At 41.6% G+C, this 141,848-nt stretch overlaps 7 protein-coding genes and 2 long non-coding RNA genes across 19 annotated transcripts; 5 read left to right on the top strand and 4 right to left on the bottom strand.

Annotated features, from left to right (window-relative positions):
* Positions 1-25,855: 25,855 nt before the first annotated feature.
* On the bottom strand, positions 25,856-34,851 carry LOC126997097 (ciliogenesis and planar polarity effector 2-like). Of its 7 annotated transcripts, none has more exons than XM_050858159.1 (6): positions 34,707-34,851; positions 31,572-31,727; positions 31,145-31,263; positions 30,436-30,582; positions 30,105-30,241; positions 25,856-26,431 (listed from the first exon to the last, which is right to left on the bottom strand). In XM_050858159.1, the coding sequence occupies exons 2-6, from the start codon at positions 31,654-31,656 to the stop codon at positions 26,236-26,238; spliced, it is 684 nt and encodes a 227-aa protein (XP_050714116.1). In that variant the 5' UTR covers positions 31,657-31,727; positions 34,707-34,851; the 3' UTR covers positions 25,856-26,235. The 7 variants fall into 7 exon arrangements, with proteins under 7 accessions (XP_050714116.1, XP_050714118.1, XP_050714114.1 ...); XM_050858161.1 differs by lacking the exon at positions 34,707-34,851 and adding an exon at positions 34,589-34,669; XM_050858157.1 differs by lacking the exon at positions 34,707-34,851 and adding an exon at positions 34,548-34,650.
* Positions 34,852-35,410: 559 nt separating this feature from the next.
* LOC126997099 (uncharacterized) lies at positions 35,411-48,246 on the top strand. 2 transcript variants are annotated; one of them, XR_007751899.1, is made up of 5 exons: positions 35,411-35,559; positions 36,746-36,975; positions 38,522-38,602; positions 41,802-42,002; positions 44,602-48,246. It is a non-coding gene; the product is annotated as an uncharacterized LOC126997099 (long non-coding RNA). The 2 variants fall into 2 exon arrangements; XR_007751898.1 differs by having other exon boundaries at positions 35,482-35,630.
* Positions 48,247-49,619: 1,373 nt separating this feature from the next.
* On the top strand, positions 49,620-60,161 carry LOC126997096 (ras-related protein Rab-32B-like). Of its 2 annotated transcripts, none has more exons than XM_050858153.1 (7): positions 49,620-49,940; positions 52,749-52,878; positions 53,159-53,215; positions 53,486-53,546; positions 55,871-56,054; positions 56,150-56,276; positions 59,621-60,161. In XM_050858153.1, exons 1-7 carry the CDS (start codon positions 49,856-49,858, stop codon positions 59,622-59,624), a joined length of 648 nt encoding a protein of 215 aa, XP_050714110.1. In that variant the 5' UTR covers positions 49,620-49,855; the 3' UTR covers positions 59,625-60,161. The 2 variants fall into 2 exon arrangements, with proteins under 2 accessions (XP_050714110.1, XP_050714111.1); XM_050858154.1 differs by lacking the exon at positions 49,620-49,940 and adding an exon at positions 50,076-50,234.
* A 10,756-nt stretch (positions 60,162-70,917) lies between these two features.
* On the top strand, positions 70,918-75,742 carry LOC126997094 (mitochondrial import inner membrane translocase subunit Tim10 B-like). The gene is made up of 3 exons (XM_050858152.1): positions 70,918-71,177; positions 74,476-74,571; positions 75,401-75,742. Exons 1-3 carry the CDS (start codon positions 71,151-71,153, stop codon positions 75,599-75,601), a joined length of 324 nt encoding a protein of 107 aa, XP_050714109.1. The 5' UTR covers positions 70,918-71,150; the 3' UTR covers positions 75,602-75,742.
* A 580-nt stretch (positions 75,743-76,322) lies between these two features.
* LOC126997093 (L-seryl-tRNA(Sec) kinase-like) lies at positions 76,323-78,291 on the top strand. The gene has a single exon (XM_050858151.1). The coding sequence runs from the start codon at positions 76,653-76,655 to the stop codon at positions 77,754-77,756; it is 1,104 nt and encodes a 367-aa protein (XP_050714108.1). The 5' UTR covers positions 76,323-76,652; the 3' UTR covers positions 77,757-78,291.
* A 1,125-nt stretch (positions 78,292-79,416) lies between these two features.
* On the top strand, positions 79,417-100,276 carry LOC126997092 (uncharacterized). 2 transcript variants are annotated; one of them, XM_050858149.1, is made up of 11 exons: positions 79,417-79,602; positions 80,672-80,734; positions 81,169-81,297; positions 81,751-81,912; positions 83,063-83,193; positions 91,232-91,297; positions 92,765-92,915; positions 93,219-93,431; positions 94,553-94,786; positions 95,271-95,368; positions 95,882-100,276. In XM_050858149.1, exons 1-11 carry the CDS (start codon positions 79,534-79,536, stop codon positions 96,441-96,443), a joined length of 1,878 nt encoding a protein of 625 aa, XP_050714106.1. In that variant the 5' UTR covers positions 79,417-79,533; the 3' UTR covers positions 96,444-100,276. The 2 variants fall into 2 exon arrangements, with proteins under 2 accessions (XP_050714106.1, XP_050714107.1); XM_050858150.1 differs by lacking the exon at positions 91,232-91,297.
* Positions 100,277-100,449: 173 nt separating this feature from the next.
* LOC126997095 (uncharacterized) lies at positions 100,450-104,338 on the bottom strand. Its single transcript, XR_007751896.1, has 3 exons — positions 104,206-104,338; positions 101,016-101,119; positions 100,450-100,576 (listed from the first exon to the last, which is right to left on the bottom strand). It is a non-coding gene; the product is annotated as an uncharacterized LOC126997095 (long non-coding RNA).
* Positions 104,339-105,347: 1,009 nt separating this feature from the next.
* Positions 105,348-112,382, bottom strand: LOC126997090 (mucin-17-like). The gene is made up of 3 exons (XM_050858148.1): positions 111,240-112,382; positions 109,353-109,418; positions 105,348-108,117 (listed from the first exon to the last, which is right to left on the bottom strand). Exons 2-3 carry the CDS (start codon positions 109,408-109,410, stop codon positions 105,902-105,904), a joined length of 2,274 nt encoding a protein of 757 aa, XP_050714105.1. The 5' UTR covers positions 109,411-109,418; positions 111,240-112,382; the 3' UTR covers positions 105,348-105,901.
* A 2,953-nt stretch (positions 112,383-115,335) lies between these two features.
* Positions 115,336-136,615, bottom strand: LOC126997089 (core histone macro-H2A.1-like). 2 transcript variants are annotated; one of them, XM_050858147.1, is made up of 9 exons: positions 136,460-136,615; positions 135,068-135,174; positions 134,528-134,689; positions 133,976-134,108; positions 127,626-127,729; positions 126,498-126,678; positions 125,949-126,123; positions 125,580-125,744; positions 115,336-122,663 (listed from the first exon to the last, which is right to left on the bottom strand). In XM_050858147.1, exons 1-8 carry the CDS (start codon positions 136,509-136,511, stop codon positions 125,582-125,584), a joined length of 1,077 nt encoding a protein of 358 aa, XP_050714104.1. In that variant the 5' UTR covers positions 136,512-136,615; the 3' UTR covers positions 115,336-122,663; positions 125,580-125,581. The 2 variants fall into 2 exon arrangements, with proteins under 2 accessions (XP_050714104.1, XP_050714103.1); XM_050858146.1 differs by lacking the exon at positions 136,460-136,615 and adding an exon at positions 135,930-136,379.
* Positions 136,616-141,848: the final 5,233 nt, after the last annotated feature.

Here is a 141,848-nt window from a genome sequence, read left to right as displayed (position 1 = left end):
CATTGTCCTTCAACTATTTTTGGGTCAAGTGATCTATTAGTTAATCAACAGGGGCATGCGACGTGTGTGTGTGTGTGTGTGTGTGTGTGTGTGTGTGTGTGTTGGGGGGGGAGAGGGGGTTGACGTCGCCTGGCTACCCTACAACGCCAACCCCAGTGGTCCCTCCGGTCATGATACCAAGCAGGCCTCTTTTCCATCCTAAAAATGTTTCATGGCAGGTTCCATCAACTTGCTCAACCCACGATCTTTGTGGGCATCCCCTTGTCCTCCACTTGGGATCGCCTCTTACAGAAACAACCTGGTGAGCAGGTTCGAATCCTGAGTAACGCGCCACATGCCGTCAGGACATCAAGGGCTATACAGGTAAGAGGCCTCGAATCGGTCTCACAGAGTAATCGCCGACACGGTGTCATTCCAGCTATATCCCATGACTGAGTAGGCACTTATTACCAAGGGAATCAATTCGCCTCTTCGTCACTAAGCAACTTAGCAGTGAAGTTTTGACAACTTAAGGTGGAAAGTCATTTCTGAAAGTCATTGAAAATTTCCATATGAACTTGCGCGGCTCGTGCGGAGGTACTGCGCCGCACTGCCAAGCGTTAGAGCGTCATGGAGGCCTTTAATTAAACACCTACTACCCTACGCACGGGGGATTTAAACTTATATACTGTCACTTCTCTTTGTGTATCTTCTATTTGCATCCTCTTTTTCCGATTTTTTTCGTGATTATATGTAATTATGGTACTGTATGATAGTCTCTTCACATCTCCACGCGAGAAGAGTGAGTGAGTAGCGGGGAGGCAAAGTATTGATTTTGTGGCGTGGGAGGGTACATATGCTCCGCCCTCACACGTGCGTTTCTCCATGGCCTGCTTATACCGTCTTCCAATGGATTTTCAGACACTATGGGGAAGCGGAAAGCTGTGGCTACATCAAAATAAAGCAAAGTTTGCTGGCCATAATACTTGAGCACAACTTGGGATATGAGGCAAATAGATACATTGCCTATATAGGCTTCCCTTCAACTCCTGAGGCAACAATAACAAGAAAAGAAATGTATAAAGCCAGGATTTCTCCGCACCAACCAAAAAAGAAGAAAAATGAAAGAAAAAGCCGCGAGTCTGCAGATTATCAGCCAGGTGGCTTTGATGCATAAACCTGGCGATAGTGAATGAGTTGGGTGGCGCCCAATGATACCCTCCCCTCTGAGGGAGTAATATTTTGTCTTTTAGAATACATTGTGCATTCCTACATGTATTATAAGAGACACAAGGGGACCAGGTGCCTAAATCTACTTCGAGGAAAATCAATTGTGAGCACACCCTCCCCAAAGAAGTGACCTGAGATGACCTGAAAGAGCTTCCTTGGAAATCTGACCTCTTGAACGTTATCAGAAAAGTAAGATAAGGAACGAGACATAGTTGTGCTGTGCTTGAAAACATCTCTGTACCGTACATTGTCACCTAAATATAAAAGTGCGTTTTTCTCAAAATGAAAATTTTAATGTAAAGAATTATATATCTCGACTTGTATTTGGACGATTTTTAATTATTTTGAAGCATAATACTCAGAAAAGAATTATCTACAAAACTGCATATTGAGATTCGTAATGCCGAAGTTTGTAGGATCTGTTATTTTTTTTTCGTTAGTTTTTACAGAAAAAAATTACCGCTTGAATTGATTTTGTTTTGTACACTTATTATTTGCGATATACAAATGATAATATGTAGTATTGTTCCTTTGGGTGTCATTTAAATCTCATATAAAGGATATTCCTTTACTTTGAATAGTTTTCCGTGAATAAGAATTTTTTGAGCATGTGTAAATATTTTCAAACAAAAAAAATAATCCTTCAGTTTTTATGAAAATTATATCAGGGGTACCTCACAGTCTAGTGTTTAAACTGTAAAAAAGTCATTAGTCAAGACGAAAAATTACGCCCACAGGAGATCAAAATGTCCGAACACGACCGTAAAAATGACTTTCATCCTTAAACAAGCACCACGGCGGGAATGGCAGCACACATTGAGGAATTTTCGTACTGAACGTGATGTGATGAACGAATACTATGGCTTACAACTGCGTAGTGAAAAGGTACTGGGTAGACAGAGTGTCAAGGTTCCTGTGTTGGGTGCTGTAATCGGAAGGGATAACAAACAATAAGATAAATGGTTAGACACCAGTTTACTTTAAATAAAGTAGAAAACCCCAAAACCAGCCTCACAATCTGAAGTCTCCAACACGAAGGCTTCAGCACGCCGGACTCAGCAATGACCCGTTGCACGGGTCATTGCTGGAAGTCACACTGGCTTCTTTCGCAGTGCCTCGAGAGCCATCACCAGAACCTCCAGCAGAGTGGTGAGGGTTACTTCGTTATCAGCAACAAGCCGATGACTCGCATTGCCAATAAATGTTCTATAATGACTTTGATCTAGAACTTTACCTTTTACCCAGTTCATACAAGTGATGAAAAGTAATGGGGCAAGGACATAGCTCTGACTCACTCCTGTGTTCACTGGAAAGAAGTTGACCATCGGAAGTTTTATAACTGTTTAAGAGTGACCGAATGGATAGCGTACAGACTATTGGTCTTTTCACACCTTCACACCCTTGCCTCTGTTCCCTAAGAATCCTTAATCGGGTGTTATGCCCGACTCCTGCCGTGAGATGCAAGTCGGAGAACTGTGGTGGACGGGCGGGTGCCTTTGTATGTCGGGTTTGTGGCTCTCGGCGGTGGGCCGGCGTTAAATAAGCGTATTTCCTTCAGCTGTCACCACACTCAAACAACCTGACCTCACCTAAACACTGGGACACGAAATTGACCATAAATTGCACCATACATTCCACACATCTCTGCATACATATTACCTATATACCAGTTCCTTACAACCGGGACAGGCGGATTGATGCCTTTGGTAATAAGTGCTTGCACAGAATCATGGAATATCGCTAGAATGACTTTGAGTCAAACCAGTGACTACACTGTGAGACTGATTCGACATTATTCTGTTACCTGCGTAGTTCGTCGACGCCATCTCTGGCTATACGGGCATGTTGCACGCTACCCATAAGCCCCCTCACTACTAGGTTTCCGTAAGAGACAACCCCGAGTGGAAGAGGCCAATGGGACGCCCACAGAGTTCGTGACTTCAACAAGTCGATGGATCCTGCCGTGAGGTACATGGGTTGGGAAGGGGGCCGACATGGAGACTCGGCCCCTGGTGTATACCCGGCTTGATTTATATCGTTATCCCAAACCTTTAAGGCCTTAACATGAAAACGGTGGAAAGGAAAAGCATAAAAAATGCCGGAAGGTTTTGCTTCAGTTAACCATAGATCTGGAGTGGAATGCTACACGAGAGATGTAATCTCTCTCTCTCTCTCTCTCTCTCTCTCTCTCTCTCTCTCTCTCTCTCTCTCTCTCTCTCTCTCTCTCTCTCTCTCTCTCTCTCTCTCTCTCTCTCTCTCTTTTTCAAAAAAAGGCAAGAGTTGATGACGATCTTGCACTCTTTCATATCTCCGCTTCCATATATTTTTTCTTTATTTTCCGCTTGGGAAAATTGCGGAGCGTTCAGGCTAGCACGATTTTTCTTTTTTCCCCTTTTTTATTGCTCACTTTCTCTTTTCTATTTATATATAAAATGAATTCGACGGCCAGGCTCTCATGATGCTGTTTTATTTACTACTGTTAACATGATTTAGTAGCACCGTAATAACAACGATACGTGTAACAACTGCGCACTATTTTCAAAGATAACCACACCAACTTGATATGGAGGGAAAGACCGGAAGGAAGAAAGGAAGGAAGATCAAAGTAGGATGGAGGGAAGAAAATGAGTAAGAAAGGAAGGAAGAGAAGAGTCAAAGAAGGAAGAAAGGAAAGGAAAGGAAAAAGGAAAAGAAGGAGAGAGAGGGAAGGGAGAAAGGTAAGAAAGAAGGAAGGAAGAAGAAAGAAGGGGGAGAAAAAAGAAAGGAAAAGAACGAACGAAAGGCAAATAGCAAGGAAAAACGAATGGTATGAAAAAATAGCTGAGAAAAGATAAGAGAGGAATTGTGGAAGGAAATCATTTTAAAAGTTGTTTAAAAAAATATTAAACATGTGTTATTTCCATCGGCAATGAACTCTAATTTTTTTTTTTACGTTTTTGCCTATTGCGCCGGTAGGCATCTTCCCGGTAGGGCCTGATGGTCGGCCCAAGGCTTCTTCCAGGTGGGGCCTGATGGTCGGCCCAGCCCGTTCTGGCGCAGGCGAGTGTTTATAGTGGCGCCATCTTGCATTGGCTCATGCTGCCCCCCGGAACTCGTTCTTGATTCGCTTGGACGGCTTCCTCTAGAGTCCTACACGTAAAGCAAACCGTAGGAACACAACATAATAAGACTAATGGAAGAGACTGGCGGCCGGTTGCAAGCCACTCCTGTATACCTGGTACACAACCCCCACACGACTCGCTCACGTATGGTATAAAGAGTTCACCATGGTCTGATCACGTGCTGGACTTGCGATTATTTGGAACTTGGAGCAACATCTTGACGAAACTGTGTGTGTGTGTGTGTGTGTGTGTGTGTGTGAGAGAGAGAGTGTGTGTGTGTGTCTGTGAAAACTCTAAAAGATAGTTTCTCTCTCTCTCTCTCTCTCTCTCTCTCTCTCTCTCTCTCTCTCTCTCTCTCTCTCTCTCTCTCTCTCTCTCTCTCTCTCTCTCTCTCATTAACAAGCTTAATTTCTCATCCATCACGACATATTCTCTCTCTTGGAACCTCTTTCACCTCCACCATTTCATTATTTTCCACAGAATTTTAGATAAATTCACTTCATTTTCTATTCGATGTCCTATTTTTTTCCATTTTTATATTTATTCCTCTGTATCCCAAATTTCTAAGCCTAGTTTTAAGTGTTATATCTTTCTGGACACGCGTTGTTCTTCCGTTCTTTGTTGTCTCTCTCCCGTTTCCTCCATTTCAAGTCCTTCCATTCTTTAGGTCAAACATTTTCCATTTGTTTTAACTATCTCGTGTTTCTCTCTCCCTATCGCGCCTTCACTCCCTCTTCCGTTCACTGCTGAGTCAATAGCCAGCTCGTTTTGCCCCTTCTCTCTCTCTCTCTCTCTCTCTCTCTCTCTCTCTCTCTCTCTCTCTCTCTCTCTCTCTCTCTCTCTCTCTCTCTCTCTCTCTCTCTCTCTCTCTCTCTCTCTCTCTCTCTCTCTCTCTCTCTCTCTCTCTCTCTCTCTCTCTCTCTCTCTCTCTCTCTCTCTCTCTCTCTCTCTCTCTCTCTCTCTCTCTCTCTCTCTCTCTCTCTCTCTCTCTCTCTCTCTCTCTCTCTCTCTCTCTCTCTCTCTCTCTCTCTCTCTCACACACACACACACACACACACACACACACACACACACGTAGAAAAATAGCCTTCCAGCATTCTTAGCGTAATTATAAACAACACAACATCCGAGTTCTCCTCTTCCTCATCTTTCTGCTCCTCTTCCACCCTTCCTCTTCTCCTTCTCCAGCGAAAGGCACCCCCGACCTTGGCCCTTTCGAGAGACACAAGGTTCAGCATCTCAAATTGGATCTCCGGCTATCTGTGGGTTTTGACACTGGCTTGAAAGTGGGTAATGATAGCCGGGAGAGGAAGGGGGCAGAGGGAGAGGAGCAGAGGGAGAGGGGGTATGACTGATGAAAGGAAGGAAAGGGAGAGAGAGAAATGGAGGGAAAAAAGGAAGCAGGAAAGGATGTATGAGCATGACTGATGAATGGAAAGAATTAAGGATGAGGGGTGGAAGGAAGAATAGGAAAATAATGGAAAGCTGCACTTGAGGTATTTATATATATTCTCTCTCTCTCTCTCTCTCTCTCTCTCTCTCTCTCTCTCTCTCTCTCTCTCTCTCTCTCTCTCTCTCTCTCTCTCTCTCTCTCTCTCTCTCTCTCTCTCTCTCTCTCTCTCTCTCTCTCTCTCTCTCTCTCTCTCTCTCTGGGGCCATCGCCATTGTTGTCAACAGGCATCTGAATCGCTTGGCCAGAATTCCAAATGCATTATCTACAATCCTGCGGGCTCTGCTCAGTCTGTAGTTGAATATTCTCTGTCCTTTGGTCATGTTTCTCTGGGGGTACGGCTTCATCAGGTAGTTTCTCATGGCAAAGGCATCATCAGCTACTATGTGGTATGCAACTGGTTATGTGTCATCTGGAAGTGGTTCTGGTTCAGGCACGACCATGGTTCCATTTTCCAACTTCTTGAAGAGCTGTGTATCTCTGAAGACACCACTGTCACTAGCACTGCCAATGGACCCACAGTCAATGAAGATGAATTTGTGACCAGTATCCACCAGACCCAGCAGGATTATGGAGTGAAAGCCTTTGTAGTTGTCCAGTAGTAGACAGAACCTTGGTTACGTGGAACCTTGATGGCAATGTGCTTTCCATCTAAAGCATCTATACAGTTGCAGAACTGCCATCTGCTGCCGAATCCTTCTGCTATCTTCTTCTAGTCTTCAGGGGTTTTGGGACATGGCATGACCTCCTCCATGTGCTCTGCAGTAATGGCCTCACATGTTTCTGGTACAATCTTTCCAATAGTGTTGTCTCCCCACCTCCAGTCATAAGGAAGGGATTGATAGGACTCTCCAGTGGCTATGAACCTCAGAGTGATGCTTAGTCTCTCTGCAGCACTGATGGAAGCTTTCATGTTGGTGGTCTGTTTTTCAATTCTAGCTCACATTCTGCCTTCAATTTCAGTGAACAGCTCTTCATCTACCCTCAAAAAGGTTTTGTAGCCAGGTGGGTCTGTTTCCAGCAAATCTGGCAGAAGATCCTGGTAGTGGCCCTTTTCTTTCTTCTTTAATCATCCCTTGACCCACTTTCTCTTCTTTTTCTCTGGGCCTGGAGAGGGGAGAGGTGATGTATCTTCTTCTGTGTCTGAGGAGGAGTCATCTAGCAGGGCCGCTGCTGCTTTCAGATAGGTCTCTTCTGCAGCAAACCAAGAACTTGCTTCTGTTTCCTTGTGCGCCATACTGGATACTGATCTCTGTCTTCTGTCTTCTTTCTTCCGGATTTTTGGAGCAACTGAATGCTGGCCTGGACTGGGCTTGCTTGTATACGGTGCAGACAGACAGTTGCGACCTCCGGAATTCTGGAAAACTCGGGAAATTGATCGAAAACTGGTCCAAAACGGGTCTTTTGTTGTCGCAAGAGGTCGTGACAGGTCGGAAGATGTCGGTGACGGTCGGGAGTAGGTCGGACATAGGTCGGGAAGGGTCGGAAATAGATCGGGAACAGGTCGTAACAAGTCGGAAAAGGGTCTCGGATATTCGTGTGTACCTCGTAAGTAGGTCACATATAACTCGTATATTGGTCTTGCCTGGTCGCATGTGGGTCGCTCAAGTAGAACCGATTTTCTTACGTCTTGAACAGCTCGCAAACGGGTCTGTGCTGGTCTTTTGAGATCTTTTAAGGTCTGCAAAGGTCGCTGGGGTTTGGAACATTTTTTCGTAGCTCATCTTGAGGAGATCCGAAACACGTCGTACACTCGTGTGAGAGCCCGTACGATCAGAGGCCACGATTCACAGGTCGGGCTAGGTCGGCGACCCCCGAGGTCGCGGCAGGTCTTTGGTCTAGGTCGTGCCGTGTGAGGCTTGCTATTCAGAAAACTGTTTCTGAAAACTCCTACAACAACAAGCTAAGTGACCCAGTGGTTATCCTATCATCTCGGGGCCCTAGGGTAGGGGGTAAATTGGTGGGCACTTGGCAGGGTGAAAAGCCAGCACAATAAGGTGAGTCGGTGAGTGTGATTTTGGCCTAAGTGTATTGCGTAGAATTAGCAATATTCTCTCTCTCTCTCTCTCTCTCTCTCTCTCTCTCTCTCTCTCTCTCTCTCTCTCTCTCTCTCTCTCTCTCTCTCTCTCTCTCTCTCTCTCTCTCTCTCTCTCTCTCTCTCTCTCTCTCTCACACACACACACACACACACACACACACACACACACACACACACACACACACACACACACACACACCCACCCACCCACATACACACTCACACACACACACACACACACACACACACCGTCTCGCACAACATTCATTACTCCGCTGATGCTCGTCAGTAATCGTTTCTTAATGTTCAAATATAGAATCAACATCGCAATAGGATGGAGAAGAAAGTGTTGTCGCAATGAGCCTCAGCGGTGTCCAATAACACAGGTGGAGGTATTTAGCGTAGATTAGGGAGCGGGGTAAAGCGACTCGCTAATTGGCGCTCTAATGAATTGGAAATGGCAAATTCGTAATACAGGAAATTGGTGCTCAACGGATAAATGAAGGACAAGTGGATAATTAGTTGCTGTTTTGCTGCACATCTGTCCTCCTCCTTCTCCCCTTCCTCCTCCTCCTCTCTCCTCCTCCCTCTCCCCCTCCTAATATTTGCCATCCGTCTCCTCCTCCTACTGCCACCTTTCCTCCTCCTCCTCCTCCTCCTCCTCCTCCCCTTCCTCCTCCTCCCTCTTCTCCTCATATTTGCCATCCGTCTCCTCCTCCTACTGTCCTCCTCCTCCTCCTCCTCCTCCTCCTCTTTCTCCTCCTCCTACTCCTCTCATTTCCGTGATATCGTGTTTGTCGTCTTGTTTGTGTGTATCTCTGTATCAGTGTTTGTATTTGTGTGTGTGTGTGTGTGTGTGTGTGTGTGTGTGTGTGTGTGTGTTACTATGCGTTTAATATTCTAACGATCATCAATGCCTGTCCCTTCTCTCTCTCTCTCTCTCTCTCTCTCTCTCTCTCTCTCTCTCTCTCTCTCTCTCTCTCTCTCTCTCTCTCTCTCTCTCTCTCTCTCTCTCTCTCTCTCTCTCTCTCTCTCTCTCTCTCTCTCTGTTAGATTTCATCCTTTCGGTGTTTCGCTTAATAACAGAATACCTTAATTACAACGTTGAGGAGCAGGTGAATAGAAAGAAAAGTAGATTGATACACCTGTACTAGGTAGATAGATTGATGGATAGATACTTACAAAGACAGACATATAGATAGATAGATAGATAGGTCAGCGGACACATGGATAGATAGACAGATAAATAAATTGATAGATATAGATAAGCAGGTAGAGAGATAGATAGTTAGATAGATAGGTAGATAAATGGATAGATAAATAGATGGACAGTTGCATAGATAAACAAACAACCAAAAATTAGTTAATGGGTAAACTGAAAATAAATAATTAAAAAATAAATGACCCGATCTTTTGAATTCTCTCTTGCTCGCTTTTAATTAGTGTAAACCTGAAACGTGATCACTGAGTTTTATGTTTAGTGAGGCGTGGAGAGAGAGAGAGAGAGAGAGAGAGAGAGAGAGAGAGAGAGAGAGAGAGAGAGAGAGAGAGGAGGAGGAAAGAACAAGAAGAACAAGATTATAGTGATGATGATGATGAGGATGAGGAGGAGGAGGGTAATGATGATGATGACCATCAGTAACAAAACCAGTAACAACAGAAAGAAAAAAAAAGAAGGAGGAGGAGGAAGAGGAGGAGGAAGGAAAAAAGGATCAGTAGGAGATGGAGAATGAGAAGGAAGAAGTCACAATGGAACATAAGCAAGTGTAAGCAGGAGGCACATAATGCAGTGAAGCGTATCGTTAATCACTTCAATTATTGCTCTTCAGTGATTCACGGAGAAGGAACGGCTTGATAATGAGGAGCTATACAGTTAATCGTGTGTCAGGGGGAGGGGGCGCGACGCTTTGCTGAACCTAAGCCACACGGACCAAGGCAAAGCGAACTCGCATGCAAAACAACATAAAGCCAAGCACAGTATACATAGATACCAGCGTCACTCTAAAAATATCTTACCGCGTCATCAACAGGAAGACACAGACTATTAATTCCAAGCCCTCGAGGTAGCCTTTTGGAGCGAGTGTTAACTTGTGCACTTTTTCATCCCTTGCGCTGGTAAACTCTGGCAAATCATTTTTCTTTTACTGTATTTCCTCTATCATATGCCTCAAAACTTTCTTTATCTCCAAACGGGTACAAGACACCTCTAGCCTTAATTTTTCTCTTTTCTTTTAAGCATTTTCCATTTTCTTGTTGGGAGCAGAATGTTGTAAGCTATTTTTTTAAACCTTAGTATACCTCGTCTCACCGTAATTAAAGGGCCTACACATAAAAAAATAATAGTGATAAAACTGGTACATTTTGGTGATAAAATGAGTGGGTGTTGAGGGGCGGGAGAGTGTAGGTAGGTGGCAGGAGCAGGAAGGGACAGGACGGGGGCAGAAGGCGGAAGGGGCTGGGGGAGGGAATGGTGGGGTCGGCAGGGAGAGCGTCATCGACACCATTCCATCTCCGCTCCTCTAAAACGCAGGCCGCTAATGATGCAATATTTCGCCCCTTCAGATTACCCCGAGGCACAGCTCCCCTGAGAGGCATCGCCGCTAACCTCGCCTCTATTTCATCTCTAATGGCTTGAACACACACACAGGCTCGGCTCTTCATCTCGTCTAGGTACATCTGGTCTAGGTATTGCATCGGCAACGTAAAGGGAGCTGGAATCTATCTAACGTTCGCTCTAAAAGATAGAGTACTCTTATTGTATGCTTGATAGCTTCTTTTACTTATGAACTGTAATATATATTTCCTTATTATTTTTTTTTCACTTACACATCTGTCTATTTTCTCACTTTTTGTTTGATTATAGGGATACACTGAAAACTAATACTTAGATGGAGATTGCAGACATGATTCTCTCTCTCTCTCTCTCTCTCTCTCTCTCTCTCTCTCTCTCTCTCTCTCTCTCTCTCTCTCTCTCTCTCTCTCTCTCTCTATCTCTCTCTCTCTCTCTCTCTCTCTCTCTCTCTCTCTCTCTCTCTCTCTCTCTCTCTCTCTCTCTCTCTCTCTCTACATCGGGTTGGAACCAAAAAATTAGAGGTTTGATTACGAAATGTGTGACGTCAAACTCTACAGCTTCTGGGTGATAAAATCGCGTCAAACCTCAAATCCCATAGCAATGCATTGACGTAACAAATAAAGCGAGCAGAATGCAGGGCTTAAATTAAGAGACACCTCTGATTCAAGAATAAATGTGTAATACTTTCACTGTTCAATAGTTTAGTCCTATCCCACTTGGAATATGCGGTACAGTTTTGTCTCCGCATCATTCGAATGATATTGTTAAATTAGATGGTCAGCGTAGGGCAACAAAGATGATATCTTTGGAGTTGGCGCCACTATAAAACACTTACCTGCGCCACTCAAACAGTTAAACTTGCATTCTCTAGAAAGGCGAAGGGTGCGTGGAGACATGATAGAGGTTTACAAATGGATGAAGGGCTTTAATAAGGGGGATATTCATAAGGTTTTGTTGGTAAGAGAACCGGGTAGGACATGAAGTAATGGGTTTAAACTGGATAAATTCAGATTCAACAGGGACACAGGCAAAAATTGGTTTACTAACAGGGTTGTGGATAAGTGGAATAGGCTTAGCAGTCATGTGGTGAGTGCCAATACAATTGTCACATTAAAAAATAGATTAGATAAATTCATGCACAGCGATATTAGGTGGGGTTACATACACGGGAGCTTAGGTTCAAAGGAGCTGCCTTGTACAGGCCTACCGGCCTCTTGCAGACTCCTACGTTCTGATGTTCTTATGTTCTTATGACGGGCTGGGGCCGACTACCATTCAGGCCACTCAAGAAAGCCTACCGGTGCTATAGGCTGGCACGTAAAAAAAAAAAAATATATATATATATATATATATATATATATATATATATATATATATATATATATATATATATATATATATATATATATATATATATATATATATATATATATATACACACACACACACACACACACACACACACACACACACACACACTCGGCTGGCGTTGCTAAGATAGTCATTTCTCATTCCTCAGATTCTCGGTTTCTCACCAGGTGTTGGTTGCACTTTCATTGCTCCAGTCGTAATAAGGAAAACGAGTTCTTTTAGTTATTTTCTCCTCCCGCCTCTTCCTCTTCTCGTAAATAAAGGTGATTCTTGTATCGAGACAGACTTCTCGCCTTCCTCTGTCCCTCCCAGCCTCAACACCGCCCCAGAATCGGCCGTGGTTGTAATATAATGTTATCGTAAATTCTCAATTACAGTTTCCCTGTGAAAAATGCCCGCACTCATAACTCATCTGCAAGTTATCTTTAATATCCCCCTTCTCTTTCTCCTCCTTTTCCTCCTCCTTCCCCTCGCCTGTTTTCCTCTCCTCATTCTTCTTCCTGCTCCTACTTCTTCTTCCTTCATTTCCCCTTTCCCCTCGTCCTTTTAAACTCCTTTCATCCCGTATCGATATTTTGCCTCTTGAGAGTTTAATTTATTCCGGCGGTGCGTCTTGGTAGAGCCAGGACGTGCCTGCCGGTGTGAGAGACAAATGTTACGCGCATAGAGTCTTGCAAAGCGCCACTGGGACCGTCCTTGCCAAAGCTTTAAAATCGAAGTCAAAACGAAGCACCCATTACACTGGGCCGAAAGAAACACGAGGCGATTGTTTGAACGCCACTCCCACGACCATTGTTACATGCGAACAATTAGTCCAGAGTAATTGGCCTTTGTCTGAAGGGCGACCAGAGTGAGGGTCAGGCACTTGGTTCACACCTGCGACACCCTCCCTCCCTCCCTCCGTCCCTGGCTTCCTCGCTTCCCTTCATCCCTTCAGCCCTCACTCACTTCACTTACTCACTCATCGGCTTACCTCCCTCCTCGTGTCCCTTCCCTTCCCTCCATCCTTTCCCTCCCTCCTCCCTCCTCCTCTATCGTGCCCTCTCCTGTCCTGCCCTGTCTCTTTCCTCACTCCTCCATCCTGTCCAGTTCCTTCCCATATCTCCTCCCTGTCTTACCTCCTCCCTACTCTCTCTTACTCCTTCCCTTCCTTCATTTAGTTCCCTCACGGCCATATCTCTCTCCTCCTCCATCTTCCTTTTCCCTATCCTTCCGTGTCTCTTCTCTAGCTCCCCCATCCTGTCGAGTTCCTTACCATATCTCCCCTCTGTCTTACCTCCTCTCTACTCACTCTTGCTCCTTCCCTTCCTTCCTTCATTTAGCTCCCTCACGGCCATATCTCCCCGCTCCACCATCTTCCCTTCCCTTATCCTGCTCTGTCTCTTCCATTCTGTCCCGTTTCTTCCCTTTCCTATCCTCTGTCTTACCTTCTTACTCCATAGTTTCTCACTCCTTCCCTCCTTCCTGTCGCTCACTCTCGACCCTACCTCCCTCCTTTTCCATCCTGTCTCCTCCTATCCTTCCCTTTCTCTTTCTTTCTTTCAACACCTTGCCCTATGCCTATTCTTCCCTCTCCTGTGTCTTATCCTCTCCTCCATCGGCTACTCTCTCTACCCTCCTTTTTTCCTCCATTCTGTCCTGCCCCTTCCCTCCCCCTTCCCTCATCCTTTGAAGCTCCTTCCCTCCCTCTTCGACCCTACTTCGCTTCCTCCTCTCCCGTTCTGCATCCCTCAGCTTATTCCTTCTTAGCTCGACCTGGGTCCGTCATAATGTTCTCTCCTGCTCATTCCTTCCCTCCTTCCTCGGCCTTACTTCCCTCTTCCCCCATCCTCTCCATTCTCATCCCATTCTAGTTTTCTTTCCTTCCCTTCACTCATTGGCTTGAATCTCTTCTCTTTCACTCTCTCATGTCTTTTATTTCACTTCTCATCCCTTCCTCACATTTCTATCCTGTCTTTTCCTTCCTTCCTGGACTCGATCTCCCTCCTCTGTCCTCGCTCCTTTTCCTCCTTTCCTTTCATTTCTAAGCCACTAGGTCGCGCCCTTTTCTTCCCCTCCATCCTCTCTATTCTTGTTTACTCCATTCTCTAGCTCTTTCATCCTCTTTTTGCTCTCAATCCCTTCGTCTCTTCGTTTTCTCCTCTGTCTTTTTTATCTTTTTATTCCTTACGTTCCTCTTTACTTTTCCTTCCTTCCCATCACTATTTTCCTATTTCTCTCCCCTCTTTCCATCCTCTATTCTGTCTTTCCTCATTCGATCCCTTCTTTTATCTATATACTTTCCCTTTTTTATCCTTACTCTATTTTCTCTCTTCCTTTCTTTCTCAATTTCATATTTTCTCCAGCTTTTCCTTTATCGATCCTACGTGTTATCTCCATTTCTCATTCACAGGCTTTATTATTGCTGATTAATTTTTCCCTCACTCCCTTCCTCCCTCCTTCTCTAGAGCATAATATCTTACTTCTCTGTAATCCCCATTCATCAACATAAGCTAAGTCGCCCCAGCTTCGTTCCTTCAGACACTGGTCTTCATCTTTCTGTGATCCTCTTCCTTTACTCCCTCGTGCTTTTCTCTATTAAATAAAATTCCCTTAATTTGTTTTGCTTCACCAGGTATGTGATGACTTCCATTATGTTTTCGCAACTCTTAGCAGACAATGATTATTAATTAACCCTTACACTGACAAGCTGCCGTTCATGCGCGCATCTCGACATGACCGTCATCACCGCATTCTCTTCTCATCTACATATTTATATTCAGTGAAATTTCTGTACATTAAACGGTATTTTATTTTCTAGTACAGTACCTATAGTTAGGCATATGAATACATTTTACTTTATACCTTATGATGAACATGTTTTCTGAAGAAAAAAATAATAGACAGTGATGTTGTAGCCTAATTTATGTAATGTATGTTTCATCTATATTCTATTCTTATACTCCCTCCCCCCAAAAGGTGTGCATATGTCATCATCAATACAGTACTTCATTGTTATGTTACAAAGTCATACGTAATAATGGAGCACTGTACTTTTGAGGAGAAACAATGTCGAATTTATTTCCTGTCAAAATTTCGTCTTCGGAGGCAGCAGTTCCTTACCAGGCGTGCGTTCGAATTTTTGGCAGAAGCCTATAAAATAGTATGTACACGTAAAATAAAATAAGTGTTCATGAGGCAACAAATGCTTATCAGAGCGTGTAAAACTAACGTGTACCTTATAATCGATTCAGCTGCTGAAAGGAATGGAAAATAACGAAATGAATTTATTGTTTCCCAGGCTAAAACGCACACACGCCTCAAAACGACGGTTACCAAGAATAACATGTGTTTGCTAATGAAATATATATATATATATATATATATATATATATATATATATATATATATATATATATATATATATATATATACACACACATGGATACACACACATACACACACACACGTACCGCACCATGAGCTCGGCACGGCTCACACCTCTCTCATGGTCCTGTATAATAACAGCCATTATGTCTGCCACCGACAGCATCTTCAGCTTCCTTACTGACGTGGAAGACACAGCCTTGCCCTTAGAAGCCATAGTAGAATAACTAAGGCAACAATAAGGGCTACAGAGCGAGCAAAAGCTGAGGGAGACGCTCAGAGGCATTCCTAGAGTATTTGATACCTTGGGCGGAGCATAATTTTGCACACCCCTTCCCAGGTATATATATATATATATATATATATATATATATATATATATATATATATATATATATATATATATATATATATATATATATATGTGTGTGTGTGTGTGTGTGTGTGTGTGTGTGTGTGTTTACCTAGTTGTATTTACCTAGTTGTGACATACGGGAAAAGAGCTATGCTCGCGCTGTCCCGTCTCCATATCCGCTCTTGTCCAACTTTTCCTTCAAATCATGAATGTCTCTTGCACAAACCACCTCCTCCTCCAGCCTATTCCATAGCTCAATGCTTCTGTTTGGGAAGCTAAACTTTTTCACATCACGCCTACACGTGGTCCCCCTCAACGTCTTTCCATGTCCTCTCGTTTCTCTCTCGTTCCACACACACAGCTCCTCTCTGTCCAAATGCTCCACTCCGCTCGCCACCCTGTACACCGCTATCAGTTCTCCTCTTTTTCTTCTTCTCTCCAGGGTTGTGAGCCCCATGCTATTGAATATCTCCTCATAAGTCCGATCTATAAGTTCCTGTACCATTTTAGATGCCACTCTCTGCACTTTTTCCAGCTTTCTTATGTTCTTTTCGTGAGGAGACCAGACCACTGCTGCATACTCCAACCTTGGCCTTATCATTGTAACTATTATTTTCTTCATCATTTCCTCGTCCAAATACACAAATGCCGTCCTTATGTTCCTCAGCAAATTCATAGTTTGTCCCGTTATCCTGTTGATGGGTTTGTCCGGTGACATGTTCTCTGAGACAGTCACTCCCAAATCTTTTTCTTCTACTCCTCTGCATATTATCTCACTTCCCATCTTATTCTTCCACTCCTACCAAACTCTATTTTTTTACATTTCCCAAGGTTGAACTCCATCTGCCATGTACCAATCCACTCCCATATTTTATCCAGGTCCCTCTGCAATGCCTCACAGTCCTTCACATCATTCACTCGTCTCAATAGCTTTGCATCATCTGCAAACAAACTCACATAGCTGGTCACTCCGTCCACCATATCATTTATATAAACAGCAATCATTATTGGCGCCAACACCGAACCTTGTGGGACCCCACTCATCATAGGGCACCAGTTGGAAACCTTGTCCCTGATTATCGTCCTCATTTCCCTGTTAGTTAGGAAGTCCCCCAGTCATTTAATCAGTCCATCACCCACTCGACCCCTATTTTTAATTTTCCAAATTAGTCTTCTGTGCGGTACTTGTTGAATGCCTTTTTTTTTCAAATCCAGGTACACTCCATCTCCCCAGCCTTCCCTCTCTTGTATTAAATCTCTCAACCTTGAGTAATAACACAACAAGTTGGTGACACAAGGTCTCCCTCTCCTGAATCCAAGCTGACAATCCGAGATAGTTTTCTCACTTTCTAAGAAATCCGACCTGTTTTTAACCAGCCTCTCGCATATCTTCGCAACCACACTAGTGAGTGATACCGGTCAGTAATTTAATGGCTCCTCTGTCTTTCCTCCCTTAAAAATTGGTACTATGTTCGCTCTCTTCCAATCTTGTGGTACCTTTCCTTCACTCAGGGAGGCGCTCATTATGGACTGCAGTGTCTCTGCAAGTTGCTCACTACATTCTTTCAAAATCCATCCTGATACTTCATCCGGCCCTGTCGCCTTTCTTACATCCAGCTTGTTCAAGCTTTCCTTGACCTCCTGCACCGTTAACTGTATCTCCTGCATAACCCTTCCTCTTTCCTGGCCCGGTGGTTGTACAAATTATTCTTATTTTTTGAAAACTCTATTGAAACTGTTGTTCATCACTTCTGTCATCTCTGCTGGTTCCTCATATGTAGTTTCATCCATTTTCAGTTTATCGATTGTTGCTCTATTCCATAATTTGCCGTTCACATGTCTACAGAATAGTTTGGGTTGGTCTTTGCACTTGTCTATTATATCTTTTCATATTTCCGTTTTTCTTCTATTTTAATCTTTGTATATTCGTTCCTTGCTTGTTTGAAATCGTTCCACGAGTTGATTCTTCTTCGTCTCCTCCATCCCTTCCAAGCTTCCTCCTTTCTCTTTCTAGCTGCCTCGCATCTTTTGTTAAATCACTCCTTTTTACCAACATCCTTTTTGGTTACCTTAGGGACATATCTATTTTCGGCTTCCTTGTATAGTTTTAAAACTCAGTAGTTACTTCTCCCAATTTTGTGATCCTCTTTTCTGTCAATCGTTCTCTTTTCTTTTACTTCAAGTGCACAACCGCATGGTCGCTCTTTGCTGTTGGACAATCTACTTTAAGATTTTCTATTACTTCTAGCTCCTTTGTAAATACCAGGTCTACTTGATGCCTCGCCTTCTTTCCCGAATCTAGTATGTTCCTTAATCCACTGAGTCAGTATATGTTCCATTGCCAGTTGCAGGAGTCTTCCTCCCCACGACTCTTCTGTTATCTGCGTCTGCCAATCATCCCATTCTACCTCCTTGCAATTAAAATCACCCATCATAATTATTTTCTTACACTCTCTCAACATTCCATCCAGGCAACTCACTGTGTCTTGTATCATTTCTTCATATTCTCGGACCTTCCATGCATTGCTTCTTGGGGGCACATACCCTACAACATACTGCCTCCTTCTTCCTTCAGCACCCACAATTTTCACTTTCAGTACCTCTGCCAAGCCTTCACCCTCAATCACCTCCTCCATCCTAATGCCTTTCCTTACCATCAACATCACACCTCCTCCCTGTTTTCTCTTTCTGTCTCTCCTCCATATATTATATGCACATTCTCTAATCCCCACCACCTCAATTGGGTCACACAAGTTAGTTTCCGTCAGCCCCACAATATCACGTTCTTTGTCTCTCAAATAGTCGTTAAACTCTATCCACGATGACATTATTCCATTGATATTCGTATATGACACTTACCATCCTTCCTCCTTTTCTGTTAGACTTTTTCACTTTTTCCTCTCGTCACCATGAACCACTTCCTCACTTTCATATCCATTACTCTCCAAAAAGCTTCTTCTTTTCTTCTTCCGATCTCTTCTCACTTAAATCACGAACCTTACCTCTAAGTTCATTCAACTTTCTCTCTTGTTCATTCAGATCTTCTCTCAGCCATATCATTTTGGTGTCTTCTTCTCCCGGTAGCTTCCAAGCTCCTGCCAGGGCCTCTTCTGCTTCGCTCTGTGCCTTAAATCGTATCCTAATTGGTCTATCTCTTTCTCCATTGTATTTTCCAATCCTATGACAGTCATCTATTTCTTTCACGAAGTCTCTTCCCTCTTCTCGTACCCTTTGCACTATCTTCTTCACTACAGCTTTCAAGTTGTTTTCCCTCGCAGGTTTGCTTGGGGTCTTCTCCTCCTTGGCACCGAACACAATGACGCTCTTCTTTTTCTCAACCGTGCCTCTTACAAGTACCTCATTTTCTTTGATTACCTTCACCACCTTCTCAGCCATCCTCTCCTCCAACTGCTCCTCCACAATTTTGCACCATCTCTCCACCATTGTCAACTTTCTGTTCCAAATGTTTAACTCTTTGCTCCACTTCCACTTTTTCATCCTTTCGCTTCTCCTCCCACTTATTCCACTCCTTATTCAACTTTTCCACCGAATCCACGCTTTCCCCTTAACCTTAACCCCTCCGAGCATTTCACCAGCTGATTCTCAAGCTCCCCCACTTTATTTTCTAAATCAGTTATCTTTCTCTTGTCCTCCTCTCTCTCCCTTCTCAACTCACCATCTTCATCACCACTTCAAAATCACTCTCTAACCCTTTCACGCTTCTCTGCAATAATCTATTTTGTAACTCACTGTTCTTTTCTTCGAATCCCGAGAAATCGGCCACCAGATCTTGTTTACGTGATGGCGGCGTAAACAGCCCAATCTCGTTATCGGCACGGTTTTCCATTTTTTTTTTCCACAATCCACCAATACAACACTTTCTCCTCCTCCCCTCCTCCCAACCTTTTTCCGGGAACAGCGCCAGTAATACCCTCCCCCGTATGTCACAGATTATAGGTAAAATAGGCAAAACATTAAAAAGCTAACACGTTGTCACAAAGTCAAAAAGTTAAAAACAGTTAAAATCACTCGGGGCTCCGTCCTCCCGCGTCCTCCCAGCGCCAGCAGGGTAAAATAGGTAAAAGATTTAAAGTAAAAAAGTCAAAAAGCTAAAAAGCTAAAAGCTAAAAAAACTAAAATCTGGAACCTTTCGTGAGGTGCCTCTCTATCTTTGATAGCACGAGAACAAGCGTGATTAAACCACGGCCTTTTTAGCATGAGGAGTAGAGAAAGTTCGTGGAATGTGTGCCTCCATTCCAGAAACAATCACTTCTGTGATGCGCTGGGCACACACAGAGGGGTCTCTCTCCTGGAAGCAGTAATCATTCCACAGTAAATCGGAAAAGCACATCCCCAGGTCGTCCCACCGAGCTGAAGCAAAATGCCAAAAGCATCGCCTCTTCGGTGGGTCCAGAGGGTGTACAGGAGCGATAGGACAGGATACAGAAATAAGGTTGTGATCGGAGGAGCCCAACGGAGAGAACAGTTTGACAGAGTAAGCAGAAGGGTTAGAGGTAAGGAAGAGATCTAGTATGTTGGGCCTGTCTCCAAGACGGTCGGGAATACGTGTAGGATGCTGAACCAACTGCTCTAGATCGTGAAGGAGAGCAAAGTTGTAGGCTTGTTCACCAGGCTGGTCAGTGAAAGAGGATGAAAGCCAAAGCTGGTGGTGAACATTGAAATCTCCTAAGATGGAGATTTCAGCGAAGGGAGAGTGAGTCAAGATGTGCTCCACTTTAGAGTTCAAGTAGTCAAAGAATTTTACATAGTTAGTAGAGTTAGGTGAGAGATACACAGCACAGATGTATTTAGTAATAGAATGACAATGAAGTCTTAGCCAGATGGTGGAAAACTCTGAAGAGTCAAGGTCGTGGGCACGAGAGCAAGTGATGTCGTTGCGCATGTAGGCGCAACATCCAGCTTTGGAGTGAAATTTAGGATAGAGATAGTAGGAGGGAACAGAGTAGAGATTACTGTCAGTAGCCTCAGAAACCTGTGTTTCGGCGAGGAAGAGAAGATGAGGTTTAGAGGAGGAGAGATGGTGTTCCACTGAATGAAAATTAAAGTGAAGACCGCGAATGTTGCAGAAGTTAATAAAAAAGAAAGTTGGAAGAGGTATCAAGACACCTCTTGGTTCGGAGGCCGAAAGTGGAGTCTGCTCTGGAGTCCCCAGACGGGGACTTCGAGGCTGCATTATTAAAAGCCATTTTGAATTTTGAAAAATTTCGGGAAAGTGGTGTGTGTGTTGCGTGTATGTAGTGTGGTGTGAAAAATAAGAGGATTTGTCTTTAGAGAGCATGCTGAACTATTCTCTGGTGTAGATGAGACAATAGGGAAACGGAAAGCGGTGGCTGAGTGGTAGCGTGCGGGCTCCACATTCACCGCGTGATGGACGACGCGGGTTGGAATCCCCACGCTACCACTTGGGATTTTTCAGTCACCGCCGAGTGGCCTAAGACTACCCACATGCTGTCCTGTAAAGCACCCATCAACCCGGACTCTAGAGGAAACCGTCCAAGTGAATCAAGGAGGAGTTCCGGGGGTCAGCATGAGCCCAAAAAAGATGGCGCCACTATAAAACACTTGCCTGCACCATGACGAGCTGGGGACGACCACCATCCAGGCCCCTCAAGAAAGCCTACTGGTGCTAAAGGCCGACACGTAGAAAAAAAAAAAAAAGGTCTTTGGAGAGCTTGCAGCACCCTCCTCACTTCCCGTATATACCTCACCGGGAGTGGCTTGCGCCCGTTTCGGTAGGTGTCTCCCAATCTACTCCACACAAATATGAAAGTTGGAAAGTTTCGTTTAGTCGGCGCAACATCTGTGGTCACATGATGGAGAGAGACAGACGGGGAAGGAATTATAGGAGAAAGGAACAGATCCCAGGAGACGGGACACAACCCCCGGAATACCTGGTACCCATTCACTGCTGGGTGAACAGGGGCGTAGGGTATCGGAGAAGCCGCCCAATTTTTTCCACTCCGCCCGGGAATCGAACCCGGGCTCTTTCGATTGTGAGCCGAGTGTGCTAACCACTGCACCACGAAGCCCCCTAACCACACAAATATGAAGCTAAGTGCGTAAGTAAGAGGAAATAAGATTAATTAATGTTTCACTTCTCGTCAGCACCACCACCACCACCAAAGGATCATCACCACAACACCAGCATCACCACCACCAACAGACGTAACATCCCAGCACACTTTTCACGGAGGCCCGGAAATTAATTAAGGGAAAATACCACCGCCAATAATAATAATCCCGCGTTTAATCACATCACGGCGCGGGTTACTCATTGCCGCCGCTGGACGCGAGTAAAACAGCTTCGCGCGCCCGCCGAGACACTAATAGCAGCATAAAAGTCTTCTGCAAATGGAATGAAAGAAAAACGGGAGGGGAAGCTGTTTGTTAACGTCACCCATTTATATTTTTTTTGTCGCATGAGAGAGAGAGAGAGAGAGAGAGAGAGAGAGAGAGAGAGAGAGAGAGAGAGAGTGCAGCCAGGGATTGCTCGTTCGTGTGACGTGAGCTGGGTCACAGAGAGAGAGAGAGAGAGAGAGAGATTTACATAGATTTACATAGAAAATCAGACCACACAGACCCCATGGTCCAGACTTGGTGGTCTGTCCTTAAACCTAAAAGTTTTGTTAATCAGAAGACTCCAAAACGTTGCATTTCTACTCTAGTTGATATTAAGTTGAAGGAAGTGACGGTTTGAAGGAGTCAATCGTGTTACACTGGACCACTGATGATGGGAGCTTATTCCATTCTCGCACTACAACGTTGGTGAAGAAAATTTGGGGTGCAGTGAATTTTTACTTGTCTACATCTTTTTACGCCATTGTTCCTCGTGCGCAAAGTGTCATCGATCATAAACAATGTTGATCTGTCTACATTCGTGAAACCATTAAGTATTTTAAAACATTCGATCAGTTTTCCTCGGAGGCGACGTTTCTCAAGAGAGAACATGTTAAGGGTAGAAAGCCTTTCTTCGTAGGATTTGTTGCGCAAGGAAGGATAATTTTCGTTGCCCGACGCTGAACACCTTCTAATTTAGCAATATCCTTTGCATGGTGAGGAGACAAAACTGTACCGCATATTCCAAGTGGGGTCTGACTAAACTGTTGTAGAATTTGAGGTTTGACGCGACGATTTTGACCCCAAGTCCTTGACGCATTGAACGCTTTTGAGTTTAACGCCGCGCATTTCGTAATCAAACTTTTTATTCCTCGTTTCAACTTGAAGGACCTGGCACTTCTACGTGTTAAGCATCATCTCCATCTATCTCCGACCGCTGAATTTTTTTGCAATCCTCTTGGAGGCTTGCCTGTCTTCGTCAAGTGAGAACGAGTTACCAATCTTTGTGTCGTCTGCAAATTTACTAATGCGTTTATTGAGTCCAACATCCACGTCGTTGATGTAAATAATGAAGAGCACTGGGCCAGAACCGAGCCCCTGAGGACGCCCACTAGTGACGCCTCCCACTCTGAGTTAAAATCGTCAATCCTACCTTTGTTGTCTGTTGCTCAATTCAATCGATCATCATAACCTGACCGTCAATACCTATTTGTTTTAATTTGTAAAGTAATTTATGATGCGGGACTTTATCAAACGCTCTGAAATCAAGATAGACTACGTCCAGTGATTTGGTTACGTCATAAACAGTGAAGAGGTCGTTATAAAAGGTTAATAGGTTTGATAGGCAGGATCTTTTGTTTCGGAAGCCATGTTGTGAGTCCCCAGAGAGAGAGAGAGAGAGAGAGAGAGAGAGAGAGAGAGAGAGAGAGAGGGAAGGGGAGGGGGAGGTTGCAAGTATGGTGTGAGGGAGAGATGAGAAGTGCACAACTGTAGTACCAACCACAGAGCAATATACATGTATGGGTATATAACTCTGACAGCCACCTATAATGCTCAAAAGTCTAGACCAGTGATTCTTAACCTTTTCGGAGGCGCCGAACCCTAACGAAAACCTCTGCACAGTAGCCGAACCTTTCAAGTATGAAGAAAAAAAACATATAAGTGGAATAAAAAATGCTTCAAAGTTCAAAAGTATATTAATTTTGGATGATACAAAGAATGGATTCCATTTCAATTCATAAAAATCTGAAAGAAAATTTGCTTAGAATTCAATTGCAAAAGTGCATTGTTTTTCGAGAGGGTCTTCGCCGAACCCCTGAGACTGGCTCGCCGAACTCCTAGGGTTCGGTCGAACCCAGGTTAAGAATCATTGGTCTAGACACACCGTTCCGTCATATTAGGGGAGAAAAAAGTTGATATATAAACCACTGCGAGAAACTGAGCTAAGGTTTAAAAATAAACTACCGTCATAACATAGACTGAACTCCAAGCTTTACATTAACAATATCATATTTTATTCTTATACCTATTTTATTCTTATACATATAAACCGCAAAATCCTGTGATATAGCGAAAAATCCGCGATACGATACAATTTAAAAATCCGCGAAATACCGAGACCGCGATAAGTGAACCGCGATATGGCGAAGTATTAAAGATGTGTGTGTGTGTGTGTGTGTGTCATGCATGGCCATGGTCATATGATGGACTCATATCTAAGGAGGTTTAATTAAATAAACTTTCTCTGACATATCCAAGTGGGCAAGACGTCTTATAAGTGCTTTTCCTTCAAGGTCATAGCCTCGGAAATGAAATTTCTCCACTTGTCAACTCGACACAATCTTCCAAACAACCATCCCCTCTTCTTCAATAACACTCAGCTGTCCCCTTCTTTTACAATAAACATTTTTGGTCTATCCTTAACTCAAAATCTCAACTGGAAACTTCTTATCTTCTTTTGTTAAATCAGCTTCCTCAAGGTTGGGCGTTCTGTATCGTCTCTACCAGTTCTTTTTCCCCTCAGATGTTGTCCATATACAACAGTCTTGTCTGCCCTTTTATGGAGTACGCATCTCATGTGTGGAGAGACTCCACACGCAAAGCCCTTTTGAAAAGAGTGGAGTCAATGGATCTTCATCTCATCAACCCCTTCCTCTTACTGACAGTCTTCTACTTTTTAAATTTCACTGCAACATTGAATCTTTTTTTATCTTCTATCAAAATTTTCATACTAACTGCTCTTCTGAACTTGCTAACTGCATGCCTGCCCCACTCCTGTGGCCCCACTCTACACGACTTTCTTCTCTTGCTCATCCCAATTCTATCCAAATCCCTTATACAAGAATAAACCAGCACCTTCATTCTTTCACCCCTTCTGCTGGAATACTCTGAAACAGCCTTCCTCTGTCTGTAATACCTCCTGCCTATGACAAACTCTTTCAAGAGCATATCAAGACACCTCTCCTGAAATTGTCTTCTTGCCTCTCATTCCTTTTCTTTTGCTGGAGTAGCACCCAGTGGGCTTTTTTGTTGTTTTGATATTTGTTCTTGAGTTGCCTCCCTTACTGTAAGAAGAAAAATAGCCCTCCACTGTATTTACAATGTTTGATGTGCCCAGAACCTACAAAAGGATGGGCATCACTGATCTGATGACTGGATTGTTCTGGGTGTCTGTAATTCCACTTTCTTGCATTGTGATAATAGAAACCCAATAGGAAGGAGCAATCATCTTTTTTCTCGTATTCCAAACAAGCCATAATAAATACATAGGTATGTAGGAAGCAAAACCAAAATTTATGAATTCTATTTATATAAAATCTCATACAAACTTATTTATAATCTTATATAAAAATATTGCTAATACTCCATATATGTACTTCAAAATGAAATCATTCTATCACCACTGGTACCAAGAAATCTAAAGACACCTTCTCTAACTTCCTTGAATGGCAGTGTTGGAACATACCTATGCATACAAATACCTCATTGCTAGCCCTGAGTTCCTTCGTTGGAGAGAATAACACTGTAACTTGTTGATTTTTTCTATCATTAGAGGTTGTGCACTTTCCAACCCTACTCATCAGATGCACCATGAAAGGGTTAGCCCCTCAGCTATCTCTCGACGGATGAGGCGCTCAAAAAAGAAAAGGTGAACTCACCACCATAATAAAACGGGATTTTTGGTACCACCAGAAGCGCTTTAATTTTTTTCCATAGCTGATGGTGAGTTCACCTCTTTGACTGGCTATGAGTCATGCATTTTTCTCAAAATATAACTTTGGCTAGTTTGCCTTTTCTCTTTTAGATGCCTTATTCCCTCCTCTCCTTCATTCCACTCCTACCTTCCTGACCCATGAGCAATACATTATATACCAGTATATATATATATATATATATATATATATATATATATATATATATATATATATATATATATATATATATATATATATATATATATATATATATATATATATATATATATATATATATATATATATATATATATATATATATATATATATATATATATATATATATATACATACAGTAAACACTCGATATAATGGACTAATTGGGGGGAACTTAGTCTGTTAATGCCGAAAGTCCATTATAAGCGGCGAAAATTAAAAAAAATGTAAAATAATTCAGCAGGTGTTTTGATAGAACAGTGTTGCCACTCATGCCATGGCTACTTGGTGCGACGAGCAGGAAATTTAAAAATCCTAAAAAAATTCTTACATGCCAATCCGCATAAAACTGAAACCGTACTATTGGAAACCGTACTATTTGAAGGACGACTGTGTATATATATATATATATATATATATATATATATATATATATATATATATATATATATATATATATATATATATATATATATATATATATTCTCTCTCTCTCTCTGCCTCATTACTTGATGGAAAGGAGTTCCTGGTCTCGCTGCCACAGCCGACGACACAAAAAGTTGAGCGTTGGGGCAATGTGTGTCATCTCCTGGGCTGGATCAGTAGGAGTGCCGCCGAGTCTCAGGACTGGCACTCCTCTGGACGACTCAAATGCCTCCACCTCTGCCTCTGTCATCTCACGCTTTGAAAACTGGTCCCACCTGCAGAGAAATCAAAGCCAAAAAAATGTAACAAAATTAAAGAAATATTACAATAATTTCATGGCACACCATAAGATTCAATAAGTTTTATCTTCCATGGTTATTTTCATCCCCCCTTTTGGTCACCTGCAGGCATTTTTTACATGTGCTGAAATATTTTATTTCCCAGTCAAATTTTCACCCACATAAACTACTTCTATCCTAATAAATATTATATCATGGTTGTAGTTTGACGACATAATAAAAAATACAAAACAACTCCTTATAGATTCATTCATATACAGTACCCTCTCGAGTTTCGCGCTCGCTTTGTTCCAAAGGTATAGCACTAAACTCGAGGATCGCGAAACTCGAGGTATTGAAAACACTGAAAAAGCGCTTATCTGTTCCGACCTGTGGAGTTTATTTATTTTTATTTTTTTTCATGTGGGCTATGGCGCCAGTAGACTATCCATCTGGAACTGATGGTCGGCCCCGTCTCATGCTGCCCGCCCTGGAGCTCAATTTTTTCCCTCCTTTACTCCCTTGTTATCTCAAAAACGTACCTTGGAAAAAGGAAGAAAACAGGAAGAGAGAACAGGTCGTTTTAAAGCCACAGATGAAGCCTTACGATTGGCCAACGGTTGGACGAAATCGGCCACTGTGACACCGCCTCAAGGCAGTGAAGCCGCTGATAGGGTGAGCGTCGGTGATGACGTCATCGGACTCCTAGCGAATCATAAGCGCGTTTTCAGAACTGTCAGCCAATCGTAAGGCAGCCGCCTTCAACTGCGGCTTCAAAACGACCCGTTCTCTCTCTCTCTCTCTCTCTTGCCATAGCCACAATATTTGGAGTAAAATGCCCAGTGTGATACTACCTTTAAAGGGAGTGTGCGTGACGCCGATGGTAAGTAGATGTGACCCGTACGTGTCAAAGCAGCGCGAAACTCAGGGTGATAATGCGCAAAATTCAGGATGGTAAATGTCTTGCCACATTATAGATGCATCTTATACTCCAGTGCGTCTTATATGGCGGGAAATATGGTGTGTGTGTGTATATATATGTATGTATATATATATATATATATATATATATATATATATATATATATATATATATATATATATATATATATATATATATATATATAGATATATATATATATATATATATATATATATATATATATATATATATATATATATATATATATATCTTTCATTTTGCAGCAGAGTCTATATATAATCAGTCTGGAATGCATCAGGTGTGGGAAAACTATATATAGACATGGACTATTTGCAGCAGTTTATATATATGCAATTATTTCATTTGGTGGTACACCCTTCCTCCCTGCCACTGGAAACATTGAATGGCAAAAGTAACTTCCATTCTAACACATATTAAAGACAGCAAAAGAAGGAACAGACGCATGAACATATAATTGTTATATCTCAACATTTTCTTCTGGTGGAAATTAGAATTTGATGGATGGATTTACAGTAAACTGGTGAGCTACACCTAAGAACCTTTCGTTTCCACATTCTCTTAGCTGCACTCTTGGATGCCTCTCATCACGAACAAATCAGTTCACGAACAAATTTTCCGAACAAAAAATGTCTCAGGTGACAAATGGTGTCTCGAGCTACGAACACGAAGCCGGCAACATCATGTGGCGACAAGCCAGAAGTATTGGTGCGATGCGGGAGGAGTGTTGCCAGATTAGCTATTTTTCGGATAGATTTTTGACGAATTTAGCTGAATCTAGCAAGAAAATATTGCTTTTTAGCCGACAGCCAGAAAAGGCAGCCGGAAACCCACAATATTTAGCCCTTTTTTAGCCAATGTTTGGCAATAAAGAAAGAATGGGAAGGCGGTGGCTGAGTGGTTAGCATATCGGAGTGGTGTCCGTCAGCTTTGTTTACATACACACAGGGGTGGATGAATTTCGGCATGGTACCGTGTCTATTTTCGACTGTTTGTCATAGAATGTTTGCAGGTTGTCTCATTTATCACATTTACTGACATACAAAGGGTGTAGGTTATCTCATCACATTTACCTGCATATAAGGCGTGCAGGAACAAACTCATATTTCAAGCATTTTTCAAATTCAAAACATATGTCATTTACTTTTATATAAAATAAAACTTGGGTGAGACAATGTCGGTAAATGTGATAAATAAAACCTGCACCCCTTGTATGTCAGTAAAAGAGATAACCTGCATCCCTTGGATGTCGATAAATGTGATAAATGAGACAACCTGCACCCTTTGTATGTCGGTAAATGAGATAACCTGCACCCCTTGGATGTCGATAAATGTGATAAATGAGACAACCTGCACCCCTTGGATGTCGATAAATGTGATAAATGAGACAACCTGCACCCCTTGGATGTCGATAAATGTGATAAATGAGACAACCTGCACCCCTTGGATGTCGATAAATGTGATAAATGAGACAACCTGCACCCTTTGTATGTCGGTAAATGAGATAACCTGCACCCCTTGGATGTCGATAAATGTGATAAATGAGACAACCTGCACCTTTGTATGTCGGTAAATGAGACAACCTGCACCCCTTGGATGTCGATAAATGTGATAAATGAGACAACCTGCACCCTTTGTATGTCGGTAAATGAGATAACCTGCACCCCTTGGATGTCGATAAATGTGATAAATGAGACAACCTGCACCCTTTGTATGTCGGTAAATGAGACAACCTGCACCCCTTGGATGTCGATAAATGTGATAAATGAGACAACCTGCACCCCTTGTATGACAAGCAGTCGACAATAGACACAGTGCTGTGCCAAAATTCATCCACCCCTGTTTGTATGTAAACAAAGCTGACAGACTAAATCAAGGGGACAAGACTCGAAGCCACACCAGTCCAACGTTACGCCGCGTTCTCTGGATAATCTGGATTCGGATCTGCTACTACCACCTGGGATTTTTCAGTCATCACAGAGTGGCCTAAAAGTCTAAGACTACACACATGCTGTCCTGAAGACCACCTAACAACCCAGATTCTAGATGAACTGTTCAAGGGAAATCAAGAATGAGCTCCATCAGGCCCTATCAAGAAAGCCTACCAGCGGCATAAGTGAAAACGTTAAAAAAAAAAAAATCATCCGAAATCCAGTAACGGATTAATTAATTTTACATCGATTCCTATGGGGAAAATAGCTTCAGTTTACAAACATTTCAGGTGACGAACGGCCTTCAGGAATGAATTAAGTTTGTGAACCGAGGTTCCACTGTACACTATGCTGTGTACCTATTACCCATGGAGCATGCAGGTTTAAATCCCCCAGCAGCCTGAGCAGGAGCTGTTATTGACAGGAAACACAGCTTTTATTTATGGCTCGCAGTCTGAGACATGCCATTGGATGAGGGTGAGAAAACTTATGCTTACACAAAGACTGATGCCATTGGAGTAACTCTTTCTATTTTAAAATATTATTTTTGTTGAATATAACACAAACAGCATCATGGGTTAATTTTCACGGTACATTAGTTTCACATCATAGTGCGCCATTCATATCTTCAGACTTAAAGAGCAGACTAAGTAAGTTGAATAGAAATGAGAAACACCTACTCCTTAAAGCTTGTGTTACATATAGGTCCATCCATCACAACATTTAAATGACATTCTTATCAAGTAGTGTGAAAGAAACAAGTGAAAATCTTCAGTACCTTGTGAGAACCACTGCCACTGCTGCCCTGTCTGCTGGCTGTGTGGCCTCTGCTACAGCCCTCGGCAAGTCTATCCACCCTTCGCGATCACTGGCAGAACAACACACCAGCATAGCATCCACAGCTTCACGACACGCCTGCACCATATCAATGCATTATTTTTACACCACAGCCTCAGTCACACACTATCACAAGATTACCCAAATCCCTAAACACTCAAATCAAAAGTTTATAAAAAGGACATGGGTAGCAACAAAAACAGGTGACATTGAGAGAAACTGAACTCCTTTATGGTACAACTCTTTGAAAAGACATACAAATACAAACATACAGGTAGCACATGGCTGTACTGGCGGGTGCTGGCTTCTCCTGCATCCCAAAGCTCCAGGCGAAAGAGAATGAGTCTGCTGCCAATTTTCATTGGCCAAAAGACACTACTGCACTGCACACCAACTGTCTCCACATGCTGACTTGGTACCTATATGCAGATGTGATGTTAATTTTGCAAATCCTTCTACCAAATAAGTGAAAACATTATAGTTTCTATTGCAGTTCTACTATCAAGTGGCCATTTTTTCACATGGCAAAAGAGGATGAGTTGTGATAAATGAAAAAAAGACACAATAAGACATCTCTAAATATGTATCTCAGCAAATTGAAAGACATTGGGCTTTTGTTAGCTATATGAATGTTTTACTGGCAGCCCTTGGGAAATGGACAATTCCACTCTCTTGCTGTGGGGGCAAATTTCTGTTTTTCAAACATCCACAAGTTCAAGAATCAATGAAGCGGAGATGAGCACCATTGCCACCCCCGGCTTATCGCATCCCCCCAACTTTACCTCTTCCTACTTGGATTCAGAAATTCAATACTTCTAAAATAAAAGATTAGCAGCATTTTTGGATGTAAATATAACTAGAGGTAACTTTAAATTAGTGGGGTGGACATTCTAACTCAGAAGACATAACTTGTACAAACACCATATTGACATGTTGACATCACTCAGTTACATACTAGTTTACTAATGATAGTTAACTAACCTCTTGTCCTGTCAGGCGGTTCATAGTCCAAGTCTTGCCTGAAGCCGTCTTCCCACAAAGGAATATCTTGTAAGTGACATTTGGCACAGAAGGTGGGACGTTAGGTTTCTCTAGGATTCCTGGAAAACACTTTAATGTTGTACTGAAAGCAAGTACTTTGAGGCCATAAGCTTGGCAATGAATTGTAGTAATAATTCCCTATCAAAGAAATTATTTTATTTTTTGTATTTAAAGCTATGAAAAGAGGCAAGCATAATTCATAGCATCTTATAAGGCAGCACTAAGACAAAGGTAAAAGGCTGGGTAAGTGAATGGTTGAGCTGTATGTTTTCAATAAAAAAGGCAATGGATCTGAAAACGAGAACTGTCAAATATATTTTTTTATTATATGAAAAACAATTTGCAGACTTTTAAATTTGCAACTCACCAAAAAATTTTCTTTTGTTAGTGCCTGGAATCAGCAGCTTTTTCTGGTAGGCCTTACTCTCCCAAACGGGCCCATCTGATGCCATCCTGCCTTGATCTCCCAGCCTGCCTCAGAACGCTACTGGAATGCTACTTCTCTTGAGAATATGATCAACACCTGAGGATATTACAAAAGCTGAAGCTACAAAAACTAATACCCCCAATATATATTAATGCAGTACCCCAATATTGCTCTCTCTCTCTCTCTCTCCTACTGTTGCATCTCTGAAATGAACAGTTCAACATGTAGCGCAATCTTGCAAATTACTCCACCTCATCTTACTGTTGTTATTTTAGGACAATTTTATTTTTCTTTGTTTTTTATCTCTTTTAGCACTTGACCTCTTCTTAGGAAGCTTAATTTTTTATATCATAGTTTTATTCTCTTTTATCTCTCAAGCTCAACCTGTACAGATTTTAGCAATTATCTCATTATGAAGCTTGATTTTATTGCATTTTATTTTGTTTTATAACTCAGGCTTTGCATGAAATGATTTTGTTATTGTTTATCTGATGACTCTAAGGCTTCTGTCTTCAATTTAAATCATCTTTCAACTACATTTACGTATGTACTTTTTGATGACCATTGTAAGATGGAAAATAAACGTTTGACTTTGACTCTCTCTCTCTCTCTCTCTTAGAGTACATGGTTATTCTTGGAAGGTAGATGCCAGAAAATGCCAAAAAAGAGTTCCTTTACTATGATATGGATATGATTCAATTCTGATGGGCAAAGTTACTTGGTGAGATGTCTGGTGCACCATAGCTCTTTAAGTTGCCCCACTGTATTGATAAAAAAATTAAAAAATCCTTAATAATGACACCTTTCAAAACTGACCTTACAACCTTGAGAGATGCACAGAAATGAGACACCCTTGTTACTACAAAATAGCTCCCTTCTCACAGTAACTCACAGTAGTCTTCTGGAAGAGGCCCAGCTCAGGCCAGTGTATCCAGCTCTGGACTTTGAACTGAATAAGTGGTGGTGGTGGTGGTGGTGTCAATTTGAATAATATTATTATACTGAATTTTGGCTCTAAAGTTATATAATAACTCTTGGCTACTCCATGCTTTATCTAAATTACTCTCAAATTTAATAACTGGTTTAGAGTCTATCACATACAGGGGTAGTGTATTCCAGTTATTTACTATTCTGTTACAAAAAGAGTTCTTCCTTTTATCCATCTTTGAGCTTTTCTTCACTATTTTCATAGGATGTCCTCTGGTTCTACCATTCTCCCATAGCACAAGAATATCTTGGCATACTTCCGGATCGTACACTCCCGTCAGGATCTTGAATGTTTCTATCATGTCACCTCGTGCCCTTCTATACAATAGTGTGGGTAGTTTCAGTTTCCTCAACCTCTCTTCATAGCTCAATTCCTTCAGTGTTGGTACCAGCTTGGTCGCTCTTCTCTGCACTCCTACAGCTTCTATGTCCTTCAGCAAATACGGTGCCCATACTTGGTTCGCATACTCCAGGTGTGGTCTGACTAGCACCACATAGAGCGACTTAAAAATGTCTTCATCCAGGGATACAAAGGTTCTTCTGATTAGACCCACAATCCTATTTGCTTTATTTACCTTTTCTATGAGATGGTTTGAGAACTGTAACTTGCTGTCGATTATTACCCCTATATCCTTTTCAGAGCTTGTTTCTGTTATCTTTTCATTCATGCTATATCCATTATTTCTTACATTACAATTTCCAATACGCATGGATTTACACTTTTTTGGATGAAATACTAATAGCCATTTTTCCGACCATTCCCTCATACAGTCTATGTCCTCTTGAAGAAGCTTCATGTCATCCTGGGTTTTAATTTGTCTGTAGATTTTGGTGTCATCTGCATACAGGTATATTTCACTTCCATTCTTTAATATTTCGGGGAGATCATTGATGTAAAGGATGAACAATAAGGTCCCACCACAGACCCCTGAAGGACACCACTTTTCGCATCATGCCATTCTGATTTTTGGCCATTCACTACTACACGTTGTTTTCTGAACTCCACAAAAGCACCAATCCACTGCAAACACTTTTCTCTGATGTTGTAGCTTCTTATTTTTTCTAGAAGTCTCCTGTGTGGCACTTTATCAAAGGCCTTCATCAAGTCACAGTAAATTACGTCCACTGCCACTTTCTCGTCTAATATCTGAAGCACCAATCCACTGCAAACACTTTTCTCCGATGTTGTAGCTTCTTATTTTTTCTAGAAGTCTCCTGTGTGGCACTTTATCGAAGGCCTTCATAAAGTCACAGTAAATTACGTCCACTGCCACTTTCTCTAGCTACCCACAGAAAGGAGGTGCTATGCCATCATTACCACCACAGCAGGAGCCTGCCACCCACCCACCCTCTCTCCAAGCAGCACAGCACCTCAGGGGTGGACCAGGATGCTCCAGTCTGGCTCCCTGGAGCCCGCCAACCCCTTCTAGTAAGGGCACTATTGATGCACCTCACCCTCCACCTCACTCCACCACCACCACAACCTATCAGGCCACACTCCCCCATCCCACCCTGGCTGGACATATCCCACATGGTGTCCCTGCATATCCCTGGCCTCCCTCCTAAACCATCCTCCAGCATTGTGGCGGCCACACACTTCCTCCAACTCGACAGGACACTCTACCACCACCACCTGAAGATCTACACGGATGGGTCACACTCCCCATCGCCACCCTCCACGGCATCAGCCATTTATGACCCCAGAACCAGCACCTGCAGGACGTGGAGACTCCCCCCTGAGACAGACGTCCTGACGGCCGAGCTGTACGCCCTGCACTAGGCCCTCGCACACCTCCACACCACCCATGCCAGGGGCAAGGCAGTCATCTATACAGACTCCCTCTCGTCACTTCACCTCCTCCTCTCCCGCCACCCAACATCCTCGACGGCCCTGGCCCACACCACCCAGCGAGCCCTTCTCCTCCTAACATCTGAGGGGTGGGAGGTCACCCTGCAGTGGGTGCCCTCACACTCAGGCATAAAGGGCAACAACATAGCAGACGCCGCCGCCAAGATGGCCCTGGCGGACGTAAACATCACGCCGCTCCCCCTGCCACTCTCCACGGCCAAACGCCTAATTTCCCGCACCTGCCGCGCCTCCTGGGACGACACGCTCGCCAACACCCTCCGCATCACCTCCATGGGTCAATACCGCACCAACTCCTCCCCACAGCCGTGGGTACAGAAAACGTCCCGCGTCCTAGACGTGGCCTTGACGCGCCTTCGCCTGGACCACACACGTCTCGGCGCTCACCTCCACCGCCTGCGCCTCGTCCCCGACCCTCACTGCCCCTGGTGCAGGACCGCTGAGGACACCATTGAGCACCTGCTGCTGCACTGCCCCCGCCACCACTCCCAGCGAGTGCTGCTCCGACACCAACTCCGCGCCCTGGACGTGCCCACCTTTGACCTCCCTACGTTGCTGGCGGCGGCAGGCGTCCACCCATCACGACAAGAAGCTGTCCTCCGCCTCACCTGCGCCTTCCTTAGGAAGACGAGGCAGCTGACGCGCCTGTGAAGCCCTCACAGGACGACACCAGGGCTCATCTGAGCGACTAGATCGCCGCGGCCCTAAACAACAACTACAACAACAACCTCCACCGTCTGCGCCTGGGTCCCCAACCCTCACTGCCCCTGGTGCAGGACCGTCGAGGAGACCATTGAGCACCTCCTGCTGCACTGCCCACGCCTCCACTCACAGCTAATACTGCTCCGACACCATCTCCGCGCCCTGGACATGCCCACCTTTGACCTGCCCAATCTGCTGGCGGCGGCAGTCCACCCACCACGGCAGGAATCTGTCACACGCCTCACCTGCCCCTTCCTCAGGAAGACGGGGCAGCTGACGCGCCTGTGAAGCCCTCACAGGACGACACCATGTGAGCGACTAGATCACAACAACAACAACTTTGTTCTCACCGCAGCGTGCTCAGTGAAAATGGTGATTTGTGCTGTGTATGGGTGTTACAGTGGCTCAACTCCAAAAAGTCGTCATGGTGTTAAGTTCTTTAGGTAATTATTGAGAATCACTACGCGCCTCCAAAATACGATATTACGCCTCCATATTATACTTAAGGGACGAAATACATGTCCCTTAACCATAATATGAAGGCGGAAAAAAATTAAAAGTAAAGAAAAAGTGGTAAAGGTAGTGAAAAGTCATATTATACTTACACGCGCTGTTTTGGTGACAGCGGCGGTGGCAGTGTTGCCAACAATCTGGTTAGCGATGGTACATTTAGTTTGCGATTAGCCCACGCATGTGAGACCAGGTCCACCACGCGTGGTTATTTTATTTATTTATTTTAGAACACGCACCTTTACCCAAAGGGCTTTGAGAAGGTTTGGGCCGGGTATAGTATTAGGTAAAGGTGCGTGTTATAAAAAAAAGAAATAACCACGCGTGGTGGACCTGGTCTCACATGCGTGGGCTAATCACAAACTAAATGTACCATCACTCACCAGATTGTTGGCAACACTGACACCGCCGCTGTCACCAAAACAGCGCGTGTAAGTATAATATGCCTTTTCACTACCTTTACCACTTTTTCTTTACTTTTAATTTTTTTCCGCCTTCATATTATGGTTAAGGGACATGTATTTCGTCCCTTAAGTATAATATGGAGGCCTAATATCATACTTTGGAGGCGCATAGTGAATCTCCACAATTACCGTGAAAAGGCATACACATACATTTGTGTTGGTGGTGGCGGCGGCACTATTGGGAGGTGAACAATGTTGCCAATGATCCAGTTAGAACACGCACCTTTACCTAATATTATACCCGGCCCAAACCTTCACAAAACCCTTTGGGTAAAGGTGCGTGTTCTAAAAAAAAAATAATGATAACCACGTGTAGTGGACCTGGTCTCACATGCGTGGGCTAATCACTAACCAAGTGTTGGATCGTTGGCAACACTGCTCAACTCCCAATGGCCGCCTCCGTCACCAAAACAAATGTATGCATATGCCTTTTCACTACCTTTACCACTTTTTCTTTACTTTTAAGTTTTTCCGCCTTCATATTATGGTTAAGGGACATGTATTCCGTCCCTTAAGTATAATATGGAAGCGTAATATCGTATTTTGGAGGCGCGTAGTGATTCTCAATAATTACCGTTCTTTAGGTTTCCTAGAGACGAACACACCTTGAAAAAGTGGATTTTGGCCTGCAAACGAAAAGATGAAGTGAAGGTGAAGTCTGCGCGCATGTGCTCCAAACATTTCCAAGAAAGTGATTACAATCAGGCGTATCGTTTCAAAAAAGAGAAATTGAGATCATCACCAATAAAATGCAGGCTCCTTCACCCTCAGGCAGTACCATCTCTACAACTTCCCAACTCAAAACTTAAAGCAGGTACTATGTAGTATGAGCCCGTGTGTGTGATGTTGATATCCTGTTTGTCAGTTTCAGCCTGTAGATAATGATCAAAGTACAAGTTTTCCACCTTTATTAGGAATTCTGATGCTCTCAGAATTATCAAATATCATTGGGGTTTTATTCTAGTGTTTGCCCATACTCACCCCTCGCAACCAAAATTGGCTAGGGGGCCATTGACACTGTGGGGAATGCAGTGGTAAACATGAAATGCGTCGCAAATGTATAGTTTTGAGTTATGTGGGGTTGAAATAGGGTTGCAGAGGTTTTGTCACTTTCCGGTTCGTCACCTGTGGGTGTTTGCACCTCCGTGATTTCACGTGCTAGTTGCTTCTTCATTTGAAAGGAGAGGTTTTGCTACTCACCAAGAAGACCTATTAAAATTCTAAAAATATTAACAAAAAACATGCAGATTTCCTGCATTCTTTAACCCGTATACAGTGATGTCCTTTGTCAGAGAAAGGGGTCATGGTAGATTGAATTTTTTTCGTATATCTTTTATTTGCCCCATAAAATGAGAAAAAAATTCATTTCATTTTATTGCTTTGATATTATACGTAGTATGTTGAGTGACAAATATTATCAATACGAACAAAATTAAAGGCCATAAAATGGCTCAAAAAGGAAATTGAATGTATACGTACTAAAAATTCCATAAGAGGTACGTGTATATGTATGTATGTATGTATGTACAGTCACCCCCCGCCGTTCGCGGTCTCACCCATCGCGGTTTCGCGTATTCGCGGTCAACTAATTCAGACCCCCGCTTATACGCTGCCCCAGTTTCGTGATACGCGGATGCATTGACGCTAAATAGGAAGGCAGAGAGGAGGAGGAGGCAGAGAGGAGGGGAAGGGAGAGAGGAGGAAGGCAGAGAGGAGGGAGGAGGGAGGCAGAGAGGAGGGGGAAGGGAGAGAGGAGGAGGCGGGCAATGGACGTTAGGTTGCTCCTGAGTGACGCCACGGTTAGACTGTGACAAGCTTTCCTATTGGCCAGCAGCTCACTCAGGGACGACTGCTATTGGTCGAGATTTTCTCATAGCAACATTATCCTAAAAAAAAAATTCACGCCGCCACACTGCAGTGTTGCCAGATTGGGCTACTTATCGCAAATTGGGCTACTTTTGGGTCTTCTGTGTTGTTGTCTAACAAGGTCTTGTCTCATTTCAGTCATTAAAAGAACGAAAAACATGTTTTATATGACGTGTCAGAGGTGACTTCCCAAATGCATATTTTCCCATAGGGTTATAGTCCCGCTGTCATGGGTTTCAAGATCGCGCAAAGTCCGAAGCAAATACTTAAATACCGGATGACATATATATATATATATATATATATATATATATATATATATATATATATATATATATATATATATATATATATATATATATATATATATATATGTAATAAACAGTGCACAGGTTAAAAATCTGAGTGTTAAAAACATGCCAAATTAAATTGAAGTGTAACTATTACTGTTAGGTGTGGTAGCACATCACTACATCAGTCTTTCTCATTTTCAGATGGCAGCAAAGCTCGAACCAGAAGATTAGCTGCTAGGCACCGACATTGGATTATGAAGAGTCCTGTGCTTGATGGCACTGGTAAGGAATATTATTAAGCCTTCTTGAATGAGTATGCTGTGTAAAGTATAGTGTTGCATACACACACACACATTTATATAAATAAGTTGTTTGGAGAAACCTACAGGATGATGCAAAATATAAGGGTATCACTCCATTATATAGACAAAGAAATTATGAAGAAAATAATAACAACACTGATAAGACCAAAACTTGAATATGCTGCAGTTGTATGGTCGCCTCAGAAAAAGAAGGATATCAAAGTCGGAAAGAATACAGAGAATTGCAACTAAAATGGTCCCAGAACTCTCGCATGTGACGTATGAAGACAGATTGAAGGAGATGGACTTGATGACACTGGAACAAAGAAGGGAGAGAGGCGATCTGATCACAGTGTATAAGTTGGTAAATAAGTTTGATGAGGTGGATAGAGATGATCTTTTCTCTACTGTGAGAATGCCAGGGCTGAGAGGACATGGAAAGAAACTTAATAAAGGAACCTGTTTGAGTGACTTGAAGAAGTAAAGTTTTCCACATAGAAGTATTAACACATGGAACAGCTTGCGGGAAGAAGTGGTGGAGGCGAGCAGTGTTCATCAAATGAAGGAAAGACTGGATGAAAGTAGATTTGGAGATGGGACTATTAGAGCTTAACTCAGGCCCTGTAGACTACAAATAGGTAAATACATACACACACACACACATGATATGGTGGACGGATTTTTTTTTTTTTTTTGTTTTTTTTTTTTTACATTGCGGCCTATTGCGCCGGTAGGCTTCTTCCCGGTGGATCCTGATGATCGGTCCAAGGCTTCTTTCCGGTGGGTCCTGATGGTCGCCCCAGCCCGTTCTGGCGCAGGCGAGTGCTTTATAGTGGCGCCATCTTGCATTGGCTCATGCTGCCCTCCCAGAGCTCATCTTTGATCCTAGAATCTAGAGTCCGAGTTGATAGGTGGTCTTCTGGGCAGCATGTGGGTAGTTTTAAGCCACTCAGCGGCGGCTGAAAAATCCCAGCTTGGTGACACCGGGCGGGGATTGAACTCACGTCCTCCTGAACACGGGCCGTTACTCTGACGACTCAGCCACCACCTCCCCAGCTATGTGAGTTTTTTTGCAGATGATGCAAAGCTATTGAGACAAGTGAATGATGTGAAGGACTGTGAGGCATTGCAGAGGGACCTGGATAAAATTTGGAAGTGGAGTGGTACATGGCAGATGGAGTTCAACCTTGGGAAATGTAAAATAATAGTTTGGTAGGAGTGGAAGAAAATGTGAATATGATTATAAGATGGGAAGTGAGATAATATGCAGAGGAATGGAAGAAAAAGATTTAGTAGTGACTATCTCAGAGAACATGTCACTGGACAAACACATCAACGGGATAACGGGACAAACTATGAATTTGTTGAGGAACATAAGGACGGCATTTTCGTATTTGGATGAGATGACGAAGAAAATAATAGTTACAATGATGGGGCCAAGGTTGGAGTATGCAGCTGTGGTCTGGTCTCCTCACAAAAAGAAGAACATAAGAAAGCTGGAAAGAGTGCAGAGAGTGGCAACTAAGATGGTACCAGAACTTAGAGATTGGACTTGTGAGGAGAGACTCAATAGTATGGGGCTCACAACCCTGGAGAGAAGAGAAAGAAGAGACCTGATAGCGGTGTACAGGGTGGCGAGCGGAGTGGAGCATTTGGACAGAGAGGACCTGTGTGTGTGGAACGAGAGAGAAACAAGAGGACATGGAAAGAAGTTGAGGATGATCACGTGTAGGCGAGATGTGAAAAAGTTTAGCTTCCCAAACAGAAGCATTGAGCTATGAAATAGGCTGGAGGAGGAGGTGGTTTGTGCAAGAGACATTCATGATTTGAAGGAAAAGTTGGACAAGATCGGATATGGAGACGGGACTGCGCGAGCGTAGCTCTTTTCCCGTATGTCACAACTAGATAAATACAACTAGGTAAATACACACACACACACGCACAAACCTGACTCCTCATGAACCATGGCAGATGTTTCTCACAAACAAAAATGGCTTCACCATATCCTACAGTGGGTTAGAACTTATTTGGTGAGTGGTTCATACAAACCAAACATACCCAATGGCAAGAAGAGAGCAGTGTTAAAGACGACTGCTCTCTTCTTGCCAAGAGCTAAGTTTGGTTCATGTGAGCCACTCACCAAATACGTTCTTACACAATCAAGAAATGGTGAAGTCGTTTCTGCTTGTCAAAAACATCTGCAATGGTTCCTAATGAGTCTGGTGTGTGTGTGTGTGTGTGTGTGTGTTGTTATTCAATCCATGCGTTTATGTGGTTGAGTCAAGATGGGTGGGTTGGCCACGCATGCGCAGTGGTGATAATGAGAACTGGCATGGAGGAACCACAGGCATGCCACACCCACAACAGCTTCTTCCTTCCATTTAACTGCAGCAACAAGTCCATAACTTGGGTAAGGGCAGCACAAGCCACGACAGCCCTTACTTTAGCAGACGACGCCATGTTGATACAGGCCAAGTGCTTTGTTTATGTTGTGGATGTGTGTGGGGTTCTTGAAAGGTCTGGACTTCCAAAAAGTCCCGTAAATTCTTGGCAATAAAAAAAATATAAAATAAATAACTGAAAATTGAGTTATCAGACTCACAGCCCCTCTAGTCCTTATTATTTATTTAAATATCTGACCAATCACATCTCTCATAGGGTATAAAATATATATATATATATATATATATATATATATATATATATATATATATATATATATATATATATATATATATATATATATATATATATATATATATATATATATATATATATATATATATATATATATATATATATATATATATATATATATATATATATATATATATATATATATATATATATATATATATATATATATATATATATATATATATATATATATATATATATATCTATATATACAGAGAGAGAGAGATTGGCCCTCCCCCCCTTTTCATTTTCTGGGTATGCCACTGAGTGTGAGTGAAGACAGTTCAGTAGTAAGTTGAGCAGCATGTAGATAGCCATGAGTAGAAGTCTTATGCTGTGAGGCCATGGGAGAAGGAGGAGGAGCTATGCAGTAAGCAGTCAGAATAGCAAGTAGCATGATGGAAACAACAAGTATTGCTTTTCATTCATAATGTCACCTTAAAAATTTCTCACCCATTATGAAAAAAATTTTACTTTCACAGACCATCCACGGAAAGTCGTGAAGATTCCCCTTGCTGACTCGCCCATCAAGGACATAGAAGTTGTGGAGGTGAAGGAGGAGCAGACATACACAGAGGAGGCAGAGAAAATACATCCCTTTCAGGAGCACGACCCCCTCTCCATAAAACTTGAGCCTGTCTCATGGCAGTCCTCTTCCTTGCAGGAGGAGCTTCAACTCAAAGGTACCTTAATAAGGGCTTTCATTGTTTTCCCAATTGTCCAGCACCATACTTTAGGATACATATGGTTATAAGGCCAGTTGGCTTACACATTTTAGCTCCTGATAACTTGTTATTAATTATATGCAGATGCATCCTCATAGAAAGACTTAATTGCACTAAGCAGTTTTCCTCCCACACCATAAATCTTTAAAACATCCCACAATGCAATCCAATCGACTCTGTCATAAGCTTTTTCCAAATCCATGAAGGCAGCGTATAATTTTTTTCCTTTTGCTATTATTTTTTCTACTACCATCCTGAAGGCAAATATCTGATCCACACATCCCCTTCCCTTCCTGAAGCCTCCTTGTTCTTCACTGATTTTCACTTCTGTAAGTCTTTGCAGCCTCTCTGTTATGACTTTTCCATATACCTTTCCAGGTATACTCAGGAGACTTATGCCTCTATAGCTCCCACATTCCCCTCCTGCCCTTCCCCTTGTAAACTGGGACAATGATGGCTTTCGTCCAGTCTGCTGGCACCCCCCCCCCTTCCATGCTACTTCACATATCTTGACCATCCATTTAACGACTACATCTCCTCCAAACTTCAACATTTCTAACCTATTGAGGTAAGCCAAACCTACACTAACCTAACCAAACCTACACTAACCTAACCAAACCCACACTGACCTAACCAAACCTGACCTACTGACTATGGGAAAAATTAACCTCAACTTTTTGGGAGTTAGATAAATACCCATGTTCAAGAGAAGCAAATACTCTATAATAATAGTAATAATAACTGCACCTGTCATAAATCAAACTATTACCTATATTTATGAAGCCACTCCTTTATCATCATCATCTCATTGATGCCTGCTCCTAGGATCTCCCACCAGGGGATGGCCACGGCAGAAGGAAATTTTTTTTCAATATTGTACTATTTTTTACACTCCCATTTTTCACTTAAGGCCTCTGTTATTTCACATTTATATTCATCTTTTATTTCCTTTTCCTGTAACTTCTCTATCTTCAATATTTCCTTTTTTACTTGACCTTTCTTTTCAAATACCCACTTTTCCTTCAGCCTCAATTTTGCCAGCACTGCAAGATGGTCAGAGCCATTGAACATTCCTCTTACTTCCTTCGCATCACAAATATCCTTTCTAAGTCTTCCATCTACTGCCACATAATCAATCAATCCTTTCTGCTCATAATCTTCCTCCCTCCTCCATGTGTATCGGTGGATATTCTTGTGCTGAAAGAACGTGTTCGCTAGGAACAGCCCCCTTTCAGCATAGACATCCACCAGGCACTCTCCATTTTCATTCTTTCTAGGTACAGGTAACTCTCGATTTATGCGAATTTGGTTTACACGTTTTTTAAATAATGCGGTGTCCAAAATCCAAATAAATGTTTAATTTACACTTTTTTTCACTTATACGCAATATTTTATGGAGTTGCCACCAGATGTCTCACGCAACTGGACTCACATGGCGCCGCGGACACACAGCTGAGCACAGTTCTTCCCGCGCGCCACTTGAACAACAATACAGTACCCACGCTGCCGCGCTACTCAACAATAGGGGTGGGCAGGTACCGGTACCAGTACTAATGGTAACAGCTATACGGTACGGTACCGGTACCAGACTGCTCGGTACTGGTACCAATACTAGCCAGTCGCTCATGGTGTCCCTCATTTCTTCCTCACACGAGTGAGGCTGAGACTGAGTGCCTGAGTGGATATCTTGGTGATATGGATATTCTCTCTCTCTCTCTCTCTCTTTACTGAATGAATATTTATTTTTCGATAGAAACCTACCTCTTGTTTGATTTACATTGTTTTTGATTTACGCGACCTCTTATAGGACACAATACTCACGTAAATTGAGAGTTACCTGTATCCCCCAGTTTCCCACGACATCCATCACCCACTTTAGCATTCACATCTCCCATCAAATAAGTTTCCTTTCTTTCTCAAAACTCTTCAAATATGCATTCACTTCCTCCCAAAAAGCTTCCCTTTCCCTCAGTCCTTTTTAACTTTTCACATTTACTGGTGCATAAATACATACCCATGCATAGTTTACTAAACCTACTTTTCACCCAAACAATTCTTGATCCCATCCAACTATAATCAGTCACACCATTTCACACTTTCAGACATCACAATAGCACATCCTTCCTTACTCCTGCCTCTATACTTCTCATCCATCCCTGTCCATACAACCCCCCCAGGCACACCCTCCCACATACCCACTCTTCCATCACTCACACCAGTTCCTCCAGTATGCGGATTCAATGTCAGCAACCTGTTGTCAATCCTTTATTGTTTATTACCATGACAACAAATATATTATACTGTACTTATAAACAACATGCTAACTTTACTAAATATATCTGGTCACCTTGGTGGGTTTAAACTCTAATGTGACTTCTGCTCCTGAGTTTCTTTGGAGAGGTGCTCAATGCCCAGAGGATATGCTCTCATTTTTCTGATAATTTAGCTGTTTTCAAGTAGGTGGTAGGAGCTGCAGGTTGCCGACTGCTGGGTTAAGGGAAGTAAAGTTTAAGATAAGCAAAATGACAGTGACCCTTACCATAGCCAATTGTTGCAGGCAGTGAGAGTCATAGAGTCTACGTCAAAGAAGAAATAGATATCAAAGAAGAGGACGTTTGTTACTTCAACACTGAAGAAGTTGCTGAGTATGTAACAGAGAAGAGAGCCTCTTCCAGGGACCACATGTAGGACCAAGAAGCTTCCTTTGAAAAGAAAAAAAGTGATTAAGAAAGTTTACAACTTCTTAGGTCATAGAAGAAAATCATCATCATCATATTATTAGCTCTGCAAGACAAAGAACTTTCCCAACATTCTCCACCTACTTTGTAAGATGTTAGTGTAATTTTTCATGTCATCATCATTAACTGTTATTAGCTGTAGGTAAAAGGCCTTTCTCATTATTCTCAAACCCCTCTGTCTGATATTGATGGACTGTCATGTCATAATCCTAATCAGCAACAGCAGCCATTAATAGCTCTGCAAGGCTTTACCCAATATTCTCCATCATCTTTCTCTGATGTTTGTGTACTCTGTAATGATCTGGCAATTTTTTAACTTAAATATCCACTGGATTCTCTGCCTGCCAGATCTATGCATAATATGACTTCCCAAATCTTCTTTATTTTGAACAGTCATCAGAATAGTTTTATCCTGTTTCTGTTTCCTAATCCTTGATGCTCACTTCCATTTACTCCATATTATACCCAGCATTTTCTTCCATTCCACTTTTTGCACTTCTGAGCTTTTTCTTTAGAACTCTTGTGAAACATCAAGTCTATAAACGGACTGTCAAGAAGTGGGGGCGGTTTTACACCTTCCTCTGTAAACCCCAACAGCAGCACCATCCTCTCCCTTCCAGTCCTCCCAATCACCTCACGTTCCATCTCACTCAGAAACACCTGCATCATCTTCGGTCTCTCTCTGTCATACTTCTTACATTTACCCCGCGCTCCCATCACTAGCCGCTCCCTTCACCTCCGCCACTCCGCCTCACTTGCCTCCTTCCTCTTCCTTTGACTACCCATGCTATTGTTGACAAAGATAACTCCTTTAAGTTAAAGTTTTCTAAAGAAAGAATTGCTACATTACATTTGTAAGTCACTGACACAACAAAAACACGTCCTCACACTCACCATCACATTGTTGATGCGTCACTGGTCGTCGTCGTTGTCTGCCGAATCTTCACCCTGCTCTCACTTCTCCCTCCTCACCCCATCCTTCCACCTCCTGTGAGGAGATGGAAGTACACTTGGGTGCCATAGTAGAGGTCAAAATGCAGTGTACGTATTCCAGAGAAACGGCATAAACGACAAGTATGGTTGGAGGATGCTCGGATAAAGTTTGGCAGATCTTCCCCAATAGCCTTGAGGTTGTGGCATTCTTTTAAGACAATATCTCTTCAATATAAAGATGCTGTCCATCAATCTGTAATTAAATATGAAAGATCTTTAGTTTCTCCCGGAAATCCTGATGTTAAACGTTTTCACTCCTATTTTCGTAGCAAGAAGGTTCAGCGTCCTACTATTGGACCGCTGTATGGAGATAATGGCTGGTGCGCTGACACAACTGACATGGCAGATCTTTTTGTTGATGCATTCTCTGGTGTATTTTCTTCTGCTGACTTATTGAATCCTTATCCTGTCCAGCATTGTGACAATTCATTTATATGTAATATATTTAGTTTTGATATTTTTAAAATTGAGATTATCCTTTCTAAGCTGAAATCTTCTGCTTGTTGTGGCCCTGATGGTATACCTTCAGTAGTTTTAAAGAGATGTGCCCCCTCCATTAGTTATCCTTTGCTCTTGTTGTTCAGGAAATCTCTTTTATCAATGCAAGTCCCATCTGACTGGAAAGATGCTAATGTTATGCCACTGTTCAAAGGTGGAATCCATTCTGATCCCCTCAACCACAGACCAATCAGTTTGACATCAGTGTGCTGTAAATCTTTTGAAAGAATAATTGTGTCTCAACTTACTTCTTATTTGGAAGATAATAACTTACTTTCACAGCATCAGTATGGTTTTAGATTGGGTAGATCAGTTTTTGAGCAACTGTTGTTTACTTATGACTATGTGACTCATTTCTATGATAGTGGTATGTCAGTGGATGTGATATTTTTTGATTTCAAGAAAGCTTTTGATGTTGTTAATCATAAATTATTACTTACAATGCTGTCTAGTATTGGGATTGGGGGGTGTTTGCTGGGATGGCTGAAAGACTATTTGAGTGGGAGAAAGATGCAAGTAGTTGTCCATGAAAGTAAGAGTTATAGAGCGGATGTAAGCAGTGGTGTTCCCCAAGGGTCTGTAATTGGCCCCTTGCTGGCAAATGTGTCAGAATGAACTTTTGTAGGAATTTCCTTTATGCTCCTGCTCCTTTACCGTATTTTATTGGAAACCAACCCATACAAGATGTAGATAACTACAAGGATCTTGGGGTCAGGGTGGATTCCTCCCTAAAGTTTCATTTGCATGAGAGAGAAATCACTGGCAAGGCTGGAGGCATTGGTTACAGTATTCTACAGGGTACCCTCCTTGGCTAAAACGAACCGTTCTGTGGTCACCATTTCCTAACTCTCCGCCCACCTCCAACTCACGTACATAGCAAGTTTCCATTATTAGTTAGGACTAAGTCTATTATGTCATCTCCTCTGGTAGGTATAGGCTCAGTAACCCTGCTTAACCCTGGATAGGTAACGTGAAATTTTTTGTCACGCATCAGGTAACGTGGTTGCATATGTGCTACCACGACTTTCAAGCTTCATAGCTCAGCAGCTATTGGGTAAAATGTTACCATTTTTGGTGTGAATACTCTTACATCCATCTACTACTGTATGAAAAGGTAATAAATGAAACTCGTTTAAAGTTTACCTGTTTTAATGACCATTGAAAAAAAAAACATGAAAAAAGAGATGTTTCCATTTAATCACCATGTGTAGGTTAAACACAAAAGATTGGAAAATATGGAGTGTTGTGGCAAGTAAAGTACATGCTGAGCTACCTTTAGAGCTGTGATTGAGTCCCCTAGGCCCAATAGCAACGAATCTGGAAGCAAAAGAAAAAGGGGGAAATTTTGTTAGTAAAAAAAAAACAAGTAAATTCAAAATTGTCTTAGGAGTACTAAATATTTGTGAGCCTAAGTGAAATTTGGTATGGATCTTCTACAACCATCATCCCAATGGAAAACCACCCCTAAACCCATTTTGAATAATTTTAAATGAGTGAAAAATTATTTTTATCCAGTACATCCATGAGTGCCATTTTTGGGGGAAAAGTAATAAATAAAAGGCTGTAAATCATCTAATAGGCAAGGGATATTATTGAAAGTGTGCATGATTATAGCTACAGCCATAATAAATACGAAAATAAAGCGTTTGGCTCTTACCAGGCTGTGTGGCATGTCTGGCACATGCTCACGAGATGGGCCGGGCAGGTGGGCTTCTTGCACATGCCGCACATCCACCTCAATGGTGAACTTTAATGGTTCATCAATATCACTTCCAGAATCCCCCTCATCCAATAAATGCTCCTGGATCTCTTCCTCCGTCAGGCAACGGCGCGACATGATGAAATTTGGAAATTGAGAAAAAAAAAGAAATTTGAACAATGGGCAAAACCTAACATCGTGGAGTCACCAACTCAAATATGGCAACTCGAGTGAGTAGGTTGTCGATACGCTACCGCGTTACCTGTCCAAGGTTGTATAACTTCAAGAAAATCCTCGGCTTCCAGGTCACCCACTAGGTCTTCCCAGTCTATATTCCTATAATTAAAGTCCCCCATTACGCAGACATTTTTACTCCTACTCGCCCTGCCAATCTCTTGTAGTAGTATACTCGAGTCCTGCCTTTAAGGTGCTAAACAGAACCCCTAGACTCCTAGAGGTAGGTTTTATTTTTTCCTTTGTAAACGTCCACCCAAACTGATTCTGAATCCATGTTAGTTTTGACTGAATTGTTAACTGAACATTTAAGTGAGTCTTTAACATATAGCGCAACTTCATCTCCCTTCTTCTAACCTCAAGTTTTCCCAGCAGTGCAACGAGCCCGTTAAAAAAGCAAATAGGATGATGGGTTTGATTAAGAAAAAAAATTCATTCAAGAATAAAGATGTTATACTACCTTTGTATAATAGTTTCGTCAGACCTCATTTGGAGTATGCCGTGCAGTTCTGGTCTCCCCACCATGCGAAAGACATTTCTAAATTAGAAGATGTTCAGCGTAGAGCAACCAAGATGATTACCTTCATTACGTACGAAACAAACCCTTCGAGGAAAGGCTGTCACATCTAAACCTGTTTTCTCTTGAAAAACGCCACCTCAGAGGAAAACTGATCGAGTGCTTTAAAATTCTTAACGGTTTTACCAACGTGGATCCGACCAAGCTGTTTGTGATGGATGATTCGACGCGAACGAGAAATAATGGCGCTAAACTCAAATGGAGACAAGTTCATTCAGATTGCACAAAATTCTTCTTCACTAGCGCTGTCGTTCGAACAGATTACCACCATCAGTGGTGCAGTGTAACTCGATTGCATCGTTTAAGAATAATCTTGACCGCTATCTCCTCCATCTAAATATTCACTTGGTCAGTTTCAACGCCATGGTGGCCGCATCACAACTGTCACTTAGGTTTAGGATAGACCACCTAGTTTGGGCCTTAGGGCCTGTGTGGTCTGGTTAATTTATGTATGTAATTCTGTATAATTCTTCCCCTTAAATTTCTGTCTTTGTGAAACATCTGATAACCCTTTATTTCAAATTCCGATCTAAAATTTCTATTGGCAGTGTCTATCCATGTCTCAGTGATCGCTAGCTATATTATATATGTCTCTGCTACTCTCCATCATCATATCCCAGCTGGCTTAAGTAGGCTACGTACTATTTATCTTTATGGGAAAGTATTAAGAGTCTCACGGGATAGTGTATTTTTTTCTCTTATCTTCCTCAGAGGCTGCTTCGAGGCTATCTATTTTTGCACACCTCTCAGCCTCACCCCCTCCTGCTCGTCCCCCCCCCCAGGCGCAGGTGACCACGGTAAACAAAGATGTCTCGCCTCCTCATGCTGGCCAGAACTTCGGCCTTGACGTTTCCCTCAATACACCCAGCTTTCACTGTCATATAGCAAAAACGTATCAAACTCTGACTGTTTCTCTTATAATTTTGTGAACTGTCAAGTATTGTTCTCGCATCTGCTAAATTAAGCATTTTTTTCCATGTCTGGTTGAGGGTCGAGACGCGGGCGAATGCTCCTCACATGACTGGACTTCCAGGAAGGTGTTGTGGCTGCAGCGCGACTCCTCCCCATCAGGATGACTGCTGTGGCCCCCGTGGAGCACAGCACGGTGCCCAGGGAGCTGCAGTTCAAGGTGCTGGTCATCGGAGAGTTTGGTGTGGGTGAGTGGACGCCGCTAATGTTCCGTTGTGCGCGTGTAAAGGGCAGAGAAGACACTCCAGCCAGGGCCCGCCCACCACCTCTCGCAGGGAAGGGATGCTGAGGCACTCCTAAGTGTTTTTCGGGGCTCACGTGGGTGAAACTGGTTCTTTGGTGACCGTGTGAGCTTTGTGGCGTGCAGTGGCCTCCTGTCTGGCTGGAGATAACTATTTCTTCAAGGAACCATCTGGATGCCTGGCATATTTATACAAGATGACTGATGGAGGAATTCTCCATCATAGATTATATACTTAACGGTAAAAATGTACACATTTTGGGGACTGTGTTACTGAATATGATCATTCAAACATTTATAATGAATAATAAAAATTGATGTTCCTGAGGGAATGGTCAACTGGATTGGAGGAAAAAACACGGTAAATTTTCAGCCGAGGCCATTCTCTAACTTTAAAGACAAAACTTTTTATGATAGTTTTTTGTTTCAAATTAATCTGACATTTGCTTTTCTTGTAAATTTTTTTATTATTTTTTTTTTAGTTTCCCTCCTCATTCCAAAACCTAATGGTCCACAAGACAAATAATTAATATTAATAGCAGACAATTCAAAACTCACCAGAAATAAAAGTTTCATCCTCACAGTACCTTGAAATTAGGCCTCTCAGGGCAATGAGGAAGGCGGAGTCTGCTTCTGCCTCGACCAAGTGATAACACACGGGGCAACGCAAAGTGTTCTATCACATGTGTTTATGAAAACAATTAACTATGTCAACTTAACCTGACCTAACCTAACTATACTAAATGTAACTTAACATGACCTATGGCCTGTTTCTAAACTGCAATAAAGAGAAACATATCCTTACCTTCGTTAAGGCACGTCCACACCAGGAATCTTTGTATGACAACAATGTATCCCAGATGTTTCCCAAGTTTTTTGGGAAGCAGTTGAGAAACAACTTGGATACATTCAGGAAATAATTGAAAAACATTGAGAGAATGTACGAATGTGTGAAATTCACCACGGGCTGATCAAGTGTTGGACTCTTAATCGCCAGCAGGTACCCTCCTGATATGAGCACGTGCACTTTAGCGTCGATCTGTGTGTGTGTGTGTGTGTGTGATTTTCAATAGTATTAATAGTAAAGTATAAACTATTTTTATATTCCAGTCAAATTTCATTTATATATTTATGGATGAGAGAGAGAGAGAGAGAGAGGGGCACACCCTGACTGCTGGGAGTGACCTCCCTCAGGGGTGCGGGGATAAAGACATAACCCACACCTCACTCACGGGGAAAAGGGATTGGGATTATAATTATCATTCATTCACATACATCAATATCTAGCTAATTATGTTTGAGTGTGACTATATATATATATATATATATATATATATATATATATATATATATATATATATATATATATATATATATATATATATATATACACACACATATGTACATATATACATATACACCCATAGACACCCACCCACACCCACACCCACACCCACATATACGAGTGCACGAACGTGCAAAAGTTTCTCATGTTTTCCATCCTGGATGGAAAACATGAGAAACTTCTTAACTGTTTCTCAGGACTGCCCACACCAGGAAAGTTCGTATGGAAACTCAGCTTTGACATTTCGAAGGTGTTAATGATGCTCATAAAAGGATCTCTGCCTGTCAGATTATAGCTGCAGGCTGATGGGAGCTGGAATGGCTTTTCTGTGCCTGGTATCGATTCGTGGTATTTTGGGAGCCACCGTTCGTAATAGTTCTTCAAAATCAGTGGTTGACCTTCCAAGAAAATTATTAATTAATTAAACCCTGCTCCATTAACTCTCGGCTCCACCAAAAGTACGTCATTCTGCAATGCTCAACTTTCTATAAACTACTGCACCCATATGCGTTTCCTTGTCTTCTTGCTCTCCAGTGAGTGCAATAATAAGTAAAACACAGAGGCCATTGCAGCAGTCTCCGCACACCAACATCCTGAGAACAACCCTGAGGTGTGGACAGGAAACATTATTTCCCAAGGGTATTCAAATGTATCCCAGTGGCTTACCGAAACACCTGGGAAATGTCTGGGATACATTGTTGTCATACAAAGATTCCTGTTGTGGACGCACCTTTACTGTCAATTTATGAAATAGGTTTGGGAAACAAGATTTAGAATGATGAGATCTGTGCTATGAAACATGTAAGAATTGTCTTGCTTGAGGATGACAGACTAAATAATACCAAAACCCAGCTTAGTCTTAATTACCAGAAGGTTGCTGACTTTGGATGTTAAAAAACAGAATTATCTATAAACAAAGTAAAAACCTTGAAATATAGTTTTGATAGTATATTCAGGCTATATCAGGTCATTGACCCATCCTAGGCAGTAGGTGCACAGCCCACCCAGCTGTTCATCCTTCCTTTCAGACTAGTTGATACATGATTACCTTGGGAAGTCTGGGGAAGGTAAACTGTGATAACCATGTTGTTGCACAGGCTGTGTGTCCTGGGGTACTAGGTTCCCAACCACCACAGGTTCAAGGGCCAGTGGTAAAGAGATGAGAACCTTGGTCATGCACAACAAATAGCGTATGGTCCCAATTTTACCTTTACCTTACCAACATATATATATTTTGCCATGTATGGGAAGAGGCATGCAGTTGGCAAACTCAAGAGAGCACTTAGAAACTTTGCACAGTCTCAGTTCAAGGGCAACATATACATGTACCAAGGATGTAAGATTGTTTGAGAATGTTGCGGTGCCTTTAGCTCTGAACAGCATCATGCATATACTATCCTGTGTTTCCAGGGAAGACGGCAGTTATCAGGAGGTACACAGAAGGTCACTTCAGTCCTTACTACAAGCTTACCATTGGGGTAGACTTTGCTGTGAAGACTCTGGACTGGGATGCCAAGACCAAAGTTACAGTTCAGCTTTGGTTGGTGCCATTCTTTTTGCTTTGTATTCTTTATCACTCAAAATCTTATTGAATTGAAGAGTTGTATTTTTTTTTGCTAGGGTGATGTTTTCTTCCGTTCCAATTTCTTGGTTAAATATTTTACTTATCTTAAATTTTTATGTGGTTTCTACACCACCAATTAGCTGGGTGTTAGAATAATAGTAAACAACATTTTGAACTTAAGTTATGTCACTCAAGCTGCTGTATAATATATACTAAATATAGCCATTTATTCACTAAATATAGCCATTTATTCTAGGGACATTGCTGGGCACGAGAGATTTGGCCACATGACTAGAGTTTACTACAAATATGCGTAAGTATACATGCCAAACCACTTCTGTAAAGACAGGGACAGTGTTATCTGCCTGTAGGTTCTTTATTAGCTTTATTTAGGTTATTGTATTAAAAATATATGAAATATAGATATAAAGCTGTAGAGTGGAATAGAAAATACTTGTAGTTGAAGTGTTCATACATTATGATAAAAGGAAGCTAATTATAAGAAGCCATAAGTTTTAAGACTGTATGTAGCTCCAGTGAACACTTCACTGATGTAATGCTCCCCCATGTTGGTGTTTTCCAGCGTGGCAGCTGTGGTGGTGTTTGATCTCTCCAGACCCCCGACGTTTGATGCTGTGTTGAAGGTGAGACAGGAAAGAGATACCTGAAATTTTTATTGCATTCCAAGCTAATTATTGTATAGCATGCCTGTGTTTGGAAAACCCTTACATACTGAAAGAAACCTGATATAAGTTTTCAAGAATCCTCATTTTAGCTAAAAAATCTTGACCATTACGTAAAGCAGGGGTGGACAACCTCTGGCCCTTGGGCCATATCCGGCCCATGAAGGCCTAAAGTCCGGCTCACCACCCTACAAGACATTAACATTGCTATCTGACCCACAAAGCCCCAGAAAAAAAAAGAAAAAAAAAATCGTGCCAAACAGCATCTGCTGGCAAATACTGTTTGGCAACCATTCGTTTCTTGCTTCAGTGCGCAAGAGTTGCCCGTTCTGTCCTTTTAAAGACAATCATTCCTTTTTGTTTGTCCTACTTAATTTAAACAAAGAAGGATAGGCTGTAATAGTCTCATCATGGAGCCATGTTGTCTTGTGCATGTGACCTGAAGCACATCGCCACTTTCCTCCGTCAGAAGAATCTTCTCCACGCGCATCACTCTGACCCGCAATGGCCTGCTCACCTGGCACCACTCATGGACGTCACCGCATCTGAATGCCCTCGTTGTGAAGCTGCAGGGCAAAGACATTCTTGTGACAGACATGCACACACACATCAATGCGCTCTGTCATCTGGTGTTGAGTTTCCTTGCCTTGCTGCTTGTGCTCCTGGCGATGTAGACCTGGACACGCTAGTGTCGTTGCTTCTCTGTTTGAGGAATTTGCCTTCCGTTTCACAGGAGTCAGGCCACTGGCTGTAGACTTCAAGTAGTTCACTTCCCCTTTGACTTCCTTGTGGACAATGTCCAGATGCAGTTGGTGGAGCTACAGTGCAACGATGATTTCAATGCAATGTTCTGTACCTCTTCTCCACTGTCCATTGTCTGCAACCTTGTCATCACGTCTAGTAATTTCCCAAAAGACATTGCGCATGTTCAATGCAGATAGACCATGTTTGGAAGCATCTTCTGTTGCGAACTGCTCTTTTCCAAAATGAAGGACACAAAGTCTCAACTTCGCTCCCAACTCTCGGACCTCCACCTCAATGACATTATTCTTTTGTCTGCCTCATCCATCAAGCTGGACACTGAAACACTGTCATGGCAAGCAGCACTGATCTGTATGTTTTTCACTTTCCACTTTTCACTTTTTAACTTTGGGGTTCGTGTTTCTCACTCCAGCCCACGGCCTGCCACCAAAAGTCTTCTCTGGCCCTTGCTTCAAAAAGGTTGCTTGTCCCTGACCTAAAGAATTTTCACCAGCCTAGAAGTTGTGCCCTTTTCTTTACTCAAGTCATCCAAGAATCTCAACCATCACTAAAAAAAAATGTAGAGTGGTTAAATGTGTGAAACATGGTATTCTGAGATGGTTTGGACACGTGAAAGGTTATAAGCTTGCTCAGTTTGCCAGGAAAGGTTTACAATAGGCTTTTCAATGAGAGGATGATGAAAGCAAATAAAAATGAAGGTGGTCAGCAAGGGGAGTTAGGAAAGTCATAAAATGTGTAGAATAGATCTTTGCATTGAAAATGATAGTTAAAAAGTTCCTAGAGAGTGGTGGAGGCTAGATAGCTCTGTGGGACTGGTGCTCGCCTTGAGACCAAGAGGTTGTAAGCTCAGTCCTAACTCATGGCAGCTTCTCAGTGAGAGATAGGGCCCTTGTAACCCTAGGAGAGCTAAATGGTCTTAACGATCTGGCTTGGAGCATTTTCAATCATCTTTTTAATCCTGGAGAGGGGTAGGAAGATGTAAAACCTGTAGAATACTGATGACAGGATTGAGAGGAAAGGTTTATAGATTCTGAGAAGATATGATGTAATAGGATGTTTCCTTGAAAGGATCAGGTTCTTTTTACAAAGATATGAGTGCCTCTATTTGCATGAATGGGGAGGTTAGTGAGACTTTTGGTTTTAGTGTGGATGTGAGATGAATGTCCCCCTGGCTGTTCAGTATTTACATGGATGGTTGCATGAGAAATGAAAACCAGAATGTAGGATCTAGGGGCAAGGCTGAAAATAAGATGAATGGAGCAGTCCTTGGTGGCAGGCCCATTTGCAGACAGTATTGTGTTTTTGGCAAAAAAATAAAAGATTTGGCAGATGACTGCGAATAAACATGGTGGGATATGTGACCTTGTAGGGAATCAAGAGGCAAATCTGAAACTGAGAAGCATAGAACAGCCCTTGGTGGCAGACCTAGTTGCTGATTATTGTGTTTTGGGGAGAAAATTAAATGCCAATGAATATGGATTAATTATATTAATGAGTGATTTGTGACCTTGCTTCCTTTTCAGTGGGTGAGTGACATTAGGGAGAAGGTGACCTTGGGTGATGGCCGTCCTCTTCCTGTCCTGCTGCTTGCAAACAAGTGTGACATTGATTCCATCACCATCCATCCTGATGTGATCTCAAATTTCTGTAAGCAGCACCACATTGATGCCTGGTTCCTCACCTCAGCCAAGGAGGACATCAATATTGGTAATGTAGCATCATAAGCATCTTGATATAATACCATGTGGAAAGAGTTCCTTGTCAACTTACCCTCACTTATGCCTTACTCATTTCACCTTCAGGAGATGCCATGAAGTGGCTGGTGGGACGAATCCTTGAGGTCCGGTCAAACTCTCTTGGCCCAGCCCCTATAGTACGAACACTGGCTCCAGAGGATCCTCCAGAGAAGACCCCTACCTACTGCTGCAGGTACTATTTCTTAACCCTTTCAATACGGTGACGCAGACGTCGGCCTCACAGTATGGAAAGGGTTAAGAGGAAATGGAAGAGGATTAACCCTTTCATTGCTAAACACTCGCAGTGAGCATTAGGCGTATTTGCTGGTGGTGCTAAATGCTCGCTGCGAGCTCCAGCCGCACTCAAATCTCCCGCGTGTGAGTGTTCCAACAATATTTCTCACAACACAGGATTGCCAATTGAGTGGGTTCTCCACTAAATTTGGTGGTATAGATCTGGGCCTCCTCTTTCCAATGGTGTTTTTGGTTATTAGCTGTTATGAATAGTTTTTGAGATACAGAGGTTAAAAGAGAACCCCCATTGGGCTGCCTGACTGTGCTTGAGGGGATAGGTGCGTCTCGCACCACGCGCAAAGAAAGGGTTAATCCTCGTCTAAACCACTTTTTTTTTTTTTTTTTTTTTTTTTTTTTTTTTCCCCAACAAAGGAGACAGCTCAAGGGCACACAAAAAAAGGAAACAATAATAAAAAAAACGCCTGCTACTCGCTGCTGCTAAAAAGAATCCTAAGAGGTGGCTGAAAGAGGGGTCAATTTTGGGAGGAGAGGTGTCCTGACACCCTCCTCTTGAAAGAGTTCAAGTTGAAGGCAGGAGAAAATACAGATGAAGGAAGATTGTTCCAGAGTTTACCAGCGTGAGGGATGAAAGAGTGAAGATGCTGGTTAACTTGTGCGTAAGGGATTTGGACAGTAAAGGGATGAGCTTTAGTAAAAAGTCGTGTGCAGCGTGGCAGCGGGAAGGGGGGAGGCATGCAGTTAGCAAGTTCAGAAGAGCAGTCATCGTGAAAATAACGATAGAAGATAGAAAGAGAGGCAACATGGCGGCGGAATTTAAGAGGTAGAAGACTATCAGTAAGAGGAAGAGAGCTGATGAGATGAAGAGCCTGAGACTCCACTCTGTCCAAGAGAGCTGTGTAAGTGGAGCCCCCCCACACGTGAGAGGCATACTCTTATGGAGAAGTAGTTGGGTATAGGTCGTGTGGAAAAGGAAAGAAAGGGAGTGCGTGGTGGATGGATGAGATAAAAGAGGCAGTTGAAGAGAAAAGAAGGAACTACAAGAAAATGTTACAGAGAAATGTGACAGAGGAAGTGAGAGGGAGATGGGAGAGAAAATACAGGGTGAGTAAGATGTTGGTAAAGAGATTGGTTAGGGAAAGTAAAGAGAGAGTGGATGAGGATTTTGGTTGATAAATTTCAGCAAAATACCAGGAGAACAAAAAGCTTTTCTGGAAAGACATTAAAAGAGAAATGGGGGGAGAAAAGAATGACATTTGTAGCATGAAGAGGAAAGATGGGGTGCTTGTGAGAGGGAATGAGGAGGTAAGGGAGGTATGGAAGCAGCACTTTGAAACTGTGATGAATGAGAGTGTGGGAGGGAGAGCAGGAGTGATTAGTGTAGGAATAAAGATCAATGTAGGGTGGCCAGGGGCCGGTTTCATCAAAGGTCCCAAGTCCTTGAAAGTGGTCTCAAGGAGTCCTAAGCACGCTTTGGACTCCTTGAGCACACTTCCGAGGACTTGGGACCTTTGATGAAACCGGCCCCTACAGATCCACAGGGGAGGATGGAGAGAGGTGAGATAGAGGAGGCAATGAAGAAGTTAAAAGTAGGAAAGGCCCCTGAAGCTGATGGCATAACAGCAGAAATGTTGAAGTATGGAGGTGTAGTTGTGGAATGGATATTATGGATATGTAACCTAGCATGGGAACAGGGTGAGGTGCCAGAGGATTGGAGAAAGGCTATTGTTGTGCCGCTGTACAAAGGGAAAGGGAGCAGAGGTGATTGCAATAGTTACAGGGGAATAAGTCTACTCAGTGTGGCAGGAAAAGTGTATAAAAGGGTTTTAAATGAAAGGATGAAAAAAATAACTGAGAAAATTGTAGGCGATGAACAAGGGGGTTTTAGGAAAGGGAGGGGATGTGTAGACCAAATATTTGCACTCAAAATGTCAGTTGAAATATTCATGGAGAAGGATAGGAAGCCGTTTGCTGTGTTCATGGACCTGGAGAAGGCCAGGAAGGGGTTGTGGGATGTTCTAAGGATATATGGTGTGGGAGGGTGTTGCTGGAGGGAATCTGATCCTTCTATAAGGATGCGAGTGCCTCTGTACGCGTGAGGGTGAGTTGAGTGAAAGTTTTGGTGTGGGTGTGAGACAGGGGTGTGTGATGTCACCATGGCTTTTTAATGTGTACATGGATGGTTGTATGAGAGAAATGAAAGCCGGAGTGGGGGAGCTTGGTCCATGGCTGAAAGTGGGAGGTACGGAGGAGTCATTGGTTGCGGGCCTGTTTGCAGATGATACTGTTGTTGGCAGAGAATGTGGGGATGCTGCAGAGGATAGTGGATGAGTTTGACAGGGTGTGAAAGAGGAGAAAACTGAGAGTGAATGCTGGAAAGAGTAAGGTTATGATATTTGAGAGGGCAAGAGAACAGGTCATTGATTTTGCAAAGCCATACAGAGTTAGAGCAGAGGGTACAACGAAATGTAGGATAAGGTTAGGGGAAGAGCGAATGGAAGTGACTGGGTTTTAATATTTGGGGACTGTTTTATGTTAGCATGGCAGTATGGAAGGTGAGGGGAGGGAAAGAGCAGTGAAGGGCTGACAGGTCGGGGGTGCAGTGGAGAGAGTTATGAAAGGAAGTGTGAGCATGGAGGTAAAGAGGGGAATAAGGAATAGTATTATCCTGCCAACTCTGTCATATGCATCAGAGACGTGGACATGGAATGAAGCACAGAAATCGAGAATACGTGCATTGGAAATGAGCTATGTAAGAGGTGCATGTGGTGTACCAGGATGGGATGGAGAAAGTAATGAAAGCATGTATGAGCAGCTTGATATGAGTGCGACAGTGAAAGGAATGGAGTGTGGAGTGGTGGAGTGGGTTTGGACATGTGATGAGAATGGGGGAGAATGAATTCGTGAAGAGAGTGTATGAGGGAAGGATTGAGGGAGAGGGTGTCAGGGGAAGACCACCTGTGAAGTGGATCAATAAGGTGAGTGAGTATTGGAGCGAGAGAGTTGTAAGTATCAGGATTGAATGTGCTGAGAGGGAGCGCCAGAACAGGGAGAGATGGAGACACTTCTGCCATGGCCACCCCCTGGAGGGAAGTTCCCACGAGGGAACAAGGCATCGGAGATATATATATATATTTTTATTTTATTTTTTTACATTCAATATTAAAGGTGTTTGGGTAGTACTTACCTCAGATAAATGTCATTGATAATGTTGCTGTCTTTTATACTTTCTGATATCTGAGAAGAATTTTTTAATCTAACTCATGTGTTTTCTTGACTTGGCAGGTGAGGGGAGAGTCGAAACATGTTGGTCACAAGCAGCAGCTGATTTAGTGCCTCACTGCTTGGGCAGTGTGATGCTGTGGGTGCCAGCTGACCAGCCTTGCTGTGGGAGCAGCTTTGCAGAGGCACTGTGCCGGGCAAAGCCAAGCCAAGCAACATTGCCACGAGGCCGTGAGTGCTGATTCAACATGGTATGTACTTCAGCTACAGAAAGATGGAAGCTGCTGGGACAGATTTTTGTTACTTTTCTCACTTCATTCATTTGGAAAGATGTAAAAGTGGTGTATTTTTTTATCTTATTTAAGATTTTATGTGCTGCTTTGTGTTGTCTAGTCATCAATAATATGATTTTATAGATATTTTATTACAAAAGTGCAGTATTCTTATAATTTTAATGATAATTATGATGCTTACTTTAGGTTATATATTTTTATTTATAAGGTATTTGTTTTAAGTAGAATATGTTCTGTTCCTGTACTTCAGCTCTCTGGCTGAGTTGTTATTCTTCCAGCAGCATAAAGATTGTATTTGTGAAGTGCCTGACTGAGACCTCGTCCGTCCATTGTCTAGTTGTTGTGGGAGCCCCTGGCTGCCTTGTGCTGCCTTGTACCCACACACGTTTGTCAGTCTTTCATTGATTTTTTGGGGGAGTGCACCTATGGTTTGTGTGAACCATTTGGGTGTGTACTCATTGTGATGGTTTTATTATAACTATCACAGCAATATGACTGTGCAACTTTGAGTCTCAGACCAACCGAAGGTCTTAGACGATAAGTAATTGTGGAGGTAGTGCCTGGTGAAATCCATTGTTGTCAATTTAGTTTGTGGGTAAGCCCTCCATGGATGAGACAAGTTGCTCATTAGTTGATCCATCTCTTCATTCTCTGTGATATATCACAAAGTTAACTCTAAAATCATACCTAGGACTATTTTCTTTTTTAATTATTCATGAATTTAAATTATGTTAAACAGACAAAAAGAAAACAGTGAGAGTAAGGAATTCATACACAGTGAGACCTAGCAATACAATTTACATTCCATTATAGGTATATTTTTAACCCTCATATCAGAAGTGGGAGAGCAGGTGGTTCTTTCATTGAAGTTTCCAAGTGTTGTATGACATCAGTATAATGGTATAATGAGTTATAGATATACTCCCTTGTCTTTACCAAACTGTAAGAGCATTTGAATTACCCATTTCTTTCTGACAGTCTTTGATTGTCATAGTTAATAATTGATGTTTGGGTCTCATCTCCAGTCTCCACCCCATTCCCCACTCACAGGTTGAGGGTGAGTTTGAAAGAAGCTGCATGGACCAGAAGCTTTATTCTCAAAAAGCAAACTTGTTCACACAGAGTTGCAACCATTTCTTAGGTCACTGTTGATGTCACCTTGTCCAGAACTGAGCTGGGTCCCATTCCTGTGCTAAGAATTGATTGTACTGGATAATGATTGTTTAAAATTCTTAGAAGAGTAGTGTGAGCATTGATATCAATCACCAATGGGCTTACTACCTTCAGTAAGCAAAGACTATGACAGGAAAAGTGCTGTCATCTGTGTAGTATACATTCCTGATCTTGTGATATTGTGTTTAGGGATAGTGGGGGGTTTTCATTACCTGCAAAGGGTAAACTTAGGTTTGTTTGTATTGTAAAGAGTCTTACTTACACTGAGTCTGCTCAGAGTAAGATGTGAGTTGTCTAACTGGCATGAATTTCCCTTCCCTGGACTTGGTACTTCCAGCCAATGCCTTAAAAGTTTACATTCCAGGAGGTAGACAAATTTAAACCACAAGGTTTTTGTCACTTAATAGTATTTTGAATGGAGGTAATATCAATTTTTTTTATGCCAACAGCTGACAGTGTTTCTCCTGCCAGCTCAATATGGGAAAACTATGAACCTTAATGCCAGATTTTGGCACCTTAAATCTGTAAGTGATACTTATAGCTTTTTGAATGTTTCCATTAATGGCCTTCAGAGAAAGATGTGGTATATGCTTCATTCAGATGAAGATTCCTCATGCTCTGCAAGGCTCAAGCTTTTTATACCTTACATTGCCTGATGCAGGAAAATTAAGGAATAGGGAAACACCTTGAATTCTGATGAAGGTAAGAAGTGCAATTAATCAGTATGCAAGCAGATATAAAGACCAGATTTGTTTTTGGGTATTATGTCTTGTTTTCCATTCTTTTATTTTGCATTTTACCTTAAAATAAGTTATCACTTAGAAATATATTTATATGCTTATGTATTTGTAGTGTGTGTGTGTGTGTGTGTGTGTGTATACATGTATGTGTGTGTGTTGTATTTAGTTTCAGAGCTTTTAATGTGTTCAGAGGCCTTGATCTGGTCACTTTTGGAGTACAATATGTTGTGTAGATTAGTCTGGTATTTTGCAGTATCTTTTATAGTTTGTTTTGGCAGCAGTATCAAGGGAGATAAAAGCTCCATTTATCTTCATTTGTGGCTGAGATATGTTTTAGGCACCAGTGCATGTAAATGGAACAGAATAATGATCAGCAATTACGTAAATAATGGAAGCAAATACTTGAAACAAAAGACTTGAGTCAGAGGAGGATTCAGAGGATCACTAAGTTACTTACATCCCAAAGGGCTGAACTTCTGCAATGATACATTTGTTATATACTTTAGAGGCTCTATTCTCATTTTATCAAGGCAAAACATAGCCATATTACTCAGATAATGAACCTAATTTATATACTTTCCATTGCAAAACTGCAATACAAGCACAAAAATGCAGTGATGATACCAACAGTTTACTTGGGATGGAGTTGGTTAGTATATAATTCAAGCAGAGGTTGCCCCCTGGTGCCACTCAGCTTTGGCTAAAACATCTGGCTGTGTCTTTGTGTGGCAACTCCTCGATGTTAATTGTGATGCTTATGCAAAGAACCGGGGAATTAGCTAAAGCTTGACACAGATGTGTTGTTTAAGGTTTCTGTTCGTCATCCAAAGCAGAAATTCAAAAAGCAGATCAGCTAGGATTATTCCTCAGAATGTCTGAGGTCATCATTTCTGCTTAGTCAGGAGGTTAATGTGTGGCTGGTGGTCTGCTCAAAGACATGAATGAATTAACTTGGGTAGTTATACTGTAATTATATTTTATTCAGAAAATAAAATCATTGTGCCACATGTGAAGGCTAATAGTTAAGATATCTGCCTCAGCTTTTCATCAATACATGAACACAGCTTAGAGACTGCAGTACTGTAACCTGTTTACCACTTGTCCTTATGGAAGTTACATATCAGATTCAAAGTGCTCCTGAAAAATATTGGTTCTAGTTAATGCTTTGTATCCAAACTAATTTTATTTTTCAGGTTAGCTACTTATTCAAATAAAATCTTAAGTTTTGTGATATATAACATATCTTTGAAGTTAAGGAATATTGTGTAAATAAATCAGTTGATGTCTATTGAAAATTGATTTTATATTTATAAAGTGATAACATGTTCAAGGTCTTTAGGTGAAGGAAATGGATGGTTAAGGTTTAGCCAACTTATTTTGCTAATAATTAACCATGGAGCTCAGATTAAATTTAATCCTGAGTCTCTAATATGCCTTTGTATTGATTTTCTGATTGGTGTGACATAATTATTGTGATCACAGATAGCTGTGCTTTATGTTTTTTACGCATTCCCATATATTTCTGTAGGAACTGCTTAGAGACAGTGTGTGAAGCTAACTTAACTAAGTACTATTGATAGACACTTCCACATTCTGCTCCCACCATGGTTTCAAAGTTTTAAATAGAAACAGTAAAAAGAAGTCTTGCTTTTAATTACTAAATAAATATCATATAATTCTACTTTGTTAAGCATGTGCAATAATTTTAAGTTCTCAACAGTTGTGCTCAACATTGTAGTGTATACATAAAGTATTCTTTAATTTACCTTTCTTTGGCTGCTTTTTCTTTAGCTAAAGATTTATGATTATAATAACATCTACATTAGACGTCATAAGTAACTACTATGACATTTGATTATTTGTAGTAATTTTTTTTATTCTTTCCAAGCAATAATTCCAGTAGAATTTGTGCTTCACACTGTGTCCTCACTGGGGCAGGGGATTTGTTTAACCCATGTAGTTGCTTGATGTGCCAGAGACCTTAGATAGGTGAAACACAGTGGTTCTTGGCTGAGTGTTAGGTGAGGTGCACAAGATTGACTGACCTCTGCACAGTTTATACCAGTCAAAACAAACTGGCAAAACTGAAAACAGTAGTTTCACTTGAAAACATCAAACTCATTTTGAAATTCATGACAAACTGACCACTGAACAAAATCATTTAATCCATTCCTTGCACCTTGTTCCTCCACTCCAACATTCTTAGTCTCTTTAACCGTATGACTGATGCAAAGAGATTGTCTGAATGAATTTTCAAAACAGTAAGCATTAGGAGGTGAACATTCCCTCAAACTGTGGTTATCATTATAGATAGTAATATTTTCATATGCACAACAATGACTGGTCATTTTACAGAAATAACTAAACTGCCATATACTATATTAAAGGTCAGGGAGGCTGGCCTGAATGAAATCCTAGTAAAGTTATAGTTATACTCTAGGGAGCATGTTAAGAGGATTGGTATGTTGCCATCCTGACTGGCTCAGCTTTACTTTGGTGGGATAAGCTTCTCAGCTCAAAAAGCACACCTATGTGAAATCCATATGTGTGTGTGTCACCAAGCAGATTACTGCCATGTCGTGGTGTTAAGTGTTACTCTTGCTCAAAATGATGCCCAACATCTGTGACACATTTTTGGTATGATGCTGTATTGTCAGCCATTGTTGTTGTTTTTATTTAAGTTTTGATTAATCAAACAAATTATCAGTTTCTGAACATGAAATCTTTGAAGAGCATCAGACTGTATATAGAGGCATATCAAAGCAGTCTCAAATGATCAAAAGCTGATGTAATATAAGATTTTCTTGACAGGTATTCCTGGTAGTCAAGGTTGATTATAAAAAATAATTGGAGCTCATATTTTCAATTAAAATCATTCTGTAAAGTAGACACCAGGCAAATAAGTTAATTGCAGAATGATGCCAATACACTAAGATTTGATGAGTGAAGCATTAGAGTGGGCCTTTGGAACTCCCTATCATGGTCACTAGCCAGCTAAAGAGGATCCCCAGAGTGACTGGATGACTGTTAGATTTGCTTCATAACACTAGTTGTGCATCCAGTCTTGTTGTGTATGAAGGTTTTCCCTTTATGCAAATTACTGTTGTGTGTTCTTTCAAAGTGCTGAGGAAACAACGGCATTGTCCCTAAACTCTTCTGTAAATGCACATTAGTGTTTTGTTTTTGTTTATTTATTAGCTACTTTGTCAAAAGTAATGCATATAATTTTAAACACAGGAAAGGGACGTTGATAAAACAAACTTCAGTTGATTTAAAATGTAATATTGTTATACTCTGTATCTTTTCCCATTTGTTTTTCTTGTTTCTTACTTTTATATGATTATCTATAAGGAACATTTGTTATGTCTTGGAATTTTAGGGAAGGCAGTGTCTGTTTCATGGCAGCTGTAAGAGTTGCCTTTTCCTCTTGTATGTGGATTGAAAATGGCAAAATTTGAAGTAATATCTTTATGTGGGTGATGTATGTCCAAGTATTTGGGAACAAAGCCAGATACTGTAATATTCAAGGCATTCCATGCCAGACAAGGACCAGGAACTCTTACCATTATAAATTTGTCATTGTGAAAAGTAATTTACATTATCTTGTCTTCTGATTTACAGTTGAACGAAACCTTTGAATTTTCATTGTTTTTGTCTTAGCTTCATACTGTTGACTCTCCTTGTCTGGCACAGGCCACCATGTTTTGTACATAGAAGTTTGACATTTTTAATAAAGAGTTTAGATGCCCTTAGGAGTCTGCTGGGCAGACTACCCAACACTACCTGGTGTAGTGTGGCATAGAAGCTTTGTCGTCGTTACCTTGGCAGCAATTATTGTGGCATGTAGGTCCCTCAGGTAGGAGTTGTGCAGCATTACCAGGGTGACAAGGGTTTGTTATCATCTCTTGGGAAACCAAAAAGGACATGTTGGATATATAAACATGTCTCTTCATAGCTTTTTGTGTATTGTGTTAGGAAACGTAAATGGACTATTATGCATTTATTTACAAGCAAGGGTGATTTCTGTGTGTATTTACTCAGACATTATTTAATTTCATGCCAGATCTGGAATATATTTTGAGTTAATGATATTAATCTATAACCCTTTAATAATGTTTCCCTTAAAATGATTTTTGTTCTAGTTTTTGTGTACATAGACTGTTTAATTTGTAAAGGGTACAAACACCTCAGTTGTCTTTTCCAAGAATTTCTTGAATATGTCATTGCATACACTTTATGTATCTTCCAGGCCTAGTATATACATATGGCTTTTACTTTATCTGTAATTGTATGGTTTATGAAATACAGTCGTCCCTCAAATAGTATGGGGGTTAGGGACCCAGGATCCCCATACTATTCGAAAATCCGTATAAAATTAGTGCCCCCCTTAGAAACACTCCTGGGCTGTGTTTGAGAGAGGGAACGGGACTCTCAGAACGTCCCGAGTGCTCTCAAATGCGTGATGCAGCAGCACGAGTTGCCAACTCGGCACATCTGCTGGCTCCCGGCTTTGAGAGGTGGAACGCCTTCGTGCAGTGATGATGTCATCAGCAAATGTGGCGGCCCAAACAAACACGTATAAGTGTTTACATTGAATTTCACCTCTCTGTACCACCATAACCACTGCAGCTTCCTTTTCATCTTCTGTTGTAAGGAGTTCGTCAACCAGGGCAGCTATAGTCTGTCCAAATTAACTTGGCCAATTTGCGCCGAGAAGCCCCTCCCCCATTCTGGCTAAGCTCCGCCCCCCTTTCACCTGATTGGCTGTTGATGACATCATGCACTGTATCAAAGAGACGTACCAAATATATATGATTGAGATAATCTAGCTAGTTTCATGATTAAAAAATATTTGTAATTTAATTGAATGACAGTGCACTACTTTAACAATCAATGACATCACCTAGGAAACAAAGTACAATCATAATACTGCAAGTTTTCAAGGGAGAACAGGCCCTGCAAAACGAGCACTGAAGGCGATGATAGTAGGCTACCTATAAAGTAATGCACACTTTCCGTCATTATTTCCTACATAGCTCATTCACTTAAGCATACCAAATATAATCACATAAAAAATATCTTCTTCAGTAACTTCATACAGGTAGGAATCATTGTATTGAGGAATAAGTTTCGTATCTGTGGCTGTTGCGCTGAGCGTACATACGTACCCTACCCGTCCCTCCAAGCCACAGATACATAACTTTTTCCTCAATGATGTCATTGATTGTTAAAGTAGAGTGCCGTCATTCAATTAAATTATGAATATTTTATAATCATGAAACTTGCTAGATTATCTTAATCATATATATTTGGTACGTCTCTTTGATACAATGATGATGTCATCAACAGCCAATCAGGTGAAAGGGGGCGGAGCTTAGCCAGAATGGGGGAGGGACTTCTCGGTGCAAATTGGCCAAGTCAATATGGACAGACTATAGTAATGCATGCTAAACGTTGCCAGGAAGACCAGCGTACGCCATTTTGCTACAAGCAAGACACCATTACAATCGCAACGACGAGGCTTAGTAAAAGGATGGCCTATATCTGCACTCTTTGAGCACTGGCAGTTATTGTGGCAAGAATTTATATTTCCCTATGATTTTCAGGGTGTTGGCCCTGAGGGAGTAAGCCATTTCAAAGGCTGTAGTTGGGACCGAAAGGGACAACTACCTCCCGAACCAAGACCAAGACCCAAGATGATAGATACAGCGAACACTGCTCTCATTCACGTGGTATGCTCTCCCTATGGCAACGTAACTCATCTCAAAACGTAACTTCTAAATCTGAATTCTTCTTCAAGGTGAACACCTATCTCGAACGCTTTTGAGTGCTTTCAGCGGGTGTTTTGGTAGAACAGTGTTGCCACTCATGCCATGGCTACTTGGTGCAACGAGCGGGAAATTTAAAAATCCTAAAAAAAATCTTCCATGACAATCCGTATAAAACCGAAACCGTACTATTGGAAACCGTGCTATTTGAGGGACAACTGTATTTACACATACTACTGTTGTTAATATGATTATCAACTCTGTAGTTTATCTCATTAAATAAGTCTGCCCTTTTTATTTGGTTAAGAAAATTTTGCTATTATGCAATAACATATTAAATTATTTTCTATTGGTTTTAAGAAACACTGTTGCCTTCCAAAGAGATTTATTTGATTTTTGTTTTATATATATATATATATATATATATATATATATATATATATATATAGATATATATATATATATATATATATATATATATATATATATATATATTATATTATATTTATATATATATATATATATATATATATATATATATATATATATATATATATATATATATATATATATATATGAAACACTATTGTTATGTGCATTCCATAAGGGAAAACTGAGTTTTCCCCTTTATAAATCAGACTACATTCTAGCATTTTGTAACCTCAAGTCATAAAGCTGGTATGGTGATCACTCCCTGCTCCCCCTTGTAATGTTGCATGGCGTGTTTAGGTTAACAACTATATGAGCACTGATCGAGCAACATATTTTCTCACAGATATGTAGTTTTGTACGTATCATAACAGGATCAAAGCAGCTTTTGAAAATAGTTTTACTAATCCTGCATGCATGATTTACTAATTAATTTTGAGAGAGTGAGAGAGAGAGAGAGAGAGTACTACGTAGACAGACATGGTGCATACTGTCACATTAAAATGCTGACAAGACAATAATTACTACATCTAATCAGAAGAAAATGGTGGTGATTATGATTGAGGAGGTTTTGGTGGTTGTGATGGCAGGAACTGCAGAGGTTAAAGAGGATATTTTGAGAGTTGAGGAGGTGGTGGAAGCTGCTGGAGATTTGGAAGCCAGATTGAGGGAGTTCTGGAAGCCAGATTGAGGGAGTTCTGGAGGTTGAGGAGGAGGTTGGGGGTTAGATAAAAATCTGTAAGAGTTGTGAAGGCCGAGAAGGTTCACGAGTTTGTGGAGGTCAAGATTGAAAGAGATCGGGCTCTAGCTGTAGGTGATGAAGAGGTCAAATAAGTAGATTATGGAGGTCTAGGAGGGGGTTAACCCGTACAGCGTCAGATATGTATGACGTACGTACTATTTTTTGATACCATTGAGCGTCAGATACGTACGTCGTACGTATTTAATGTATTATTTTTTCCCGTCACTGGAGTGTGTCGAGGGTGGTTTCTGTGGTGGTGCCCTAGTAGACTGATCCTTTGGGAATACTGACTGAATACTTGCCATAACTGGCAAGCCTGGCAGCCATTATTCTGGGTAATTTTTTTTTATTTGTGTGGATGTTGTAGGTGGTTTTGGAGATTGTGATGTGGAAATTGAAGTGGTTGGTGGTTGAAAAGTGGTTTGACAGTGTTGTGGGTGAGGTATAGTGGGTATACCGATGTCCAGAACAGGCAATTTTGTACTGGCATTTTTGGTAAGGAGGGGGCCACATCTAAACTGTAATTGCGTGAGCGAACACTCTTGTGGGCGACTCTACATTGAGTTGAGCTCTCAAAAAGCTCAAAATGAGTTACTCTCTAACAATATATATAAGTATGTGCTAAATATGTCAAGAGAAAACGATTTACTCTGAAACGCACGTACAATCCATGAAAGTCTACGGCATTCAACACAACAATTTCGCTTCCCAAATTGACAAAAAATGGCCCAAAACACCGACTTCTAGGCGACAGTAAGCTAAAAGACGTTACATTACTTCATTTTTCATGATTTTAAGCTATTTTATGCAAAAAAAAAAAAAAATTTCCTCCGACGCTGGGGTGGGGAGGAAATTACAAAATACCAAAACGCTGTATGGGTTAAGGAGCTTCTGGAGGTCAAGGAGGAGAATATATATATTGAGAAAGATGCAGTAGATGTCATAGGGTTGAGAAGGAGGTTAGAGGAGAAGATGCAAGAGCTTTGGAGGTCAAGGACAAGGTTATGGAGGTTAAGGAGAAGGTTATGAAGGTCAAGGAGAAGATTATGGAGGTCAAAGAGAAGGTTATGGAGGTTAAAAAGGTTATGGAGGTTAAGAAGGTTATGGAGGTAAAGGAGGTTATGGAGGTTAAGAAGGTTATGGAGGTAAAGGAGAAGGTTGTGGAGGTTAAGGAGAAGGTTATGGAGGTCAAGGAGAAGGTTTTTTAGGTTAAGGAGAAGGTTATGGAGGTCAAGGAGAAGGTTATGGAGGTCAAGGAGAAGGTTATGGAAGTCAAGGAGAAGGTTATGGAGGTTAAGGAGAAGGTTATTGGAGGTTGTGGAGGTTATTGGAGGTTAAGAAGGTTATGGAGGTTATTGGAGGTTAAGAAGGTTATGGAGGTTATTGGAGGTTAAGAAGGTTATGGAGGTTATTGGAGGTTAAGAAGGTTATGGAGGTTAAGGAGAAGGTTATGGAGGTTAGGAAGAAGGTTATTGGAGGTTATGGAGGTTAAAGAGAAGGTTATGGAGGTCAAGGAGAAGGTTATGGAGGTCAAGGAGAAGGTTATGGAGGTTAAGGAGAAGGTTATGGAGATTAAGGAGAAGGTTACTGGAGGTTATGGAGGTCAAGAAGAAGGTTATGGAGGTCAAGGAGAAGGTTATGGAGGTTAAGAAGGTTATGGAGGTCAAGGAGAAGGTTATGGAGGTCAAGGAGGATGTTATGGAGGTCGAGGAGGCAGGAGGTTGAGGTCCTTGAGAAGGAGGCCGGTTCTTGGGGTCAAGAGATCATCTTCATACGGTGATTTATATTTTAGTTTCAAATCTATCAAGAATGCATTAAAGTTGGTTGCATTAACGAATCAGCTGAAATAATAATGGGCCGTTTGCCACGTGCACAAAACATTTCCTGCTGCACTGCAAACAATACTTCGAAATTAGAAAGGCACACACATTTGTACAGCAGCCATACAAAGAAGACGTAGACGAACACCTAGCTGACATATTATTAATGAAAAATTGCAATAAAGGAAGTGAGAAAATACAAGAAAGGAAAAATTACTTAAAAGAACTCTGGAAGGAAAGACAAAGAATTCAGAAGGCTAAAACACAAGTGCAAAACCAGTGAAAAAAAACTAGATGTCAAGTGAATATTGAAATAGAAAATAAGAGTTAAAGCACGAGAGCATTGACATTGAGTGAAAAGAAAATCCGGGAGCCGTTGCAAAGGCATATCCCGGGACTACATCTGTAAACAAGCACCGTTGAAAGAGCCGGACAGCCCCATAAAACCACCCAAGAAGAAGGTATAGCTTTTCACGGAAGGCAATTTAAAGGGAAAGAGGTTGCAGAAGGACGGTAGGCGTGCTCCGAGGCTCCCCATCAGACGAGGAGGCCAGGGCACGGCAGCGGCGGGGACCGAGGGATGCTTCCGGCGCCGTGACGAGGCCGCCTGCAGGACCCCGGGGTGGCCATGGACCTGGCGGCCAACGTGCGGCAGGTGTGTGAGGGAGTATTGCAGTGAGGGAAGGCTTACCTTTAGTGATGCTTTGGTTAAGATTCTCTCTCTCACCTGGTTCTCTCACCTGGTGGGATACCCAGAACCCGGTAGACACAGGGCCCAAAAGGAAGCCGCACTCTGTTGATGCGCCAGCCCGACCAGTTCAGTAACCTCCATACATACAAATACATGTGCTACAGACAGAGCTGGAATTGTGCATCATGTGCAGCCAGTATTTCATTACCTACCTTATGAAACATCACTACCTAGCTCTTCATATATCTTTTCGGTATTATTCTGTATTGTCACCATTTTCACACCCACGAACGCCTTGGTGCTCTATTAAGGGCTCAGTGTCCATACAACACATTGCCGGGTAAAGATTCGTTTTAGTACCGGGCCAGTATCTCATTATCTACTTAATGAAACATCGACTATCTCATCATCTTAAGAATCACCACTCCACCCCCTCCACCACCCAAGCCCCCCCCTATCCCCCAAAACAAGCCTGGGGAACTATGGGGAACCAGGATATTGGGGGGGGGGGAGCCCATATCACTGAAAAATGGCCTTCCAAAATTTCCCTAGAAAAATCCCTAAATCAGGAAAAATTCCCTAGTCTCGAAAGTAAGGAAAATCCCTACCGTATACTCACATGTGTGGGCTAATCGCTAACCACCCCAAAACAACCCTGAGCCATGACTCAAGGTCATCCGGGACTCGGGCTGAACAGGCCCGGGCTATACCCGGCCCTCAGCATGGCAGCCGTTGGGCTGCATGTTCTAAAAAAAAAAATAACCACGTGTGGTGGGCCTGGTCTCACATGCGTGGGCTAGTCGCTAACCAAGCATACCATCGCTAACCAAGCGTACCATCGCTAACCAAGCGTACCATTGCTAACCAAGCGTACCATCGCTAACCAAGCATACCAACGCTAACAAAGCGTACCATCGCTAACCAAGCATACCGTTGCTAACCAAGCGTACCGTCGCTAACCAAACGTTTGTAGATAAAAAAATATATGAAGATCTAGTGGTTTCAAAAGGTAGGTAATGAATGCGAGCTATTTTGCGGCGGCGGCGTTAGCTCGATTAATCCCTTTAGGGAGCTGTGGTTTTGGTGGTCGTTAGCTCGATTAATCCCTGTAGGGAACAGTGGTTTTGGTGGTGGAAGGCCAAATCACTGAAAAATGGGGATAAATAGTTCTTACCAACAAGCAGCTCTAGGGCCAATAAGATGGAGATGAGCAATGAGGCCACATGCCGCTAAAGCATATGCCCCCAACTTTATTAATTTAGCATGGGGTAAAGAATTTATCATTATTTTATATTAATATTTTATTGATAATATAGTTTTATTTAGCCTTGGTACGTGTGATGAAAAAAGGATTACACAGTCTAATAATTTATTTTTCCATGTTGAAAATACAGGTAAATTTATTAGCAAATAAAGATTTTCTTACAGCAAAAGGTCTTTTTATAATATCTGTAACTTGACTGCTCTTTGATGCTATAAATGGACACAGTCACCACAGGACAGCCCAGGGGTTTGTCCTGGAGCAGAAATATCGGATGATCGTGTCACCATTCTCCCTACATTCCATCTGGCCTGTACGGTACTCTTTTCTTCCTTTCTGTAGCACACGTTCCATTGCTTTGTTCTGTTAAGCCCTAGTATTTGAACTTATCTACCTTTGCCAACTCCACTCACTGAAACCTCACAGTACCATTTCCGTAGGGCTCACTCACATGTACTCAGTCTTTCTCCTGCTGATTTCCATCCCTCTTATACAGTGCATACCTCCACCTCTCTAGTTCATTTTCAGTTTCTTCCCTGCCTTCATTAAATATCACAATGTCATCCACAAATATCATGCATGGTCTACAGAGACTGCTGCCTGACCTCATCCGTCAGCCTGTACATCACTACTGAGAATGAGCGGACTGATCCTAGGTGTAGTCTAACCTTGACCCTGACACTCTGTAACTCCTTCCATACCAGCAACATCATAAACTTTTTCGGACACATGGTGTGCTTCCTCTGATAGAGAAATTATATGTAGAAAGGGTACCAGGTATATCAGTTGACATCTCCAATAGCCCTGCTACCTGATGACAGCAATTTATATGCAGTCAGCTATGGTGAAGAGGAAATTGCTTGTGACCAGGTATTTCACTGTGACAAGCATCTTAAGATTCAGAAGAATTCCACATCCTGTGGGAGAGACATATATGTATACAAAAAGTATTATTAAAAAAAAAATGCTGTCATGTTGAAATTAGGATGAAAATAACTAAATGTTGTGAGAAAGAAACAAGCTGGAAAATTTAAACAAAAGTACAATATAACAGTGACTGAGGGACAGAGTGATGAATGGAAGAACGAATTTTAATGCTAATGCAGCTATAGCGTATGCCCCCAACTTTAACTTTTTTAAACTGAAAGATAGGAAGGGGGCCGAGCCGAACCTAACCTGCACAATCCTACATAAGCTACCAGAAGAGTTTGGCCTGACCTGAGTGATATATTTCAGAGACACTGACTTCATTTTTGGGGTAACCTATGATGCTTTATCGTATGAAAATAATTGTCACACCAGAATACAATGACGAGAACAATGGAGCGAAATATTTACAGAATAACAGCACAGCTATTTCAAGAGAATATAAAAAAATCTCCTTAACTGCCATTCTCATAAATTACTCAGAAATGAATATTGTAGTCAGTATTTTAAATAAGTGAGAAAAATCATCTTATTGCTGTGGAAACTTGCTGTGAAGTAGCTGTCAGGGCAAATGGCGGTGTACGATTCGTTGCCCAATAGAATGTTTGTACAACAAAAATAAAGGTGTTTTGAATAATTATCTGCCTTGTATATGCTTTCTGCATGCTAGGTATGTCATATCATTGCAGATTTACTCATTTACTTTGAATTTATTGGTTACAAATCTCGTTTTCGTCACCTCAACCGCTCCCCAAAATCTCCTTAGCAAAACGCCGATTTTTCGTTCGCGAGCGACCGAAAAGCAGCGGTCAAGAGCGACTGTAAGACCCGATCCCGCGCGGAAGGCTTTCGTTTGCTGGCTAGCGAACGAAAACAGGTGACTGTAAGACCGGCCCATAGTCATACTTGCTCTCTGTCCTGGGGTAATGTGTTCTTACCTCCCACAGACTCCAGGACCAATGAGACAGAGATTGGCACTGAGGCCAAATGCAGCTTAGCATATACCCCCAACTTTACTTTTATTGAGAGGATAGTTTATAAGTTTTATTTGTGATAAGTTCTGTTTTGTTTCAGTTCAAGGACTTCCTGCTCCTGTATAACCATATATCTGAACGCTGTTTTAACCTGTGCATCAATGGCTTCAATGATCGTACCATCTCCACTGATGAAGTAAGCATGTGTGTTCGTGTTTGTTTAGTGTATAATATTTATCTGGTGCATACAGTTACCCTATGCTGTTTTGTGTTTCTGTGATTGTATATTAATATACAAATTACTGATTAAATGCTACGGAAGGGTGTTGATGCATACAGCATGCATGAGCTGGTAAGATGATTTACATAGAGCAGCAGCAGCAGCAGCAACATGCAGTCAGGCACTTGCATCTAGTATAATCGGAGGTGTGGGATAAGCTTTTATAGCAGCTCTCACTACATATATGCAGTCCTTGTTGCTTTAATTCTTCTTTTCCTACTCTATTTCTCTTTCTTTGCTTTTTCCTGGGTTCCACATCTATGTTCTTGCTTTTATTTTTATTTTATTCCTCTGTGCTTTCACAAATTATTTTCTGCTTTCTAGTTTTTCAGTTGTCAATCTGTCAAATGCCAATATATCTATTAGAAAGATTTCTTTGGACTAGCTGTCGTCTCTGTTTATATCATCTTTTTCATCATTTTCCCTTATAGCTTTTAGTTCCTCTCACAGCTTTTTGTTTTTTCTCTTTCCTTTCTAGTCAAGTCTGGGACTATCACAGTATGGGTAAATCATTTGGTTCTTGAGTCCTTGATATTTTTCCATTTTTTACTATTTCCCATTTTGTTCATTTTGTGCTTGGTTGTAGACTCTCAGGCTGACCAACATGCGGAGGACCTAGCTGTTCTCGGTGTTAAAAAGATGGAATCACTGGATAGAGACAGTTAAAGGTTGGTCATATGTCTATCCTCATAATAAATATGAGAATTTTTTTCTAAACATAGATGACAAATTATATATATTTCAGAGCACTTGTGTGGATAGGTGTGTTGGGAAGCATATCCATGCCAACCACAAGATTATGTCAGTGTATGCTGAGCTGCAGCCTGTCTACATGCAGAGGAGAATTGATGAAATGAACCAGCAGATGGAGGCTCAACAAGCAGCACAGGAAGCATCCATTGAACAGACACAGCAATCAGTGCAGGAGCAGCAGCAGCAGCAGTAGTAGTAAGAAAGGCATATTAAATCCTCAAAATCTGTTGAGTGACATTTACAGCAAGTCACTTAATGCCAGGTGAACATGGCATACATTGCAAGAGCAATATCCAGAACTGCAAGACAGGTTTTTGTAAAAGCATGTGTTGGCCCTGTAAGGAGAGTGACACCGCTGGTTAACCAAACACAGCTCTGTAAGACCTTTCTTTCCTTTGAAGGCCGTCTCATCAGCAGTGGAAGCATTAACAGTTGCAGCAATAGCAACAGCAGTGAGTCAGATAACAATTCCCAGTCTATAGGAAAAGTCAGTCCTCAGTTGCAGCTCACATACACTTGTAAGGTGTGTAGCACAAGACAAACCAAGTATATCTCCCAGTTAGCTTATAAGAAAGGTGTGGTGATTGTTACCTGTGAGGGCTGTGCTAAGCATCACCTGGTAGCAGACAACCTTGGCTGGTTCTCAGATCTTGATGGGAAGAAAAACATTGAGGACATATTGGCAGCAAGAGGAGAGATGGTGAGGAGGGGCTTTGTGGCTTCTGCATATGGTGTTTCAGAGTCTGCAGAGTCCAGGGGTGAGGCAAGTGGTGCTGAAGGAGGTGACCTTGAGCATGAGGAGGCTAAGAGTGCAAAGGCTGCCTGGAATGTAGCACAGGATACCATGAGAAAGATGGCTGAAGATGTAGAGGCACCAGACATTCCCACAGATGAAACTCAGCTGTCACAGAGAAAGTAGGAGTATATAAGGAGCAGTGGCTTAACTTGTTACAAAAAGACTGATGTCCTAATTCTTTTGATATGTATGAAGGGATATATTGGTTTAGTCTGCCATAAAAAGATGTCATAGAATGTGACAATGGTCATGTGTAGGTCTTCAAGAGTTGAGGTGTGGGTGGCTATGGAGACAGCTTTGAAGTAGGATGATTATATGTAACATATTATAACACCTGTTGAAGTGGACAGACAGAAAGATGCATTGATTGGATTCAGGTCCCTCAGGGAAACAGTCTTGTATGTAGATTGATTTGCTTCTGTATCCTTTGATTTCAAGTAGTTGTAGGATGGAAACTAATGTTGTGTTGGTGCTGTTGGTTGGGCTGCCAGGGTCTGGGAAAACCAAACTGTGCAAGGCTCTCAAGGCTCTCAGTGAGGAGACAGAGAACTTTGGGAAGCTGGTACTGGCTCATGTGTGTTATGATAAACTAATTCCACTGTCTGTTCAGAGAGAGTTTGTGGAGCAGAAGAAAAGTGAGGAAAAAAGTGGGAAGGATCGTAACAGAACTGACGGAGAAAACTGTGAAATCACTGTCGAGAATGAAAGCACCAAAGAGTTGAAGACTATGGATGAGGAAAAAGACTTTGAGGGTGATGGAAATGAGGGACAGAGTATTAGTGAGGACTGGAAGAGTGCCCGGCTCAAGATTCACTCTCAAGTTGATCAGCTTCTCCATTTTATCAACACCAGAAGAACTGAGTCAAGTGTTGAAGATTTTTTTGGCATTCCGTTTGGAGCACTAGAAGGGGACATGTGTGTGATCCTCCTGGATGACAACTTTTACTACCGTAGCATGAGGTATGAGTTTTACCAGCTTGCTCGGAGGCACAGTGCTGCATTTTGCCAGCTGTATATGGAGTGCAGTGTGGAGGAGGCCATGCAGCACAACAGTATGAGGGAGGAGAGTGTCCCGGCAGAAGTGGTGATAACCATGGGGGCACGTCTGCAGCCACCCCAGCCACACCTCCACCCTTGGGAGGCCAACACCTGTGTGCTTCAGGGGCAGGGTGAGGGTCAGGTTCGCCAGGCATGGAGTGCAGTGGTCCAGGCCTTCCAGCATGGCCTCACCCCTGTAGAGGACAGAGAAGAAGAGGTGGCTGAGGCACGCCGCCGATGCTCCCAGAGTGTGGTTCACCAGGCAGACCTTAGTCTCAGGGCGATAGTGAAGCATCTAATAAAGAAGGAGTTGCAGAAGGCAAGTGATGGTGAGAGAGACAGCCTCCCAGCCTCCCAGGTGGCTGCACGCATCAATTCAGCACGGCAGGCAGTGTTAGCCGATCTGAGGGAGGGAGTCCTGGAAGTGCTGTCCTGCTTGGCTGATGCTATCACTAAGGACAACAGGCAGGAATTTGATGCCTTCCTGGAGGTTGAAATGAAGAAGAAATTGTAAGAATATCTAACTGAGAACTGATCAAAGAGTTGTTAATGGCAGAAAGCACTAGTAAAGGCCATTTCTTGTTGATAACAGAAGTCTCACTGTTGGATCAAATTCATAAAAACATTAAGGCTCTAACTTGAACTTGCCATCCTGGAAGTTGATAATCAAATGTGTAATGCATTTTTGTCAAGGGAGATTTCATAGGGTCTGCAAGGAATGAGTTACATACGGGTGAGTCACATCAGGTAATTTGCAGTTACACTTCAACAGACTGACTATTTGCAGCTGATAACCCAATCAAGTAAATTTTCAGATGATAATATAGTAACAAGACTTTTTATGCATTTTTAGTGTGGGTGCTACAAGCCATGTATATATTACTGTAATTAGTGTGACATTTTTTTTGTATCGTAGTAAAAAAAACTAACCAAATGCAAATTTTTTTCTCATTCTTCCTGTGAAATCTAATTTTATCATGGAAATGCAGATGTAAGGCAATTATCAGTAGACTGTCATAGCTCAAATAATAATAAAAAAATAGCTGTGAGTGGTTCTAATAGCCATACCAAGTAATAGAGGAATTAACAGCTGTGAGCTAATAGCTTAAAAAAAAAAAATAAGCATGTTTTCAGCTGATAAACTCGAAAAAAAAAGATGTAAGTACATTGGTGACAATTATTATCAGCTGATATTGGAAAGTAACAGCTGTGAGTGGCTCTGATAACCATATGAAATGAATAAAAAAGAAATAAGATAAATAATTTTTACCATGATTTTTTTTTTCTTTTTAGTATGAGAAAATAAATGGTATGCACAGCTTTATTATTGCAATTCTTGTACATGTGATGCTAAAAAGCAGTAGTCTAATAATCAGCGCAAATAATGTATATATATAAAAAATAAAAAAAAAACAGCTGTAAGTGACAGTTCCCAGGTGTTGATGCCATCGACGGCAGGAGCGGCGGCGGTGTTGTAGGAATCAGCTCGCAGTCGCAAAATAGCTCGCTCGCAGAGAGGGGGCCAACTTGCTATATTTCGCTCACCGCTATCATTTACTTGCCCCGTTTCGGCTGCAATGTATGGCACAAATATCAGAAAAACGTACACTTTTGATCAAGTGGGAGCCTTATAACAAACGATCGAACAAGGCATATTTTTGAAAGAATTATACCCACAGAGTTATATATAGTTATATAGTCTATAACTCTGTGATTATCCCACGTACGTTGCTGCATATGTTGGTTTGTTTTCTTGCCAGCAATATCAACCATCACAAAGATCACAAGTGGACAAAACTAGGATGAGAGCGGGAAATCAGGGAAAATGCGAAAAATAATGGCAGTAGAAAATAAATTATCTGCAGAGGGGAGGGGAGGGGAGGAGGAGTGTAAAATCTTTATTCCTAGGCCTATATATTACTCCTATCACTCCATTCCAGATAAATTAATAGGTTTTCCTGCTGTGTATTAAAAACAATTAATGGCAGTAGAAAATGTATAAACAGCTAGGAAAGGGAGCAAGAGAATGGAAGAGGAGGGGGAAGGAAGGGGGGAGATTTACCCTATTCTAAAATTTCTATCCTTAGGCCTAGCTATTACCCCAATATTAACTCTGAGCAAATTAATGTTTTCCTGCTGCATATATTCCCCAGTGCGCATGCGCAGTGGACATCAGAGCGACTTATTTCTACGAGGAGGTATTTCTCGCTTGTTCCCCTCGCCACCCTCAGGAGGACAGGTCACGGCCGTTGCTGACCCGGCCTGACCTGACCCTCGGGCCCGGCGCCGCCATGGAGGAGGTGGACCTGGCCGAGGAGGAGCCCAGCAAGCGAGAGGATGCTGTGGACCCAAGAATACAGGTGCGTGGGGAGGATAGGAGAGGAAGACATTGGTGACCCCCTTAATATTTTGACGTCCAAATATTTTTTCGTGTCCTTTTTGATGATTTTGGTGCCGTGAAACATTAAGGGAAAGTATTAGGGAATGAAGAGAAAGGAAGGAAGGAACACCAAGGGGAGAGACCTAAAGAGCCATTCAAAGAAGGCCTCACTGTGATGCCCATATACTTTTCTGTCCAATTGAGGTTTCTGCTGTCCATTTGAATTTCCTGTTGTCCATTTGAGGTTTCTGCTGTTCATATGAGGTTTCTGTTGTCCATTTGAGGTTTCTACTGACCATTTGAGTTTTTTTTGCTGTCCAACTGAGGTTTCTGCTGTCCATTGAGGTTTCTGCTGTCCATTCTACTGTCCAATTGGGGTTTCTGCTGTCCATTTGAGGTTCCTGCTGTCCAATTGAGGTTAAATTTCTGCTGTCCATTTGAAGTTTCTGCAGTCCATTCTGTTGTACATTTGAGGTTTCTGCTGCTGCAACCATCCTGAGGGCAGCAAGGCCTATACAGTGACTCCTATGTAATGCATCCACTTTCCACGTGGAGCAAGACGCAACACATCCGATCACGACCACTCACTCACTCCCAGCCTTTTTTTTTTTTTTTTTTCTCCCTGTCCTGTAGGCCCGGTAGGCTTTCTTTAGGGGCCTGGTGGTTGGCCCGACCCCGTCATGGTGCAGGCAAGTGTTTATAATGGCTATCCATTCTTGGCTCATGCTGCCCCCTGGAGCTCATTCTTGATTTCACTTGAACAGTTCCTCTAGAGTCTGGTCTTCAGGACAGCATGTGGGTAGTCTTAAGCCACTCAGCTGTGACTGAAAGATTCCAGGTGGTAGCGGCAGATTCGAACCCGTGTCATGCAGAATGCGGTGAACATTGGACCGACATTCTAAGCACTCAGCCACCACCTCCCTGTTACAGTGTTTTCATAAGAAATACCATTGGTATTATTGGAAACAAGTAATTACACATATGAATATATTTTTTGATACAAGAGAAGTGTTTGTTGGTATTATTACTCTACGTTAATTTATCCCCAGGTGGAGCTGGAGAGGTTGAACACAGCTACTGACACAATAAATAAGCTGGAGGTGGACCTTGATGTAAGTAACTCATAACTAAAAGTCCTAAACTCCATGTATAATGTGACACACAAATACTTAAAAGAGTTTAAAAAGCAGGATATGCTTTTTGTACAGTAGATAAAAGAAAATTAGAAATTGAATTTCAGTGTGAAATTCATTTGTTACCTGTGCACATTGTATTGTCATACAGATATGTTACCTTAGAGATCATGGACAGTTCTGAATCCAGTAGTAGAGTGTGATATTTGGTGTTTCCGTGTTTTTTTGTTTTCTTTACCTTGATTTCATAATTTGCATTCATTTTCCAACTCACCATGGCAATATTTTCACTTACTCATGATTTTTTTGTCCTCCTCCTCCTCCTCCTCCTCCCAACACCTGCTCCACCCCTTATGCCTTACCTCCTCCTTCCTTCTTGACTATCCCACACTGCTCCAAAAAACAATTTGCAGGAGGCACGCATGTTGTTTCGTCAGCTGCTATCAGACTCAACACAACGCATTGATGCCTTGGCCAAGCGCCTCGGCAAGTGTGTGGAGCAGTCCCGGCCTTACTATGAGGCTCGGATACAAGCCAAGCAGGTACAGAGAGAGAGTTTTCTTTTTAGTTGAGTAAGATTTGTGATATGTATGTTTATATATATTCAAATGAGATGTTTTGCATGTTATTTTAATCAAAACATATGTTGTCACTTGTATAATGTCAATACTTATATGGTTTTGTAAGTTGCATTAGGTACTATATATGTTTTTGTGATCTTACTGAAACCCTTATATTTGTTGCATGTTAAGTAGGTACAAAGGAAAGCACAGCAGGTACAGAGAGAGAGATTTTAATTTGAAAAATTGTTTTATATATGTTTTATGAATTTAAATTGGAACTATACTAGTTAAAATATTGGTTAGATATTTTTTTATATATTTCAATAATAGGTTGTGTATGGTTGATTATTTACCATACATACTAATAATGAATAAAGGTATCTTTTGTATCAGCACAAGTTGCATGCTTAGTTCACACTATGTCCCGTTTAGGCATTACGTGAGACTCAGGCGGCAGCTTGGCGTTACGAGCGAGCCAGCAGCCAGCATGCAGCAGCCCGGGAAATGGTGTTCCTGGCTGAGGAGGGGCTCATGGAGAAGGGGTGTTCCTTTGATCACACCTGGCAGGAGATGCTCAACCATGCCACATCAAAAGTAAGCCAAAAAAGAGTATGGGAGCAAATTTGTCTTCATTCATTCATTCATCTTTGACGCCTGCTCCTAGGAGCTCCCACCAAGGGATGGCCATGGCAGAAGAGTTTCCATCTCTCTATCCAGACACTCCCTCCTTGCCTGCTCAAAGTTTCTCATGGATCTTTCACCCCTCTCCCTGTCATACTCCTGCACCCTATCTCTCCATTTCACTGGAGGTTGTCCTCTAACATTCCTTCCCTCAATCTCACTCACATACACCCTCCTGGTCTTCTTACTCTCCTCCATTTGCTCCATGTGGCCAAACCACTTTAAAGTCTGTCACTTCACTTCTTCCACCACTCCACACTTTTTCCCTTCACCCACGTGACACATTCCAAAAAGCTTGTACACACTTTCATTACTCATTCCATCCATTCTACTCACACCACATGCACTCCTCAAATAACTCATTTCCACTACCTGCACTCTAAGCCTCTGACTTTCATTCCAGGCCCATGTTTCACTTGCATATGTGAGGGTTGGTACTATTATTGTATTTCTCAAATCCCTCTTTACCTCCATGCTGACACTTCTGCCATTCATGATACGTCCCAAAGACCCTACCACCTTTCTTCCTTGCAATGCCCTTTCTCTTGTCTTTCCTTCTGTACCACCATGCTTACACATAACTGATCCAAGGTACTTCAACTCATTAACCTCCTCCATTTCTTCATCATCATCATCATTTCATTGACGCCTGCTCCTAGGAGCTCCCACCAGGGGATGGCCACGGCAGAAGAGCTTCCAACTTTCTCTATCCAGACACTCCCTCCTTGCCTGCTCAAAATTTCTCGAAGATCTTTCCCCCCTCTCCCTAACGTACTCTTGCACCCTATCCCTCCATTTCACTGGAGGTCGTCCTCTAGCGTTCCCTCCCTCTATCTCACTCACATACACCCTTCTGGTCATCTTACAATCCTCCATTCGCTCCATGTGGCCAAACCACTTTAAAGTCTGTCGCTTCACTTCTTCCCTTCATCCCTGTGGCACATTCCAAAATGCTTGTACACACTTTCATTACTCATTCCATCCATTCTACTCACACCACAAGCACTCCTCAAATAACTATCCCCATTATCCTTTATCCCATTTACTTTTCCCTTATTTTCAGGTGAATGATGCAGAGAAAGAGAGAATGGAGAGTGCCACAGAGCATCGCCGTACCTCTGCTCTTTATCATGAGGCTGAGACACGTGTGAAAGCCCTGCAAAAGGAGCTGAAGAGGGCCATCGCTAAGTCCAGGTAAAGGGGTAGGGAGGGACAATGGCTGTGTATGTGTATGTTTGTGTGCATGTGCGTGTGAATGTGTGTGTGCATGTGCGTGTGAGTGTGTGCATGTGTGAGATGGGGGCGGGTAGGCAAGTGTGCGTGGGTGTTTTTTTTTGTGTGTGTGTACGAGTGTGGTGTTTTCTGCATGCATGTATGTAGGTTTGCTGCTTTAGTCTTTAGTTGCTCCATCATTTTTGTTGGTAGTTTTCACTTCAGGCCAGGTTGTTAGAACATCCTTCAGGGCCCTATTGCATGGTCAATATTAGGGCTGATGATTATAACTTGGGTTTCTTCTCAAAGGAATGACATGTTCCAGGTGCTGGTACTCCAGTTTTGGAACCAGTGTCAACTATACAGTGGGGTCTATCTCAGTCAGTTACCTGATGGAAGAATTAATTAGTGCTGATGTTAGATCAGTGAGCCCACTAACATGTTTGATCACAATTACAGTCGTCCCTCAAATAGTACGGGGGTTAGGGACCCAAGACACCTGTACTATTCGAAAATCCATATAAAATTAGTGCCCCTCGAGAAACACTCCTGGGCACTCCTACGAAATCCAAGTCCCGCCTGGCTCAGCTGTTACCCACAGGCCTAAGTTGCCAGTTATGCATTTTCTGCTGCAGTCACAGTGTAGTGTTACCACGCTGGGAAGGGGGGGGGGGGGGGTTGACGGGGGCAAAGCCCCCCCCATTAGAGGTCAGGATATTTAACATTCGGTTGGAGTAGTTTAAATATGCGTCGCTTAACTATATAATTTGGATGTGTAATGTTGTATTTTGGAGGCGCGGAGTCAATCTCCACAATTACCGTTTCGTATCTTTATTTCAAGTATGAATTAGAGAGCAATAGAAACTGGTAGAGAGTAAGAGAGTGTGAGTGTATGACATGGCTCGCTCACTGACAATGTGAAGGGCAGCGCTGCCAGGATGATTCCATTGCCCAGCGTGATAACACTATAGCAGAATATGCATAACTGGCAACTTTGGCAGGCGAGTTGAAGCTGAGCCAGGCAGGACCCTGATTCACATGGTAAGCTCTCCCTACCGCAACGTAACTCGTACCAAAACGTAACTTCTTCTAAATCTGAATTCTTCTGCAAGGTGAATACCTTTTTTGAACGGTTTGGGGTGCATTCAGTAGGTGTTTTGGCATGTCTCTTGGGGTCCATGTTCATGTTATGTGGTAATGGAGAAGCGTAGCTGAGGTTGTGCACACACACAGACTTAGGGAAAGGGTATAGGTTTCAATCTGGCAAAAAAGTGTTCCTGATGTTGTGCACACACACGGACTGAAGGGATGTTCATGGGAGGCAGTCTTCTAGAATAGTGTTGCCACTTACGCCATGGCTACTTGGTGCAACGAGCGGGAAATTAAAAAAAAAAAAAAAAATATGACTATCCGTATAAAACCAAAACATACTATTGGAAACCGTACTATTTGAGGGACGACTGTATATGATATTGCAATATTCTTTAAAGATAGCATATTTTTTTGCTAATTAGCTCATTTTGGTCAAGCAACCACTGCAATTGGAAAAAAAGTTTTGCTTCAAGAAGGTGAACAAATCTATCTGTTCCTTTTAATTCTTAACCTCCAAACTGATGTAGCCAGGATCTTTATATGAGTGACCAATCAGTTTTCAGTAAAAGGAGCTGGAAAAGCTATTTACATTTTACTCTGACTAAGTTGTAACCAGGCCATGGGTCCCTGATGGCTGTCCTAACAAATGAGCTCTTTTAAGTATATTAGAACTTTTATTCTTTACTTTTGTTGGCAGATTTTTTTTTATATGTACATGGTATTATTACATTATGATTGACATTGCTGTTCATTTGCACGGATGTGACAAGTTAAATGTAGGACACATGTTTTGTGCTCTCTCTCTCTCTCTCTCTCTCTCTCTCTCTCTCTCTCTCTCTCTCTCTCTCTCTCTCGCTGGGGGTCAAAATTGCGTCAAACTTCAAATTCTCACATCAATGCATCGATGCAGCAAATAAAGCAAACAGAATGTTGGGCTTCATTGAAAGAAACTTTTTATTCAAGAATAAAGATGTAATACTTCCGCTCTACAATAGTTTAGTCAGACCCCACTTGGAATATGCGGTACAGTTTTGGTCTCCCCACCATGCAAAGGACATTGCTAAACTAGAAGGTGTTCAGTGTCGAGCAACAAAAATGATCCTTTCCTTGCGCAACAAATCCTACGAAGAAAGGCTTTCCACCCTTAACATGTTCTCTCTTGAGAAACGTCGCCTCCGAGGAAAACTGATCGAATGTTTTAAAATACTTAATGGTTTCACGAATGTAGACAGAACAAAATTGTTTATGATTGATGACACTTTGTGAACGAGGAACAATGGCATAAAACTCAAATGTAAACAAGTAAATTCAGACTGCACCAAATTTTTCTTCACCAACATTGTAGTGTGAGAATGGAATGAGCTCCCACCATCAGTGGTGCAGTGTAACACGATTGACTCCTTTAAAAACAAGCTCGACCGTCACTTCCTTGAACTTAATATTAACTAGAGTAGAAAAGCAACGTTTTGGAGCCATCTGATTAATGTAAAATCACTTTGGTTTAAGGACAGACCACCTAGTCTGGACCATGGGGTCTGTGTGGTCTGATTTTCTATGTAATTCTATGTAATTCTCTCTCTCTCTCTCTCTCTCTCTCTCTCTCTCTCTCTCTCTCTCTCTCTCTCTCTCTCTCTCTCTCTCTCTCTCTCTCTCTCTCTCTCTCTCTCTCTCTCTCTCTCTCTCTCTCTCTCTCTCTCTCTCTCTCTCTCTCTCTCTCTCTCTCTCTCTCTCTCTCTCTCTCTCTCTCTCTCTCTCTCTCTCTCTCTCTCTCTCTCTCTCTCTCTCTCTCTCTCTCTCTCTCTCTCTCTCTCTCTCTCTCTCTCTCTCTCTCTCTCTCTCTCTCTCTCTCTCTCTCTCTCTCTCTCTCTCTCTCTCTCTCTCTCTCTCTCTCTCTCTCTCTCTCTCTCTCTCTCTCTCTCTCTCTCTCTCTCTCTCTCTCTCTCTCTCTCTCTCTCTCTCTCTCTCTCTCTCTCTCTCTCTCTCTCTCTCTCTCTCTCTCTCTCTCTCTCTCTCTCTCTCTCTCTCTCTCTCTCTCTCTCTCTCTCTCTCTCTCTCTCTCTCTCTCTCTCTCTCTCTCTCTCTCTCTCTCTCTCTCTCTCTCTCTCTCTCTCTCTCTCTCTCTCTCTCTCTCTCTCTCTCTCTCTCTCTCTCTCTCTCTCTCTCTCTCTCTCTCTCTCTCTCTCTCTCTCTCTCTCTCAGTATTGTCTACACTTATATTCCCTAAAGTCTTTACTTATTACATGGAATGTTGTCACTTCATCAATACTTAGTTACCAGTTTTCTTCTACACATTTCAGATAAGATTTTCACTGGTCTCATTTACTATTTTAGTAAGTTCCTAGGTAATTTAGTTGTCATTATTGTTGTTGCCTCATTACCATACTGAGCAAAATGAAGGGGCCACAGCCTTACAAAATAGGAATCTAGCTAGCTACAGCCAAAGGTGGAGAGGTCACGTATAGAAAGATGAGCAAAGACATTTGTTATAGAAGTTTACATTTTCTGCAGATTCCCACTCAATCTTATGCTAGATGTATTGGAACTTCAATAGGTGCAGGATTTGATTTCAAAGCTGAAGTTTATGAGAGGAGTGAATAGTGTCAGATTCTCATGCCTAGCTCTCAAGTTTTATTGTAAAGGAGCATGTGAGGTTACTAGTATATAACAAGTGATAGGTAATGATTACATCCTTGTGATGCTGCAAGGTGTCAGAGTTACCATCATTGTTTTCTGTCAGTGTTTTTTGTGTGCAGTGTCCATATGGAGGGTTTGCATAGATAATTATATAATTATTTGGGTTAGAATGTTTCCATACTATCACAGCACCATTTATGCAAGAGAGTAAGGCCAAAACCTTTGTATTAACTCCACTAATTGACTTGATTGATTGCCATCTGTATTATGTACCATGCTAGGTGAACAGAAGGTTATAGCAAGATATAGCTATCCCATATTATTTGTGCTTGACCAAGATTCAAACCTGGGACTTCTAACTTTTGCAGTGAGTAAACCAATCACTACACTCACACTAAGGTTAAGATGGGAGCTTGCGCCATAGCTGCGCATGGTGGCAGAGCTCATCTCCGTCCTGTTTGCCCTTTGAGCTGGTGGGAGAGAACCCATTAACCAGACACAGGGTCAGTATGTCATCCAGGTTACCCCACTTTACCTTCCCCATGTACCCATTTATTGACCATCCTGAAAGAAAGGATGAACAGCTGGGTGAGCTGCATGCCAACTTCCCAGCCCAGGATTCGAACCCAGGCTCGCAATTCCGTAGTTAGGAATGCTAAGCACTGCAATGCGGAGGCGCGCTGCTAACATAACATTGATTCAATGACAGTATTGGCTTGAGAATATTTTCAGGGTCATTTCTTCCTCCTGTGCCTTTTGTTATGTTGTCAAACAAATTTTGTTTGGCTTGTGTATGTAGGTGGGTAGGTGTGTGAAAATAAGAGAAAGCTATATAGCTAAGAAATCTCTTTTTGAGTGAGAATGCATATGTGTGAGGTTAGCAAGGCTCATGTAAGGTTAAGTGAACTTGAGGCCAAGGAAGTATCAAAAGCTTCTTCATATTCATAAGTGAGACTAAGGGTGAGAAAGCTTGTGTCTGACTGCAGAGGTTTTGTGGCTGGAGAAGTGTGTGATACTGAAAAAGCACATGTTGGGCCAAGGAAGTGTGTGTGTGTGATGCTCAGAAAACTTTTGAATTATACGTCTAAGATAGCTTGTGCCCAGCTGAGGAGGTTTGTGTGGCAGGGGAAGTGTATGTGATGTTGAGAAAGCTTTTGTGTGGCTGAGGAGGTTTGTGTGTGGCTTTGCAAGACTGAAAAAGTTGTCATGAGTAGCATAGTTTGTGACTAATAAAGCTTTAATGCATGTGTGACATCCTAAAGCTTATGATACAGTTGAAAATTTTTGTGAGACAAAGTTTGTGTGGAACTAAAAAGCTTGTCCAAGATGGGAAAAAGTTATTTCTGACTTAAGACTCTTTATTCTAAGGCTGATAATGTTTGTATGAAACTAAAATGGCTTTTATGCTTATAAGCACATTTAAAACTAAAATTGTTTTGTGTAGTACTGATAAAAAGTGACATGACATACAGGCTTTGATGTGCTTGTGAAAACATACTAACTACAATAATGTTGATCTGCAATACATTTCTTTGATGAAACAATTATTTAACAGGGCTGCTTAGTGAGGTCTATCAGGATGCATTGATAAATAGTTATAATTCTGAAATAAGTTTCTTCTTTCAATCTTCTAGGGTTATTGAGGCATATTATTATTATTGTTCCTGACAGGCAATGAGGAGGTGTTGCTCATGGCACGGTGGTTGGCCAGTGTGTCCATGCATATCTGCTAACACACATTCATGGAGCACCTCACACTTTGTGAACCCACTACAGGTTGAGAATCCCTTATCCGAAATTCCTGGGACCGAAGGTGTTGTGGATTTTGGATTTTTTTGGACTTCGGAATATTTTTACTTGAATCTAGATAAAATGAAGGGGATTATTCACAAGAGGGTAGCCTACTAATTTTGAGATGCTGACTGCTTATTTCTGGACAAAATATGATGCTGTTTATTATGGAGATAATTTTTTTTTTTTTTTTTTTCTGGAAATCACTAAATGATTGACTTTTCAATGCCTATTGTGCACCCTCCGCCGCAGCCACAAAATAGCCTGCAGAGAGGTTAAACTTGCTTACTATTTCTATATTTCACTCACCGCTCGCAGAGATCACAAGCGGACAAACTATAACAAAACCAGGCAAATTAATGTTTTCCTGCTGTGTATTCCCCCAGTGTGCATGCTTATTGAACAGCAGAGGGACTTTTTTCTGCGAGGAGGTATTTCTCGCAACACCGGCTGGACCGCCACCACCGCTGCCATGTTCCGCTCTGCACAGCATATTTCCGCTGCCCCACGCTGCGTGCCGAATAAATTTTAACTAACCAAACCTAACTACGTAACTTAAATAATGGAGGGGCTTTGCCCCCCTTGACTCCCCCCTTCCATTTGCAATGGAAAAGCAGTATGATAGTGTGTTGTATGGACACAAAATATACTTCATATATGGGGGGGCTTCGTGCCCCTTGACCCCCTTCTATTTCTTGGAAGTCACTTGTTACTGCACTGCATTTAGGGACTAAAAAAGAATCCACGTTGTAAGTATTAATTTCATCAGGAGCCTACCCTCTCAAGAATATTATCCTAAATGAAAGCTGAAATAAGTCAGCATTTTATTTTTAAGTAATGTACAAGTAATGATGCTTGTCATGTTACACTCGTACAGGGAGGTAAGATTCAGATCTCACGTAAAAATGTTTTGTACTGACTGTACACAAAAAAAAAAAAAAAAAAAAAAAAAAAAAACACGCAAAAAAATGATGTAGTGCTGAATACACAAAGATCACACACCAAAGCACAAATGCAGTCGGACAGGAGTGCATGAGTGCTATTTCTACGAGTTTACAGCACGAACTAAGACTAGGGTTGCCAACGTGCCAACCTTTCCTAAAAATACAGAACTCCATCTGTTCTGTATTTGGCTGTCTGAATGGTTAAGCAGATAAAATTCAGTATTTCAAAACTGTAGTGAGTTCATTTTTTGGTGAACCACAAAACCAGGCCATAAAATTATGTTTATCATGAGTCGTCCTGAAATACGTGTAAAATGCGCATCATAACGTCCCTCCCCCTTCCTCCTGCCTTCACCAGCAGTGGGCAGCAGTTGTCAGTCATGGCAGGCTAGAGAAATTTTAGGGTTGCCACCCGTTTCTTAAAATATGGATTCGTTCTGTATTGCAGAATGGGATGTAGCGTTCCTTATTTTTTTAGCTCAAGGTGGCAATCCTAACTGAGACTATATTCCCATTGTTCTCTGCTTTGAGTACTCTCGTCTTGCGGCGAACAAAGGGAACCCACTCTCATGTCTTCGATTTGTACAAATAGACACGCCAGTCATCGTTGAAATACCAACTTGGTCGGCTAGGCTGACGTCAGCCGATAGAATCGGTCTATTGGCATCCTCCCCTCCCCTTCATGAGCCGTCACCCAGCAATGGTCTGTGGTTCCTCCTTGGAGGGACGTACGCGTTTGACCCTGACAGCCGCCATATAGTCTGTGTCCACACCTGTGAGGTGGTAAAAAAAAAGAGTTATGTCAGCATTAAAAAAACTTTCGGATTTTGGAATTTTGGATAAAGGATTCTCAACTTGTATTATCTTACTGAGCCATTCACTGAATTAAAGAGTTACTCTGCACCAAAGAAAAGGCATCCTCCTTCCCCATTCCTGTTGGGGTTGGGTTGCTGAGAGTTGTTGGGAAGGGAGCTGGACAGGAACTAGAGCCTATCCCTCAGTACATGTGTCATATATTTTTTGGTTTACACCCAATGGCTAATATTTCTTTTATTTATTTATGTATTTATTTTTCAATTTATGTGTGTAGGGGCTTACCATTATTTGTCGTACTTTTGTGAAGCTAAAAATTATTTTACATGTTTCTCAGAGAAAGCTTTTATTTTTTTATATACATGTGTGAGGCACAATTACCATTCCAAAGTTGGGGAAAACTGTCAATGTGAAAATTATGTCATTTGGATTTTAGACAGAATTTCATTTGACTGCTGATTTGTAATTATCAAGATGTTGATGTAGTTTTGCTCTTAAGTGCATTAGCAAGCCCAGGCTGAGTAGCCAATGATTTCCTTAAGCTGTGGTCACTGTGTTAAGAGAGTGATGTTGTCTGCCAAATTGCTTCCTCCTCCTCTCTTGATGTATTTATTTAGTTGTGGTTCTGGTACCTTAGACATGATTATTTTACCTTTAGATTATGATTCCTTTTCCTAGTAGGTGACAACCATCCTGCCTGCATCTTGAATGCTGTTCATTTTTTCTACTTTTGTTTCTCTCCCAAGTTTGAATGCACGCCGCAGCCTCTTGCAAATGAATAACCTTGTGAGGATGCATCAGCTGCAGTTGCTGTAAGTAGGTCCTGAGCAGCAGCTGTAAGTAGGTGGTTCAGTCTGCAACAGCACCAGGGCCACACCAGCCAGGGTTCCCCCACAGCTCAGCACAGCAGTGTCGCACCACAAAATAGGATGTCAGGTAGACTATCTCTTCAACCACCTATGGGAGACAAGGCAGGGCAAGGTCCTCTCATCATGGATTCTGGTCACATCATTCTCTTTCGGTTTTTCTGACTGTGGTCATTCCCCTATTAATATACTTCGTAGAATTGTCATAGATTGTTTAGAGTCGTAGCAGGAAGGAAAAGGATGTGACTCAGAGGGCCCCTGTGATGTGAGGACTAATTGTCACTAGCTCTATCCCCTTCAGTGGAACCTCTTGCCCTTATATAAACTAACATTGTGGCCTTAGGTGCCTTATACTTCCATAATCTTAAATTTATGCTCCTCATTGACATATTCAGCTATTTCATTCTTAAATATAAAATACTTATTTGTTCAAACAGACATCTTTGGGATATTTTATTATGAAACCGAGAAGTGAGATTCTGAAAACTCAGACTGTATGTGTAACCTGTAGGGGGGGGGGGGCAAAGCCCTTTCTAAAGAACCATGAAGGAGGGAAGGGCTTGATGTTTACTATATCCTGTTCAGGAGAGGAGAGGGGATAAAAAGGAGGTAGTCAAATGGAGAACACGTCATAGTTCCACATTACTAATACATTAAGAAGAGAGGAAATTGAGAACCAGAAAATTAAGGAATTTAGAAGACTTGCACTGTAAAGCCTGACATTAGTACTGTAGCACTTATGACCTCATCTTCAAGGGCTCTTAGGGACCAGCCAATGCTGTAATTAAGGTCATGAGGTATTCCTGAGGGCTCAGCAGTCAGTCTTTCCCACTATCTTTGACGTATGTTGGCATTTGTGTGGCCCTGAGTAGCTGCTTGATTACTGTTTGCAGCTCACATACTTGAATGTCACTTAGATTGATTATTCAGAATGATTTGTACACCTTTGTATTTTTTGCTAAAGCATACCTTTATTAACATTTTTTTTTTGCCTAGTTCTTTCTAGTTCTTCATGAGTGTGCCTGGCTTGCACCCATGTTTGTTGGTTTGCTGTTTGTACTTCTTTCCATTTATTTACTGAGTCACTAACAGCAGACTTGCCTTGCAAAAGACTTAATTATTATACAATTTTTCCCAAAAAAGAATATCATGAAGGTACTTCTTTCAGTGATCTGTGATGTGTAGGGAGGAAAGTTAAATTAGAAAACTTGTCCAGTAATGCTGCTTCAAGTAATTTTATATATGAACTGTAGCAAAACTGTAATGTTTTAAAATAATCACAGTCTGTAAATTATGACTTAACAACCAGTGGAGAATTACATAAGCAGTTGACTAAAGCAAATCATTCAGTCCAAGGAATCAACCTCAGCAGCTTGTGTCTTCCTCATTGGTGACAAAGATGTGTCCCTGCAGGCCCTACTTTGAGCTCAAGGCTGCTGTGAACCAGCAGCTGGAGGCGCAGAAGCAGCAGGTGCGGCAGCTGGAGGAGAGTGTTGGGCGAGCAAAGATGACCTACTCCCAGGCCCTGGCCAACCTGGAAACCATATCAGATGAGATCCACCGTGTGAGTGTAGTGTTAGAGGGTGTGAGGAGTAAGGAAGAGTGGAAGGAGTGAAGCAAGGGATCATACAGGACAGTGTAAGAAAGAATGAAGGAGGAAGGGTATAGGCATAAGTGGGAGATTTGTGATCATGATAGCTTTATTAACAGAACTGAGTTCAAAGCCTGATAAAACTGTAAAAGTTAGATTGCATGGAGAGTTTGTATCAAGTGAACAAGGCCCACACATGGAAAAACTGAGAACCTCGCATTAACAAAACTGCACAAAACAATATCCTGGTTACCAACAACCCCATTGTCTCCACAGAACCGGCAGTGTCAGGGTCTGGGTGTGCGGGGGATTGGTGTTGGAGCAGACTCCCCTTTGCCTCCCATGCACAGTGTGGAGGCTACTTTGCCCCTCACCACTCAGCCTCTGCACTATGCTGCCTCCACTCCTGATGTTGTTGATGTCTCCCAGGAGTTCAAGTCTCTGCCAGGCAAACTTAGCTCAATGGCAGCTCCAATCCTAGCCACAGCAGTAAGTTGATTTTCTAGTGTTGGGTTGTTACGGAAGAAATGACTTACGATTGACTCTTTGGATACCTTTCTCAAGAAAGTTTCTTGTGTAATATGTATGTAGGGAATAGCCAGGAAGATACCTGCTGAAATGATCAGAAGCCACTCCCATTTATATATACAATTGGCAGGGGGGGGCTGCAAGCCTACCAAGACCCTTTCGTGTTCTGACTTTGTTTCCCTTTTGCCTCATTAGCACCAGAGTAGTTCAACATACTCTCTAAAGACAAACTCTTACTTTCCACACCACACCTCTACATTCATGCTCACACATTTTCCTCAAAATTATCCAAATTCAATATGGGCAAAGAAATCATTTATGCGTTGAAGTCCCCATCTGGTGGAGGGAGGATCACAAGTACCCTCAAGTTGAACTGCACTTTTTCTGATCCTCACCTAAGAAACACGGTGTCTTGATAGCTTTTCCAACTTTTTCTTCATTAATTTCTACAATATTTGCAGTCCCCATACTGATTTCCATTCTGTGGAACACCACTCCTACCCTAAAGCTCACCTTCTCTTCACCAAAACACAGGTTTCTGAGGCTACTGACGCTAATCTTTATTGTGTTCCCCCTACTATCTCTGTCCTAAATTTGAATCCAAATCTGAATGTTAACATCTTCATGGGCAATGACATCACTTGCTCTTGGGAGAATTTTCCACCATCTGGCTAAGACTTAACCCCCTTTGGCCGCAAAAGTTTTTCTCGGGAGATCCCCCTGAACGCAAAAGTCAGCGGGAAATGAACTTTGAAACTGAGAAAACGTCATAAAAGGTGTTTTATAGAAAATTTTGTGGCGCACCCTGCTGTGAAATCCGTTTCTTTCTAGGTTGTCGCATTTGGCTGGAATTCCAGATTCCCCCAAAATTCTTAACTTTTTACTGGTGTGACGTTCAGAAAAAATTCTGGCATTATGCTTCAGTTCGGTGGGATGACCTGAGGATGTACTTTTCTGATTTTAAGTGGAATTCCAGAACGAATTAAGCTCATAAACCCGGGTATGTCTGTATTCAGTTTTTGGGCTGTGAAGTCTTCAGTTGATTATGCTTTTACATTTACATGCTTTTTTTGACTTTCCAGCAGTCTACTCGGGTAGCTATCACCCCAGCAGTCTCCTCAGCCTCCAGAGTGCCAGCTGTCCCTGATGGCTGTGAGGAGAAGAGCAAGAGTGTAGAGGAAGGAAAAGGAGAAAAAGGAAAACAAAGCAATAGTGGTGGAGAGGGGAAGAAGAGTAGTGTTGGAGAGCAGCCTGCAGATGTTATTGTGGAAGAGGTGGATGGAGGAACCACCAGTACAGACTTAAGTGGCTGGCAGGTAAGGGGAGGTAGCATGAATGTAAGAGTTCAACATTCTAACATTAGCCATTGATTACATGGTGCCACACAATAGATCTCTCGTGCCTGCAGAAACAATGCTTTAAGAATTATTCTAGTCTTGAAACCTGAAAATATGTAGTTGAGGACAAAGATACTGAGCCAACTTAATCAAACTCCTATGCAACTCAGTAGCCCCTTTCCATGCGTAGTCATTCTTCTGCCATTCCATACCCCATCCACCTCCCACCTCATGTGAATTGCTGGGACAAAATGGGTTACTGAGTCACCATCGAGTTTGGAATAAGATAGATTGATATATTTGTCTGCAACTGTCCTATTTTAAAGTATCTTATTTGCACTTGTCCACAGTGCTAAAATTTCAGGAGCTTCCTCAAGAATTGCTACAGTTGTAAAGGAAAAATATATAGTTTGGTAATAGGAACTGCACTTTTTTTTTAACATGGCATAACCTTTTGGTTCAGGTCATTGGTCTCAGCACCCCACCCCTTGGCCCTTCACAACAGTACCTCACTGTGGATGATCGGGACTCCACTGTATCCGACACTGAGAGTCTGGCCAGGTGGGTGAGGCCTGGGTGTGTGTGTGCTTTTTGATTAAGTTGATCGAGTAAAGTTTTGTTACTTTTTGGTCATTAAGAATATATCTTCTGTGTATTGTACCTTTGCCTTCTGACTATTTCTTAGATGTGCTTGATATTGGTATACAGGAAAAGATGTTGGATTCCTTTAAATTATTTTATCTAATTATTATGCATTAGAGCAGCCTTGTTGGCCAGTGGTCAGCAATCCTTGCTTTAGCACAAAATATATGGAAGTAAAAATTAGAAAAGATGAGAAGCGTTGGTGAATTTACAAAACTTAAGAGCAGTAAAGTCAGTGATCTCCATAAATTTAATATAGACAAGATTGAAGAAACTGAAGAATGGCAGAAGAAAACAATCAGTTGCATGCCCCTAAAGGTACAAATGGCTGTCACAAATAATATGGATCAGTTAGGAGGATGGTACTTTAGTAACAATCTTTCATCCTTTTCATATTACTTTATTATTGACATTACATATACATATTTCCAGTATTGAAATGCTGAGTGATGAGGCGATTGCTGGCTTGATGCTGGATGAGGAATTGGCACAGGCGTCCTCCACCATGTACCCCACCATCTCCTCAGCACCTGTAGTGGAGCCACCACTGCCAGTGTCATCATCCATACACTTCCTTCCCACCTTCTTCCACACTTGTGGTGGTGAAGAGAGTGGCAGCCATCATCCAGGTAGGGAGGAGGGGATGACTCCACAGCCATCACTGGCACCACACAGCTCTACTATTGGTGGAGGTGGGGACTGCTGCAGTGGCATCACACATTCTCTCATGGGGCTTAAGGTGGACTCCCATTCTCCAGGAGCCCGACCCAATGTGCCCCCAGACAGCCTTAGTTTTACTCAACAGGACTCATCCTCAGAGCATTCATCCCCTGAAGACCTGACCCCTGGATATGCTCCCCTCAGGGATACTCCAGGATCCCCTGATGACTTCTTGCCCCCTGGTCAACCCTCACCCCCAAGTACCTCCACCAGTGAGGAGGCACCTCACTGTAGTTCCTGGGTCCTGGAGAACACACCAGTGGTACAGAAATAAATGACTGCAGCTTGGCTAGCAACAGCTCCTGGAACGGTGGTGGTATGTACTAGTCAAGGGGCAGTGTGTGTGTAGTGCATTTTCTGCAAATTATTGTAGAAATTATCCCTTAAAATACTTTCCCAGTTATTTTAGAACATCAGCAACATATCCTGCTGTAATTTACAAAGTACTGTGTTGAGAAGCCCTGAAACTACAAACTGTAAGAATGAATGGCTTGAGATTGTCATGTGTTTAATTTTTAACCGTGCCAAGTGACTGCCCCTCCTGCCCTGGGTGCCTCTGGTGCTGGTCAGTGTTCAGTGCTTACTAGTTGTCAGGCCCAGTTCATGCTATATATAACACTGAATTGTGCTTGGAAAGGCCAGCCATTATTTTCTTATGCCTTCATTATGAGGTGAAATATTATATGCCCTCTCCCTCTCTCCTAGCACCACAGCCCTCTGTGCACAACTTGCCCTTATTACAATATTACTGAATATATATATATATATATATATATATATATATATATATATATATATATATATATATATATATATATATATATATATATATATATATATATATATATCTATATATGCCTGAGTATTCTGCACACAGCCCATCCAGGTGTTCATGTTACAGGCTGCTTGATAAATGGGTACCTGGGGAAGACAAAAAGTAGAAACCCAGATGTTACACATGCCCTGTGTCCTGGGGTAATGGACTCTTACCCACCACAGGCCTGAAATGCCAATGAGACGGAAATGATAATCGCGTCTACACTCAGATATAGCGTATCCCCCCAACTTTACTTATACCAAGGTTTTTACTCTTACAATGACCATGCTTCCCTGCCATGAAGCTGTGATGATTACAGCAAACCCTCATTTTGATGGCTGTCTCTGATACCCTGTTCCCTCATGGGGGTGGCCGTGACAAGTGTCTCCAACTTTCCGTTTCGGAACTCCCTCTCAGTACACTCAGTCACTTGCCTGCCAACTGTCTCCAATACACATCCACTCTATTGATCTGTTTCACAGGTGGTCTGTCCCTGACACCTCTCAATCATGTCCTCTTCATAGTCATCATTACACATCCAAACCATCTCTGAACACCATGCTTCACCCACTTAAATTCCCCAACAAGCCACACCCTTTTTTGCTATTAGACCCACATCAAATCTCTCACATGATTTCATTGCATTCTCCATCCCATCCTGACATAGCAAATGAGTTATATAAGATCATTATATGCTTGTCATGATTGCTGACCTATATTCCACATCAGTGACTAGTGCTTATAACAAAAGCTGGGAGGGTAATAGTTTCTTCTATACTCTTTATCCCCATCCTCACTATTTTTCCAATGCACCTATTACCAGACTGCTCTTGACTTCTCTCGCCCTCCAGGTTTTCATAGAACTGGCACTAATACTTAAAACAGTTACTTTCTCCATCTTCTCTTCTATCAACCAAATCTTACAGTATCTTTGCTCTAACTCTGTATAGCTTTGCAAACTTGAGTCTACTCTCTTGCCATCTCTTAGCATAACCTTACTCTTACCAACATTTACTTTCAACACACACACAGCAAAAAACATTCATGGTTCTAGTTTAACTAATATCCACTGTCAGGTTGTTGTTTTTTTAAACTGTTGGTGATTGGACAGAGGATAAGTTTTGTAACACGAAAAGTAGTCTTGGGATCACCATAATTTTTTCAGTAAATCTTCAAGCAGAGCACAGATTTAATGCAGTACTTGCATTGGCTAGACCTATCCATACATTACAAATCTACATGTTTTGTGGGTAGCATTACTTAATGGTATTTACTATATACTTACCAGGTAAAGTCATCTATGTAAGTGTACTTAATTTCTTGATGCCAAATACTGTCACCATTCCTCCCAACCAGCTTCCAAAGAGCCACAGAACAAAGCCAGTTACATAAGTGAACATAATTCCTAGCTACTATCAACTGGTGGCCTGACTTGATACAACAGTGCTACACTTAGCCTCGGTTGCATTTACACTGAACAAGTTGAGTAAAGTTGACTCACAGTAGGTCTAAACTCCTAATGATTCACTATACGAGGATATTATTTGTATGTATCCTACAAACCTTGCATAACAGGAGTGTAGCAGTTATGTCAGTCAGAGTCAACGCAACTCGTTGGTGTAGTTTGTGCAAGTTGGTACTTAATAAAGTTTTGAATAGGGAGTCATAGATAAGACTGGCTGTGAATTTACTCTACTCCCTTTGTTTTAAGGCAGCCCTATCCTTTCATGCCTTCATTCATGTTATATTTACTTAATTTCCATTATGAAATTAAGTGATATACTTTCAGCCAAAGAAATAACTGTTGATTAAGTTTTAAAGTGAAATGCTGTATATTAAAATTCTTTAATTTGTTGAAAATATATGTATATTGATGACTGTTACCCATTAGACCCCATGAGACTCGGTAGTTGTTGAATTTTGTTAGTGGGTATGTCTTTTAAATAGCTTTCTACTATAGAATGCTTGGTTGATAGGTTTCAGTCAAGAGCAAGACATCTAACTATGCCAGGAAGCTTGTGATTCTTCACATGCAATAATTATTGTGGCTTCAAAATATTGAGATAAATTTGAGCATTGGCTCCCTTGGGTTTGCCTCTATCTGTTACACTGCCAAACCATTATTCCTTTCTCTTTGTTTCTGTTCATGTCTGTAACTTCGTTGGTAGCTTTGGCCATCTGGGCATCTCTACTCTTGAGGGTGTAACTTAAGGTCCTCCACAAGCTTTTTCTTTTAAAAAATACTCCTTTACATTGTAAATGCCTGGTCACACGAGCATTTGTTTCGGCAATTTTATCATCGATCTCGAGAATTTTGCCATCGGCGGCACCGGCAAGTCTCGATATGGAGGAAGACGAACATGCACGTCTTGTATTTTCGATACTGAGAACACTTCACCTTTTCCATCTCCTCTCTCCCCTTTTAAATGGACTTTATACACCTTTACGTTACCTTTTTTTTGACCCCCCCTCCCTCCCCATGCATGTTAACACAAACAGACAAATACAACTACACACACCCCTTTAAAGAATCCCAGATCACCAAAAGTGCAGCTGGCAGCAAGACATCAAAGAAGATTTAACTGCCTTGCTCATCTCTTAATTGCCTTTACCTGCTTCCCATCTATATATATGCTTAAATGCACCCTCTGTTTTGGCTAGCATTGTGTGACCACACCGGAGGTAAAATCACCGGCGTCAAAACTTGCCGACGTAAATACTCGTGTGACCTGGCCTTAAGTGCTTTCTCTTGACTGTGTAGCACACTTGGGTGAATGACAGGGAGCAAGGGGTAGCTTCCACTGTGGGCAGTGGCCTTTTAGGAAGTGACCACACTGCTGACAACAGTCTAGTGTTGGGTATTTATAAAAATTATCCTAAAAACAAAACATTCATAACACTATGTAGCCTTATTAAAAAACTAAATCTAAACACTATTTAAAAGTGATTTAGTTGTTGATAGCTGACATACAAGACCCATGTGCTGTGATTGATGTGGCAGAGCATTGGACAAGGAAATACCCAAGGCAGCTAACGTCCAAACCCACTCAACATCCTGGAACCACTATAATAGCCCATATAATTAAAATTTAGTAGTGAGTAATAGAGCACCATCTATGTATTATGGCAAGGCTAGTAATACTAAACAGACTAGTATTACAGCTATCTGGTGCTAAATAATGCCTGAAACTATTTAGCAATTACTTTTCAATGCTCTATGAGGTGTTGAGGCAAGAGGCTTTAATATCAACAAATTCTTGACTTGTTTGTAAATAAAAGTGCAAATTTTATCTTGGTGTCTCTTACCTACTTCCCTTGGGCAACTACAAAGACAGTGTGTCATGGTACCCTCCAATACCTATATTTAATAAGGTAAGGTAATAAACACTATACAAAGCCTACATTCACCTGTGGCATCTTTCAATAAGATGTACGAACTAATTCTAAAGAAGCAAAAGAGTAGTAGGCTTATCCACTTTATTTAGCCACAAGGTTGTCACAGGACTTTCAGCATCAACTGCCACAGCCAGGGAGTAGCAGTTTACAGCTTGAGCTTGGTCCTCCTCCAGTGGCGCCTCTTGGCATTATATCTGTTGAAATAGTTGTCAAGTTACTCTCTACACACATTAATAAACAGGTTACAGGAAATTACTGCCCTTTCCCTGTGAACTTTGTTGAAGACACTAATATTTATTCTACTGAAACAAACAAGCATGTACACAGGTTTGTGTGTAAGTAAATACAGGCTAAGGTCAGGTCAGATGAGTGAAAAACTAAATTTTTCTCTAGTTCAAGAGCAATTAATAATAGAATGACAAAGTAAAACAATAGTGTTATTACAAAAAGATACTACAGCAAAGTACCAAAGCTTCCTTTCATAAAAATAAGAATGAAAGATATAATGACTAATATAAGAATGGGCAATTTAAACACGAGTAACCACTTGTAAAGGTCCCTATACGAGAAACAGCAAATATGTACAATGGCAAGTCCTCGACCAAAAACTTAGCTAATTATAAGAAGCCTCACCTGATCTTGTTGCCAGTGCAGTTCCTGATCCATGGCGGGATGGGACGGTTCTGCTTCATCTTTTTAGCCAACTTGGTCTTAATGCGGAACGTCTTGTGGGCAGCCTGGTGGGGAAAGAAAGAGGGCATGAAGGAAGGTGTTACATCATGAAGGCATGCTTTCTAGACAGCCTACTGCACAGCCATTCTACCATATACACACACACACAAACATTCGAATGAAGTGAGCCTAACATGTCCATGGCATCATTAGAGTATTTTGTCGGGTTGTAAACAAGATATGGACACATCAATAATACCATTCAAACTCATAAACAAACATAACTCCACCTAAACCTATCAACATTGAGTTTGAGGAGATTACTTAAGGCAAACAAAGGAGTAATACTAGTTGGCGATTTCAATTGCAAAGAGGTTGACTGGGAGAGGTTTGAGAGCAATGGTGGTGATGTGGCATGGGGGAAGATTCTTGAATTTAATGATGGAAAATTTGATGATACAAAGGGTGAAGGAAAGCACTAGATATAGAAGAGACGATGAACCGGCAAGACTGGATTTGGTGTTGACAAGAGAAATTCACGTGAAGGATGAATTGAGGTATGATTGCCCCCTGGGAAAAAGTGATCACGTGCTCAGAGATGGAAATGGAGGAGGGAGGAAGGGAACAAGACGAGACTTATAGAAGCGATAGATTAAACTATAGGAAAGCAGGGGTGGAAAACCTTGAGAAGTTTTTTGATCAAATGGATTGGAAAGAGTTAATGAGTACAAGCGAAGTTCAAGGAAAGTATGATATTTTCATGAGGGCGTACAACACAGGTGTTATGAAGTTCGTACCAAAATACGGACCGAGGGTCAAGATTAAAAAGAAACAAAAATCAAAGAAACAGAGAAGACTTTAAGGCAGCGAGAAATGAGTACGTGAAAGTGAGAAAGGAAGAAGAGAAACAATACGAAAAGGATATTGTGGAAAAGTGTAAAGAACAACCTAAACTATTTTATAGATTTATAAATGGAAAAATTAAATCAAGTGAAACAATTGAAAGACTGACTGAAGAGAATATAGAGATCGAGGATCCCAAAGGCATGGCGGAATTATTTAACAAAAAATTCCAGCAAGTGTTTACCAAAGAATCATTATTTAATGAACCACAAGAAAACAACTTAGATGTATATATGGAAGAGGTCAAAATAGATAAAGAGGATAAAAAAAACTATTGGGGGAATTGGAAGAAGGGAAGGCCGTGGGACTGGATGGAGTTTCAGGTTTTATACTTAAAGAGTGCAGAAATGAGTTAGTTGGCCCGATATGACATCATTAGGTGCTCAATTAAAATGGGCACAGTGCCTAGGGAGTGGAAGAGGGCAGAAGTGGTACCTATATACAAAAGTGGAAAAAAGGAAGAACCCCTAAATTACAGACCGGTGTCTCTGACCAGTGTAGTATGTGTGGATTGCATTTACCTAGACTTAATGAAGGCATTTGACAAAGTTCCACATTCAAGACTGCTGTGGAAACTAGAAAATAAAGGAGGATTGAGAGGGAAAATGAAGTGCTGGATGGAAAGCTACTTAAGAGGAAGAGAGATGAGAACCGTGGTTAAGGACACTAGATCGGAATGGAGAACGGTGGAAAGTGGAGTGCCCCAGGGGTCGGTTTTAGCACCAGTACTCTTCCTAGTCTATATTAATGATATGCCAGAGGGAATAAACAGCTACATGAGCCTGTTCGCAGATGATGCTAAACTGCAAAGATATATAAGAAACAGTCAAGACTACAAGGAGCTGCAAGAAGACCTAAACAAGATTTGGAAATGGAGTCAGAAATGTGAGATGAAATTCAACGTGAAGAAATGTCATGTTATGGAAATGGGAAAAAGTGTAGAAAGACCAAAATGGACATATAAAATGGGAGATGGTGAAATATTAAAGAAAGTAAATGAAGAGAGAGACCTGGGAGTAATAATGCAAGATTATATGCAACCAGGAAGTCATATAAATCGGATCTTCGGTGATACATATAACATGGTGAGAAATATAGGTATAGCATTCCACTACATGGACAAAGAAATGATGAAAAAATTAATAACTACTATGGTCAGACCTAAACTAGAATACGCGGAAACAGTGTGGTCTCCACATATGAAGAAACACATAATAAAACTAGAAAGAATACAGAGGATGGCAATAAAAATCGCTCCAGAACTGGAGGGACTGACATATGAAAAGAGACTAAAGGAAATGGACTTGCCAACACTAGAACAAAGAAGAGAAAGAGGAGACCTAATACAAATATATAGGCTATTGAGTAAAATGGAAGAAGATAATGAGAAATTGCTACAAAGAGGAACCTTCCAGCAGGAATACTAGAGGACATAGTAAAAAGTTGAGGAAGGGAAGATGCTCAAGAGACAAAGAAATATAGCTTCCCACAAGGAAATATAGAGGTTTTGAACAGATTAAGTGAAGAAATCGTATCGGCGAAGAGAGTGCAAAGATTCGAGGAAAAGTTGGATAATTATAGATACGGAGACGGGACCACACGAGTGTAAGCCCAGGCTCTGTAAAATTACAACTAGGTAGGTAAATACACAGGGGAAGCCTCCACAGCAACCTTACACAAACACACACACACACACAGGGGAAGCCTCCACAGCACACACACACACACACAGAAAGCCTCCATAGCAACCTTACACACACACACACACACACACAAAGCCTCCATAGCAACCTTACACACACACACACACACAAAGCCTCCACAGCAACCTTACACACACACACACAGAAAGCCTCCACAGCAACCTTACACACACACACACAGGAAGCCTCCACAGCAACCTTACACATGCACGCACACACACACACAGGAAGCCTCCACAGCAACCTTACACACACACACACACACACACACACACACACACACACACACACAGGAAGCCTCCACAACAACCTAACACACGCACACACACAAGAAGCCTCCACAATCTTGAGACACACTCCACAACAAACAAGCAGGGGAGGGAACCATCATTGTTATTTACACGTCCGCTGCCTGCATCATCCCCGACACGCGGCTATATACACGTAATTAACATTCCCCAGGTTGCAAGTGTACCCCCGCCCCAAGCTGGAGTGGTAAGGAGCCTCGGTGCAGTAGATGTCGGGCGATAAAGTTAAGGACTCACCATGGCGATGCCTCGTCCGCGGCTGTGTCCTGGGGAAGAAGGAGGCAGCGCGCAGCGTTGCCAAATAGCTTGACCACAGGCATCGCCAACAGTAGCAAGAGTAGCGAGATAGGAATTAAAGTAGCAAGTATCAGTAACAGTAGCAGTACCAATAATAGTAGCAGTAGCAGTAGCAAGTAACAGTAACAGTAGCAGTAACAATAGGCCATATATAGCAATAACCGTATCAATCAGTGACAACATAGTAGCAGTACGTAGCAGTAACAAGTAACAGTAACAATAGCAGTAGCAATAATAGTAGCATTAACAGTAGCAACTAACAGTAACAGTAGCAACTAACAGTAACAGTAGCAGTAGCAATAATAGTAGCAGTAACACTACGTAGCAATTTAAGTAACATGCAGTTACAGTACGTAGTAGAAGTATAGCAGTAACAGTAAAATAGCAAGTATACAAGTAAGTTGACTGATTATCGTACTCAGAGCATCGAATTTACCGGTTTCTGATCGACACTCATGCAGCTATTGCCAAAAACATTAGGAATTGATTAATATATCATTTTAACTCTATAATTAATTGAATCACGTTATGTGGGACCCAGCTTGGACAGTTTTGGGGACGACGATATCTGGCCTTGTGGGTTAGCACACAGCTTTCATATGGCTATATATTTTCACTCCTCTTGAATACTACACTTTATATGGTTTGAAGTTAGAAGCACGTACAGACTTATATATAAATGGGCTATTCATCCAAAAGTGACAACACCTCACTTCCATATGCACCCGGTTTCCTGACACCAATATCATTCATTATTAATTATAAGGAAAACTGAGACATAGCTAGGTCACGATCGCCTTCCCGAGGAAATGCTGCATCATACCTACGTAGGCTATACGTACTTAATTTCGTTTATTAATCTCGCTTTATTTAGCAGTCATGCCTTTAGGGTTAGAGTTGACTACTAATGCAACTTCTGGGAGGTGAAGGATTGCTTTTATTGTGGAACAACTCAACCACCCAATTACCCATGGATGCTCAAGTTCGCTTTCAGATCCCAGCTCACTTCCTAGACAACACTCAATTCCAAACAATCTTACAATAACATGACATTTAAGGATGTAGGAATAAAACAAGAAATATCAATAGGAAAACTTTATCTAAACTTTCATCACAACATTCACACAGCAGTAGTATTCATTTATACTTTTTTCAACCATTAGAAATCTAAAATAAAGTGAAAAGATTTTTATTTTCATTTATAATAAAAATTCCATTGTGATAGATTTTCAGGTACAAACAGTTAGATAGGTACTCTCTCTCTCTCTTTCTCTCTCACAAAAAAAAAAAAAAAAAAAAAAAAAAAAATCTGACAGGTGGGGATGTACTACAGGTGCATCCTGGCCTGGAGAATGTAATACACAAAGTAATACTCTATGCAGGGACGGATATGAATTTTCTTGTACATGTTTTTACTTTCCTTTGTCTCTAATATCCACTCTACTTCTATTGTCACTTACTCATTCTATTGCCTCTTTCAACCATACACCCATGCTTTCAATAGACTCAGTATTCAACCATACCCTCAACTGTTCAACTATATGTATATCCATTCTTGCAACAATAACTTCATCCACTTAAGCATAAAATTTATCTATACTACAAACAAGTCTGATCTATCATTAACCCATCTAATCTAACGCTTAGTCATCCGGTCAACTGTAATCAACTTGTACCGAGATGGATTGCTCGGATCATTCTTTGCCATCTCGACAGCTTCATCCGGCGAGGGTGTGTCAAACTGGAAGACAGCAAACGGCACCTGGATGACATATTCTACCGGGCACCGTTCCGTTTGTCTACCGGGCAGAAATTCAGCCACAACAGCTCCAAAGGGTGATGGTGTGTCTTTCAGGAGTGCAGCATCAATTTGTGTGTGTGTGTGCATGTGTGTGCACTCGATGACAGGTGGTGGTGGTAAAAACTGGTGGTTACTGGTGTTTGGTTCTGTTGTTTCAAATTTCTTTGCTTTCTCAGTTAAAAGGGCTGTTTTTAAATCTATTTCAGCATTTGAGTTCCATTCCATTCCTTCAAGTAGGCCTTCCAACTCCCCCTCCTCCTCTTCCTCCTTTGCATTTGTCTGTGTTTGTTGTGTGTGTGGAATGGTGAGTGGAGGGATGGAAAGGGAAAAAGGGGGTACAGGTATGTTTGTCTTGGAGTTTGTGTGTGTGTTTATTTGTGTGTGTGGTATGGAGAGTGGAGGGATAGAAAAAGAGAGAGGCGGTACTGCTATATTTGTGTTTGCATTTGTCTGTGTTTGTGAATGGGGAATGGTGAGTGGAGGGATGGAGAGGGAGAGGGCAGGTGATACACTTACATTTGTTTGTACATTTGTGTTTGGACTTATTACATTTGTTGCATTTAGGTGGAGAGCAGCTAAGGATGAAAGGCTGGGGGAGGCTGATGTGGGAGTATCTGAGAGAGTAGAGAGGGGAGGAGAGAAGGAAGGAGAAGTGGTTACAGTAGTGGTGGTAATGAGTGGTGATGCAGTGGAGTTAGGGGCGATGTTTAGCTGTGTGTTGGTGATGCGAGAAAGGGATTGGTCTGTGCATGTGTTTGTGTCTTTGGTTGGCTGTGTAGTGGCTGGCTGGAAGAGGCTAAACTGAGTACTGTTCTTGGCTGTGTTAAGAGGAGAGATGGTGAACTGACTGCTGTTTTGGGCTGTGGCAAGCTGGGAGAGGTTATGTGCTGTCTTTAGAGTGCTGTGTTGTGCTGTGTTAAGAGGAGAAATACTGAATTGATTGCTGTTTTGGGCTGTGGCAAGCTGGGAAAGGTTAGGTGTTGTGTTCAGAGTGCTGTGTTGTGCTGTGTTAAGAGGAGAAATACTGAATTGATTGCTGTTTTGGCCTGTGGCAAGCTGGGAAAGGTTAGGTGCTGTGTTCAGAGTGCTGTGTTGTGCTGTGATAAGAGGAGAAATACTGAATTGATTGCTGTTTTGGGCTGTGGCAAGCTGGGAAAGGTTAGGTGCTGTGTTCAGAGTGCTATGTTGTGCTGTGTTAAGAGGAGAAATACTGAATTGATTGCTCTTTTGGGCTGTGGCAAGCTGGGAAATGTTAGGTGCTGTGTTCAGAGTGCTGTGTTGGGCTGTGTTAAGAGGAGAAATACTGAATTGATTGCTGTTTTGGGCTGTGGCAAGCTGGGAGAGGTTAGGTGCTGTGTTCTGTTCTGCTGTGGAAAGGGAAGAAAGGGTAAATTGATTGCTGTGTTGGGCTGTGTTAAGAGGAGAGATGCTGAACTGACTGCCGTTCTGGGCTGTGGCAAGCTGGGAAAGGTTAGGTGCTGTGATCTGTTCTGCTGTGTTCAGATTGCTGTGTTGGGCTGTGGAAGGAGCAGAAAGGTTAAATTTACTACCATCATCATCATCACCACCACTACTAAAATTACAACTACCACTGTTACCAGTGCTAATACCATCGCTTTCACCATCAACACCAGCTATGTCATCATCATCTATATCACCACCAACTCCACTGCTACTCACTCTCTCCCTCCTGTTCTCCATTATGTCACCACCACTTCCACCATGAACACCACTACTGTCACCGCTGGCTCTCACTTTCTCTCTACTATTCTCCAACTTATCATCACCACCACTGTCAACTGAGCACTCTGACACTCTCTCTCTTTCGCTCACACTCTTTGCAATTGCTTCTTCTGTCTTCCGCTTCTTTGTGTGTGCTTTTTGAGCAATTTCTGTCTTCCACTCTCGGACTGCACGTTTGATTTGGGGACGCTCACATCTTCCTCCTCCTCCATCTCTTCCTCTTCCATTTATTCTGCCGCCACTGCACCGGATGATCGGGCTACGGCAGAATGCACCTGGAAGCTGGAACACGACCTTCACACCGGGTTCTGTGGGTGTATTAAGGTGTTAAAGCGGTGGTTTTCAGCCAAGGGTGAGTTTCCCCATTGGGTGATGTTTTGGGCTTCAGGGAAGGAATTAGGATTACAGATTAGCACACTCAAACTGTTAGATTCTTATAACTTTGTCAAATGAAGCCAACAAAGTTACAGTAACATTTGCAGAATTATCATATTCAATACAAAGACTGAAGAAAGAAGAAGAAAAAGAAAGACTTGGAGGGTAAGCCTCCACAGCAGGACAAGGAATGTCTAACACTTCCAAGTCCTTCCTGCCAGTACACAGCCTCTTCCTTGTCAAGACCCTCAGAGTGTCTCCTTGTGTCACCCTTGCTAACTAGGACCTTGCAGTCCTAGGCTAAATATCAGGAGGATTTTGGAGCAGGTTGGAGTCCCAGTGGTGTTGTGTGCATGGCTGTGCAAACATGCATTGGCACTTCACCAATCCAACCTACAAGGCCAGGCAGTCTCGTCCATAAGGGGGGCAAGGCCCCCTTATCAGGTTCTCTGCACCCCCAACTTAAATTCTGACATTAATGAGAATGTTGTCAATGATATCAAGGAGGCTGACATCATTTTTCAGCATTAAGTCTGATGGAACGTGTGATCCTACCAACACAGAAAATATATCTAGTTGTAAGAAATGTAAAGGGTGGTAAAGTAAAGGAGAGTCTAACTGGTATGCCAACAACAGATGATTTTGAAGCAGAAAGCCTGGCCTCATTAATATTTAAAACACTAAATGAATGTGGACTAGATTGCAGTAATATATTATCTCAATGTGATGATGGACCATCCGTGATGTCAGGTCAGTATGGAGGTGTTAAAACAAAGCTACAAGAAAAACTTCAAAAGGAAATGACCTGCCCCCTCAATATCTCAATTGCCCCCCTGTGGTTAGACTTCTGGGGAAGGGCCTGATGCCAGGGCAGGTGGGGCTCATATGCCATGGTAGGCAACCCACCTAGGCCGTCAGCTGAAAACTGGGGTTGCCTGTCAGGAAAGGAATCTGAGGCAGAAGAAGTCCCACTCCATACAAAGATGAATGACGACGTCTTCATCAATCAGTCCAATCCCATATTGGAAAATAAGGACGTTAAATGAAAAAGAAGAAAGACTGGTATAACTCTTTAACATTAAGGGAATGCTCTCAAAACAATGTAGTAGGATTCAGTAGAGACATTCCAAGAGCCAAAATAAACCAGGACACATACTCATGATCTCACCTCTACTTGTCTTCTCACAGTTCATCTTTGTGGTCATCATACTTATTCCCTCTGCCATTCCACACCCTGAAAACAAATAACAAATATTTATAGACAAGAAAACTGTATTTTTTTCCTCTCCTGTCAGAGTAGGGTAACAACTAAAAATTGCTCCACGCTCCTCATCAACACTCCTTAGAAAGGTTGCCATATGTTACCATTAAGAAACTTATCCCAACAAATGATGCTCCTAAATTTGACGCACTTTCACCGAAAACTTAATTTTTAATCAATTTTAGCACAAGGGCTAATGTTACGGAGATGAGAACCGAGGCCACCTGCTGCTACAGCGTATGCCCCCAACTTTACCTTTACCTATGTGATTGCCAAGACTAAGAAGCAGCATTACTGCAACTTCGGCCCCCAATGCACATGAAGGGGGGTCGAGGAAGGGCAAAGGCCCCATTAAGGATTTGTTTTAGATTAAATTTGTTATTTAATTGGTACTTGCTTGAAACCCATTTTGTCATGCGTAGTTGGGGTGGTGACTGTCAAGAACTAGACACTCTGAGCGAAACATGGCATGGTGATACATCAGACGCAGGTAAGCATAAATGTTGAAAACATTTGTCTCAGATACAAGTAATTTCCTGAAGCGGCTATCAACTGTAAGGGCAAAACTATTTTTTTCTGGTAATTTTGGTGTTTTGTATTAGTCAGTTACTTTCTCATGGCATATGATTAGTTTGTGGGTGGGGTGGTGGGGATGTGAAAGAAAATTGGTGTTTTGCAATAGAAAGTTAGCTGATTGTTTCATCACATACCAAAATCTCCCAGAAAAAAATATTCATCTCTCTGTGTGAGATGTAATTTTACCCACATTTCAGCATGCTATTCATCAGCCTGATAACCGTCTCCAAACCCATGCAGACCAGTGGTTGGATTCAATTTTTTTAAGAACAGGTTCTAAGAAGGGTTTACCAAAATAAGTTATAAGCAAAAGGTGTTCATGGGGGAAAAATTGAGAACCCCTGATTTAAGCTTGCAGTAACAATCGGTTCTCAGGATTAAAGAAATTCCAAGAACAGGTTTTTGCGAACCGGTGCGAACCGGCTGAATCCCATCACTGATGCAGACCCATACTCTCATCATCTCTTCATTCCTTTCACCACTGTCAATGATAAGCGAGTAACCTTGGCGTTTTGATAAGCCAAAGAATTCATGCTAATTAAAGCATCTGTGCTTATCTTTCACGCTGCCATTTATAGCTCAACAACTCTTATATGTTAATTTTCCTACTTTTGTTGAATTTATCACGGTAAGGATTCGTTTTAGTACCGTGCCAATATTTCATTACCTACCTTATGAAACATCACTAGCTCTTCATATATCTTTTCTACAAACATTCACCAATCATGGAAACGCTTCCAAAATTCAATTCAAGGACTATTTATTGTTGAAAATAGGGGATAATATTCACGAAAGCATAGCCTCCTCTAGCGGCGGACGCTGCAAAATAGCTTGCAGAGGGTTTAGGGTGGGGGAGCATATTTAAACTACTCCAACCGAACTTTATGACCTGCTAATGGGGAGGCTTCGCCCCCCTCGACCCCTTCCCACATGAATATGCAACACTTCTACGAGGAGGAATTTCTCGCAACACTGGCTGCACCACCGCCGCGGCCGCCGCCAAAGGAGGCTACGCTTTCGTGAATATTATCCTATATTTTCAACAATAAATAGTCCTTGAATTGGATTTTGAAAGCGTTTCCATGATTGTTGAACGTTTGTAGAAAAGATATATGAAGAGCTAGTGATGTTTCATAAGGTAGGTAATGAAATACTGGCACGGTACTAAAACGAATCTTAACCCTTACCACTTATTTCACTATTACCACATTTACCCACCTTTGTCTAGGCTGAGGCGAAGATCACCTTGTTTCCTTTTCAGTTCTGGGTTAGCTTAAGTCTGTTTTTTGAGCGTTTTATCTTGTCTGTGGCTTCCTTTATGCCTCTTCTCTCCCCTGTGCTCCCCTCCTTTCCTTGCATCACAGTTCCTGACGTTGTCTTTGCTGTGTCAACGAGTTTTTGCGTCCTTAAGCTTCTTCTTCTTCTTCTTCTTCGTCTCCTTTATTTACAAACAACGGAGGGAAGGTCACGAGTTCTTCTTCTTCTTCTTCTTCTTTGTATCGCTTATCTTCTTTATATCGCTTATCTTCTTTACATCGCTTCTTCTTCTTCTTTGTATCTTTTTATTTTTGTATCGCTTTTTTTTTCCTTTCACTGAGGTCTGTTTGTCTGTTTACTTTAATTAATTGCTTTTCCATTTTCTTTTCCTTTGTTTACTTCACTTAAGCTTACTTTGGTCTTTTCATTTTGCATTTGGTACTTCTGCCTGGGGGTTGGGATGGCGTGCTCCTCCCTTCTCCTTTGTTGTTTACTTGCAACAATAAAATATCAATCAATCAACCAATCCTCTGTCAAGGTCTAGAGGTCCCGATCGAGCAACGTTGCCGGATTGTCAAACTCATGCAGGCTCGATCTTATATTTGCCGATTTCCTAACCCAAAACTGTCTCCTCCACCTCGATAACTATAGATGCATTTATAGTTAGCGTTGAAATGTTTAATTCGTTTTTTTTTTTCAATGGTTATGGGTCAGAATTAAGCCGGAAAATGTGATGCTCTTGTAATGTGGGGGAAACCAGACAAAAATCGATAACCTGTAATAACCGATGAATGCTTGTGAGTTATAGGTGATGGTGCGGCCGCGGGCAGACATTCAGACAGACAGACGAACCAGTGGCGGGTCAGCATCGCGTGGATGGTTAAGTTAATTAGGTTTCCTTTTACGGGGAACAACGAAGAGGAATTTTTCACCTAAGTCACGTGGGAGAGAGGAACAGCTGTCTCTGAACTCCTGAGTTAGCGGAACAGGCCAAGCATCTGTAACAATTAACAACCACCGTTCGGTGCTAATTAGCCGGCAGCCACGCCAGGTGGGGAGGATGAGTCGAGTTGGGGGAAAGCGCGAGAGCTGCATATTCAGTCAAGTCTCGTCTCTCCTCCCAACTTAGAATGTAAAGTTCCACCTTTGTTGGGCCTCCATGCCCATCCTCTGGTATTTTAGGAGCACGAATATCTCATCCCATGATTAATTCAGTAATAGAAAGGAATACTTTTTCTGGTTAGTGTAATTTGTTTAATTCAATGTTTGTGGGGACTCATGACCACCTCCTTGGTGTCCTGAACCCCCATGACTACCGTGCTTTCATGATCAACCCTGTGAACACATATCGGTGGTAGGAAATATTTTCAATAATAATCATGTATCATTGAACCCTGATTGGGGTAGCTGTTATTTAACAACGGTTAAGTGTTTAGGCTATGGCCAGTGTATCACATCTTCATGTAATTGTAATAGTCTAAGAGATGAGTGAGCCCTTTAAGGTGATTGGAATGATGAGTTGTAATCAGTATTGTAAAGTAACTCGGTAAAAGCTCGCTACCATTACCAACAGAATAATGAGTTGTTAATAGCATTGTTAATTAATATCAGTGTGCTCGCTACCATTACCAACAGTGACGAATTGTAAATAATATTGTACGTTACTTAATTTAAATAAGCTCACTACCATTATATATCAACATAATGTGAATAAACCTCATAATTTAACATTTGTGTTGCGTCACCCTAACAACTAGGAAGCACACTTTTAGTAATATATTAGAAACAGAGTTGAAGGCAACACACTCTCAGTAGCTACGATAATCGCCCACCCCACCCCACACACACATTATCCATCACACTCAGATACATCATTACTTTTTTTCCATATTACACTCAGATACATCATTACTTTTCTCCATATCACACTCAGATACATCATTACTTTTTTTCCATATCACTCAGATACATAATTACTTTTTTTTTTTACCTATCACACTAGATAAATCATTACTTATTTTTCCATCGTACTCAGATACATGATTACTTTTTCTATTGTCCAGGGGGAGGTACTGCCCCCTCCCTTGTTGTGCTTTCCTTCCTACCATTGTATCTTTTTAATTTCATGGTGCTACCTACACATGTATTAATAGTTGTATAATCACACTCTGTCACGGCTCTTTTTGGCAGAATAACGTTCAGCACTGCTCCTTGTTTACCTGCAACAATAAAACTATCAATCAATCAATCAATCAATCTCCATGGTGCCACAGTTACATCATCCATCTAACCTCCTTCAGGGGCCGTGTTCCCCTGTTTTTCGAAAATAAAACTTTAACAAAGCATCGGACAAGGATGTTATTTTGGCAGTGGATGTTTGAGACCCCGACCTAATGGGCAAAAATATGATTTGGTGTCACATGTGGATAATGAAGCACTTATAAGAGTAAATTTAGGGTAAACTTCGCTAAAAGTTAAAGGCACTGTGAGCGAGGCTAGCCCCGCCCCGCTCCTCTTCTCGTGACGTCGATGTGACGTTTAGCTCTGATGTATGAGTAATCATCCATCCAACTAGCAATTATGTCTTACTGCTTCACGCACACACACACACACACACACCGTAGCAATATTTAATCTACTGTAAATATGGATGTTCCTTATATGGACTATCAGTTGGGGAGAAACGTACAGTTCTACTCGAAGGAAATTACTTATCCTTTACATGGAAAATGTGACTATTGGTAGTACATGCTGCATGTATGTAAGCGAGCAGTAGTTTCTGGTTTCATCCCTTGTTGGTTCACCACGTACCTTTCCTTCCTCACACAATCATCCCCACCCATGGAGGTATTAAGGGTGGATCGAGAGGCCCACAGCCCCGAGCGCGCTGTACTGGTGAGTGAAGCCAGTTTTCGTGGTCTCAGCTGTCAAATCGGCCGCCATATTGTTCAAGCCGTGAGGTACAAATACGAGGGTGGAGCGCGCCTAACATGGAGGACGCATGCCCTTAGAGTACCGCATTCGTGGAGTGACTGCTGCTTGTGCTACACTGTACAAAATTACTCCCATTCTTATACCTGACACAGTCTGTGAATCAGCTTCGTAATTTATTACTGTAAATATACTGTAACAGGTAAGAAAATACTGTACATGATATCCAAGAAGCGCGGCAATGTATTCATCATCACCAATTAAGAAATGCGGTGAGGACAATTCATCACCAAAATGTGCGGTCTCCTTTACTAATACAATTAGAAAATTGTATGCGGCAAGCATGTACTGCCAGTCTGCCACACGAACCCTCATGAAATGTCACACGCGGACACGAGGTCTGGCCGGCCGCTCATGGAGGAACATCCATGAGGTCACTTCTCTCCGGCTTGAACAATATGGCCGACTGACAGTTTAGTGGCTTCAAACCGCGAGACTCCATGCCCCCCCTGTCCCCACCCAACTACCCAACAACACCTTTGTCGTTGGCGGGGCTAGCCTTGCTCACAGTGCCTTTAACTTTTAACCAAGTTTATCCTAAATTTACTCTTATAAGTGCTTCATCATCCACATGTGACACCAAAGCATATTTTTGCCCATTAAGTCGGCGTCTCAAACATCCACTGCCAAAATAACATCCTTGTCCGACGCTTTGTTAAAGTTTTATTTGCGAAAAACAGGGGAACACGGCCCCTGAAACCTTTAGTAGATATGTTTGTTTGTTTTCCTTGTCTTGGCTTTGAGAGTTCTTCTTTGTCAGCGAGCACACGCAGCTAGAGTCCTCCTTTGACTCCTCGACCGGGAATTCTCTCACAACTACCTACTGAAGATAAGGAAGGATAAGCAGGTGCAACTCCTCATGCATCTTCCTCAGCACCTACTACTTTTAGATTTAAATCTTGCTTCTTATTACACATTCCATGGACGCTTCTCTCTCTTTCTCTCTCATCTGCCCCATCCTTTTGGCTGTAAATATGTCAACAAACATTTCAAATAAAATCAAATCTCTCTCTCTCTCTCTTACACACACACAAACAGACACACCTAGAGTAAGGAAAATTATGAATGAAATTCACTCTTTATTACATGATCTTAAAAACTTCAATATACAATATATCTCCCTAACTCTGAATCCAACATACAATGTACACAAGTTTTTCTTTTTGTTCCTATGTCCCTACACTAACTGAACAGTGGAAAAAAGTCTAATTAAATCATCTCTGAATGTAGTAATGGTGATGCTCAAGACATTTTAGTAGAGACAAGATAATCATCTGTTCTCTTAATAAGTATCTAATTGGAACTGTCAAAGCTTCTTCTATGTAAGAGGCAGCACTGCAATCATCAATTTTTGTGTCTGTTTGGAGTGAGCGGCTAACTTAGGGTAGAGGTACTGATGTACATTGCTGTCCCCTATACATAGAAACTGCTTTGAAAATCTCCCATTATGTACCTTATATCTGAGGATCAGCCACAGGACTATAGTACCATCCAGCCAAAACACACACGTGAAAGAAGTTAAGGTTAATGCATAAAATCCATACATAACAAACCTTTCAGTTCAGACCAAAACTGATGCTTATTTCTCAGTATATTTTATCATCATTTATAGGAACAGCATTTTAGGGGTATTTTGATTAAAGAAATTTGTTTTGCTCTTAGTTTGGCTCCTCACTTTACCCCAATAATAGCAGACACTTCGGGAAATAAGAAGTGTACAGCCTTAAGTTAAAAGCAATTTCAGCAAACTGACATTCAAACCTTAAGTTCATATTTGTTAACTGAAGGCCATTGGTAGTATACAGCTCTATTTACAAGATGTTTTAAGTGTTTGGGGCAGGATTTTGTAATCTCTCCTTTTCTTTACATTTGTCTTTGTATCTTGGTAACATCATTTTTGTAAGAAAACAATAATTCGTTGTCTAGCATCCCAGCACTTACTAATGAGGCAGAAGATTACCAGTCTTTGCAACTATAATGTCTCTTAGGTGATGGCAATTCAGAGGGTTTGTTTTTTTAGGGTTTGTATTTTTTATAACCTTGCACAGTATGAGCTTTTAAGAGATATAAATCAAATCTAAGAGGGTCAAAGTCCTCCAAGCAATGTGATAATATTTACACTTGAGTCTGGCATGTAAGCAGGATCAGCTCTCCATGCATAGTGGTCTTTGGTCTTGCTCTGTTGATTTCTAGACACCCTATGATTGAGGTATTTACACACAAACAATAGACAGATACAGTCCATGCACAGCGAGAATAAACAGTGATAAGTAAAGTGATATACGGCTTGTGTTTGTGTGTCTTCTCAGTTTGTTAGTATTTCTTGATAAGGTTTGAGTATTTACCTGTGGCAATAAAATATCATTGACAGTAACTGCCACAAGGAAAACTTGATGCTTTTCTTTTGTCAATTACCACTCTTTACAATCGCTAAGATGCAAGTTTGTCAGTCTCTGTCTATTTTTTACTAAGGTCTCCAGCAGTCACTAAGAGCAAGACCTTTGGATGCTTCACTCCCTCTGCAGTGCTATGAGAGAACAGCACTACTACAAAATTTGTATCTTGCAGTGTCATCACTTCAAACTTATAAACTGTTGTTTTTAATGGACAAGTCTGGAATTTGCACTCAGTTTTATGAACATGATGTTTCTTTAAATAAGTCTAGATTAGATGTGATGCAGCCTCATGGGATAAAAATAATTGAAAGAACAATGCATATGCTATAATTAAATGCTATGTATACAGATGACAGTGATTAGAATTACGTGTGATGAGGTGAGAGAAAAGGTCTGAAATTCCACAGAGTTTGCATTAAAGGTTTTGTAAATTACCAGTATGTATGAACAGCATAAAATTACTTCTCATCACTGTCATAACTTAACCCTGTTTCCAGCACTAAACTGAAAGAGTAATTTGAGACCACAGAAACAGCTGAACAAGAACATCCAAGACCAGGAGGTTTAAATTGAGACACAGGAAGCTTAGCTGACAACAATGGCTTGTGCCAAGGCTGCCAACAACAGCACATGCTAAATTTACAGGGGGTTAGACATCGATAACCCATCAACACCACGCCAATGCCAGTAATTGGTGCAATAACCTTTGCCTCAGGCCAGAGCTGCTGCCTCTATAAAATGTTTTCCTGAGGGTGCCACTGCCCACAACAGAGCAACAGGTGACCACAGATAATCAAAGAAACATTAGTATAGCCTTATACAAAATGGCTAACCCATCTAAATCACAATTTATTTAATGTTATGGGCAAAAACATAGCTATAACAAATATCAGGGTCACCAATATGGATGCCAGAGGCCCTCTACAATTTATTTCAACCTCCAAGTCCTTTAAATAGCAGTGAAAAGAATGGAATGGAAGAATTGTATGGTCTTGATAATATTCAAATGATGTCCTGGTCTGTATTAGCTGCTGTTCCTTACAATTTATCACATATTCTTCAGGAAAATTGTAAGAAGACCTTTAGAATACTGCTGCCAACCTCCAACAGCTCTTGTTGAAATGATGGGCATTCCAATCCCTTGTGGGCAGACGGAACAATCAGGTGTGTGCCAATGGGTACCTCCACAATGACATCATGCTTGCTGAGATCAGTGTGCAGCACTGGCAGCTGGCATAGGTCAAGACATCTGTATGAACTATCTGGACATGGAGCTGTCTTGTTATTCAGATTATGAGCAAGTAGATCAATGGTTCCTGTTAACATCAACTCAGAAAAATAACAATGCACAAGACACTGCACTAGTGAGATATTTTGGTTGCACAAATAAGATATTCATACAAGGAATATTACAAATAACAAACTTTATAAGTTCAAAATATTTTAAGTATGCACATGACTATAATGTTCACTGTAGCTGTATGATCTGTTGACAATAGAGAATAGACCAACAGATAAGACTCACTTCTTTCCACCAAGCACCAACCAATGGAATCCTTCTCCTTGAGAAATCTCTAACACTGTACAATGGGGGGGAAAGCTGATATGCTTTTCCATCACATTCACCAGTATGCTACTTGTAGAGGAGTCAGTCATAGAACAACAAAGTGATTACTTTAACAATATTATGTACTATCTTTCGTTCTCTTTGTGAATGGTAGTGAGTCAATACACTCGGTATTCTTTTCTCTTCTGACATAGACGTCTTTCCAGTTCTACAAGGCCTGACCTGCACCCTCTCTATAATGGAAGCTGGGTTTTGATGATAATGAAAGAATAATATTTCAGTGAGGTTAGTGAGTATACAAAATAGAAGAATAAAGTTCCTTCCATGCATTGCATCTTCATTGCCTCCTATCCCTCTCCATCAAAGCTGCCAGCACCAGTCCGTCCACTGGCTGGACTGAAGGCAGTTTTACAGCCACTGGCGCTGTGAGGCAGAAAGATGATCTATGTGTTGGATAGAAAAGGGCCACTTGCTCAACACAGCCAGGCTATAAAAAGCATTATATTGATAAATATTCCAATAGGTTTATAATTTACCACAAAATATTTCATAAAATACTCGGCAGACCTGTGACACAAATATGTCAAAGCAAAATGTTGTATTTCTTCTGTGTGAACTGTGCAAGAGATCTACTGATTGGAGAAAAATACTCCTCAGTGAGTGCCTGAAGCAGTCTGGTTGGGCCCTGACGGGCTATAGAACACACGCTGAATGACTGAGCAGCAGCAGTAGCCAGTGACTAATGCCGTTGCTTGGCTCTGTCTCTCTGGTGCTGTGTTTTCCACCAACTAATGCCCAGTTAATGCCTCCCCAAACCAATGCACTTCATTTTCCAGATAAAAACATAATTTGAACTTATAGCTGAAGCAAAACTTGCATATAAGTCTTAACCTATCTGAAATTTCACACACGTAGTGTGCCATACTGAGAGCAGTGAAGCAGATCATTACTGCAAGGTCCTCCCTCTCCACTAGTCTTCATCTGTCTGCCTCTTCAGAATCTCCAGTAATTACAACAGGACCTGCCTCAACCTTTCCCTGCTCTGTAAGGCACAATACATTTTCCTCTTGCAAGGAAGCAAGGATATCAAGAAATTCAGAACTTCAATCTTCAGTATACTTCTTCAATGCTGCTACCATCATAGTTATTACTGCATACAGTGTTCCCTTATTTTTCATGGGGGTTACATTCTGGACACCTGCACAAATGGTTAAAACTGTGAATACTAGCACTGCTTCTAAGCTTGTTAAATACCATTTTTTTTTTCCCGATAATGTCAATACTTTTCTGCTTCTCTTGGGCACTTTGATATATTTTCTATTAATATTTGTCTTTGATGTGACTAAACTACATCTGGGAGCCATGTGAAAGCACGTGATGAGGACAATAAAAAAATTAGCAACATTGATGACCATTTAGGATGGCACGCAAGTGAGGAATGCAGCGGTGGTGGTGGGGGCGCTGGCCCCCCATAACATCTGTTAACACTGTTGCCATATGTGTTGCAATAATTGAAAATTCAAGTTGCATATTTAAGAACATTTCATTTTTTTTTTTTAGAATAATCTGTGAATAAGAAGGGAACACTGTATAATGTATTTAACTGTAGTGTTGTTATTCTGTTGAGTGCACTGTTTTTCACCCTATAAGCTGCCATTGTGTGAGGTTTAATACAAGGTTACCTAATGTGTAACTTATGCTATTATCCCTCCTTGAAGTAGGCAGATTCATTTTACAAACTGTTGACTCAGGCTTTGGCTTGTTTGAGTACAGCCTCAATGAAACAGTGGCAGCCACCCTCAACACAAAGTATGCTGAAAAGCTCTTTAAAAGTTTGCCTTAATGGTGGCTCAGCATTCTTGGGAATATTAAATGATCAAGATATTATGTTTTTCATTGGCTTCCTGCATTGACAACAACTACTAGTTGATCTTAGATTGAAACTTTGAAAATAAATGCTATAAAATTCATTTATAGCATAAAAGCCAACAGTCAAAGAAATATATAATGATATAATTGAGCACAAATTAACAATAATGTAAGAGCACAACTTAACAATAAAGAAATTTTGCAACACAAAATATGCCATAGTATCACACATTCCTTCAGTACCTGAGGAGATTTAAAGAACATCCAACAAAACTATATCATTGATTACTTACAGTACTATATAATCATAATAGATTTAAATATAATCTCATAGGGCTCTTAATAGATTACAAAGACTTTAGCCAACAGCAAAACAATAATAAAGATATACTCTAACAACGTATCACAACAGCCAATCACAAAACAAGGATCAAATGGGCAGTGCCCTCACTAGCATAAAATTATCACAAAAATTTTCCACAGTTTCTGTCTTGTTAAATGTAAACACTCTTACATTAACTTCACAGTCACAGTCCTGACCAGCATCCAACAAAAACTTACTTTGTTAGGCAGTCCTATCCCATGTCTACCTTGCACATGCCTGCAAGCATGTGTGCATGCACATGTGTAAAGCAAACCCACCCACCCACATACACACATATATATACAAACAGAAAAGCCATTAATGCTTAACCCCTGTGAACTGCCTGAAAAGAAAATAGAATAATAATATTCAGATATCAGATAAATCTATGAAACTACTTAAAACTTCCAGAGAAAGACTGTTCTCCAGAAAAAAAGGCCTTCAGATACATAACATAATTTTGATGATGGATGATGCTTAAAGTTCATTTTCCTATTGCTGAAATGCCTTTTTTTCAAGGACTCTCTCATCTGTCACCCTCAGCCAATAACTAGAGTTTATTCACTGAAGCTGGATCCCTTCCAGCAGTGGCAAGATTCTTAACCGATCAAGTAAGGAAGCTGCTGATTGGCTGATGGTGTGTGTGTGTCTGCGACCTCCGTTGCTCAACAAGATTACCTAGGTTCAGAAAATATTCATATTTCTATAATAAACTCATCTGTTACTCAAGACAGGCAAATTTTGTTGGCACCATTAAATGAAGTAGTGAGTGTACAACTACAACTTTATTTTTGAAACTCGATAGGGTAAAAAATAAAATTATGGTGAGTATTATTAAAGAAAATAACATTTGATGTCTACACCAAGTAAAAATCCTTCACTGCCTCCTCATATATTGCACTATATCTAAATTCTGAGAATACCATCATATTAAAGAGGAATTTATGTATGAAAACAAATGTTTTATTAAAAATTTGACTCCATAATTGCTGCAAATATTGATGATAAGTAAAAAATGGTATAAAATCAAATGTTTTTCTTTGTTTTATACTCATCATAATTTTTTATCCTATCAAATTTTGAAAATTATGTTATAGTTGTACAATCACTGCTTAATCCAATGGTGCCAACAAAAATTGCTTATTTAGTGTAAGAGATGAGGTAAGTACAGAAATGTGAATATTTTCTGAACCTAGGTTAGTGTGGTGGGAGACAGAGATGTCAGACACCTTGCCCTCCAACAGGCAATCAACAGTGTCCTTACTTACTCGGCTAGGAGCTAGGGATCCAGGTAAAGTGAATGGACTAAAGTGGAATATTAATTAGTACATGGGTTGTAGGTTATATAATAAAGGTATAAAAAGTTCACAGCCCTCCACTGGCCATGTGGTGCCCATGCATCTATCCTCTTTTATAAGGGAATGGTGCCCTACAGGCACTCTGCAAAACATCTGTGCTACCCATTGGGTGTTTCAACACAGCCTGTTATTCAGCATGTGAACGTATCATGTAGTGTCTACCATCATTCCCTTGCAGATTAAGATCACATAAACATTCAAACGGAAACTTATAATATTGGAATTTAAGTATTTTTTGACATTCATACTTCAGATTCAGCTAAAATATTAGAGGTATTTAGTCAATTCCACAGCAGATCTTGCAAACAATTGTATGGCTGCATAATTGGGAATTCAAAGGTCTTTTTTCCTTTCTCAAAAACTGAAGACAAGAAAGGTGATTCAAAATATCTTTCACTTGATATGGATGTCAATTTTCAATCGATCTAATTTTCACGTTATTTGTTTGTAGTAAATTGTATTATTTCATTTGCTCTAATCTTAAGAGTCTGGAGGGCAGTGCTCACTAGCTTAACAAACCACAAACAAGAGTGAAAGAATGACACTGCTGACACACAAACAAGCAGTAGCCACATATATCCAAGAGCCAATGTGCCCACACAAGCAGCTGAAACTTATGGTAGGGCATGGCATGGGTGCAGATGAACTCCTTGCATTCAGCACATGTCGAAATATGTATTATGCTAAAGCCATTCACAACAATCTCAAACTCAGCAGTTCAAACACAGGGGATGTCTTGTACTATAACCTTTGAGGCTTTCAGACACAATGCAGCAGTCTTCTAATGCCTTGGCTTGGGCAGTGGGGCTGCTGTATTGGGGCTGATACACTCCTGTGCAACTAGAGAGAGAGAGAAAGAAAAAAAGTGAGTGTGATGTTCATACAGGAAAATCAAATTATTATTTCAATATATATAAACTTATTCTTTTAATACTTAGTTGAGGGATAAACCCCTTAGCAGCATATTGACTATTTTTGTTTTACCAAACCTCCCATATTTCATCACAAATAATAGTGACATTTAAGCAAGGTGGAGCATACACTATAGCTGTGTATGGTCTTTATGGTCATCTTCATCTCACTGGCCCTTGAGCCTGTGTTGCATGAGAACCCATCGCCCCAAGACAGAGGGCTATTGTGACATCAGGTAAAAGGCAAAGTAAAGGTGAGTGCATACACCACAGCTGAGCGTGGCTGCGGTGCTCATCTCCGAACCATTGACCCCCTGAGACTGTGGTAGGTAAGAACTAATCACCCTTGGACACTGGCCAAAGTGAAGTCCAGGAATGCCACAATTTACCTTTCCTAGATTTCCCCAAGTACCCATTTATTGACCAGCCAGAAAAGGGAGGATGAACAGCTGCGTGCCATCTGCCTGGGCCGGGATTTGAAACCGGGGACCACGGAGTCGTTGCCAGGCACTAGGCATGCTGACCACAAAACCATGGAGGTGCAGGTTACTACATTTTACTTTCCCATGTTTCTCCAGGTATCCATTTATCAACCAGAACAAAAGTGAGGATGAATAGCTGTATGGGCTGTGCGCTGACTGCCCAGGCTGGGATTTGAACTTGGGTCCATAGATTCATAGCTAGATATGCTAACCACTACACCAAAGAGGCATGCACATTTAGGAGTATACCAAATGGAAGAGGCATGTAAAAGGTGCATATGGTGTGTCAAGATGGGATGGAGTAAGTAATAAAAATGTGTATGAGTTTTGGTAAGATTGTAACAGCAAAGGGAGTGGATAGTGGAGTGGTTGAATGGGTGAACTATGGTACTCTGATACGGTTTAGACATGTGATAAGAATGAATGAGGATGACTTTGTAAATAGAGCATGAAGGCAGGATTGAGGGAGGTGTTAAGGGGATATCACCACTGAAATGGAAAAAAAGTGGATGAGTATTGGAGAGTTGGTAGGCAAGGGATTGAATGTGCTGAGAATGAGTGCTGGAACATGGAAAGTTACAGACCCTTCTGCTATGGCAATCCCCTTGGGGAAAGTTCCCAAGAAGGGACAAGACACTGCAGATACAGATAGACTAAACTTTAGATTAAAAAGGAATGAATGCTTACACTGTCCACATACATCTGACCTAGTAAAGCAGGGCCAAAATTTCTGAAGGGGCTATAGCACCCCCAATGTCTTCAAAATGCCCTTAACCCCTCTAAACCGCAAAAGTTTTTCTCGGGAGATTCCCCAAACGCAAAAGTCATTGAAAAATACACTTAGAAACTGAGAAGTCATAAAAGATGTTTTATAGAAATTTTTCTGGTGCACCCAGCTGAGAAATCTGTTTATTTCTAGGTTGTAACATTTGTCTGGAATTCCATGATTCCCCAAAATTCCAACTTTTTACTGGTGCGATGTACAGAAAAAATTATTGAAGAAAAGTTGCTCATTTTATCACAATGAAGTCTGAAAAATATAGTTTATAATCTTTGACCTGGAAATTTACTGCCTACAGAGAGCCAAAGTTGCGTTGAAACTCAATAAATAATTTTGGTATTTTTTTTTTTAAAATTTTGGAATGAATCTCATTGAATAAGAGTTGTAGTATATCATCCGTATAACTCAACTGTGAAATCAGATTATAATTTGGACTGACCATTTGGCTGTAATTCCATGATTCCCCCAAAATTCCAAGTTTTTACTTGTGGAACATACAGGAAAATTTATTGAAGACAAGTTGCTCATTTTATCATGATGGAGTCTGAAAAATATAGTTTATAATCTTTGACCATGAAATTTACTGCCTACAGAGAGCCAAAGTTGCAGTGAAACTCAAAAAATTATTTTGGTAAATTTTTGTATTTTTCATTCTGGAATGAATCTCATTGAAAAAATGTAGAAAATCTTCCATATAACTCAACTGTGAAATCAGATTATGATTTGGACTGACCGTTTGGCTGGAATTCCATGATTCCCAAAAATTACAAGTTTTTACTGGTGCAACGTACAGGAAAATTTATTAAAGAAAAGTTGCTCATTTTATCACGATGGAGTCTGAAAAATATAGTTTATATTCTTTGACCTGGAAATTTACTGCCTACAGAGAGTCAAAGTTGCAGTGAAACTCCAAAAAATTTTTTTTGTAGTTTTTCATTCTGGAATGAATCTCATTGAATAAAAGTTGTAGATAATCATCTGTATAACTCAACTGAGAAATCAGATTATGATTTGGACAGACCATCTGCTTCCCACTCCTCTGAACACTTCTGTGAACAAGATATTGGTCCATATAGAACATCACATATATCGGTGGTGATGTTATGACTACGCTCAGCAGGCACACAAGGAGCAGAAACTAAAGGAAGGCCGCCGAAACAGATCGGCTGAGGGAACATAATCGCTCTGCAGATGCCATGATGCATAAGCAGGAACTGTAGACTAGTTTTAGCACGGAGTCATCTAAGGGGTAAAAGATGTGCCAGTTAGTCACTTAGCATCGACAGATACATAGTTACGCGCCCCTTTCAAGTTCCAGAGAGCTTCTCGCTCTCCGGCGTTGGCGTCATGCTCGTCGTCCATGTCAGAAAAAATATACGAGGCCAGCAGCAGCGACGTTGTTAAGGGGTTAAAAGTGGGGGGGGGGAAACCCTCCCAGATGTGCATGCTTGCTTCGCTCATCCCCCCACTCATGAACCTGTGATGCCCTCTAGCTACCCCAATAAATCTGTCAAAACTAAAGGCCTGTAAAGTACCTTTTCTTCATAAAACCAGAGAGAAAGGAAGTCCAAACTACACAAACCTTTAAGAGTCCAGCTTGGCCAGTTCTGCCGTGTAGGCTCCTATACTCTCCATGTCATAGAGCACAAAGTAAATCTGCTTCAGGGATGATGACATCACATTAACAAAGTAGTTACAGATGGACTTTATGATAGTCTGTGCTGCTTGCTGCTTGGGGAAGCCAGCTCTGTGGAGACAAAGATAAAGTGGTCCAAAATTATCCACTTTTAAGTCAATAATCAACATTAATGAATTTTTAAATGGCATGAATTGAAAGGGCTTAATTCACTGACAACAACCTAGATCTGCTATGCTCTCCAGCAAGGACAGATAGACATTTCCTGGAGCCTTATTCAACTGTTTCTAATGACTTCACTCCTTATTTGCTTACTTTCCACTGCCAATGGAGGGCAGTGCCAAAGACTTAAAGTTGCGGGTGTCAGCCACCACCAGGCAGTTTCGAACACAGCGTTCCAGCTTGTCAAAAGCATCCACATCTCCATTGGTTGGCCCATTGACATGGATCACCCATCGTGCTGGCAGGTTGCACCCATTACAGATTGCAGCTGTTGTTGGAAAATTATATAAATTTTCATGTAGAAGTTTAGCATAAACAAAATGAGTCCAACTTCAAGTCTTGTTAATGGGCAATTTTCCAAAATATTGGCATATCATTGGTGTCAACAGATGAGTCTCTTAACTACAGTGAATTATTTACACTCCGAAAAGAATATGTGAGGCAAGAAAATGTCACATTTAAATAGATAGAAAATCATTTAAAAAGTTGTGGATCCCAGATTTCACACGATAAAAATGGGGGAAGGGTTGTTTGAAAGACCTGGACGTATGAATTTTCAGAATGCTATTAGAGAATAAACTAATAATTGGGCCAGGTGGTAGTAAGGTTCACCACACTACAATCATCTTCACACACACTCACCATCACAGGAGGGCAGAGCACCCTTACAGTTGGCCAAGTCCCGCACCTCATCAAGGAGAGCCTTGCCCCCTTTTTTACTGAGGGCCAGACCAACCTCACCCAGGAAGTCAAGATTAGCGTTGGTGGGATGGACGACAGCATCTGCCACAACTGTTGATATGTCTGACTGCACCACTGTCAACTTTCAAGGAAAGGGAACTATGTCAAGGGAAGAAATGCCGGATTTTAAGGAACACAAGACAATGTTAAGATACCTGTCACTGCCAGATTATTTGAGATTTACAAGCAAGTGTTGGAACAGTATAGGAGGCTGATGATGTCCATACTGCTGAAAATAACAATAGTATTAATACTGGGAGGTGTCATCAACTTACTGACTATAAGGGGAATGAGTAAACTTCAAAGTGGAAAATTCAGATGATACAGCTCTGTTAGTGTTAAGAGTTACTTCTTTCACCACAAAAATTATGTGACTGAGGCACAAATTTACACCCTTTGCAACACAAGCTGAGCACTCAACCATGGAGTCATCTTTGTCGGTTTGCACGTAGTAGTTTAGAATCAGGTTTTAGGGAAACCAGTGCCTTACTTGCTGTAAAAAATGGCAATGGCTACTACAGACAATAAGCGAAGGTTGCATTCCTCGTCCCTCTCAGAGTAACTGTATAAGTGATCATGAGCAAGTAAGTATGCAAAGGATGAATGAAAGGAGAAACTAAGCCATTACAGACATCACTAAAATATGGGGACTACCCAGGGCAAATAAAAACTAAGATATATGAGTAATATGTAAATAAATTGAATGCCAAGACCAAGCTGAGTTAGCTATGGGCTCCAGAATTGTAAGAGAAAATTCTATGCCATAAATTTAGTTACTTTCCCATCCTTCAATTACATACCTGTGAATGCACAAAATTTCCTATCATTGAAAATTTTATATCATGTACCTCTAATGTTGAGTAAGCAATGATTTTTTTTTAAAAAACAAATAATCCTCAATACATAAGATGGAAAAACACATTATGTACCACAGTGTATGTTTTCCAACTCAAAAATCTAATTTTGGTCAACTTGCATAAGCCAAAAACTTACAGCTGACAACACAAATCAGGCAAAGTTTAGTCATACCTTTTGTCCAAGGAAAAGTTTCTTTTCTGAGAGGACTGTGAAGGCACCCCCAGCAGATGCAATGTCTTTACCCTTGGCTCTCAGTTTGACTGGTGTTGAGGAACCTAAGATGAGGAGTAAACACTCGGTCAGCATCATGAAAAAGAGATTAAAACACTTAAATGAAGTTGCTCCATTTTTTCTTTTCTAATGTATAAAAGGGAAAAGTCATTATAGAGGTTATAATAGACATAAAAAAAGCATACATGATATGATTAATTAATTTGTACATTTTTTCACTTGGGATAATTAATTTTCACTCTACAGTTGAATCTCACTGAGTCTTAGAAATGTGTATTATTGAATTTTCAGGGGGAAATCAATTCAGATATGGGTGAATAAAAAAAAATTGCAGAATATGATGATGGCCCCTAGTTCCATAAGGCACAAAGTGCCATCCCCCACAAACTGCTGTTATTGCACCAATGCTTAGAGCAACTCTTCCTCTCACCAGAAACATACAAAATGGAACCCAAAACGTGGTCGAAAATTGCTTATGCAGTTCCTTGCTCCCGCTAGTTGTAAGGTGTTTGTCATCATATGGCATGACGACAGACACCTTACAACTAGTGTAAACATGCAAAAGAATATAACTCATTTTAAGGCATGGTATGTATATATATATATATATATATATATATATATATATATATATATATATATATATATATATATATATATATATATATATATATATATATATATATATATATTTTAAGGCTTTATAAACCCTCCCCACACTTGTATAAACCTTTCACACACTGTTATTGACCTTTCCCACATTCTTATAAACACTTCTTATACAGGAGGTCCTCGGGTTACGACTGTCTCTACCTACGACGTTTCGTCGTTACGAAACTGTCCCAATAAATGATTCTATAATTCTTATTTTGACTTCCGACATTTGCTTCGTAAATACGAACTTCGCGCAGGAAATAGTTTGTTGAGCGGGGCGGAAGAACACTCAGAGACAGGACAATATGAGCGTACCTCCCTTCCTGTATATCACAATTAGGTAAATACGGAAGGGGAAAGGGAGGAGGAGAGGGACAGAGTGAGTGATAAAAAAATACAGATAGAGGATGTAAGAAGGGAGAACAAGGAAAAGGAGTGGATACAACAGGGAGAGATAGAGAGGATGAAAACAAGAAGAAAGGAGAAGGGTGTGGGGAGGGAGGGGCAGTAGGGATAGTTAGCTCAGGGCTTCGGTCAGGACATGACCTGACTCTCACTTCTGCCCCTCCCTCCCCACACCCTTCCCATTTCTCCTTCTGTGTGTATTTACCTTACCTAGTTGCCTAGTTGTGATTTACAGGAACAGAGCTATGCTCGTGCTGTCCAGTCTTTCCAACTACTTCCGTCTAATTTGGCCTTAAATGCGCTTATTGACTTAGCCTGTACTACTTCCCTCTCCAGCCCATTCCAGACCCCCACACATCTCTGTGGGATGCTGGTCTTGATGTCTCTTCTACAAATTCCTTTTCTCAACAGTTTTCCATTTCCTCTTTTCTCTCTTCTCTTATCAAAAGGTCATCCCTATCCAATTTCTCTAGGCCATTCATCACCCTATACACCACTATTAAATCTCCTCTTTCTCTTCTAATTTCCAATGTAGGGAGGTTCAGCCTCAGCAATCTTTCTTTATAAGGCAGGTCGCTCAGAGTAGGTGCCATTCATGTTGCTGATCTCTGTATCCTCTCCAGTTTTCTAACGTGTTTCTTAAGTGATGGCGACCAAGCCACTGATGCATATTCTAGTCTGGGGCGTATCAAGGTCACAATTAATTTCCTTACCATGTCTTCATCAAGGTATGTGAATGCTGCTCTGATGTTCCTCAGTAGGTTGTATGTCTCAGCTGATATTTTATTCACGTGTCTTTCTGGAGACAAGTTTTCTGTGATCATCACTCCAAGGTCTTTTTCTTCTTTCTTCTTGTCTAACTTATTCTTACCCAACTTATAATGTCCCTCTACTCTAATTCCACTCTCCAAATTCAATAACACTGCGCTTTTTGGTATTAAATTCCATTTCCCACTTCCTGCTCCACTTAGCGTCATCGGCAAACAGACTCATAAAGCTATCCACTCCTTCTATTATATCATTAACATATACTGCAAACATAATTGGGGCCAACACAGAGCCTTGCGGAATTCCACTCATGACATTTTTCCAACTTGATTTCCTGTCTCTAATAGTTGTTCTCATCATCCTGTTCTTCAGAAAATCCTCCATCCACTTTAGAAGTCCTCCTCCTTATTTACCCACTGTCTCCAGCTTCCAGATCAACCTCCTATGTGGCACCTTGTCAAAGGCCTTTTTCAAGTCCAGGTAGTCAGCGTCAGCCCATCCATCTCTCTCCTGCACAACATCTGTCACCCTTGAATAGAAACACACCAAGTTTGTCAGGCATGATCTTCCTTTCCTAAATCAGAACTGTCTTTCTGTGATTATTTCATTTTCCTCTAGGTGCTTCGTCCATTTCTTTTTCACAATTCTTTGGCATATTTTTGACACTACGCTCGTAAGGGAAACTGGTCAATAATTAAGTGGGTCGTCTCTTCTTCCGATCTTGTAGATGGGGACTATGTCAGCTTTTTTCCAGTCCAGAGTGACTACACCCTCAGCCAATGATCTTTTTATAACTTTGTGTATTTTATCCGCCAATTGACTCCTACACTCCTTCAGCACCCAGTTGGAAACACTATCGGGACCCTGTGACTTCCTCACATCTAGATTCTCCATTTCATTAGTTATCTCCTGCACTGTGATTTCTATGTCACACAGGCAGGGCCCTCTTGGGCCTATTCCAGTTGGTACACCAAACTTGCTTTCTCTTGTGAATACTTCTTGAAAGCTTTTGTTCATTTCTTCCGCCATCTGCAACTCATCCACATACACCTCGCCATTAACTCAATTTTGTTATTTCCTCACGCTGTTTTAGTTTCCCATTTATGAATCTGTAAAATAGCTTTGGTTGGTGTTTGCATTTGTCTATTATATTCCTTTCGAAATTCAATCTTTCCTCTCTGCATATTCTAGTATACTCATTTCTTTCTTGCTTATATAGTTCCCAGACATTCTGCCGTTTCATTCTGTTCCACCTTCTCCACACTTCCTCTTTTTTTCTCCTTGCTTCTTTGCATCTCATGTTGAACCAGTCCTTTTTTCCCCTGCAATTTTCCTTCACTTTTGGCCCATACTTCTTAACCCCTTCATTGTAAAAATCTCTAATAATATATTCCATTTTTCTTCCACTCCACTTGCTTCTTCGAATCTGAACCAGTCTGTGCTTTCAAAATATTTCCCCAGTTCAGTGTTGTTAGTTTTGCCAAAATTATACCCTCCAATTCTGTGTCTTTCCTTCCTTGCTTCTCCTCTTTCTTCTTGTATCTCAAACTGAATCACCACATGATCACTTTTTCCAATTGGTAAGTTATAATCAATGTTTTCAATCACATTTACTTCATTTGCAAAAACTAAGTCCAGCCTATATGGCTCATCCTGTCCACTATACCTTGTGAAATCTGATACCCCCTGGGTCATTATATTCTCCATCATCAACTTTAGTAACACATTACCCCATGCTTCGTCACTTCCCCTTGTTGTCCAGTCTTCCCAGTTTACTTCTTTACAATTAAAGTCTCCCATAATCGTTAATATATTGCATTCTTTCATCATGTTGTCCAAACAGATTCTAGAATCTCCTAGCATGTTGTTATAGTCCTCCACTGACCATGATGATATCTTAGGCAGCACATACACAACTACATATTCTCTTTTCCTCATTCCTTTTCCCATTTCCACTTTAATCACTTCAGCCAAACCTTCACCATACACAACTTTGTCTACCACAATATCCTTCTTTGTCAAAAAAAATCACCCCTCCTCCCTGCTTCCCTTTTCTATCTCTCCTCCATATATCGTACTTCCCCTCTTCCAGATTAGGTAAAACGATTCCTTCGCTCAGTTTTGTTTTTGCTATTCCCATGATGTCTGGCCCAAGTTCTCTCAAATACACATTAGTTTCTCCTTGTGTGTGTGTGTGTGTGTGTGTGTGTGTGTGTGTGTGTGTGTGTGTGTGCGTGTGTGTGAGACTGTGTATGTTCATATAATCTAATTGGGAAGGAGAAAGTGAGGAAGAGAGTGACAGAGTGAGAGATAAGAGGGTGTGAGAAAGGAGGAAACAAGGGAAATGAGTGGAGGAAGTAGGACAGGAAAAGAAGAGAGAGGGAGGGAGGGTCAGGTAAAGGTGAGGTAAAAGGTAGAGAGAAAAGGAGTGAGTGGGAGGGAAAGAGATTAGCAGAGAAAAACTGGGAGGGGAAAGAAAAGAAGAAAGAAATGAGAAGGAAGGAGAAAAATACGGGGACGGAGAGGGAGAAGAAAGAAATGAAGTGGGGGAAGAGTGAACCAGGGAAAAGCCTAACGGCACAATCGGCTGTGAAGGAAAAATAAAAAAATAGGTGGGTGACATGGGTGCTTATTTAGGCGTGTTCCGACTTACATTGAAAATAGGGTTACGACACATCGTTAGAAACGGAACTCTGTCATAAGTTGAGGACCTCCTGTACTCTTAAACACTTTCTACACTCTTAAACCTACGTAATTTTAACAACATATAAATTTCTATTTTTTTTTATATTGTTCTCATTTTTTCTAGGCAAGAAAATGCTTATTTTACCGCAAAAATATTTGAAATAATAAATATATAAAAATACCTATAAACTGCAAAATTCCGTGATATAATGAAAAATCTGCGATATGATACAATTTAAAAATCCGCGATACAGTGAGACCGTGATAAGTGAACCGCGATATGGCGAGGGATCGCTGTATAGCATGGTACATATACACATGCACAGTAGCTTTTCTGTGTTTTGTGAGTTGTTTTATAGTGTTTTCAGTAATTTTTTTTATTGCATTATGTTCGGATTATTTAAAAAAACACAGGTTATGGCATGGCTCTTAGAACCAATTAACCCCTTAATGACAATGATGCCGCTGGTGTCATATAGTTCTATCAGATGTGGGCAACGAGCATGACGCAAGTGCCGGAGAGTGAGAAGCTTTCTGGAATTTGAAGGGTGTCCGTAACTAAATCTCTGTCGATGCTAAATGACTAACTGGCACCTCTTTTGATTCTGCGATGTCCCCTCTCACCATTCTGTGCTAAAAATAGTCTACAGTTCTTGCCTATGCATCATGGCGTCTGTAGGGCGATTCTGTTCCCTCAGCCATCCTTTTTCAGCAGTGTTCCTTTAGTTTCTGCTCATAGTGTGCGTGGTAAGCGTAGTCTTGACCCCTCCACTGATATACATGATGTTCTAGATGAACCAATATCTAGTTCAGAGAAGTGGGAAGTGGAAGTTGGATTTTTTTGTGAATCTTGAAATTCCAGCTAAATGGTCTGTCCAAATAATAATCTGATTTCAAAGTTGAGTTATATGGATGATTTTCTACAACTTTTATTCAATCTGATTCATTCCAGAATGAAAAAACTACAAAAACTTACAAAAATTATTTTTCGAATTTTACAGCAACTTTGGGTCTCTGTAGGCAGTAAATTTCTGGGTAAAAGATTATAATCTATATTTTTCAGACTTCATCGTGATAAAATGAGCAACTTTTCTTCAATAAATTTTCCTGTACGTTGCACCAGTAAGAAGTTGGAGTTTTGGGGGAATCATGGAATTCCAGCCAAATGGTCAGTCCAAATCATAATCTGACTTCACAGTAGAGTTATAAGGATGCTTTCCTACAACTTTTATTCAATGAGATTCATTCCAGAATGAAAAAAACTACAAAAATCACATTTTTTTTGTTTCATTGCAACTGGCTCTCTGAAGGCAGTAAATTTCCAGGTCAAAGATTATAAACTATATTTGACAGACTCCATCATGATAAAATGAGCAACTTGTCTTCAATAATTTTTTATGTATGTCGCACCAGTAAAAAGTTGGAATTTTTTGGGAATCATGGAATTCCAGGCAAATGTGACAACCTAGAAAGAAACGGATTTCACAGCAGGGTGCGCCACTAAATTTTCTATAAAACATCTTTTATGACATTTTCTCAGTTTCAAAGTTCATTTTCTGCTGACTTTTGCATTCAAGGGGGATCTCCCAAGAAAAACTTTTGCTATCAAAAGGGGTTAATATCATACAACGGGGTATGACTGTACAACATATGGAGACATGCACAACATAATACGAAAAAAAATTAAGGTATGAAGGTATGCATTAACAGGAAAATGAAATTTTTTAACATGATAGTGAATGGAAAGGCACTGGGGCAGGAGGACAGCACTCACTAACCTGAGGTGACACTGGCAGGGGAGCCAGGGGTCTTGCCTGGTGGTGTGGAGGAGGCAGGAGTGGCAGCAGCAGAGGTGGGAGTACTTGCAGCTGAGGCTCCCATCACACTGCCATTCATCTTTGCTGTGGTCACCTGGGGAAGGTCACACATATAATAATGGAAATATAGTGCTTGTGGGTGAAGCAATTATTATCTTGAGTATATTTATGAGAGGAGTGGCAAGTGATATGTTACTTAAAATACAGTATGCTGTCCTCTATCTGATATTAGGGTGATTTCATTATGTACTTTTGTTATGCCCTGACCCACTTACTTGCATCATGTTTGTGAATGACAATAAAAACTCATCACTCCTAAGATGTCAATGGTTGTTGGAGTTCCAAAAAAAAGATGGTAAAGGTTTATGGTATAATCAAGTGTATACAGGAAAAAAATCATGGTAAAACTGTTCTTTTATGAAAACAAAGTCCTTAATGTCAGATAAAATGCTTCAAGAATTGCATTTTCAACCAATACCCACTGCCCTTCCTGCACCACATCATGTTCTTTACCTTTTTGTGAGTTGGTGGCTTAGTGGCGATGGGCTTCTTGTATGGCACAGTGACGGGTGTGTTGGCGCCTGTGATGAACTTGCCACCCTTCTTCTTGGCTAGTAGCTCAGGGTGGATTTTGGGTAGCACGCCACCCGATGCGATGGTGACATGACGCAGCAGCTGCCACCCACAGCATAGGCAATAAATAATATATAAGAATAACATATACTTTAATCTACTTCTCTGAAATTTGCCCTTTGAGGGACTAACATTACATAACTCAGAAAAAAGGATGTTAGCCTGAATTCCAATGGTCTGACAATCCTAACCATCCAAAGTTTGATGGCAGAATGCTACAATCTGAAAACTACACTCTGAATTCTTAAGAGACAGAAATTATGTGTATGCCCCCAATACCTTAACTTATGTTACAGTTCACTGAGCTTGCCATGTCAACTGCCTATTTGTCATGTCATATATGCATACTGTTCTGAGCTTTATTACTCTTGAAACAAGTAACCAGTCGGCACAGTACAAAATTATGCAAATCTGTCTCACCTGATGCAACTCCTCATCATTGGCAATGGCAAGCAGAATGTGTCTGGGGGTTATGCGGGACTTTTTATTGTCACGTGCTGCATTGCCAGCCAGCTCCAGCACCTCCGCTAGGGAAGAGGAGGTAGGATACAGTAAATCATATGCACAGCTCAAGAGAAGCTGGGGAAGTGTACATGTACTGAAATCCAACAGTAACCATGTAAGTAAATTCAATATTTAGCTTGTTAAGAATTACTACATAACTGGGGTGCCATTACAGGAAAAGGATAAATATGATGGATATCACACAAGTGAATGACCTCAAGCATAAAGAAGAGTGCACTCAGCCTGATGTCAAAGCTAAGATAAAATTTACTTCAGGGAGAAGGATGACTGTCACTTAGCAAAGTATTACATAAATAGCTGTCACATCACTACAACTAAACAGTTTTAGACAAAAGTTTCTTAGCTTTATGCGAGTTAGTCCTGAAGGAAATGTTATTTCTTTGTCACAAAGTAGTTACCAATAATAGTGGATAATAAGTCTGTAACAGTGCCATGAAGTTATGAAACAATCACACACAATCCCTACCCCTTGTAGAAGCTTCAATGTAAAACTGGGAACAGACAATGACTGAAGCACAAACTGTTATTGATTGTAACAGGAGTAGGCTATCACCGAGGAAGGATATTCGTTAGTGGCAAGTATTGAAAACCTAACAGTATTGCTGCCTACAGCGAGTGAAGTTACTGACACCTCCCACTGACGAGGTGGTGGGGAAAATACATAATGACTAGAAGTGACATGTTTGTGGTAGTGCAGGCTCACGGCAGTAAGACATCACACCATGGCAGTGCAGCCCCGCACCGCCCCAGCCCCCACCTGTGAGGTATTCGATGACGGCCGCGGCGTACACGGGCGCCCCGACGCCTATCCTGAGCCTGCGGGTGCCCGGGCCCGCCTTCATGTAGCGGTGCAGGCGGCCCACCGGGAACAGCACGTTGGCTCGCTGAGACTTACTCACATTCTTCTGCCGCTTCTTGGCTATGCCCCGGGCTGACATTATTTCCACGTCTAGCAGTACACTGCTTAAAATTCTACAGAATGAAATCGATATTAGCCACCACAGTGAAGAGCCTCCAAGCCTGGCATAAACTGCGGTAGAAGGCCAGGATAAATTGAGGCCTTCGCTACTTGGATCCCTTGCGCCGGGCTCGCGGCGGGCTGGGCCGTGCCGGGTGTGGGGCCTGAACCTGTCTGGGCGGCGCGGGGAGGATCCGCCACGCAGGGTTGAGGCAGCGATAATGGAGCAGACGCCCTCCTCCCTCCCAGAACACGGGGTTCGCGGGAGATTCAAGCTGCCGCAGGAATCGAGGCAGGCTCCATGGCCTTACACGACCACCGACACTTACTTGACCAACTCTGTGTGTAGGAGCGTCCACAGACGCTAACGGAGCACCTCATCGAATATTAGTCAGGCACATTCTTCTGCTTTTCCCATGACGCAATGAGGAAGTACTACACGGTACACGCACGAGCATGCAGGATGAAGCCCACAGCGACTCGTCTCAACAGGATCGCCTACCTCCGAGCCGACAGACACCGACAGCAGCTCTGAGCCAAAAAGGCTCCTTTAATTTTGATGCTGAAGGCCCACCACACTCGAATGGATAAACTCCAACGTCAAGATACAAGCTATATAGGTGGTCACACAATAATACCTCGGCTTAATTGTGCCAATGTCACGCGACGGCAGCGTATAAGGCCCCTAAGCTACCAGTCATGCACGTTCAGTGTGTCCTTGTAGCAGAAGGCCACGCCCCCGCCCTGGGTGGAGCGGTCTTTCCTCACCCAGGTGGAATACCCATTCACCCGAGCGTAATTGGCCGGCACACTATTGTCTAGAAAGGTCTCACACACGAACATTACATCCACTCGCTATTTTAAAACACTGTGGGTTAGTTCCCCGATGTTGGTGTGGAACCCCCCTGAGTTTTTTTCATTCTAATTCTTTCTTTCTCTCCTTTCTTTCTTTCTTTCGTTCTTTCTCTCATTATTTCTTTCTTTCTCTTTCTATATATTCTTTCTTTCTTTCTTACTTACTTTCTTTTTTCTTTGTCGCTCTTTCCTTATTACTCTTTCTTTCCCTTTTTCTTTCTTTGTTTCTCTATCTTTCTTTCTCTTTCTTATTTTGTTACTGATTGTAGAAAGGAAACAAGTGAGAGGCACAGGAGAAATTATGGTAAAAAGATGTTTCAGTAAGAATTGAAACAAACAAATTGGGGATTACTTGTGTCAAAATTAATGAGGTGAAGGCGGAGCAGTGGCTGAGAAGTGGGCGGAGGTCCGAACCCTCATTAGGCGGGAGGACGGGAGGGGGGGAGAAGGAGGTGGGGAAAAGATGGGAGGGAGGGAGGAGGAGGGAGGGAAAAGATGGGAGGAAACTGATAGAAGGAAGGCAAGGAAAAAAATACAACTGAATTAAGAAGTGTGTGTGTGTGACAAAGATAGAAAATGCAAGAGAGAGAGAAAAAAAAATTTAAAAGACTAGAAATTGTCTGTAGGCTACAATGCATCTATATGTATGATACATCAGTCTTAAGGGCTTAAATGTGCTTATGCTCTACCATAATTTGGTAATGACCTTGAAAGTTTTATTATGACACACTCGCCATATTTTCAGTGTTACTGCTAAAGACAATAACATAAATTGGCCCTAATGTATGTCAGAGAGGCCTCAGAATTACCCTAAAAACTCCGCGCTTCTCTCGCCTCCAACCGCCCAGCATTTCGAGCTGGGCTAAGCCCCCAATGTTTCAAGGTCCTAAACACGCCCCTGGCGGTGGCTGAGCGGCTAGCGTGCGGGGCCGCCATTCATCGCGCCATAGACAACGTCGGTTCGAATCCCCACGCTACCACTTGGGATTTTTCAGTCACCGCCGAGTGGCCTAAGACTACCACATGCTGTCCTGAAGACCACCCATCAACCCGGACTGTAGAAGAAACCGTCCAAGTGAATCAAGAATGAGTTCCGGTGGACAGCATGAGCCAAGCATAATTGGCGCCACTATAAAAATTGCCTGCGCTATGACGGGCTTGGGCCGACCACCAGGCCCCTGAAGAAAGCCTACCGGCGCTACAGGCGGAGGTGTAAAAAAAAACAAAAAAAACATGACTTACGTAACAGATTTTTCCTCTTTTGATTAGCAGCATCCGGTGGCTTTTGTCAGTACCGGGAAATGCCAGTCTTGGTGTTGCTCGCGCTCCCCTGCCAGTACCTGCAGCAACAGCATCCCCTGATGGTCACCCTTACGCTTCTGCTACTTGCGGGAGAGTTTTGTGGTGGGTTGGCCTTCACCACTAACACACCCAGGCCACCCCAGCAGCAAATTCCGCATACAAGCAACGATGAAGGGATATTTAAGCATTGCCAGCAGGCTTCACTCAGCGATGCCCTCCGGAGGGCCTCAAGGACTGGCGGGTGTGTCCATATGTTCTCCTCAGTTAGTCACTGTGTCTGGAGCATAGGTAAGAATGTGTGCCTTGCCTCTGGTCCTCAGTGTGAGAATGTGACCAGAGATTCCCTCTCCCCACTGAGAGGTCAAGAACACCTACATCCCGGTGTCTGGAGGAACCTGGCGGAGCTCCTGAAGAAAGAGATGTCCCGAGGCGAAAAAGCAACGAGTCACACCTTCAAGTATCGCCGTGTGTGTATGTTTGAGGGCGGCGGTAGAGTGACGGTGGGCTGTGATGTGGAGGAGCTGACCAGTCAAACGTCTATTCATGTGAGAGATGCGATTATTTTTCTGCGTCCGGAGTCCCGTTCGTGGGTTGCTGAATTCTCTCTGGAGCTGAATGAGTGCAACCCCGGCAGTGTGATCCGAGGCTTTAACATCCTCTCACACGAAGACGTGAAGGACATTAACACTTCCCAGTGGCTTCAAGTTGAGTTCACACATTCCCGCCGGTCCACGCTCCACATCTACAACATCATCATCCCAGGACTCGCGGGCAGGAGCAGTGTTTCTGAGACTCAGTGTCGCGGGTTTAAAAGTTACAATGTGAATATGCAGAATGTTTCTTTGTGGCGTAATACGTGTTGGAGGGATACATACGCCACCACCGTCACCCCTCATCTTCTTGGGGTATCTGTTGCAGCCACTTTGGTCACTGTTATCATTGCAATCTACGCTCTCAGTCTTACTCTTGAAGCCAAAGCTCTGTTACTGAATGTAGACACTCATTAAGCGACGATCATAAACATCAAAACAACTTTCGCATTAACTTTCGTATTCAAGGAACTACAGTGTTTACGATGAAGAAAAGTAGTTTGTCAGGTACAGACTCAAAACGAAATTCCTGCTTTAGTTTACTATGCTACAGTTCAGAGCAACCCAGAAAATGAAGTCTGTGGACGTGTAAGTAGGAATATGTAACGTTAACCAGATTACATCAGAAAAAAATTCATATCTGCCTTGTTTGTTACTAATCGTAATGAGGATTACAAAAATGTCAGAAGCAAAGATGAAAAATTACGTGCTGTTACATAAACTACGATCTTTATGAACTCAAGTCAAGTCTCATAAGAAGCAGTCATCAGTACATTCATTCATAACAGTGGCTTAAGCTCTTCTTAAAAATATATAAGATGAAAGCTTTCCATAATCATATACATCATTGTATATATATGTAATAAATTTGGTATATAAAACTACAAATAATTTCGCAACCCTTCAAGATACAAATAAAATCCGGCCAATTTACGAAGCTTTAGGACGTCAGTACGTTTGGAGACCATTTAAAGAGCTAAAAAAATAATTGGCTGAAATGCTGAAAACATCTGAAAAAATTGGGTACATTCCCCCCAATAGATTGGCATCATTCGGCATTTTGTATATTTTCAATAAATGTTTTCCTAAAAATGTATCTGGCAAAATCGGTTTGTATACATTCTGAATGATGCAGTGCTACTTACCTCTCTATATTTTTTCTACCTAACCGGTTTTCTCCATTTTTTCCTATGAAAATATAGGACAACATGACGTCAGAGAGACTCACCACCAGTAGTAATAGTTTTTTCTTATGTGCTGCCTGTAGCGCCGGTAGGCTCTCTTGAGGGGCCTCTTGAAAGGCCCCAGCCAGGTAGTGGCGCGGGCAAATATTATTTATAGTGGCTGCCGTGATATATGACTCTTGCTTGGCCCATGCTGCCCCCCGGTGCTTCACTTGAACGAAGTCTCTGAAGTTACGGTTGACTGAAGACCTGGGGAGCATGTGAGTGACCATCCGCCACTCGGCGATGGATTGAAAAATCAGCGTGTTTTGCTGGGACTCGACCCTAGGTTCACGGGCTCACCACACCCGCACGCTGACCACTCGGCCACCGCCTCCCTTGATGAGCCTCAGTGCAGAGCTGACGTGAGGGAGGACGCGCGTGACTTTGACAGGTCGCCTTGTGCTCATGTTTATGTTCTGTCTCATCGACTATTCTTTTTTTTCTTTCTACAAGTGTGTGTAGACTGAGGGTGGGGGAGAGGTCCATCCCTGGAGAAACAAAACCCCTGTCTGGTGACGTAGTGTTTCAAGAATGCCCCGGGGGTGAAGTCCCTTAGCGGCTGGAAAAGGCCTAAAAATCCTGGCTTCTGCACTCATGAGGAGCATGTATACATTCAGAAAATGAAACACAAGATAAGCTTTGATACTCGTTTCTCAAAACATTATTTTTGCAAAATACGAACCCTCAAACTCTATCTGCTCTGATATTTTTTGCTCATTTTTCATTTTTTATTTGCAAGCTGAGGCTTTTTCTACATTTAGCTGCAGCTTTGGGTTTCGGAGTCAAATACTTGATTTTTTGATAGGTATTATGTATTACTGTGGCGGAATACGTGCAGTGGTTATTTTCAGAAAGTTCACCAGTGCACACCAATGGACCCACAGGATTGAAACTGCTACTGATTTGCAGTCTACTCATGTATTTTATGAAAAGAAATATCAAGGCATAGGTTCCAATACCTCCAAAGTAGATAGAGAACGAAATCAGCCTGTCAAACTGTATTGATTTTATAGTAATTATTTTCTTACTCATTTATTTTTTAGTATATTTTAATGAACACTTATAAGCACGTACACAATAATCGGAGAAACTAAAAAGAAAAAAAAAAAGAATATGATAACTCAACTAGGAAATAATTTGGGTCTCCAAGCGTACTGACGCCCTCAAGCCCCCAGGTGTTGAGGCTGAAGGGGAGAATGCTAGAGTGACGGAGTGGGAATCCATATTGTAGATGTCAGTGCGGACAGAAAACCTGGTCATGATATTAGTACCTTTGCCGAAGTAGGATGGAGTACGCTAGCAGCACACAGAGGGGTGGAGGACGTTGGTAACGGCCCTTCGATGTGCTGTATAGTAATGACTGCTGCTGCTGGGGATGAGACAAAAATCCCTTAATTCTTATTCCCTTCCTCGTCCTCAAGGTATCCTGTGGCATGACAACAAATAATACATAACACCGATACGTAATTCCCGACACTTATTGAGCGGAACTGCAAAAATTATTATCCTTTGAACGGCCAATTGCTGAAGCTTAATGACGCTTGGTAGTGGATATCCACCCACATGCACAGGCTAAAATTAGTGCAGCCAATCTGACAGAAAACGGAAAGCGGGCAGCCGTGGCCTCAGACTTAAACATTCCAGTGGCTCTTGCTTACGGCAAACGGACACCGAGGACTTGTTACGCGGCGAGGTGACGAGAAACGAGTCACTCCCGTACAATTATGTGCTGCTGGAGGATTGAT

This window comes from Eriocheir sinensis, chromosome 11 (genome assembly GCF_024679095.1).
Source record: "Eriocheir sinensis breed Jianghai 21 chromosome 11, ASM2467909v1, whole genome shotgun sequence".
Taxonomy (NCBI): domain Eukaryota; kingdom Metazoa; phylum Arthropoda; class Malacostraca; order Decapoda; family Varunidae; genus Eriocheir; species Eriocheir sinensis.
The sequence above is the reverse complement of the archived record's forward strand: the minus strand, read 5'-3'. Positions and strand labels throughout refer to the sequence as shown.

Excerpts from the sequence above, each read along its gene's own strand:
- LOC126997094 (XM_050858152.1), top strand. The coding sequence starts at position 71,151 with ATGGACCTGGCGGCCAACGTGCGGCAG. Across the intron at positions 71,178-74,475 it reads TGGCGGCCAACGTGCGGCAG|TTCAAGGACTTCCTGCTCCT; the intron begins GTGTGTGAGGGA and ends GTTTTGTTTCAG. Across the intron at positions 74,572-75,400 it reads GTACCATCTCCACTGATGAA|AGCACTTGTGTGGATAGGTG; the intron begins GTAAGCATGTGT and ends TATATATTTCAG.
- LOC126997096 (XM_050858153.1), top strand. The coding sequence starts at position 49,856 with ATGACTGCTGTGGCCCCCGTGGAGCACAGCACGGTGCCCAGGGAGCTG. Across the intron at positions 52,879-53,158 it reads AAAGTTACAGTTCAGCTTTG|GGACATTGCTGGGCACGAGA; the intron begins GTTGGTGCCATT and ends CATTTATTCTAG. Across the intron at positions 53,216-53,485 it reads AGAGTTTACTACAAATATGC|CGTGGCAGCTGTGGTGGTGT; the intron begins GTAAGTATACAT and ends GGTGTTTTCCAG.
- LOC126997092 (XM_050858149.1), top strand. The coding sequence starts at position 79,534 with ATGGAGGAGGTGGACCTGGCCGAGGAGGAGCCCAGCAAGCGAGAGGAT. Across the intron at positions 81,913-83,062 it reads TCAACCATGCCACATCAAAA|GTGAATGATGCAGAGAAAGA; the intron begins GTAAGCCAAAAA and ends CCTTATTTTCAG. Across the intron at positions 83,194-91,231 it reads AGGGCCATCGCTAAGTCCAG|TTTGAATGCACGCCGCAGCC; the intron begins GTAAAGGGGTAG and ends TTCTCTCCCAAG.
- LOC126997089 (XM_050858146.1), bottom strand. The coding sequence starts at position 136,110 with ATGTCAGCCCGGGGCATAGCCAAGAAGCGGCAGAAGAATGTGAGTAAG. Across the intron at positions 134,690-135,067 it reads ATGATGAGGAGTTGCATCAG|CTGCTGCGTCATGTCACCAT; the intron begins GTGAGACAGATT and ends TGTGGGTGGCAG. Across the intron at positions 134,109-134,527 it reads AGCCACCAACTCACAAAAAG|GTGACCACAGCAAAGATGAA; the intron begins GTAAAGAACATG and ends GACCTTCCCCAG.
- LOC126997090 (XM_050858148.1), bottom strand. The coding sequence starts at position 109,410 with ATGGCAGAGGGAATAAGTATGATGACCACAAAGATGAACTGTGAGAAG. Across the intron at positions 108,118-109,352 it reads CTGTGAGAAGACAAGTAGAG|AACCCGGTGTGAAGGTCGTG; the intron begins GTGAGATCATGA and ends ATACACCCACAG.
- LOC126997093 (XM_050858151.1), top strand. The coding sequence starts at position 76,653 with ATGGAAACTAATGTTGTGTTGGTGCTGTTGGTTGGGCTGCCAGGGTCT.
- LOC126997097 (XM_050858159.1), bottom strand. The coding sequence starts at position 31,656 with ATGGCATCAGATGGGCCCGTTTGGGAGAGTAAGGCCTACCAGAAAAAG. Across the intron at positions 30,242-30,435 it reads AGTACAGCCATGTGCTACCT|GCGTGTCGTGAAGCTGTGGA; the intron begins GTATGTTTGTAT and ends GATATGGTGCAG. Across the intron at positions 26,432-30,104 it reads GTGGCAGTGGTTCTCACAAG|GTGGGACCAGTTTTCAAAGC; the intron begins GTACTGAAGATT and ends ATTTCTCTGCAG.